The 144,179-nt window shown below is 44.7% G+C and overlaps 1 protein-coding gene across 1 annotated transcript; it reads right to left on the bottom strand.

Annotated features, from left to right (window-relative positions):
• Window positions 1-31,205: 31,205 nt before the first annotated feature.
• Window positions 31,206-137,423, bottom strand: LOC128712673 (myb-like protein P). Its single transcript, XM_053807561.1, has 2 exons — window positions 137,238-137,423; window positions 31,206-33,197 (listed from the first exon to the last, which is right to left on the bottom strand). The coding sequence occupies exons 1-2, from the start codon at window positions 137,421-137,423 to the stop codon at window positions 31,206-31,208; spliced, it is 2,178 nt and encodes a 725-aa protein (XP_053663536.1).
• Between the last annotated feature and the right edge of the window lie 6,756 nt (window positions 137,424-144,179).

Raw genomic sequence — 144,179 nt, 5'->3', positions numbered from 1 at the left:
TCTTTGAATTGACGAACGCTATTAACATAATTGACAAAGGTTTACCGGTCACTTAGCTTAGAGTACATTTAAATATTACCAAGTTTTTGGAAGCTATCAACTGAAACTGGTTTTTCAAAGAACAAATGAATCAAAGAACTTTATCAATGGGAGCGTTTTTCAAGTAGTATACTCTTTTATTATGTTGAAAGTTTATCCACATTGTTTACCAATTGCGGGGTCAAAAAGCAAGATTAAATTAAAAATAAATATTTGAAGTGATTTTTTTCATACTTTCATCGTACACAAATTTATCTTTAGGAATTGTATTTTAAAATTAAATATCACACAGTCCATTATGACACTTACGAAATGATACAAATTAAACTCACAAATGTTACAAATATAACTCGTAACTATTCAAGCGAACCAAAGCGGTGCATAGCTTGTTTAACAGATCAATCTGTAAAAATACTTGTACAATAACAATAATTCCCAATTTATCTCGAGGTCTAAGAATCCTGGAAGATGCAGTGCAGTTTATTTAGCTTGGCAAGCATGTTGCTTTGTTTATATTGCTGATTAAACCAGATGCTAATAGGTTATGAACAGTACGGTGCTAGATAACTAGTAAACGAATTTGGGTATTCTAATCAGGCCGTACGCTAGTGGGCCTGCATAGACAAGGAAATTTAGATGGCCTTATTTCTATACGCTGGAATTAGATTTAAATTGAAGGGAAAATTAGATTGAAATTAGATCAAACTGGCCAAATTGAATTGATTGTATAAAGGTGGTGACAGCTTTTAATTGCTCTTAAGATAATGCCCAACGTCTTGTAAAAACGATTGATAAGATTTATAATATTCAAACGAGTACGGATATTCATATAGAGGATGACAAGCTTTGAACGGTACAAGCGATGCAACGTAGTTTGATTGAAGCTGCAATAACAGTGAGTGCCCTATTCGTAGTGACTATTCGATGAAAACTTCGTTGTTTTTAGAAACATTGTATTCACTTTTCTCGGGGTAGTTACTCCAGAAGTTCTCAAGATATTACAAGATACATGTTGAATTTTTTGAGAGATCTAACCGGAAAACTACAATGCAACGATTACACTCACAAGGTGGCAGGAGGGCACAAAGGTGCAGGTCACAAAAAACATAAAACTAACATCAGTCATATTCCACACAAATTTGTTAGGAAAAATTAATTGTTCAACAGCCTGTTGATTTGTTAATTTAAACACAATCAACACTGTGAAACACCTATTATGAGCATTTGTTATCGTGTCTTCACACACTTACAAATAATGTATTACCAATAATTCCACGACATTTTGCCTTTTTGCCGACAATTTACTGCTCATTCCAAACAGAGAATAGCTCACAAAACTGAAATGTTATATTATCTAAAGCACAACAAAGGAAGTTGTACTTGCAACAATTTAACGAAACAATAATATGTATGAAAAAAATTTTATTCGAAATTGCGATATCATATTTTCCGCACTGTGCATCAATTTTTTCGACATAGAAATTTAACAATCAACCAAATTACAACCACAGTTTACATTCGTTGCATTTTTTTAAGCGTCTAAAATTACAACAACAAAAAAAGGAAAATTGCAACTAGGTTCAGTGATTCAATGGCTTGCTGTCTGTTCGCACTCCCCCAGTCCAAGTCCCCTGAGAGATCGTTTGTAGGGAAATCGATTTCCTCCCCATTCAGGCTGACCACTGCGGAAACATTTTTCACCCAAAGCATAATTGTAACGATCATGCAGCACACAATGTTGCGCACAATACTGGGCCGCCGGGACTGCTACCACGAAAATCAATAACTCAAAAGCATGAAATACGAAGAACTGCGGGGCACAGTGATCGGTACGCAATGAGTGATAAATTAGGGATGGAAACTTTTTACCCCATTCTTGCCATTTGGTAGGCTCATCGAGAATCATGTATTTTTCACTGTTTTTCCTTCTTTTGTTGGAATCTGGTTTTGAGCCAGCAGAAAGAAATGGTCCCACCAGTGGAACCGCAGAAGAAGAAACCGATCCCGGCCCGTTCACCGCCGCCGAGGCGGAGATTGGGCTCGTAAAATTTTATTACATTATTAATGGCACTTTATCGTCATTTTGCATTCGAGTGCGCTCGAGTGTAATGAAATTTCGATCCAATCACACAAAAACCACGAAATTGCTTCTGCAACTTATGAGAAAAAGAGACCCCGGTCCGAAATTGCATTGATTCAGCGTTGCAACCTGCAGACTGCAGGATAACCTCGGGGCTGCTCGAGTCACCCGTTGGAAGTGATAGTAAGGGGTGAAGGGAAGGCAGAAAGCGGCAAAAAAATCCACGTACAACTGTAACGAGCCCGTGTCGGTGGCCCGCACGTTCTTCATGCGTGCCGTGACCTACCGATCCGTACTGCATTACGGGTGTTGCTGGGCATTCGATGCAACTGCGGTATATGGCATCTGCAGCGGGCAGTGATCGTGCAAATGCGACGCGAACCGCGAGCCCGCGTGCAGTATGAATAATTTCGTAAGATTCAACGCGAAACATAATAATTTTCTCGCCACATTCGACCAAACCATGCCCTTTACAGTGGTGGCGGTTTTTTTTTTGCTTGTTGCCCACTAGCTAGATGCGCTGTCGGAAGTGAAGGGCCAAGACACTGGCAGGTTCATGTGTGTGTATGTGTGACCGAGGTCACCGTACCTACCTTTGGCACTTAGGCGTTCATTGGTGTTTGGCAAAAAGTTTTCCGTTTTCCAAACCAACCAGCACCGCCGAACGAGTGTCGGCGATCGCAAGACACGTAGCCTGCGAGTAGAAACGGGGATCGGTAACGCACCAAGGTACTGACGAATTTAAATTACAGTCTTAAGGTGCTGATTTATGCTACAATGTCAATGAATAATTATTGCACAGGGTATGCAAAATGTAACAGGGGCGGTTTCTATACGATGGTTGGTCGGCACGAATCGATACATCATACACACTCCATGAAGCCTTGGTTGTGTTGATATACCTAGGCAGTAGAACATAAAATATAATATGTGAGTTAAATAAAAGAAACAACCAGATATCAGGGGCAAAAGGCAAAATAACCTTGAGCGAGGGTTGCGTGAGTCAAAACAACCACTGCACAAATTGATACATAAATTGAAAATCTAACATACATGTAACGTTTCGTTCAATGAAAGAACGAAAGAAAGAAATTATAAAAGAGCAAGTTCAAGCGAACACTAGTGCAAAACTTAAAAAATTAGTTAACTTAAAAGAATATTATCTTAATTATCTATTATTAATATTATATTATCTGTTTTATTAATTATTAAATGTATCTATTAGTAGTAATATATTACTTTTTTGGTGTAGAACACATGTACCATTATCATAGATGACCCAAGCATTTACCGATGTTTTAATGCAAACGTGACTAATTTTACCTTCCAACACATATGCTACCAACTACATTCTTGACAGTTTTTGCTTTACCCTAACCCTTCCGCAAATGCGGCCGAGCCATGGCATTGGCAGTCCGAGTTGGGTTTGGGAGTAGTTTTTTCGCTTCTGCTATGGGCTTTAGCTGGCTACAATTAAATTATGAAATCCAATCACGCGAGTCGTATATAATTAAAGCGATTTCCCTGCAACAGTTTGTGAAAATCGTTATTATTGTTATTTCTCCTACTGCTGCGCTTTGCAAATGCACTTTGCATACCACCTGTAACGTGCAAATGCGATGCAAAATAAATGAACATAGGTGTGATAGTAAAAGAAAACCGGTACCAACTTTCATGGAGAATAGTATTAGTCGGTTGGGGTGTTGATGCATATAAATGCACTTGTTCTCTCAGCTATTTCAGTTGTATATTGTTCAAGGACCAGTAAATAACTTCTTACAGATAGAAATTTGCAAAAGGTTTCTATTTTGAGGTTTATTCATCATTGGCAACATTAGTATTAAATAAGTCGATCAGCAAAAAAGTTGACAAAACGAATCAGATACCATACCATACATACCTAAAATTTTCACAATTAATTACGCATTCCGTTGGTTCGAATATGAAAATCCAAAGAAATCACTGCGTTGATGAATTGTTTCACTTAAATGTTTTCATTGCATTGTGTTACGCAGGTTATCAAGATTTATAGCCCTTACTAATGAATAAAAACATTCGTTTACATTGTAACATCAATAACATATGACACATTTGTCTTCGACCTTACAAGAAATGCAATGTCTTTTTGACGAGATGTTCTTTGTGAGGAACTCCAAATTCCATTTCTGGAAGAGATCAATTTTATTTGACAAACGCGTTCGCAGCCGTGCCCATAATTCTTTCATCAGGAGAAAATCTCTAGCGAGTACAAGTATGATTCAATAATAGAGCACATAGTTACGACAACTCATCAAAACAAACTAATGTCTCCAGCCAACGTAAAAACCATCCCTTTACGCTCCTTTCCGGCTACCCTTGTTGGAAGCTGTGGTGATCAATTTTCATTTTACAAAATATGCAAATAATACATCCCACACGCAACGCGAATGGGTAAGAACTGGATAGAGGAAGCAACTAAAATCGCGCTATTACAAACAAACCATGGTATTGGCGTCATTATTGTTTTTGTTCAGCTTTTTTGTGGATTTTTCTTTTTTCTCTAGTCCCTGCAGTTAAAAAATAGTCCACCAATTGAAAACGAGTTCAGCAATTTAAAAAAAAAACCCTCAGTCCGGTTCTGATTCACCCAACCGGTTGGGTGGAGTTGTAATTACAGCTTTTGCTTACGCTGCCACCATTCTTTCCGCGTGATGCAAATTTTCCCAACTTCAATACATCCTGCACAGCGTTGCAGCGCGATTGAGCGATGCGCTCACTATATGCGTTAGCGTTTCATTTTTCACTACCAAAACAACAACCACACAAAAGCTTTACCGGCGGGACAATTTATGTTGCTCCGAGCTATCAGGGATGAAGGGAAGGTAACGAGAAAAAGGGGTTAGACGTGATGAAAGTAGTAGGAGGGAAAAAAGGAATAAAGGGAAAAACCACACCGGCTCACACAGTGGAAGGTGTAGTTGCCCAGCGGAAGCTTATTCGGATTTTTTACGTTTTTGCTTTTTTGCTCCACCAACCTATCAAACACTGGACCATCCCAGCGGGAACGTAAAAGTGAATGCATTTTAATGGCAATTTGTGTGGTTGCATTCTTTTTTGTTGTTTTAGCTGCGTTGCTTTACATTCGTGGAAAATCGTAGCCCGGAGATGGATCGCGAGGGGCAAGAGTGGGTCGGAAAATTGATGATATGCGTAATTGAACGACCCGCCTGCCGTCTGTCGATGATGGACTAGACTGCGCTCCGGGGTGACAGACTAACTGACTGAGTAAAAATGCAGATCCTACCGGTAAAAAATGCCGGTGGCTGCTGGCATGAACCGGGGGAACGGGTGTACAATTGGAGTAAAGTTTTGCAATGCAGGGGCCATAAATTTTCCCCTTTTGAATAATGCCCAAATGAAAACTGCATCCCGAACTCCACTGGGAACACCTGTGAGAGAAAAAGGGCATTAGGGGTATAATGTTCCACACAGTTCGGTCGAGTTTAAAAATGGTCTGCCAGTGTAAGTATATCTTTAAATTGTACTTTTTAAGTCCCCCACCCACCTTCCTTCCTTTTTATTTGCTTCTGATTGATACAGCGGTACATGGACTAACAAAATAGATCAATGAATTCTAATGGGGTTGTGGCCAATTTTGTGGAATAATGAGCATTAGAGTGACGGTATGAGCGGATCACATTTAGATAAACTACAATGTAGGATAGGAAATGGTGTATTGGCTGTGCACGAAAAACGAATTAGATCGATGTATTTTATCGCATCGCTTTTCTCCAAAATTATCTTTTGAGTATCGGGCTGCATTATTTATAAGGAACTGTTAAATCATCAAAATCAGTACAGCTCTTTATACAAGGAACGAACAGGAGTTTCAAATTTATCGGACACATTAAGTAGTTATGAGCATCAAAATCAAAATCAAACCGAAATGAAGAATATATCAAACATGCATTTGAGCGTCACAATCCGAACTTCTTTAATCACTTCTAGCCGTCGGTAGTTACATCTTCCCGAAGCAATACAATCTCCAAATCAAAACTGAATCAGAATAATCAATATAAGAGGGAAGAGTACTGGTGGCAATCAAAATAAGTACAAAAGTCGGATGTAAATATGTTTGATATGTAACATTATCTGGTTTTTATCACGATCTTATTATATTGCTAGCATCCCTTTTTGAATTACCTTAAAGAAACTCGTGACATTTCTTGTCGACATATTGCCGGTAACGAGGAATATTCAACCAGGGATAGTTGAGGGTGTGCCGAGTCCGTCTGTATCCATTCCTTACTATTCTTTCACAAAACCACCAAAAATCAATTTGTTACTTTTCACTCCTTCTAGGACTCCATTTTCTAAAACATAATGCCTTTCCGCCTTCAATAAGTAAGACACTGTCAACTTGTAATGTTCTACAAATGCTTGATTGTGATTTCATCAGAATTTGTCCTTTATCTCTTGTGTAGGTGTGTGTGTGTGTGTGTTGTCGAGACGGGACCGGAAAACTTTCAAAACCCCAACGATGACGACGACGCTGATGAAGCATAAGAAAGAAAAGCGATCATTTATCCTTTCCAGTGCACACAAGCGGGTTGCTGTCTTTATTCGCCCATCCCTAACCGCTGTCACTAAACGGCCGGTGTTTGCTCGTGAAGTGTTGAATGAATGAGCAGTGAATATTTTTGCTTGTGTGTTTGAGCGTGTGCGTCTGCTAAGTTGATGGATGCTGCCAAAGTTACGGGCGAAATTCAGTACCATCTTTGGGTACCGAAAAGTTTCTATGGTCAAAACACCTTCTCGACGGACGGAACCCGATGGAATCCAATCCCTTCACCAGAAAACCCATCCAAATCCGTACATTCCAGGTTAACACATACCAAAGATGTATGCAAACAGGTATGAGGGGCGAGGTCCGACGAAAGGGTGGGGTTCGAATGCAAATGAAATGGAAAAACGAAATATTTTAAAGCATTTTTTATGAATAACTTTTACCCGTTTGAGAAAAGTTTGCTTCCCGTGAAGGGCCACAGGGAAGGTGGGTATGTGAATGGAATGTGAGATGGAAGTGGTTTGAATACCGGAAGTCGGTAAGCGACCGGGACCGGACTCGAGAGCGGTTTTGTTCTTTGGCCATTCTATGTTTCCAACGCGCTGGAACGCTCGTGTCGCTTGGTAGGAAAGAAAATCTTAAGGGCTACCGTTTGGTTACCACTTTTTCACCGACTTTTGAAGCAAACTTCTTCATCACTCCTTTCGCTAGCCATCGATGACAAATCGTTCGAAAGGAAAGCTCGTCGGCGGTGGTGGGAAAAATGGATCTGCAAGAGTCTCTAGTGCATGCCAAGTACGGACCAAGGATGCAGTGAAACCAAAAACGCTTGGGTCAGGTGAAGACGGTCGGTACGGGAAAGTTTAGGTTTGCATTTTTATTATTCCGTTGAAAATTGCAAACCTCCGGCACCTTTCCGCCATACCGCAGGCTATTTGTTTGCACTTAGTTTCCTTCGTTCGGCATTCGAGTGTTGTGTTGGAATGGGTGCTACAAAACAACATGCTGCAAAAGCACTCTGTTCTGCTGTTTCGTGAAGTTTGTTGTTGCTATATTAACGAACTGTTTTTTTGTCTTCAACATTTTGCTTTCCTTAACTGTGTTTTATAGCATATTCATACTGGGTATTCAACTACACATCACTTTACAAAACTATGCGAAGAGAAAGTATTGAGTAGTGGATAGTGAATTGAATATTCAAGCTACAATTATTTTTGTTTAATTTAATATATTATTCATTTTATTGAGTGTTAAAAATAAATTCCTTAAAGCAACAAAAACATTAATTATATGCTACTTATGTAAATTTTACTTAAATCTTTCTTTTTTCATAATTCACAAAATAGATTCTTCGTTTTTAACAATAAAACTGGTTAGCATTATGAAGGAAAATTGTCTTTTCTCCTCATTTGATTGAAACATATTAACAGTTCAATAATTGTATTCTTGATTTTTGTTTAGCTTTTTTATTGTTGATGAATTATGTACAATTGTTTTACTAATTAACTGGTTGTAGAACTTCCATTATTCGTTTAGATTTTATGTCAGTTTGCTTTGAAGGTTCTTGTTCTAATATCAAAAGAAAGTATGTTTTAATGTTTGTAGCACATTTAACCAATTGTTCGCAATTGGTTCATACAGTGAAAGTACCAAAAAGACTGTGTTCATTTCACTTGCTTTATTGCCTTATGGAATTGAAGATCCAAATAACGAGAATGAAATTGAATCTTATCTTCCAATTTTCCGCGCTTGACCAGCTCGTCGTCTTTCGGAAATTGATTAACCTAAAAACTGGTCCGATCGATTCGATCATGTCGATGCCACTCGCCGACAGTGTGCGATTGCATCCGATCCGAGAATACACCACTCACTCGACACGCCGATATCCGAGCTAATCCGTCCAAACGTTCACTCACGGCATCAGTCACCTCGCTTTTAATAGTTATGCTAATTTAATTTATACCGTATAATTGCATTTCGTTGTCCAGCGCTCGCACTAACGCTCTCTTTCGGACCTTTGGCCGTTCCTGCTGTGCCGGGAAGCGGGAAACGTTTTGCGGGTGTGCTATAAAGCAAAAAATAAACACGGGAAAAACAGTGCGGCCCATATGCTAATTCAAATCAACACTGTACGGGTTTAATTTTCACGCACATCGGACAATCTCCAGTCGCCACTCACAATGCTGCTGATGTTGGTGCAGCATAGCATGGACAGGGTGGCGCAATAGGGAGTGTGTCCAATTGCGAGAGTGTTGAGCTACCGTGAGGCAAAGGTTTTTGGTTCGCCGTTTCTAACAATGGTCTGCACCGGCACACCAGCACACCAGCATGTCAATCTAATAAATTCTATTAAAACTGCACTTTCCATTCGCTGATCATTTTACGCTCACTCATTGCACAAATGCTACAGTCTGTGGGTGTGGATCAGCAGAGGGAAGCATTGGAATTGTACGAGGAAACTTCAACATTTGGTGCGCATCGAATGATTTCTATAGATCATCATCAGCAGCAAACACGATGATGAGTATTCTATTTCACCCCTTTATCGGGTAGAGTTTCGCTATGATTAAATTTGATTTTATTGACGGATTTTATGGACCAATCGATCCAGTTTGTACCTGAAGTTAAACGTGTGTGCTATGTAATTGAAGAGATTTCTGGGGAAAATAGGACAAAAATAATAACTAATTTTCGCGTTGCGTTTTGCATCAAACCGTCCACTCATTTATATTTTTCCCCTTTCATCCTTGACGAAATAGTACAAATGAAAATGCTAAATTAAAGTGATATGTAAATTTACACAGCAAGAAAAATACACCACACACGCATTCGCATCATTCGCCAAGCGCAACGGCAGTAAAAGAATTGTATTTTAGTACGATAGTGATCTGAAATCCAAGCTCATCGCCACCACTCCAACAAGGTGCCCAATGGTGCCGGATGGAGAGATTATGCGTTTCTCTAACCGAAACGTTTCACGTCCAAACACTAACACGCAGATTTTGAAGCCAAACAGCGGTAAGTTTAGCGTGTGCGATCGATGGATGATATGAGAGGGAAGCGAAGAGGACGGATCACAAGTGTACAAAAACAATAACAAACACAAGTAGGAGTAGAAGAAAAAATCAAGCTACCCTTTACACCGGTGGGTGTTTATGGCCGGTTCGGTAGAGGTGCAAAATAAAATATGTAAATTGTTTCATTTTACTCAGATTGAATGTTAGGCTCTTTTTATTAACCATTTCATTTTACATTTCTACTACTATCAGACTGTTCTGAAGTGGATGGAACAATAACCCACTGTTATTTTGTTCTCTTAATTTATTTGTTTTTCTTAAAGTTATCTTAAAGATTTCACTTGAAGTAAGCACAATAATACATTGCATTCCTTCGAATTCGTTACATTTACTTTAATTACAACTATGTTCTAATTCAAACTTATATAGTTATTTATGTGTATTCAATAGTATCATTCGTATCATTTTGTGGGATGGAGATAGATTTTCATGATAGAGATAGAATGATCATAGTTCATGGGCATATCAAGACACGTTTGTATTATATTTTTTCCTGTGATTACAGTTAGGGATCGAATAACGGACACTTAGTGCATGGTTTGCGCATATGAATATAATTATAATTGATCAGGTCTCAGCAAATCACAGTATAATATAGCAACACACTTTAAATTTGAGACACTAATGAGCGTTTTTTAGGGAAATATATCGAAATATTTTAAAAACATAATGATTTTTTTTATTCGAGCCTCGGACAATTTCGATGGCCTATTTCAAATTACGGACTTTTGATTCAAAATTGTAGACAGAACCGAAATTTTGTCAAAAAGGTTTACAAATCACACGCTTATGATGAAAAGAATCCAAGGGAATTTATGATAAATTTACACTGGACTCGGCTTGAAGATTCTGAGAAAGCCCCCGGTACCACTAGCAGTTGCGACTCATGGAAAATATTTATTTATTGTAAAATTAGGGCTTAATGGGCACCATCTACTTTATTAATCAATTTTACAACATAATGGCAATGTTATGTTCATTACATATTTTTTGCAATTTGATTGAAAAATCGGATGTCATTTATTTAACATGACAAACAATCATGATTGAATATGTTTTAAATAATTTATTTAACATGTATTATGAAAACAACTGTCTTCATTCGAATACCTAATTCTCAATTAAAGTTCTTTTTTTTTCTTAAGCACATAGGAAAAGGCTTCAAATACCACGTTGTAACTGATAAGATCCATGATATAAATGCTTAAAACTATAATCAGATTCTTCTATAATCAGTTTCTTTCGAATTTGTTTAACACACTGATCTAAATTTTAACTCACTCTTTGCACCCTATTAGATATTCTCCAACTAAAGTGCATTTTTAGTAATTTCGCTACTAAAACTAACTCCTTTACAGTTCAACTTATTTTGTAAACAGAACGTGTCTCTGGTTTTACTGCGAACGTGATGTGAGCTTTGCCGAAGGCATAATGTATAACCCAACAAATGCCTACACCGAAAGCGACCTAACTTTCGGGAATCTCACCGATTGCACGATAATAAAAGCAACAATTTAACACTAAATTATTGTACCGCTTTTCCTTTTTGTTTGGTAAACTTTTTGGCGACCAGTTTCATCCGCCCAATGTTGACCCCAAAAAAGTAGTTGAGGTGCCTGATCATCACTCTGCCGGTGGAATTCAGTGATAGTGAGTATTGTTTTAATTACTATTTTTGTTTCTCCGTTTATGTCACTCAGGGCTTGAAGTTTGTTGCAGGGTATTTTCCTACACTTGAGTACTTCCAGCGGAAAGGATGCGCTATGGAATGTTCTGGCTCATTTCCGTTGCTACAATGCCTTGTTGGGAGACAATGTTTTACTTCCAGTTGCGGATGTTGGCAATAGTTCAGTAAAGGAGTAGAGTGCAATTGAAATCGACCCACTCGGTAGAATTGCATCGTGTGGTTTGAGACTGGTGTTTCGGGTGTATGACTTTAATTAAACTCATCGCAAAATAGGCATTTGCTTCGTTTCGTTTCACCTTAAAGTTACTTTTTCTACCTTGTTGTAGTTTGTTTCAATGGATAAACGTCGAGGAAAAAGTTTGGACAAATTTTATCGACGACATCAACGATAGCTTGGTAAGTTACGGTAAATCCACTGAAAGCTATTGAGGGTAATTGTATGGATAGATACATCCATACATCCATGGCGTATTGGTTATCTCTTCACGCAACGGTTCGTAGGGGGTCAAGTTTACTGAAGTCCAAAAGTTCGTCACATTAGGACACTTTTCGCCCTATCGTTGTGAACGTGGGGCGTTGGGGTGTGTGTACGTAGAAAGACATCGCCCACACGTTCGAATGTTGGGCGAGAAGGTGATGTTTGTCGTAGATAATGATGATGATGATCGTGCGCTCCCTGGAGTAAACCCCCAGCTACTTTTTCTCATACATCAGCTAACAGCAACAAGAAACGTTGATTCGAAGAGGGAGTTTCGCAGCGAGTCGTCGATGAGTGAGTTGCTGGCGCCCGATAATTTCGATTGGAAAACTTTGCGGATAATTTTCCTCTAATTGTAATTATCCATGTTGTCACTTTCTCGGTACGATTGGCGAACCAGTATTTGCTAGGATGTTTCAATCTGTGCGAAGTTAAGTTTTCTGAATCTCTTAGCTCTCCAATAAAATTTGAGCAAAAAATAGTTACTGGTTCCATTGTAAGTACATTTGATTAAAGTTAATTCTTAAAACTAAATGCATACAAATGGCAGTACAGTTATTTAATTAACATTCAAACCAGCATTTTTAATATTGTATTGTTTATTCACGTAATGCATGGTTTTGTTGTATTTTTTTTATAATCTGACACGACTGCACTAAATTCTTTGACAAGATAGTTGTCAAAATATAACTTTTTTATCAAAGAAGGCTACAAATGGTAATTAAAAAACGATAAAACAAGAAACTAGTAACACCACATACCATCAATTGTGCATCGTTGTGGTTTTGGTCTTCCTTGACGAGGACAGCGACGACTTCAGATTCTTTATATTTCAAGCATTAATACAGCGTTCATAATTGGCCACAATATTAAATATTTTCTAGAAACTAAACCAAAATATATTACCTGAAAGGTTTTGGATTTGCTATCAACGAGAAACACTGTTTGCTGGCGAAACAATAGAAACAATAGTTGCGAATGTATTAATTAATTCGCCTGTTATAAATCACAGAATTATGTTACTTACTGCTATTATTGATTGTTAGTAATTAAAACAACCCTTTATACATACATCGACAAACAATCTTTACTTTTTTGCGAGCACTTCAATTTGAGACAACCTTTAATAAAAATACTAATCACTAGAATAGCGTGTTGATGGACAACAACTTTCATATGGCGATACATCTTCAAGATCCTCGTAATGATGATAACGCAAATGATACAATGAACCCGTTGGGTTCATAGCGTCATTTAAAATATTTTACAATCAAGTTTTCAAATGAAACTCGATACCATTACAAGCCAACTGCACGCGTCTTTCCTTTCCGAAGTTCATCTTCCATTCTACCCTTCCAAAGTACACCTACACAGCAAGACTACAAGGGGCCAAAATGGCAAAAAATTAAACGGAACAGGCTCCGATCATTACGCTTCATTACGCGACTCGTTCACGGGCTGTACTCCGTTTTGCTATGCCGGCTCGTTGTCACCGCTTTGCAGCCCTTTGGAAAACAGATTTCCAAACATTGCAAAGAAATCGGAAAGACCTGAAAATGGCTTCGGTTCGACGGCTGCTATCGCCAAAAACTCGACGAATCGAAAAACGAATCACAAGTGAACACTAATTAGACTTTTAGAGACATGTCGAAGACACTCTCTTTAATTTTCTCAGCCCAAATCAAGCTCCAACATTGTGGTCCTTGGTGCGGCTGTGCTGCTCGTTTCACTGGGTCTGTCTCCGCTTCGGTTGGTGACATAATTGGAGCATTCATTACGGTGGGTATAGGGACCGTGTGGCAAAAGGGGATAGAAAAGAGCAGCATGATTGAGGCAAATTAACCGGACTAATGACGCTGCATCATGAATGTTTATTGGTTGCTATTTGTTTGCCAAAGGATGAAGTAGAATTAGTTTTGTAAAGGCATTTGCTGAGTAGAGATTTTTCACGCTCCGTGAGTTGTGCTTGGTTTGCTGTTTAATTCTTCGTCTCAGGGTATTTCAGCAAACTTTTTGATATAATATCACACTCTATCGGGGGTTAGTTAATATATTAAGTTCTATACAACTATTTAATCATCAGTACTGAAGCAAATTGATTTCAGAAGCATCTCTAAACATAATAATTTAAAACAGCAATTTTTTAAGAAACCATCTCGTCTTCGTTGAATGAACTTAGAGCATCCAAAAATAAGTCATAAAAAACAAAAACAAAAAATAAACTACATTTTTTGCAGCGTTTAAAAGTGTTGAGTAAAATTTTATTATTTAAACCATCATTCAATTGGATGATAATAACATAAAGCTTTAAATAATGAAAATACAAAAACACATTTAGCTTCCTTACAATATGAAACCTTACTGTTAGCGTAATGCTATTGATTTTATATATTGACTAGTAACCACATACATACCGGTTCTTTCAACCGTGAAATTAAATTTTAAACTACAATAAAAAAAATGTAACTCGATAGTAAAATCTCGTTCCTGTTGAAATAAAACACGCTACAGATGTCAATTTTCCGCAATGCTTGCTAATCACAACCGGCAGTAAAGCATGATATATCCACATTAACTTATCTGGCATCTTAAATATATGTGTCAAAATAAAACGATCTTCAATAGATCGTTTTTAGTTTCGAGACGAAGTAGCTCCTCGCTTTTGGCGTGCCCTTGAACAATGTGCCTTTATCGCGAAGCTGCAAAGCGCGAATGTTTAATTATTCATCGACCCATTCATGAGCCACGTGCGATCATTTGTCATTTTCCCTATCGGTGTCCCAACCAGCTCACCCACCGAACCACCGAAGCGCTGGGGCCAAACCAAGTGGAACGTACAAACGACTCGTCATTCGGCAGCGACAATGGCACCCGTAACCCGATCACGCTCTAGAACGGCCGATCCCAATGGTCGACGAACTCGAGCGCCCTGCGTGAGTGATTGTGCGTATTTTCGACGAGTTCACGCCATGGTTGCGCACTTCATAAGCCAAATCCTAGCCCACCCGGGTGCGTCCGTGCGTGAGGTCGCAGAAAGGCCCCTGCCTCGAGCGTGGAAGAAGCGGTGGCGCACATTCCGCACATAGAGCAAACGGCAAAAGATGTGATGATTTAATTGTAGATAAATTCAACCGAACCTGTCATAGATTTATGATTGCCAACACCGTCGCCGTTTGGTCTGCGCCATTCGCACGTCCCATACCATCGAACCGAAACATTTCGACAAATGTTAATCAGCGGCTGTGTGACGATCGGGCTGCGCTTGGGAAGGAATGGGACTGGACGAGGTACCTTTTTGGCACGGTACTACACGCGTACACCACACACAAAGGCACACAAATCATCGGCCACGAGTGGAGCAGAACCCTTGTACATCGAGATCGCAGTGAAACAGGACAGGTGGCTGACGGTGGTTTGGCCTGGGTAATGTTATGCTATTCGGCAGATTGAACAAATACCGTGTACCTAATCCGTGGAAAAGCCGTGGTTTACGTTAGCGAAGATTTATTTGTTGAAATTTAAGAAATCAACGCCTTACTGCATATTAAAGCAGAAACCAGTTGGTGGCTCGATTAATATTCAATGGCTCTAGTTAATGAAAGTCCGTTTCCTTACCATTTGGAGTTTGATGCATGGTGGGAGCAAGTGGAGAGCAAGCATTCCGGGACACTTTATCGTATTTTGATTCTCAAAATTAGGGGAGTCTGAGGCTACCGATAGCCAATTGTTACAGCAGAAGAGTTTTCATTTGAATGAAGAGAACATATTGATTTAGGAAAAAATACAACAGATCAATCAAATTAGAAGCAAAACAATTTGAATTTCGATTTGAACAGTAGTCGATGAATGCAACCAATAGATTATATTCATCAGTATAATTGATCCCAAATGATCAGTTGTAATAACTGGAGATGGCCTCACGAGCAACATCCTAATAACACCCTAATCTTTTTTTTTTCAGGTCGTCCATATGGACAGGATACAAATCACAGGCTTTGGAATTGACATTCACTGATTGTGTTGATACGACGGTAAGGATTCGCAATAAGCATACAATGACGCTTGAACAAATATAAGAACGCTCTAAAAGTAGATAATTGATCTGTGAAGCTTTGTTTACAAAAGTTTACATGGAAAATCTTTGGAAGTATGTTAAATAGGAAATATGGAATAAAGTCTATTTATCATAACAAATGCAACTGAATAAAGGATTCCAATTTTTTCATCCACCCATGTCAACTTACAAAGAAACCACATTAATCCCACATTAATACCATTCCTTTCATGTCCATGTTTTTTGCCTGTTTTCAAAATTACAAACATGGTCAAAAAAGGTGCTTTATTAGACGATCCCGCTTTTTTGTAGGTTATAAGCAATGTTCAATCTGGTCTAAAAATTCCACCAGATATGTTATTTGAATAAAGTCACAAACTATATTTATGATTTCATAGCTTCTCTTATGCTTCATCCCGTGGGCAAGTTGAAGGAGACAGTTTTAGCACGTTGGCTGTTTAGAGTGGCCCCATGCCGGTCACAGCTCATCTGCAATCCATTAATTTTAATGAATGCAACACTTTGCGCAGATAATTGTCCCCGAAAACGAGTCTTCCTAATTGCATTGCTTTCACGTGTCTGCAATGTTTAGCCCGCATGTCGTACGGTAGGTAAGGGTCTATCAATAAAAAATACGCTTACACATAATCACACAGACACACACCACCAGCAACCTCGTACACTTGACACAACAGACCGCTAAACACGACCGTAACCTTGCCCAGTAGCGACCGCAGTGTGCCACCCACGTCGGAACAGCTCGTTTACTCATCGGTGCCGGTGCGTTGGCCCCGGAATCACCAGCTACCGCTACTGACCGTGCGACGCGATTTTTGCTTCTGAGGTCAACATTCGACGATAAATCTCACTCCCGCTCGTTTTGGGCACGCTTCGTAGAGCAATTCAAGGGCGCATCAATTAATTAAAATAAACAGTTGTGCGCAACATCGAAGGCACCGGCGGCCCTTACCGGGCCATCAACGCGTTGCACTGATCCAAACAACGTTCTCGGTCCCACTGGAGTGTGCCAGGTACGTACCAGGGCTGGTGATGATTAAGTAAAGTTAAGCTCATTATATTTAGGGGCAGATGAGCAGGTTTCACTAGTGGCCGGTGGCACGAAGGGAAGAGGATAGTGTTGTTGTAGAGATTTGCTAATGGTTAGGGAAAACACACATTTCTGGACGGGACCACTAGGGGTGAGGTCCATTGAGGACGAGCCGCACAACTGTTTGAGCGATTAATGTGTGTTGAAACATTTATGCCCTCTAAACGGGAATGGCAGACGAGCAGCACAACGAGGTTGACTAATGTGTACTCCATTCAATTAAATAATGAAGAAAAAGCCTTTGACAGTGAAAACCAAAAGACATTTTCTTTAAAAATGTCAACAAGTCTAAGTCAAGTATATGTCATATGTATAATTTTAAATAAAGCGAAATCCTAAAAATAGAGCAAAGAAACAATAGAAAATAAAACATAATTTCACGTTTGTTAAACACATAAGTGCTGTTATTACAAACCGAAGTCTGAAAAGTGTTGACCATAAGCAAGAGTGCTTCGAAAATCCATTAAGAAATGAATTTGTATAGTTCGTGAGAGTCATACCTTCCTATACAACTATTTAATTTCGTTTCCCCAAACCAATCATTTCTAGTCCGCTCTCCAATCGAACTACTCAGACAATGGTGTATAATCAAAATGGTTCTTCGTTTGTGATAACACGCTTACAAAAAGCGTTCAAACAAAAGGCACATCGGTTTTCCATCACACATCGATTTGGGGCTTTGTTGGAGTAGGAAAAACAAACATCTTTGCCCAATTTACTATCCAAATTCCATCAGCTTTTGTTTTCGCCCCCGTTCCAGCTGGTCAACGGACTATTATTCTCTTGCGTGCTCATACGCGTCCCTTTTTTGCCGCTTTGATTCTACAGCGGGCTCGATTCTCGATCGACACAATCAGTCAACTAATAATTAAAGTAACCCCCTCCCCACGCGCTTACCAATGAGATCACTCTTATCAGGGTTGCTTTCTGTTGGGAGCAAGTGTATTATAACGTGAAGACTTCACATGCTTTTATTCACAATCAATTAGCTCAATGATAAGGCGCATAAGCGACTAACACGATCCGTGTGAAGGACCTCCATCGAATACGAATGATGATAAATGACTCGCTGGTAAGGTTGTACGAACGCGTGCAGCATGAAAGCTCTTATTGCTCTCCGTAACGGACCTTTTCTTTTTTTCGGTTGAAGGGTGAAAGACAGTTAAATGTTTTTCTTTCATCGAGTTCATGCATTGGAAGAAAAAAAACAATTCGTTTCGCTCTTGTTATGCGCCCGAATTATGATAGGTCGACCGTATAAGCAGAAGCACAACATATATTTTCTCAATGGTTACAGCTGCATGGGAGCAAAATAGCGAATTGTTATGGATAATTTGTTTCGAAATGTCATGAATTATAGTTATTATTAAAAACCAACCTTTCTTGAAAATATACTCACTTGATAAGATGACTTAATTCGTTTCGGAATTCATTTTGAAATTCATTCGATCGCTGTACAAACGAAACAGACGCTGGAGAAATATTTTTTTGCAAATAAACTGCACTTTCCTTTTTGTTTTATTATCATCATTAGTCGCTTAACAGAAACAAACAAAACGTTTCAAACTGTACACAAATTCAAAAGTAAAAATTACGTGTTGACTTTCAAATGTACAAACTAATCAAACATTGCTGTTCAGTGGTTCACCTCCGATTACCACGTCGGAAGCAGACCAATAATGTTGTTATGCATTTGTGTTTCGTTTGCATTATTTCGTCCACCGTTTCACCATTCGATCCCTTCTCGATCGCTGTAACACTGTGATTTCTTGTTTTCTGTTCCATTTTGTTTTGTTTTTCTCATAGATTTTTAACTTATTTATGTTCCGTTTTTGGACAATTGCTTTTTAACAGCTTCTTAATACTATTTCCTACCGAATATCTTTCCAACCGTACGTCACTCTTCATCTTTCCTGCCGCCGGCATCTTGGTTAAATGATTTGTTTCTATATTTTGTTCGCCTGCCACTGCATGTGAATGTCTTCGTGTGATTTTCTCTGTATATACGGTTGGTAATCGTTTGTGTTTTTGTTTTTACATCCGTTTCTTGTATTCTCGCATCCTGCTGTTTTCAACTGTTTAAAACTGTTTTTATTGTTACTTTTATTTACACTTAAACATACACAATAAACTTAGTTACAAAACCCAAGCTTAGACGGTTCGGAAACTTATTACAATTCACATTTTGGTAAACTTCTCATTTGTTTATTCCGCTTTATTTTCTTTTTTTTTCATTTCGTTTCGCAGTAGGTTTATATCTGTTTTTGTTTATTCCTTCCGTTTTTTGCTAGAAGAAACCCCCAGAGGATAACCATTAAAACAGGTTGTGTTTATTTTTTGTTTGTTGGTTTTGTTTTCAGTATTCAATAATTGTCCATTTCCTCGTACACACGTAATTAACTTGAATTTGGTCTCCAACGACCGTTCACATCCACACGCAATCTCTAGCTCAGTTTATATTGTATGTTTGTTTTTTTTTTGTTTCTGCTACATGTAAGTTTGAGTTTTTTTATATTTTGTTTGTGTTTTATTTATCTGTTGTTATGTGTTGATTTATAACATTTTCTTTCTATCTTTCTCTTGCTTTTTTGTATTTTTACTTTACTTTCTTTTCTTTGCTTTACCAATAATACTACCGATGCTACTACTTCCCCCTTCCGATCACTTACACTTTATACACAATATTCACAATGCTTCACTGTAACTTCGCGTTAGTTGCGTCTTTTCATACTTTATTAGTTGTTACTTTGTTTTACTACTTTGTGTACTGTGGGCCCCCGGTTTCAGTTTGTGTAATGTTTTTTTTTCAATGCTCGTTTTAAATGATTTCTAAACATCATCCATTGGTTGTCATCATCTTTACCGCATCGAAATGATGACTCTGTCAAACTGTACTTTTGTTTATCTCTTTTTAGTTTCCACTCGCAACGACACAACATTGGCCTGATTGAAAGGCTCACAAATTTGTCCTCTGTTGCACTTTTCCCAACATTCCAAACGTTCCAAATTGAAGCAGTCATAACAAACTTTTTCGTGTGTGTGTGTGTGTGTGTGTGTGTGTGTTTGTTTCTAGTGGTAGTTGTAAAGTAGCACCTTCCGCTTAGTGCAGCGGCCATTTCTTAAGAGCATTTCGAGTGTGATGATTTTCCAATGCTTGTAACAATAGAACGCACTGCTTCGACTGACTATTTATTCACATTCGTTCAAAATGGTGGATGATTTGCAAGTATGATTCCGTTTGTAGTTGCGCTCTAGCCAAAAAGGGACATTCCTAGGCAAACTGCCGACTAGCTGTGTTTAAAACCTTTCCTTTCTTTATGAAACCATCGTCAACGATGCTGTTTTTTGTGTATGTTTACCTTTGTTTTTAAACATTTACTGTTCTTCAGCTTTTACTCTCGTTTTGACACGTTTGTCTTCTAAAGTTTCTCAAGTAAGCTAACTGGATGCCCTATGCTGTTCGTTTTAATGGGTATGCAAATATGTTTTGTGAGTGGTTTGGTTTTTTGGTATTTTTCATAAGTTTTGCTCATGCCAACTTCTCGGACCTCGTCGTCAAACGAACACGCCTGTCGCCTGTTTAGAAAATTCATTCAAACTAATTGTTCCCTGTCCGTCTGAGTTCCATACGACACATATGGTTGTGAATGGTAATTTTACTCTTTCTTTTTCGATTTGTTTGCTTTTTCCCGCATTTCTTAAAAGTTTTATGGATTTTTTTGTATGTGTGTTGTATGTTTTCCTTTCGCATCATTACTTTTTTTCTTCTTGGACCTAATTTATAGCACCCGGTTCAAACAATTCTCCATGTAAAATCGAACCCTACCAATATTGCGTCGCACAGGGAACAGCATTACCAACTGCCAATATTTCCTCCTTACTTCACATCTTCTAACTCAAAAAAAAAAACAAACAACATCCGAGCAAAAGGGGGTTAACAACAGTTCGGTTCTAATGCTCAGACTCTTTAGCTACAAAATGTACAAACATTCGCATCTTCATCTGCATCCACTTCGAAGCGAAATGTTCTCGGGTTCGTTACGAGGCATCTTTCCGTATGATCGATTTCCACGCTTTCATCCGTCTGAATAATTTTCCTTACTAAGACACACCGCTTTCCACCCGCCATGCCACATTTGGCAGGCTTGGCTTGACAAAATATTTGCAAGCTTTCGTTCCAGCACCACTACAGGCCACCAACAACCTGGCAGACACACGTGACATGCTCATTCACTTTGATTTTTTGTTTGTTTTCGTTTGTATCGGTTATTAGAAATACGTTGTGATTTGCTGTAAATATTCACTCTAAGATTTCGGCATTTGTTTTGCGCAACTCATCTCTTGCTGATAGCAGCAAGTGCAATGAGGACTCTTGAAACTTTTCCAATTCTAACCAAACGAGAGATATTTATTTGGTTTTCAATAGTGCTGCCAGTGGTTCTGTTGTAAATGCTCGATGTACTCGCATCCTACTAATGCGGTTTTATTGTAGACGAAGTCCTTCAGCATCTTTCCTTGATCCAATGACCGTATGGAAATTTGCATCATCCCATTTGAAACGACCACACATCACACTCTATGGTTGCGTGAAGACGAATACACATTATCGTAATAGTAATATAATAATATCAATACTTATTATTATATTCTAGTGTACTTGCTCCTGGTTGGTTTAGATTACTGCATTATTTTACCTCTTTTACAGATTCTTGCCATTTTTTCTACTGTTAATTGGTTTGTTTGTCTTGTTTCTTTTCTGATTTGTTTTGTTGTAAATATATAAATAGACATTTAATGATTTGTTTTGTTTCGTTTCGATTAATATAGTATGTGTTTTTTTATCTCCTTTTGTTGTTGTGTTTGTTTGTGATGGTATTTTAAAAACTTCCCCCTTAATATTCCCCACAAACGTACTCGCTCACTTGGCTCGATTCCACTGTTCCTCTATACCGCACGTGATGGATTTCCACACGCCATCGGCTACTATACGCACGGGTACTTCTTCTAATACTTCCACTGCTCCAAAACAGGATGTGAAGCAGCAGGACACGTTATGGGTGATCCTGGTACACTTCATCAGCACATCCACTAATTGAGTGTTTTCATAATAATATTCAATATCACTCAATTCAACATGTTTGTATAGTGTATAACTTACGGTATGCTAGATTATTTTCTTCTTAAGTCTTAATATGAAAGAAACGGTTCACTACACATTGAAAGCGATGTTTACGAATATGTTATGCGTTCCCAACCTTATTAGTTTTGTTTTGCTTCAATTGCATGACGCTGTGTCGGCTTCTTAACGGCGGCCATTGTTGCTTCTTGTTTCATAGGATATTTGTTCTGTTTGCAATATTAGCCCTGTTTAATAAAGCATAACTTCGATTTCCTGAGTACCGCACAGTGGCAGTACCTAGAATAAAGAAGATAGAAAACAATTCCTCAAACCAAACGCAGCTATAAAACATAAACGCTCACGAACACTACAGAGATTAAGTACTGTTTCTCTCTAATTGTTATTGCCACAGTTTGATTTGATTTAATTCAATGCTCGGATACATAGATAACTACTGTGACTGGTGTGTAAAAATAAACACCCGTTGAAAGGTGTGCCTGCAATGAAGTTTCGTCAGTAACATAAAACATCATCATCCATTTTTGATTGAGTCTTTGAAAAAGTTTCTTTAGCAAACCCTAAAACAACGACAAAGAAAAACGGTATACAACAAAAACCTCACCACAAACCATTCATGATGTTACACATGTAAAGCCAAACGTTTCCCTTTAAAATCGAACAAATGCATCGTTTTCCATCTTTTGTATGCTTGGCAGTTTAGTTGTTATGATCATGATTGGTTTTGTTGACGTTTTGATTCAGTGATTTGGGTAGTAGATTGTTTCGCCAAAAAGTATTTTTTGTTTTTGGTTTTGAGTTCTTGTTTCGTTCTTCTGTTTTTTTTTTTTTTACTAAAATCTTATTTTCGCTTTAAGTTTGTTTAGTGTTTGTATCTTGTTATCTGGTCTTATTTTTGATTTGGTTTTGCTCTGAAAATGATTCTTTTATTCACACTTAAAATTTGCTCAACCTCATCTATCATCATAAACGCAGGATAACAAACAGAGTATCAGCATCGGTAAAAAAATTACACAATAGTTTGCAAAAACAAAACAACTAAACACAGATCACCGGCCTAGTCTACCTTGTTAGAAAAGCAAGTGTTGAAAAGGAGGTGAACAAAAAGGTGTATACTAAACATAAAATACAAACACGTATACAAATACACACCTGCTTCAAACATGATCAATAAAAACTAGAATAAACAAATAGACTATTTCACAGCCTGTTTAGATACCTGAATATTTTATTCATTTGTTTCTCGTCACCACCTCGCCCACTCGCCCAAAAAACCCCCGTTGCGCGGTAAGGGACCAGGGGATGGTGGTTTGCGTCGATACTAATTCCCTATGCTACAATTGTATGCCCACTCGGCTATCGCTTACTTGATGTGCTTAAATAACGATTATTACCAGTGTTTTGCAGTTAAGCACTCGCTTTACATCCCACAAACAAACGGAACACCAACATGTGGCTCGGTTCCTGTGCAATATGTGTGGGTTTTTGTTTTGTTTCTTCTGCTTTGCGTTGGTTTCTCGCTCTAATTATTTAATTTTTGTCGCAAAAATTCAAACGTTTGTCATTGAAACTTTCTTCTAAAGAAATGTTGTCCGATGGGAAAAGAAAACGATCACGACAGTGCATACTAAGATTGAGATTGTCTGTGAAACATTGGCGTTTATACTTCCGTGCGCATAGTATTGCAATGAGATCATCGGATGAATAAAAAGCCTGCCAGAAAAGGGAAAACACATACGAGGATCAATGGAATAATAAAGGTGCCCGAACATGTAAAACAGCAATCAAACCATTGAACGTGATATGTCTGTAACATTCACTATCGTTACTTGATTTGGGTTTGCTGTTGGTTTTTTGCATAGAATGGATGCACCAAAAACCACGGCCGCATCGGTTTAAACAGAGCCACACAAACAAACGGAAGTCAGGTGTTTGCGATTTGCTGTTTTTTTTCTGGTGTGTATTTCAGTCTTGCATCATCGTTGCACACACAGCGCAGGATCTTTCCACCGGTCTGTGCGGGGTGATGTGCTAAAACGGTTGCCCAGCAGAGTTCCTTAATGCGTACTCGTAATGCTCGTAATGGTTTGACATCTGTAAACTTTAAGCCTTTTGTTTCAACCTGCCTCCAATTCGTACCAGTGCGTAGGTTCGTATCGGGATCCGAGCCGTTTATGTTATAGCCAATAAATTACTACTAACACCGACACTAACACACGATTAATTTCCCCTTTTCTTGCCACTACTTTGTTATTTTTGTTTTTAAATATTAATTTATAACCGCGTTTACTGGCTATGCGTACGTAAATAAAAGCGTTTACGTTAGTTGTGGTATGATTCCTGTCCATGATTAGCGTATAGCTTTCGCTTTAGTTTAACCGTATCTATGTGGTTTAGTTGTGATCCAATAGAAGCAAAACAAAAAGTTTGGTTCTATGCTATTGCATACAGCAAGTTTTTGAACAACTAAACAAGCAGTTCAAGCATTTCAACTAATATGCGATTGCTTTCCGCTGTCTTAACACTCTGAAGGGACTGTAAGCTCACAACCGATCGAAAAACATCGTTCGCATTCAAGAACTAGAACCCATTGCTACTAACAATTCGTTATACTACGGAAAAATCACACTCCATCCCGTTTATTGGGTGACGTTTACGAGCGTATGTGTGACTGATTTTGTGTTTAAATATGTTCTGTCCTTTGTTTATTAAACTTCCACCTTTAACCATCCGAGTACCCATTCCGATTGTTCGTAGTAATGATTGTTACGGGTGTTACAGCCTGTTTCAGTGGATTCGTGAATCTATGTGTCCTGTACAGCCACCTTCTATTGGTTCCACATAACAGCTTATTTAATGTTCAATTGTCTGCCACGGTTTTGGATGATACATCCTTCACCGGGTTGCCGGAAGCTGTGGAATAAGTCTATTAACACTCATGTATAACTGTCATTGCTGGTAGTCCAATATGGCCACCGTGGGGCGGCCACAAACGGGGTGGATGACAAAATGGTTTGGATCACGTCACGTTGCGTTTAGTTTAGTGTTTCTAGGTTTATCCTGCAAAAAAGGACCATTTCGTTTCGTTTTATCACTTGCACTGCTTTATCGTAGGCTTTCGTTAGTGAACTGTGGTTATGTTTTGTTGTTTTTGGTAGTTGAGCTTTCATTGCTATTTTGTCGTAGCAGCTATCCGCAAAAAGGGGCCGTGTAAAAATCTTTCACTCTCTCACTCCTTTCTCCCTCACCAAGCAAAACACAAACTTGATGTACTTTCTGGGTTACATCTTTAAAACACCGTCTGTTTCTTTAATGTCTCCCAATGCATCCTACACGGCCACATCATATGCTTCCTTTTTGTTTTTCTGTTGCGGCGTTTCGTTTTAAAAAACCGGGAACCTAAACTATTTGCTTTGTTTTCGTTTTGTTGTTTTGTTTCGTTACCACAAAGATTGCTATTTTTCGCAATAGTTATTTTCCTGAGTTTTGTAATTTGTTTCTTTCATTTTTGCTTTTTTTTAACGCATTTTTACTAATAGGTAAAACCGTTTTGTTTGTTTTTTTTTGCGTTTGATTTGAACCTTTCTGTAGATGCTCTTGGATTTTGAGTTTTTTTTGTTGTTGCTGTAATTAACTTAGTTGTTTCATACTTATGTATGGATGTTTTGTTGTTGTTGTTTATGTGTGTATGTTTTTGGGTCTGATGAAAAGAAGAGTTTGTTTCCAAACGGTGTTTTACTGCTGGCTACGTGTCACGTTTCGTTGTAATATTACTGATGATGCACGGGTGGTAATTGAAAGCGACGTTTAAAATGTGCGCACAGAGTTCGCTTTTGTTTTTATTTTTGTTCGTGTGAATCTTTCATACTGTGCGATATATTTCTGCTTTTCGGAACATATTGCTGTGACGTTTTGCGAGTTATGTTGTATAAATAAGTGTTGGGTAGTTTCGTCGTTTCGCTAATTTTTTTTGCGCTTTCGAAAGCTGTGCTTTGATTTACTATTCTATTTCTGGTCGTTTCTCGATGTATTCATGTATGACTTGTTTGATTTTTCCATTATGCTATTTCAAACACCGTTCTCGGAGGATTCTGCTTTCTTCCATAGGAAAATGGTACAAAAATTGTATTTAAAAGCTTCTACATGTTTTTGTTTGTCAGAGCTTTTGCCTCTGTACGGAACTCTGAGTGGTTTTATTATTTGCATCCGAAATGGGTTCCCTGATATTTAGTTCTGCCGGGGTAACATGAATGAAAAACAAAACGAAAGAGGTTGATTTTATTTGTAACCAAATTATGTAACCATTGTAACCATAACCATTAAGAACACATCAGATTTGCTTTCTCTGCTACATAGAAGCTGATTTTAAAAATTGAAGCCGAAAATTTAAAATAAACACCGATAATTAAGCATCCTCCAATTGCTTCCAACAATTGTGGAACTTTGTAAAAGAAATGTTCACCTACAAAGCCATAATTAGCGTGATCGATTTTCCTCAAAGCGATTTCAATTGAAACGACAATCGACATCAAAGCAAGCGGCACGGAATAGTAGCAATGCAAACCAAACTTTTAGACATGTTTTCCTCTTGCGAATAAAACACTAAATGAAGAATACCTGTAAAACGCATTAAAATAAGTAGAAACGAAAAAAACCCTTAGGCTTACCAACCAAAAATCATCAAATCAGAGAAACGCAGAAAATGAGCCCCATTATACAGTCATCGGTTGATGTAAGAAAGAAGTGATAGAGACAAGCGAAATAAACAGAAATATCAAAGGAGAACATTTGTAAAGCGATCTATTGATGTCTTGGTATTTCGTTGCAAACATGGCTGCGATTATCATAGAGTTATAATAGTGTGTGTACCGGTAGTAATAATAGTATCCGTAATTCGTAATAGTAATCTTATCTAACCAACTGAACGAAAAATTTCAGTTGTAACTTTTGTCTGGCTGTGTATGTTTCTGAATGTCGCCTTACCGTTTTTCGCTCTATTTTTTCGTTTCACTAGTTTCGTCTGTTCACCTCCACTACGTGTGGTCCACAAGGACGAGCTGAAAAGGGTAACATTTATAAAATAGTTGAAATTTTTGCAATTTTCCTGCCCGTTTCTTCATTGTTTTCTTCTGCACCATGGACTCACATACCACGGAGGGAAACTTTTACACGTGTGTATGTTTACCAGCGAGCATTTGAACTGTCTTACGTTAACGCTGACGAATTAACGCGATAGGACTTTGCAAGTGCTTTGGCACACTTGCTACACCAAATGTAGTTTCTGTTTCAATGTTTTGTTTTATTGGTTTCCTCTGTTCGGTGCGGTTTTGTTTGTTTGTTGCAGTTCCCTTACCCCATAACTTGCGTCACTTTCTGCCAAATTTTGGTTACTTTTGGGCGCCTACACACTAATCGCTTATCGCTTACGGTACGAAGCGGTACGCTTCACTAACTGTACACAAATATTATAGTTAAACCATTCCTTCCGCTGCAAATATTTTGCATTCCCTTTACTGCTTGGCGCACCGCGTACAGTATGCTTGCCTTGTTTTTCCTTAATCCATTACTTTTAATCACATATTCAGCTTATTTTCTTTATTTTCATATCTACAAGTTCACCCGTCCGTCACGGCTCGTCATCTTCTCTCCTTGGCGTTCGTGTTAATTTAAAGTACAGGAGTTGTTAGTGTTTCCTTCTGCTTCGGCCCTAACTTCCGGTCACTTATTCTGACCTGGGTTGGTGAGTATCAGCGGAAGAAGGAAGGGAGGAAGGGGTGGGTAGGAGGTCAGGGTGGAATTGCGTGCAAATAGATGCGCCGCTATAAAGTGTGCACGTCTTACAGAGTAATTGTAGCTCCTAAACATAGAAACAGTGTGTTTAAAGTATATGCATTAAGGGAGGTTAATGTTAAAATTTCCATTTGCTGTTTTTTTTTAATTTGCTCTCACTTATTCTAACGATCCGTGATCGGCAAGATGAGCCCATTTCACACGGGGAGGTATGAGAAAACACATGTCACATCGATAGAAACCGTGGGCCAGAATGAAAACAAAACACAAACAAAGGGAGAAAAGGACAGTTAACGCTAGCTAACATAATTCAATGTACAATGTATTAACATAATGCATAACATCAACAGTAAGGTGTTCTATACTTATAGGGGAGGAAAAAGAGTCCTTACATGCTACTACTCCTTTCTGTACACAAAACTAGCAGTTTGAGGTGGCGTTTTATGTTCGAACTTGATCGGAGGAAGTTTGCCCTTGGGAATTGCACGTTCATCACTAGCTAAAGATCGTTTCCACCGTAACCGAATTGGAATTCTCCCGTATACAAAATCACCTTACATCTTGGGTGGTATCAACGTTGTTGTTTTCTTTATTTCACCAAGCAAAAAAAAAATAAGTTCATAAATTGACCATTCAAAGGCCGGTAAACAAAATCCTGACTTCAAACGTTGAACCCAGCCGACAACATCGTGACCTTATTGCCGGTTAGCTGTTCAACTCATCATTCCAAACATCCGCTGAAGTGTGTTAAAAGTCCTTCCACCGGGTTTCTTCTTTCCCTCCCCTTGTGCAGGCAGGAAAATGGATTTCTTCCTTCACTGCTTATCGAGCACGGTGGTACACGGTGAAAAATCAAACCAATCCTTATCCCGGAGGCGAGAAAAACACACCAGCTGGCCGATCGTACGAAAGAAATTGCTCGTAATGCTCAATCATCCCCGTTTGCAGGTCGTTCCACGTTCTGGTGATTCGTGAAGTGTAAAGAAAGAAATCGAACTAACAAAAAAAAACGAACCATTTTGGTAACCATACCGAAACGGAGCTGCCAATGTTGGGAGAAAAAAAAGCACACGGACAGAAGGGTAAAAAAGTATCTCGATTTGAAAAGTGGAACGAAAAATCGTTCCAGGACATGTTGGCTAAGGAGGGATTCAAAAACCAGCAAAAGCTACGGCATAGGAAAACACATTGCTGATAAGATGAGCGATGGGAGGGAACACGGGTGGAACGCAATTTCCCCACCCCTACACGGGAAGGGATGGAGAGGCCATCTGGAGATTGGCTCTCGATTGAGGGCACACCAAACCGAATAAAAGCCAATGTAGAGTAACAAATTTTTTACCCTTGGCCACCTTCCGCCAACCCACCCATCCCCGAGAAAGGGAATCGATCCGAAACCGAGGGATAATAAACCGTACCCGAGTGAACCTTTGGGGCTATTTTTTTCAATATCTCTACGTTTCTTGAAAACCGAATCGTGCATATCCTGGCGTGGCGCGTTTTGGTGGCTGAATTTCGATTATTTCGTGAAAAAGGATACACACGCACACAGCCGTGCCTGCTAGGAAAATGTTTGCGCCAAGAGGTAGAACTGCAAACGAAGAAAAAGGAACAGAAGTATCGTAGAAAACGATTCAAACGATTCGATACTCGCAGCGGAATCTGGAATGTTTTTTTCCACATTTTTTTCTGGTCGGGAGTCCCGGTGTGAGCAGAAATTGGACGAAAATAGGATAATGTAGCTGCGATCGTGCACTACCGCCTGACCAGCGAGCGTGTATTTTCTATTAGCTTTCGGCCTGTGGTAGTGCTGCTTGTAGAAGCGTGAAAGAAATTTAATAAAACACCTCTTTACCGGCACCACCGTGTTGCCGTACCACCGGAAAGCAAACCGGGCTGATCCATGGTCCGGATGCTGGGCATTACATTAATCAAATTGTTTCACCTTTATTAAAGAACGTTTGCCTGGATGAGGTTCAGTTGTACTGTCCGGAAGGATGTTTTGTCCTGCGGGAGCTTGTATTACATCCACTTCCAGCTCCACCGAAAGACAACAATCCAGCGAAAAAGGAATATGAAACAAAGAAAAAACACCAGCATTCCGTCCTGCTCCATAGCGAGATGCATTTGTTCGCTAGAAAACTTTTTATTTCCCTCTTCCAATTTTCCAACAAATTTTTAGCAAAAGTTTGGCTGCGGAATTTGCCACAGCAAACCAATTAAATTAAGGATGAGCGATTTAATAATAAATCTTACTCAATTAAAACACTCACTTCTTTCAGTTTCCAATTTTTCAAATTCCACTAAATTGCTTCTTTTTAACGCTTTCTTTGACAGCGGCAAATACGTGAGCTATTTTTAATTACTGAACTGCACAGTTTGTCCAATTTGCTCACACAAACAAATTCAATCCTCACCCGAACGTAACCTTCGGATCGTATCCTTGATCTTCGAAGCATTGCAAATGAAACATGCAAAAACACCAACGACTACCTCCGACATGCTCGCTCACGTCCAATACACGTCCACACTCACCCGTCTGTATTAATTCCCGCGTCCTAAATTATCCTTCATTTTTCGATCACTTTCTTTCTGAGTGTTTTACCTAATTTCTCTTAAGCTCTGAATCGCTTCTTTGTGTATGAGTGTGTTTGTTTGATTTCTTTTGTTTTTACTGACAATTTGTTTTATTTCTCTTTGTAGTTTATTACGCTTAACTTGTGTTCGCTTACTTACTTTCTTTGCTTCATACTTATATATTGCAAAACTTTACTCATAATTTTCCTGCTATTTTTAAGTTTTTTTCCTTAGTTATTTCTAATGTATCGCACAAACATCCACTCCTTTACACGGTTCTCTTACATTCGCTACCCATGCACGCCTTCGTGCAATCTTGCACCTCATTTGATAAAGCACTTATTTTTTTTCTTAACCCAATTTTTTCTCTTTGTTTTCACTTGCTTTCTTCCACGCTTCCTCTATCTTATTCTCTTACATTTATTTCCCAGGTGATAAATGGTAGCAGCAAATGGTTGCTACCTATTTCTTTGTCTTCCTGTGGCAACTTATGCTGGAGAGTAGTTCGCTTACGCTTACGGGCGTTTAAATCGTCTCCTATGCCATGTGTATTTAATATGTAACTGTGTGTGTGTGTGGATGTATATGGTGAATTGGGGGATTTTGGGTTCGCTCACCGATTCCGTGTCGCCTTAAACGTTGTAGCCGATCAGGTTCGGCTCCGACAGGAAAATACTGTTGTCTTCGGTGATGAACTCAAGATGCGAACCGCTGGAGGACGATGCCGTTTCGAGCCCCTCGAAGGAGTAGTCCATGTTAGCGGTACCGAGCATATCGTCCAGAATGGGTAACACGTCAGTCTGGCTGTTGCTGTCGATGATGTTACCGTCAAGTGACAGAGATGCGGCACCGAACCCGTCCACCGATGGTGAAGGTTGACAGTTGGGCACGAGCGAAGCTTCCGCCAGCAGCGGCAATCCCATATTCTCCACGGCAACCTGCGAGTCCACCAGATGTTGCTGGCAACCGTACTGTCGCAGTTGCTGCTGGAACTGCTGCTGGCTCTGATGCTGCTGTTGCTGCTGGTGCTGGTTTTGTTGCTGGTGAAGGCTGTTGGCAACCAACGGTTGGTTTGCCAAAGAGAACTGGAAAGGTTGCAATAGCAACGGCTGGTGGCACTGTTGTCCATTGGTGATTTCGTTAAAGCTCGCTAGTGTGCCGCGGTGCTGCTGTTGCTGATTGAGGTGATGTGACTGCTGTGATTGATGCTGAGCTTGCTGTTGTTGTTGCTGCTGCTGCTGTTGCTGCTGCTGCTGAGTTGGGTCGGTCAGCGTGAAATGTCCATTGAAGGCCACAATCTCACCGAAACACGCGCCAGAACCGGGCGGGCCGGTTGAACCCACCGACCCAGGACCAAGGTCCAGCGAATCATCTATTCGGTTAATACCAGCAACACCGTCCAAACAGCTGTCGTCCAGCATGGCGCCAAAGCGATCACTCGGGCACTCATCGTCATCGTAGTACTTCTCCGTCTTTACGCAGTCTCCGTCGCTGTCGGTGTAGACGGACTTGACGGACGGCGTCGTTTGCTGCTGATGCTGGAGGTGATTGTTGTTGATCTGAAGACTGTTGTTGTTGTTGTGTTGTTGCTGATTGTGTTGATTGTGATGCTGCGGAAGTGGACTGTTGCAGGACGTCACGTGTGCACCGTGACTTAGCGCGCTCGGGCTACTGTTGCTGGTGGTTGTAGTTGCGGAGGTGACGGAGGTGATAATGGTGGCGTTATGGCCCAGCGGACTCCCCACGCTGTCACCAGTGAGATCTGGCGTAGTACCGTGCGCGTACAGGAAGCCTTTGGCTTCATGATCAAAGTGATTACTTTCGTCCACCACGAACACGTTGTGATCTGGCGTTCGTATAAAGATCGGGGTACTTTCGGAGAATGGACCGAACGAGGGCTCGGGCGAGATCAGCGACCGTTCGTCGTACAAGGTAGCACTCTCTGGTGAGTTTGGCAGCGGTTGGGTAGCCGCCAGCGAGTAACAGTCGGGTTGAGCCGCTAGCGTAGTCACAGTGGCGGCCGTCGCTACCGCAGCCATGGTAGGCTGGCCGAGTTCGTCAATGATTACTTGCTTTTTGGCCTTGAGCGAGCCACCGTTACCAGCGCCAGCCTTGGAGACCTTCCCGCTAGCGGTTCGGCTGCGCTTACCGGAAGACGCTGGTGACTTACCACCGGCAGACGAGGTTGACGACGAAGAGGAACTACTCGACGATCCACAGCTGTCCCGAGACGACACGGACTCGGGCGAGCCTGTCGAGGAGGAGGAGGACGACGATGTGGACAGGGCAGGTGAGCCGGCACCCGTGGAGGAGGACGAAGATGAACCGTTCTTGGATGAACCGCCAGTGCCTCCACCACTAACACCCTTAACCTGCTTCTTCTTTGGACGGTACTTGTAATTGGGGTACTCTTGCGTGTGCAGCTTGCGCAAACGTTCCGCTTCCTCGATGAATGGCTGGCGCTCTTCCTGGCTTAGCTGCTTCCAGCGCTGACCCAGGTTCTTTGAGATGACCGCATTATGCATATCGGGCGTCACCTCACAGATCTTGCGCCGCTCAATCTGGCTCCACACCATGAACGGATTCATCGGTCGCTTGATGTGGCCTGGACTGTGTTTTTTCGTCTGTAGAAGCGAAAATGGAGAAACAGAAAAGAACAAAAACATGCAGCGCTTAGTGAAATGAGACTTCAAAAAGATTGGTACATAAAACACGCACAACTGCACCAAACACGAGTACCTATCAAATGAAAGATGACATACCCAGGGGGGCGACTGAGGACTCTATTGCGAATTCGTTGATGGAAGCGCGATGAACAAAACGTTTCCGGCTGGGCCTTAGGGACTTTTTGACATTCTATAGGCGATCCCCTAGACATGGGTTCTTCAATGGATCATCAGCAAAAAAAGTACCACCACCATTACTCACTGGGCCCCAGGTTAAAAGCCTTCCATTACCAACTGAGTTTTGTGGAAAAACGAAAAGCGCTTTCAACTGTCAGCGGGCGCGTCGCACGAAAGTGTTTCAGCGAAATAAATTCGTTTGATGTTTGCAATGGGCAGGCGGCAGTTTTTTTGTTGCGGAACCGAGGATTAGAGTCCCTTGCCAGCACATATTGGCACCGGAAGGTACTTGCAGGGTAGGGATTTTACTATGACGATGAAAAATAAATCTCACCATACGATGCTCCACGTAGCCCGCCACGATACCACACCGATTCCACCTCATTTTAAATTCTACCGTAAGCTTGTTTCGTGTGGCACATAAATGTTTTGACATCCAGAAAGGACCACAAACACGGTCGCAAGTAACTCACTTCAGCAGGCCGACGTCGTAGGCTAATGAAATTACAATCCCATCCTTCCGTGCCGTACCATCTGATTGACATTTATCGCTGTAAAATCCTGTCCACAATATAAAAAAACACACATACAAACGGAAGCACACTGAGAGTAGAAGCATTTACTGCCCTTCACCCCGTACCTGGGATGGATATGGTGGGCAGGGCGAGGGCACTGGCAACAATAACCACCAACGACTTTCATCACTGAGTCGTGGTTTTTGTTTTTTGTTGTCTACTATGGTGAGTGGTCGGTGGGAAGCATATACTGAGGCTGAAGCCACCCCGTCATGCGTGTAAGTTTATTATGTTCAACATGGATGTTCTGCCCTTCGGCCATTTCCAACACCGGACCGGGCCGAAGTGTACTTGGCGCTGGGGACAATATTGGTCGAGAAGGCAACTAGAACAACACACGATAACCACAGCGAAACAAAAACCCATCGGCATACGGTGGCCAGTGCCAGCCAGTGACAAGCGTGGCAGTTATAAATTATACTTTATAATAGAGTTTTTTCACAGCATACGGTCCGCGTCATGATAACTAGATCTCAGCAAACAGAGGAAACCCCAAGCTGGTATTAATTTTTTTTCGGAAACCATTTTTCGGCAAAGCACCAATAGATGTATGCTTTAGAACACATCCAATCTTGCTAGAGGAGATTTTGTACATTTTTTTGAACCTTTTTTGAACGTTTGTTTCAGGGTTTTCTACACTCTTCCCTTTTCGTCCAGACAAGACGCGAAGAAAAAAACATATTTGTGCTGCTTAACCATGTTACGAGCGAAACGACCGAATGGCCAGCGGCTGACAACAACATATGGTTAAATTAATCTACGGTCGTTCTCCGTGTTAAGGGAAATAAAATCCACACCCATGCTCGTCACGGTTGGTCAAAGTTATGGCTTCGTGGTGAGCAAAAAATTGCAAAAATTAAACTGTCACCCGTTAAAAAAGTAAAACAAAACACCGTTCCCGTGTTGCTGAAAATTCTTCTGCTCCAGCACGAATGCAGAAAACGTGCTGGACCGGGTAGACAGCGTGCAGCGCTTAACGAAAGGTTATGTGCAGAAATTATTATCGCCTTCCATTTCCGCAATCAAAGCAAAATGTTCTACCGGGGCGAATCCATCCGTCCGACACATTAGTGTCACCATCAACATCATCATCATCATCGGCGTATCGCCTTCACAGCCGAGAGTTGGAAGACTGTGTGACGGTCTGTCCTATAACACCCTTCTCCCTATAACACACCAGCAGATCTCCACCAAACTCCGCACAGTTGCACTTATAAAAATGCATAAATCGTAAGCACCCGAGCGCGAGCTGCATGTGGTGGCCGCGAAATAGACGAATGCGTAAGCGGTCGCGGATGAGGAAGTGTTTTGCCGATGAACCGATCTGTATGCCCGCCTCGCAGGCCAGCGATGAGCGGACCCGGTCGGTCGGTACGTGTGTGTCCTTCGGATGCCCGTATAAGTCGCGACTTGTTTTCTATACCGCCACCTTCTAGCGCCCTGTCGAACGCCGAGACTGGTCAGTGGCTAGGGTTTGTATTTGTTGCTGTTTTCGTTCTCCGGTTCTCTTGCTCTCTCTACCTTACACACTCTACTTTATTAGCGTCGTTTCGTAGCGACGGATCTGGGGTCAGATTACCTTTTGTAGAAATATCTCCCAGCCAAACGGTTCTTAGACCTAGACCTTGGAAGGTTCCCAAACCCCCAAAAGAGAAGGAATATCGGAACGGCCTGCACCCGTAAACGAAAATAATACGCTTGAAACATGAAAAGCAACTACTTCCAAAAACAATATTATATTCATTTTCCACCCAAAAGCTTTCCTTCCGCGCTGGACGCTAATCTTCGCACCAAAGGCATTCTGTAAGCGCCGAAGACCGAAAATCCGAATGCAAAATGGATGGAAAGTAAACAACGTGCCCCCATCCGAGTGGCTGATGGTTTATTTAAAATTTTGCATATTTCCATCCCTTTTTTCAATCCCCTTGCCTAGCTTTTTACCCACTTCCTCAAACCAAACCGCCCGAACCGATGATGTTATTCCCTTTTTTCTTGCATCGGTTGTTGATTTCTGAAGGATTTTTTTTTGTCTCATTCCTTGGAACCAGCAAACTGCTTTTCGAATGCGCGCTATCTGCCATCACTAATCTTTTACGATGATGAATGAATAATGAGTGGATTTTTGTTCTTTGCTCGCTCTTTTATCTTGTGGCCGGGCCGAACTCCCCCAACACCGTAGGGTGGAGTTGCATTTGCATGAAATGTTCTTTCGTTCGTTCTTTTCTGTGTCTCAGTGTGCACATTTTTACCGCCGCTGCACTTTCCATTCTGTCACCGTTGGAAGAATGGTTGGCAGGATTAGAAAAAAAAGAAACAATGAAGAGACGCGCGTGTTCTAAATTAAAGAGAATCCAACGTGTTCAAGATTATGTGACAGCTTCTGTAAGATATCTTAAAAAAACACACACAAAAAACGCGCGTGGATAACTTAATTTCTTCTTTAATTAAAAAGCTTTTTTTGTGCGGAATGTATTTTAGAAAAATCAATAGTTACACACATAATTGGAGAAAGTTTTCTTTCCATAACTTCCAATGCAGAATAAATTCAATGTTTTCTTACTTTTTTTTGCCCGTTTTCTAATTCTATGCATTATTCAAAGTGCCTCAATAATTTGGAAACAATTTGGACCTTTTTTATTGGACAGAAAACCTCACTTCCTGTAAAGACGCGCTCCAGACCAGTAAATTCATTATCATCCCTTACATGTTTCGAGTTTCTCGCTCACCAAACCCGGCGAAGATACACATTTTATCTTAACTAAACACTGCACCAATCCCACCTTCTCCCGGGGGCAACAATTTATCCGTAAAGACTCATCCATCCATCCGTCCATCGAGTGCTTTATCGGAGAAAATTCTTCTCGCAGCATTTCAAACCCTTGCGAGGGTTTGGGATTCGGATGCCGTCGGAAAGCACGGTCTAAAGTGGGAAACAAACAAAAAGTAACGAAAGCAGCAAACTGACCACTAATCAATTAAAAATTTTGTTCAACTGTCCCACCGCTCCACCGACCGACCACCATATCGGTGGGAAGATGGGAAACCAATCGGGACGTTCTGACCTCCCGGAAACGGCGGCTGGACACACCGGAGGTACCGTATAAGTTAGGACGAAGTTTTCTGACACTTGTTTCAATTTTCTTTTCGCGTTCCCCTCGTCGGCCTCTCGTTGCTGTTATTGCCCCTTCGTACCCATCCGTACTAATGGTTTAATTTCTTTCGCTGCTTGGTCTTTTTTTTGGACTTTGTTCACCGTTGGTACTTTTTTTCGGCCTGGTAACTTCCTTCGTTTCCGGGAGACGGACAGCGAAACCCGGGACACAAACTGACAGCCGCGACAGTCCATCGAGTCCTGGCTGCTTCGAAGTAATTGAAAACTTTGTCCCCGACCTGTTTGCTTTGTTAATTGACTGGTCTCGGTGACGCGCGTTTCGCTACTTTTTATTTTGCACTTCCTTCTACCCCAGCGGTGGCCAGCGCTCGATTCCGCATATAAGTGTAATAAAATTATTTTGTTCGAGCCCGGTGACGAAGGGCATGATAAGGGTTTTGGGCCGACGTTCGAAAAATGTTCTTTTAATTGATTGCCATAGCCACAAACAGTCGCAAAGAGGTCGACAGTGACTGCCTACCGTGGGTCGTAAAACAGTTCGTCAACCACAGAATCACAACCGAGGCGAGAGTCAAACAGCAAGTGAAGCAAAAAATAAACCCTGCTAGCAACTTTTAGGGCCACATTACAAAGTAAAATTTCCGAAACAATTTTCCTCGTTATGGTTTTTTATTGCCGTCCGCCGACTCTAGGATTGATTTGACGGAAAGGCTTCGACTTCGTGGTACACACACGCCAACAGCCAAACGTCCCGGGCGCTAAACGTCATAAAATGCCCAACAAGTGCGTTAATATCGTTCGCCGGCCTGGTTATTCACATTCTTCTATATGAACATAAACAGACGGTATATCTATATATTCATGAACGTCGGCGAGTTCGGATAGACGCACCACGAACCATTTTGAATTGAAGCATCACTTTGCGTGTGTGTAAAGTCGCACCGCGCCAGACAGTTTTTGGTGCTTGCTGGGGTGTCAGTGGGTAATAAATAATACAGATTATGCACTGATTATGATTTCCACATGGCCAAATATTGACGCAACCGACATTCATCGGTTCATTTCGGCCGGAGAATCAAAGTATACTAAGGTTCGTAAAAAACCCGCAGCGAAACTGGACTGTAGCTCGTTTTCGTTCGCAGTTAAGCTTCAGGTTAAGCCCTCGTCCATGCCAAAATAGCGAATCGGTCTGTAAGGGCATAGAGACGCAACATGTCATGTTAACGTTGTGTAGCAATGGTAGCGCTCCAATAAAATGGAACTAAAACAAAACAATTTGTAACCATGGCTTACTATCGGCCGCCAGTAGCAGGGTGGAAAGAGCTATCATTGTATTCTTGTTAGTTTGCGTAATTTTATTTGTTCCTATCTTCTGGAAACTCCGATTGTGTCTGCCTGTGTGATTTAAGCGTTGAAACGCATCACCAACATACAAATAAAATTGAAACCATTTGCCACACTACAATGCTCCCACATAGTTTGCTTAACAAATGTGGAAATCCGATCAATATACCAGCACCACCATCAACGGATCGGAATAAACCAGATATTCCGCTCGCTCATTGGAGCTGAGGATCTATACGTTTATGAAACTTGTTATCTGCCAGCGCGCTCGGTCCACTTGTTCAACCACTCGGCAGCAATGCCGATGTGCAATCGGACACCACCGAGCCGGCCCCGAGTTGCCCGTGATTATTGTTATTAAATAGAAAATAATTGCAAATAATTACATAATGACGACAAGTTACTCTTTTCGCCACCCCGGCATCGGGGTGCTCCTGGTCCGTATGCTTCGACGCGGGTTGAAGAATCTTGATGCCCCATCGCGCAGCAAGGCTTCCTTTCGTACGGCGCTCAATCCACCATGGGTTTGCCATTCTTGTACGCTCAGCAAAACGCCATCGTCCAAGTTGTATTTCAGACACGCTTATTGCGTTTCACAATCTGTAGAAAGTTTTCCGCTCACATTGCCATACTGCCATACAAACGATAAAAGTGCCAGCTGAAAGTGTGTCCCTCAAGCAAGGGCTTGCATTATGGTCGCCGATCGCTCTGCTTTTCCATCTCGTTTGTTCTCGCTGATATTTATTTACTGGTCCGAAAAAGTTTGCCCAATTCGAGCCATCATCACCACACAGTGATGGAATGGGTCGAGAACATTTAGTTTCCTCTCGACGGATTAAAATCACGATCATGGGCTCTTCTCCAAAAAAAAACAACTATTTACCTTTCTCTTCTTCAGTCGACCCTGGGTTGGACGATAATCACAATCGATCATCGTTAGGCGCAATTAGGCGACCTGAAAAGTGAAGTGTGTCCGCTTGCTGTCCGCATCTCTTCTCTTTTCGCTAAGGTTTGTTCGCTGCGTGAGTGTGTTTCGCTTCGAGATGGGTCACCGTGACGTTGATTCGTGGTCCCTCTAGTATCATTTTGTTCCCTTTTTCTTTTCCACCGCTCGTACAGGTCACCACCCGCTCGTACCGTTTGAGGTCAACATAAATGGTCTCCGTATGGGAAAAACGCTTTATCGACAGTTGTGTGTCGTTTTTTATTTACAGGTGAGTTTTGTTTGGGCTTAATCCTCTGGGACGGTAAAATGTTCCAACAAAACTACCCTCGAAACACGTAAAACTCACTAGGCCCCGCGAACTACTCAAGGTACCTAAGTAAATATCGTAAGAAACGTTTCTTTCACATCTCCCTTATTTTTTGTTGTTACATTCAATGCGGTCGTTACCATTCACCATCTAAGGGAAAGCTAACTTTTCTGGACGTCTTCACAACTGATTGCTCCACCGTACTTTGTCATTATGCTATCGTAACTTCAACTACTTCGGGCGGGTGGATAGATCGCCCCGAATCAAATGGTTACTTTTCTTCGCTGCCAAATTAAATTAGAACGAATTAAACATCTTCAATTTCACGCTCCCGTGACGGTCTCTGACTCGATGGTGTGTCAGACCCTCAGTCCAGCCCCACCGAACAAAAGGCACAAATGGCATTGGAAGGGTGCGCCCTTTCTACATGGCGCAATTCCATCCATCCCGTTACCCGTTACCACCACCTCTCCTCAGAGGGTAGTGAATTTTGGGTGACAACGAAAGTCGAAATTAATTAATTTACGACGCAAGCTGTGAAATCAATCAAAAGTCTCAAAAGGAACTTCCATCTGCGGGACCCTCGCAACTCGGGCAAGATCGAATGGACGCCGCTATTTCCACCCGGAAGCGCACACCCCTTTCTCGGGGGGCAGGGAACCGTACGCACGCAAACAGGGACTGGGAGAAGGTTGATGAAGCTTACGGTGATTATGTCGTTTGGATGTACGGGCGGGATTTTTCACTCCGTTGACAGCCGTGTTGGGCCGAGTTGATCAAAGTAAGGAAATGAAAATTGCCAGCCAGTGCCACATTTACGCAGATGGACAACATTTTGTTCGGATTTTTTCGACCCTGCATTACACAGCGGCATCACAGAATGAGGCAATCGGAGAGAGGAAAAGAAAAAAACTGTACGCATCAACATAAGCTCCGACGCACATGATAACCATTACAAAATCATTAAAAAAAACCCAACATCTTGATGCCGGTGCCCAGAAGTAAACGGGAATGGGACCATCCTCTCCGAACGCAACAGTAGGATGAGAAATTTCGACAAAGGAAAGGAAAATCACATAATTTGACATTTATCATAATAAAAGATGGGCATGTTTCGATGATGTGTGCATACACACGGTGGAAGAAATAAAAAAAAAATGGAAAATTGTATGAGAAATCGGTGTTTTTTTTCGACTGGTTCACCCACTTTGAGAGTCGACTTTTTTCAGGAATGCGTTAGGACTTTGGAGGAAAAAGAGCAACCCACTCTTTCGGGTTTGTAGGAAAGGATTATGAGTTCGCACACGAGATGGTTAGTCGATCTTCTTTTCTTCAATTCGATGGCCTCGTTTCGCCCCAAAATGTTGATGTTGTCATCGTTTAAAATTTGGTTCCCTCTGCACTTATCCACACCCGAACAAACACGCGGTTTTCCTCCGTTTTCCAGTATATTGAACCATCCTTGAATGAAAATACAACCATATGTTTGAGCATCCCGAAGCTACTGCCATCACAACCCGTGCCGGCACCAAATCTGGCCACCCTTCTGCCATCTTGTCTACCCCAACCCGACACTTCCCACCCTTATCGGCGCGGTGTGGATTAGCGTCTTAATGATGTGATTATGGTCGTAAAAACATGTGGTAAAATTTACGACCATAGAACCGTTTGGAATTCGAACACACACCGCATGGTTTCGTCGGAAAAAATGGTGAAAAGTACGCCCTCCACAATTCTTTCAGTCGAATACTCCATGACGACCTCCGGCGTTTGATCGCGCGTAGATGAAAGGACACTCGGTAAGATATATTTCAAAACACACCACATCTTGCAGCACCGTGATCTCCAAACGCGGCTTAATTATATCGAAAATTATAAGGCACACCCTGGGAAGGAGGATGCATAGATGTGTTGTTGCCGGGAAGTTTTATGCAACGCGATGGGGAAAAGCAACCAGATTAAAAGCTAAATTTTATGGCAATTAAAGCAACATTCTACTGTCGGTTTTGGGTGACATGGAAACGATGGCAAAGGTAAACGGTTAGTCATAAAAATGCACCCAATTCAAACAAAACCAAGGCCAGGCGAGAGGTTCAAATGGTTTACAGGCAAACGGCCGTAAGCGGGTTCAAATTTACTGCCAAAAATACATGTGTCCACCGGGTTTCTAATTGAAATTTACGACCACTACAACATTTGAAACCAAACCACACTAGTGGTGCCACGTGGCTTATGATTGTTTGTTTGATTTATCGATCTGTATCGTGTGATGCTTTAACTCACCTTTAAACTAAACACCTTATCGAACCAGAATGTTTAAAGAATGAGAAAAATGTAAGAGTTCAAGGGTACCTTTGGGGTTGGGATCAGTTATCACAACAAAAGTCTTCCCCAACCATCAAAGATGAAGCAACTTGTCGTGTTGATGCTCATGCCCGAACCAGCAGCATACTCATAAATCGCTTCCCAGTTCCTCGTGACACTCTGCATTCGCGCGGCCTATTAATAATGCTCCTAATTGTCCATTAAGGACGCTTCCTTTAGTCACGTCCTAGCCCGTACGAACGACCTAGCGAGCATCACGTAGACAACCACATTCGGATGGGATTTCCTTTTGCATGTCTATTCCACAGAAAACCATCGGGTGTGTTTCGGGGCTGTCTCTGCTACTTTTCACCCGCGGAACACACTCTGATTGTCCATAATTAGTGTGAAACATGCGAGGTCATAAATTCACTGTTTACGATCTTCTGTACGTCAAAATGGGTGACTGTTTGATAAAAATAGAGCAGCACCACGCACCAACGAGCGAGTACCTCGAGGCCTATACAGCGTGCCCAAATGTGTTGGGGTACGGTGCAGTTGGAATAAAAATCTATATCGATGTCATAAAAGATGTCGCTCTACACCGTCCACAAAGGAAGAAACATTATTCATCGTTCGACACAGCAAATGGGAATGAGCGTATCGGTTCACTGTCAAACGAGTACAACCGGGTGGCACACCGGGCAAAACTGCGTGCAAGAATTTAAATAAATATTCAACCCAAAGCAACCGTACAAACAATCACTGCCGATGTATGGTGAAGAGGTTAAACTATTTAATTCTATCTTCCCGTTTCAAAAGTTGGGAACAACTCGTGGGTGCGTGTGCTTGTGTGTGCATCTTCTTTCCAAAAGTCTATTGTCCTGAGGATCTGAAGGGCAAAGAAATTATGGTGTTTTGTCTGTGGCTGAGGTCACGCAATTTCCACACCGAAACAGACGAAACGAAGAAAACATGAGCATCATGCAGCACATTTGTCTGAACGTTTTGGTGGTTTCGCTTTTCGGCAGCATGATGAACATTCTTGCAATTCGCCGTCCCACACACGAAGAACACACGCGATCTGGCGGCATGAAGCAATCCGGCAATCGGCCGTTCCTCCTACAACACTAAAAGACTCAGAAGAACACTTTTATTTTTCTAACGAACGAAATTATTTATTCGCTCTGGTAAATTAACGAACGCTCGGATTCGATCGTGAGCTCCAAAACAAGACCGGTCAGACAATGGGCGGATGAGGGAGACCCGCTGGTAGCTGAGCCGTTGTCTAATGCAGTTGATTGATGCCGCCTATCAAAATTGACGTTGCTTCTTGCATGCTTAGCGATGGTCTAAATTTTTATTTAGTTTTTGAGTTTTGAAGAGCCAAAGTTTTGGTCATAAGCATTCATGGGACTGCTGCGTGCAGAAAAATGAGGTGCATCACAATGTTAAGCTTGAAAGTGCACAGATTCTGACTTCTATTTGTTATTAAATAAGTGATTTTTTTCATTGAACTCTAATCAAACGGAACATTGTTGGCATTCATTTTACTTGTTTAAGCAAACTTAAGTTGCAATTTTAACCACACTCAATCGCCACGTAAGATCGCGCCAGATGCAGATACAGGTGCAAAAACTAAAGCCCATCACCAAACTGTCCTTCAAGGTGCATTAGCGAACAGTCGGTGCACCACTTCTCGTCCTTCAATCAGTGGCGTTGTAATGTTTTATGCTTTACTGTGTCATTTTTTCACACTTTTACATGGGCGCTTCACTCTGCCAAATGCATTCATACTCGTGTTCTTTTTTTTTCAACCATGCGCACGCAAACGGCTTTTATATTTTGTCACCATCGGAATGCACTGATCGTTATCGCGCGATGCATTAGCGCCGTGAGTTGACAATAACGCTCTCCGGTGGTTCTCCCTAAAATACCACCGACAATAAAGAGGAAGCGGGGTAAGGGGAGTGCAGGGTTTATCCTTGAATCTCTCACTCGTGCCACTACCAGCACACGGTGACACCGGCCGTGTATCTTAATTAGGAACCGCAACTGGCGCTAATGATCGAAGTGTGCCTTTGCTCGATCGATGATCGATGAACGGGAAATTAATTAAATGCAAGTGTGAATACGGTTGGCTAGCACGACCGCAGCACGATCTTTTGTACCGAAAAACCCATCCGAATGGAAGTAGCTGGTGCCGGGAACACACACACACATACACACTTGCCATCGATCAACCGTGGTCGGTGGTTATGATTGATGGTGTCTTGCCCGAACGGATGGTTGGTATGTCGTGATTTAGTGCACCGTTTGCCACCTGGCGCTTTGAAAGGAGTTCCCTTCCCTATTGTTATGTAAAATAATTAACCAACCCGATGCGGCCCCGTGTGACATTGCACCGAACATGTATCCGTGAACTGTGTTAACGCGCCCCTTAGAAAAATCGTTCACTCCGTACAAAAGTACGACAGTTCGGTTCGTGTAAGACTGAGACTAACCACAACCCGTGTCCACCCTGCCATTTATTTAAGGGTGAGAAATTCAGCGCTCCAGCATCAGACTTCAGGCCACTTCATCTGCCACAACGCAAGTGACCTCACCAACTGCAAGTCCCCCCCCCCGCACTTGATGCAGGGCCGGTTTGCAATCCGGTCTGGTCTCTCGGTCAAGTTTCGTCGATTGCCCGATTGGCACCCTCGAGTGGAGTAGAGTGGAACGGCTCAAGTGGGTGTATGTGCTATAAACACACGATTTCACATGAACGCACCAGCGGCAGCAGCGGATGGCTATACACACATCCTCAACGTCTAAAACTCCGCGGTTGGCGATGGGCAACTGCGAACCAGCACCCAACCAACCTCCTCAACGTCATGTTCGTAACCGAGCTTGACGCAAAGTTTGAAGTGTCTTTGGCGCGTTGGCGTACATCCCCAGCATCGCCACGGTTCGGAAACAACGAACCTGATTGATGGCAAAAGGAGGTTAGGACTTATGTAAGAAACTCTCGGCTCCCAACCGTCCACCAACACCGCGCCGGTGGACGTGATATTGCGAGGCGCTTTCGCTTATGCCGTTTCTTATTTCGACCGTCTTGATGGCGTCGCGAACAAGCAGGAAGATATGTTCCACTGTAATCCAACAACATTGCAGGATTATAATTGCAATCGTTGAACGTTGCATCGCCCCGTATCGCCGGCACAACGACTCCGTTTGATGATGCCCTCGGTGCTCGTACAGAAGCTAACAGGGCTCTTGTGTGTTGATTCATCCGATGCGTGTATTGCATCGGCGGAAAAAGTAAGGAAGCTAGAAGACAAGAAACAAGATCGACATCCCCACGTCCGAGGCGCCTTTTTTCCGCTTTCTCACAGCTCCACAACGTGAAGATTGAAGCGTGGAACAAGCAGGAAAGATAATAATTAGCTCAATGTCAATTGCAGTAGCAGCAAGCAGCTTCTTCATAGTGCTGCCACATGCCCACGAAGAGTTTGCATTGCGGTCGGAAACCATGGGAGGCAAGCGAAACGCCATCTCCATCCATCGATCCGATCGATCAACAGGGCTGGGCGGTGTTTAGTCAGGATTTTAATTATTGGTCCACCACCGACCGAAGGCACCATCCCCGACAGCTCGCTTCGGAGAGTCCCCGATGGGCTCCTTGATGTCCATCGTCGCGTAACGTCAAAGGAATCACAGCACCAGCCTCTATCGCTCGGTCTGCTTATCCCTGGCCAGAAGTGGCAGAAGAAGAATAAAAGAATGAGCACGAATCGAATGGATATAAATTACACTGGCGTCAATGATAAGTTCGTCCACCAGTAACATCCAGTCCGTCAACGTCATCAGTGTCAGCGGATCAGTAACGACCTGAAGAAGCTAGCCGGAGGATCCCCTTCGGGGACGTTTCACCGTTTGCACGCTGTCGATTCTGTCTTGTACTCTCCAGATGGGCAGCACAACGACAGCACCTTCGGAAATGACTTTTGTGTAATCCTTATAATTTCGATCGGCTTTTGATAACCACTGAAACAGGCGCAGTGTGTGCGCAAAAGAGGAACACCGAGCGATATCCATGCCCGATGGATCAATAATCTTCTGCCTTACTGCGTTACCCCGTCCCGGACTAGCCGCATCCCGCCTGAAAAGCTCCTGTTTCTAAGGTGCATATCCCTTTGGGTTCCCAAGTTCCCGAGTGCCCGTTCTGCCCGCGGATTCCCAAGAACTGAGAGCATCAGTGCGAAGCGGGTGATAAAACTCATTAAACCTCTTTCAACGGTCGATTAGTTTCCTGATGAGGTTGTTACACAGCAACAGAGCGGCACAGCACATCAAGGGAGGTCTCTTCCAATAGAATTGCACCGCTCCGAATGGACGGTTGTGTTAATTGTTTTTAACGGACGATTGGACCGACGACGATTGAAGATGGAGTGGCATGCGAAAAAGGGAACTCAGTTGACGTACGGTGGACGCAAGGACAAGTTTTTTGTTGCTTGCTTGCCCGCTGTTCCAGTGAGCGATAGAAAGATGATTCTCGAGAAACTATAGCTTGCGGCGATCAAGACCAGATGATACGGTTCAGTACCCCTACATCAAACGAGGCATGATGGTAATAACGAATGAACGAACTAAAAAAACAACCTGCCATTGATTGAGCACTGGATGGAATAGATACTAAAATAGGGGTAAAAAACACCTGTTCACACAATTTGTTATCAAACTAATTTTCGATAATATGATCCCATGTCTTCTTCAGTCGTTTTAGTGCTGCAATAAAACACAACTTCACGCTGCTATGCCCTTGTCATCGACATAAATTAACCTACCAGACGATAAAGCCACAGCCCGTCTACAAGTTAGGCTCGTCTAATCATAAGCTTCCCGTAAACGAAAGCGGAAGACGCATGCTCTGGCGGACATGCAGTTCTTACTGAAAATCGTTAAACAACATGGAGAATCAGGATACAAATCAAAGGTTGCTCCTTCCTGTAAAAAGGATTTCGACCACTCGTCTGAACAGGAAATTCTTACCTTGCTTAGAAACTGTGTTTGAGCTCTGTCGAGAATAAACAGACTTCTTTCATTTTTACTGGTTCTGTCCGAAAAGTTCTTACCAGGCATCTAATCGCTAACATCGTCAAGCAATCGAAAAACACCTTTGGAACCGCCCTAGTGTGATAAGCGGTTTGACAAGCCATGGTCTGGGTTCGGTGTTTACATATTCAAACTTCCCGGGTGTGTCAGTCTTTTATTGATGGCAAAAAACCCTAATTACAGCTAATTTGATAGGTATCTCTACTCGCTGCAAGATAAGGATGGCTTTGTGAGCATGAATTGTAATATTGTTTAAAGTAGTTTCTTATCATCTTCAGTAATAATAAAATAAAATACTGTATTTATGGACGATTCTGAGCCGTTTTACATTCAATTCATCCATTCTCGATTGCACGCAGTGCACAGAAGCACATGGAATACGTAACAATTTTTCCCTACCATTCGTACTGTGGAGGTTTTCCACTAGGATAGTAAAAAAACCCGTTCGTACAAAAACCGTTTGTTCTTTTTTTTTGTACCGGAACTTTTCTCTCCCACGATGAACCAAACGAGGAAGGAAAGCACAAAACCAACGGTACGGTCCCCCGCGGCCATATGGCTTATTTCTCACTGGTTTTTAATTTCCAATTAAAAACTCAAAGTTGAAAGTTTTTGACATTGGTCTGGATTCCTGCCCGGTTTACCTCCACCGCTTTGAGGAAAAACCCCGGGAAAATCGACGTCTGCCCAATTTTGTGCTCATATCAACCGGTGGCATTCGGCGGCATTCCGCTACCAAATGGCAAGTGGTAGCAGACGTCCAAAGTAGCAGTATCGTCATGGCTGGTATATCGGGAAGAGAGGCCCCAGGTTGGCCGAAGAATTTATCTGCGGCTTTTCTAAGCCGCCAAGTTGACGAGGGGCGGCCACACCCGACGTCCGACCAAGTGCAACCGCTAAATGGTGTCAAATTGTACGCGGTCTTACAACTGTCCGATGCGCCCGGGTGGCAATGAAAAGCAAAGGAAAGAAAAAAAGACCCACAAAAATGTTTTTAAGATCTGTCAGGCTAAAGGAAGATGTTTTTCTTGCTCTGCATTTCTTTTCTTCTGTTTTTGTTCTCCTCGATCTTAATTTTTGTTTGTCAGTTTTAGGTTCAGCAACGGTAAAGGCTAGTCGAATCTTAACGACGGACGTGAGATGAAGTGGTACCATCTCAAAACATTTGATGAAGATTTTAGCCTGTCAAACGCCATACCCGGTGCTGGTTCGTCAGGCCTGTAGAGTGGGCTAAGTGGTAGGTCAAGAGTGCGACTCGTTGAGTCGCACACCATGTAATGAAGCAAATGCTTACTTAAGACAATTCCCGGTAAGCAAGCTGCTCAATCAATCGGGCGCAGGATCTATTAGCGCTACAGAAATAAGCGGCACGAAAGGAAGGGGCGAATTTAAAAGAAAAATCGATACAATCACTATAGCACACACAGAGACACGCCATGAAAAGTGGCTTCTAATCGAGCGATACCTGAGAGTTAGTTCGTTTCAGCTCGCCTGCTAAAAGGGTGGCGACGCTGTTGGATGGAAAAATTGTCCAAGGTTAGAGGTGACTAATGGAAACGCAAAAAAAATGTGGTAGTCGGATAAGGTGGGGTGTTCGTTTTTTTTTGCGAACGAAAATTTAACCCACCGGCTGGGGCAGAAAGGCGCGAGTATCGCTCTGTCCGCCTCTAAGCGGCGCTACACTCAATCACGTGCATTGTGCAAGCGAACCAAGCACGGCGAGCAAGTGGTGTGTTGTCGTTGCGGTTGGTTTGGAGTTTGGTTAGAGAGATGTGTTTTTTTCTTCCTGCAGTCTGTTGCTATTCCATTTTTCAAACATTTGTTACCCGTTTCACCTCACCATATCTTTTCCAACGGCCAATCATGGGATGGTTTGAAAATTGTTGCCACGGTATGTTGCATAAAGCGCACAGAGATACCGTCCGATCCTCCGAAACCGACCTCCTCCCTTTTCCGGGTTTGCGTCTCTACTACGAGATTGACAGGGATTGAGAGAGCCTTGAGCGTCATCATTCAACATCGGTAGCAAAAGCACCAACACCAACCGGTAGAAGCCAGTCACTTGATGGGGTAAATTGTGATAGCAAGCGCCGGAAAATAATCCCCACCCGAAACAGCGGGAGCGGGTGGGGACCCGTTTCATCAGGAGCAACTGCAGCGTACTTGGCACCGCATGCACACAAACAAGGCGGCGGCAAGGCGGCGGAAATTTTCAATCAATTTTCAAATCAAATTCAATATTCAACAGTGACCGCTGCTGCAACCATCGCACAAACCAGCGAGTTGGAGAGAATGGCAGAAGGCAACGGTTTGCAACCGCAACTCGTTGGCCAGGCACCGAAATAATACGTTCAATAAATAGATTTTATAAGGAAAAGACCGCAAAGAATCGCAATATGGGGTTGAAAGAACATAGAGGAGAAGCATAAAAATGTTACACACAACAAACATTGGATGATAAACTGCAAACTGTCTGCTACTGAGAATTGAAATCTTTCAACTATCTCTTGTTTGTAGATCCCAAAATTCATTTTTAAAATATTACACTTGTACAACACCAAACGCTATCTTCATTCTGTTCAGGAAACATCGCCCCAACAAATCCCCTTCCGAGAGAAGATATTCGAATAAACTTTACCTGCAAGTAGAAGAAAAACACAGAAAAATACAAACATTAGTTATTGTGTCAACTCGTTAAGAGGCGGAAAGGTTGCTGCTTTAATAGTAAGCTGACAAAAACATGTTACTTTATGTTTTTAAACCACCGAAACCTTCCATTTGCCGTCTTCCGTTTCGATGAACCCGTCACACACCCGGAAACTAAATACTGCTGCATTTACCGAGCGCTGCTGACAGTTTTACTACTGAAATTTGACCAAACAAATTTCCCTCTTCCCGTCCCTCCCGATCCTCCCATTCACCGACCGATAAGGCAGAGATAAATTTCTTCATTTATCCAATTAATTCTTCAACCATAAACATCATCCACCTCGTGCTGCAACCGAAACGCAAACGGCCAAAGTGTCCCCGAAAGTGTGTTCCACCAGAACACCGAACTGATGTTGATGCTATTAGTTGGTTGGGGGCACTGGCGGATTCTTGCACCAGCAATGGTTTTTTTTTGCAAAATACGGGTAAAAAAACCAGTCCGTCAGCAAGTACAAAAAAGCCGAACCTAAACATAGGGCAAATGAAATTCGGGAGTCACTGGCGCTACCGGGTGTGCGGTACGGTGAGTGAGATCTAATTTCACAAAAGCGTATCTTCACACAGCCAGCATGGAGCGTATGCGGACCCGGGACGGCAAGAATGTGGTAAGGTGGGCATAGAAACATTAACACGGCTCCGAACAAGTCCAAAACAATGCAGTGCGCATCCGGAACCGTAGCATAAGTCTAATGGCGTAAAACCCATCAGCAGGGATGCGCCGGGGACGGGAACGCTAGACGCAAAGATAGTGACAGCAAACAAATAATGCGCTTCCTGTCCATGAAAGCGATGTCGGCACAAACTTTCTCGAGAATTGTTGTTTCTCCCGAAACCCAGCAAACGAGAGGCCAACTGCACAGCGCTAGAACTCGCCCATACCCTCCAAAAAAGCCATATGCTGCTATGGACTGGGGTGTAGAAAACAGGACAGCGAACAACCAGCGAGGTGGGTAATGTGGACAGGAGTTGGAAAGATAGCCCCCGGGGGTAAGTGACAGCAAACGGGACCAAATTTTTCGGACCGAAAATGCAACGTTCTCCGAACGATTGGAGCAAAACGACGAACGCCGCGAGAACCTCTCGTTTGAACCGACCCCTATATAGCGAAGTGCATTGAGATATATCCAGGCAACCGTTCTGCCGCAGAGCAAGAAGATATTGCTGGCGTCTAAAACGAAATTAAACCCACAGCCAAACAGTTCCAAAACAACATGGAAAAAAAGACAGCAACGACCCAACCTGCCCAAACCATACCATCACCGCCCATCACACGGGGAATTGTACTGGCTGCACATCTTGTTGCTTCCTTGCTGCTCTGTCTTACACACTGTTCACTTTTAATTACCGGAAGTCGACGGAAGACAAAAGAGCAAACTCATGTCCGACATGCAAAAGTGTACGAAAAACCGGAGTGCCAGGAACCAGGGTTCCCCGAAATTATCCACGGTGGGATCTGTGCTTTCTGAGGTCAACAGGGTTTTCGCTTCCCTTTTCTTTCGCACGCCCAGCTCGGTTGCAGTTTTTCGGTGCATGATTCTGGTCGGGAACGATCGAGGGTGCGCCGTTCCAGAGTGCTTGTTCGTTTTCTTGCTTTTTGGCCGAACTTTTGGTCGAAGCGAAAGGACGCTTCTTGGCGGAAGTTCGTCGGTGTGCAAAGGGGTTACTGATTGATAAGCAGACCGCTCTGTGGGTAGAGGATTTTTTGGTACGGCGAGGGTTGAAAGCAAAAGTTAACGAATCTTAAATGCATTCGGTCACGCGTTAAGCATTGCACTTTTGTGTAGGTGGGTTGGAATCAATTTAGCACACAATAACCTAAGTGACGTTTTGATAGATTGCTATTAAAATATTCACCAGCGAACGGAGATTAACTGAACGGATGTTTTGCCGAACGAGCTGTTGCAAAATAATCGACGGTTTTGGGGATTGAATGATTGAAATCATTGAACATTCTTGTTCAATTTTAGGCAAACACTTAAAGATTAAACTACAAACTGTCAACTATCAACTACATGTTATTTTTAAAACATCTTTCGACTAGCGTCTTTCAAAAAAAGAAAAGAAAGAATCGAGAATCGATTATTAAATTATGATTATGGAGAGATTCTTAAATCATTCCAAAGGATTCATGAATCATTCACAATTCATTAATCTTTGAAGATTCTTAAATATTATGTTTATTGTAAGAGATTCAGATTCATTCAATTCAAAGATTCATTCAGATTCATGATTCTGACTCAGATTCACCCAACACTAATGCAAATTGTAAGAGCAACGCCAATAATTGAATTTCTTCGTTGTGCTTCCTTGCTGCCCGTCAGAAGCGTATATTTTGTGCCAAAAAATTGTGATTCAATTCAAAAGCTCATTTTGTTTAAGCCAGAAGAGAAAACGGCATAATCGTTGGGCTAATCAAGCCACCGAAATCCAAATAGACCGCGCAGGCTCTTGAAGCGATCGATCAAGATGAATTATCAAACTAAAAGCATTGGAAAGAAGCAACGGGCTGTAGGTTTCGGTGCATGCGCTGACTCCACGCGTCCCGGAGGGCGTAAAAGTGCATTTTTCAATCATAATCCATCACCAGGGCCAAGGGTAAGGAAAGGTGGCAAGGACCAGATGGAGGTGCGCAATGGAAAACCTAACGATAAGAAGTGATTGCGCGAACGAGAGGCAGAGGCCAATCGTGCAATCCGCGTCTCGGTTTCGTATCTCGGTGGTTGGCAAAAGTGGATATTTTGTATATGTGTGTGTATGCTGGTTTCGGGCAAGATACAGCGCTTCGAAAGGGACGAAAATGGTCACCGTTACCTTCTTCCTTGCTCTCCAGTAATCATAATTTTATGTGTTCCTGGAGCTGGTTTCGTCCGCGATATCGCTGGCACGGACAGGAACGGCGTGCAGTCCATCATCATCGAGCTTCGTTTCATCTTCTTGACGGTTTGCTGATGCTGGGGCAGAACTGGGGCGCAGATAAATATATATATATAAAAGAAACCTCTCCTCGGCACACCCCAACAAAAAAGAGATACGGAACATGTGGCCACTCCGGTTCATTTTGGAGCGATGGGGTCCGTCGCCCGTCGTTAAAGGTTGAAAATCTATATTTCATTCGCTTTAATACGAAAACAAATTAAAGGTCGTGCCATAAATTTTAAATCATTTTTCCTTTAAATTGATTTTTTATGTTTCACTTCGGAGCGGACACCCGCGGTGCGATCTCGTACCATTTGGTACTCGGTCTTCGCTCAAACCCTGCCCGGGCGACCGACGACCGGCTGCGGGAGTATGCTAAACTTTGCCAAGGGTTCTATGCGATAGATTAACCCTTTCCAGTCAACATCGTTCCCGTTAAGAGGCCATGGCCTACGGTGTATGAGCGTTTCCATGTTTGAGTGTGAGTGTGCCTTCTAGCCCGTGGCGCATTAAAATCCGGACCAATCTAAATAAATAATCTCATAAAGTCTATTGCGAGCGAACACATCCACAACGGGTCGACGGGTAAATAGAGACATTTTCTCGATTGATGTGTTCCTTCTCACACACACGCTCGCTCCCGGAAGAAAAACAGTAATTTTATGGAAAAACAAGAAAATTTAACACGTGCGGCAAAAACAACCCCAAAAAAGGGGCGGCAGAATTGCTTCCTCTGTTCCGCTAGCACAATTCGGGACTGATTGCCTTATGTCACACCTAATTTCCTATCACCAAGGTGTGCCGCGTAGCATGCCGTCCAAAAATTAAAACTTAAAGCCTTACTCTACACCAAACGATTAATTACCCTGCGCGAAGAAAACCCCCGGTACGCGCGCCGGCATGTGGCACACGTGATCGCAGGTGGCTGCGTAGGGAAATTAGCTTAAGCACTCTTCTAATTACATGTGGCTGGATGGCCACTAATAGCAAAGCAGCAGGAACAGAAAAAATATGGTGCAAAACTTTTCCACTGCTCAGAATCTGGGATCGATGTAAAGATTAAGGTGAGCAGCAGCAGCAAGAGCAGCAGCTTTATGGTAATGTGAACGAAAAATTACGCATAAATTATCTCAACCATCAAGCGAGCAAACGGTACGTTTTTTTCGTGAGCCTTACTGTTTTACCGGATTTTTAAGGCAATTATTTATAACAAAATTATTAAAACTTCCTTCATGTTAAGCCAACCTAGATAAACCGGCCGGAGCGATACAGAAAATCATGTTTTACCCGTTTCGAAACGTTCATTCAATCATTACGGACACATTTCGGGATAAGCAAAACATCAAACAGATACATCACTTGACGAGTCGTTGACATTAAGTATCCACTTTTTCTCGACGAAAAACACCGAGACAAACAGTACGTTAGCACGGTTAAAACATTGCCAAACAATTGCCGCACCCATCGGTCGCCCATCGGTGGTACCCCAAGCAGGAAGGCTCGTGACCCTCCGTGAGTCCGCCAGAGTGCCCTCGTGCCACGCTAGACTGACATCGTACAAGAAGAAATTTAATTTCACGCACACTTCAGCGGTCGTAATGGTAATGATTATTATTATTTTAAATAACTTCTCCAGCCGTCGCGAGACGCGCGGTCAGTAACGGCCGCGGCAAGATGGTAGAGGGCAAGCAAATTTAGCGACGAGGGACGTACCGTGGCGAACGAAACGAACTCAAACGCACATACGTGGGACAGAAAAGCGATCATGTGCTGAAGCGAAACGCAACTGTCAAGATGAACGACGGAGGGAAAAACGCGAAACAAAAGCAGAACGGTAGTTTTTGAGGCGTGCGTGTGTATGTGTCAGAGTGTGTGTGTGTGTGTGTGTGGAGTAGACAAAATGAAAAATTTACATAATTTTCGTTTGTCCATGTTTCTTTCCTGCTGCTGTTTCGATTTCATTTGTCTTCTCCGCTTCGAGTTTCGGAGCAACTGGGGAGCAAGTGGCAACGAGATGGAAATGACTTTTCCAGTCGGCAGCCAGGTTTTTTTTCTTCATTTTCACAATGAAGCTTCCGATCTTCCGTAGCAACAGAAGACACGCACGGCCATGCGTTTCAGTACCGGCATGGAACGCATGAGTGCCCTTTTCAGCCACACACAAAAATGTATTCACATGCAAAAAGCCTGCTGACGCAAAAGCCGATCCAAATTCCGAAACTGTAGAAGAATCTCAATTCTCAAACTCGCGCTTACCCATATGGGGCGCTCGTCATAGGGCAAAAACCTGCACACACACACACACTCGCACACATGCGGAGACGAAACTGGCAACCTGTCGCGGGCAGGACACCGGCACAGTCAGTGTGTTTCCGACGCTATCTTTTATGACAGATTTTAATGGTAAAAGCTTGGTTCACACGCCGGTGCGCCACCGTCGGTTGCGTGGCGGACGTTGCAGGTTTTTGGGATGCGAGCGGGACAGTCTGTGGATCGATACATTACCGCACGAATTGACGGAGGGCGTTGTAGGCGGTATGTGGTACCAAAAGCATCAGCTCCATACCGTACGTAGGATATGAGGAAGTCTCGTGAATTATTGCCTTTCAGATGTCATTGGAAGTGAATGCAGAAGGTAGGAAACTTCCACCGAACAGAACCATGGACGACGCCAGTGCACAAGCTGTATCCACATTTGTGGAGCAGTCTAATAAGTTCATGAACAGGTTACTAAATAACTTGCGATATGTTGTGCTGGGTGGGTTTTGTGTCGTCTGGCTATGGATACGGCTTGGTATACCAGCAGCCACCAGTTCGGTAAGATCCTTACAGCTCCAGAAAGCATAATTAGAAAACTTCCATTAGACACGTTGGATGCTCCATTTTACGACCGCAGATCGTTGCTGGTACCGGCATTCGGGGCACAGCACAACGCAAGCCTCCAGGTTCTTGGGCTGAGACATAAAATTTTATTGCTGAGCATTTAAATCTATCCACCTTCCGCACTGTTCACACACACACACGCACTCATACTCAAGAAGGATGGAGGTCAATGTCTGAACGGTATAAAAGGAGAGTAGGAATGGTTTTCATTTGGATTTTTCCTCGCTCGAAACCAAACACCAGCCTTGGTATGAGACTTTGCTAACCGACCAAACCGAACGACCTCGAAGGTGACGATGGAGATGTGTTGTCCGTGTTGCGTGTGTTTAGCATTTCGCAGGAACTTTACCATTCACGTCAGGTTTGGTCCCGACCTGACGCTACGACCTTATTCCCCCGCCCATTCCATGCTCCAACCTTTTGCGTCTTGTTAGCAATGGAGGCTTCGATTTTATGGCAATTCACTTCGCTAGGAGGCTGGGATTTCCATTCGGACATTAAAAGGGCACCCACTGCACTACCGGGGGCTGCGGATTTGCCCAACATTCGTATCCCAAAGGTCTGTTCGGAAAGTTTTTTTTTGTTTTATGCTGATATGTGTCTTCTTGCCACCTTGCGCTTGGTGTGACTGCGCTTTAGCACAGTTCGCCACCGACGACATAAAACGTCCCTTTGCCCTTGTCGCCGATGAAGCCCATAAATCCTAAGTGGGACGAAATGGTTGTCGTTTTCGTCTTGTACTACTCCTCACCCGTCACCCACCCGTCGCCCGCTTGTGGTGCTGGTCAGTTAGTCAAACCCAGTCCCTCTGACGTTGTCTGAAGTCATGTTAACCGATATGGGTTGGAGGATGATGTTTTACTATCAGCGGTCTTAAGATAGCCCCAGCACAGCAAATGACAAAACCATCCACTGGGGCTGTGGCAGCAGCGAGGAGCAACACTAATTTGCTGAGGTCCGCTACCAAACGATCTGGCCGCTCGCCACCCTACGAAGGAGGAATTATCTTCCGGATTGAAAAATTAGCCACCTCAGCGGCCATCGCACACCGTGCAAGGCTTGGGAGTGATTTGAGCAAAACGATAATGGCGCGACAAGCCGCGGCACTTTACCAACACCCATCATCATCATCATCATCTTTGTGTGTTTGTGTGTGTATGTTTTTTTTCTCTCTTTTTCATCTTGCCCGTGTCAGATCATCGACATGAAGACCCAAGGAAGGTAAATGTGTCTAGAAAACGTTGTGATGGGATCAAATTTAATGTTCTCTCTTTTCCATTTTTTTTCTTTTAGTACTTTTATTTCGGACGGAAAGTCCGTGTTCGGTTACTTCTGACCCACTAGATTCGCGCGTGGTCAACAATTACGGTACCTGCCATTAGCAAGTGGGCCAGTAGTCTCTAACCCTCCGCCCCATCCGATTCGATTCCTTTGCATCAAATTTAATACAATCAACCAAATCGCACCCCCTAAACGGGGTGGCTAAACCAAGATTGGCACAACACGCTTCTACGTGCGCGCGCTCACACTTCCCGGGGTTTTGCAAAAGCTCCGGAAAACAATCTACAGGCGTTTTACTTCCTGCAATAAAAAGGCCCACCCCGGTGGTGTTTGGTTGCATGGAAACAGGAGCCGCAAAATAATGATTTCGCAACAGTTCAATTTGGGAACGGCGAAGGTGAACAGTATAAGCCGAGCCTTTCGGTGGTAGTAAATTAATTCAGTGACACACACGTAAAAACACTCCACCAACGTTCTCTAAGCAGGGCAAAAATTAAACTTGAAATAAAAACCTTTGTAGTGTGTTTGTCCCCGTTGCGAATGGTACTTTTGGCACAGCTTTTTTACAGAAAAATGTTGCTCCTCCTAACTTCCATTAGACTCAGGACGCTTCAGCACGGCGAGCTAACGTATAACCGGATCTATTGCACGAGCCTCAATGTTTTAGACGTGATTTTATCCTGCCGAATCACATGCTGAAACTTCATGCTTGTATTTCATCATAATTTTCACCTCACTCACCGCACAAAAGAGTCATGGAAAGCATCACAATGGCAACAAAGTGTTTGGAGCTTTCAGCACAATACGCCGTGCCAGTAAGTGGATGAGCGACTGTACCTGTGGATATTTCAAATGGAAGTCTAAAACACACCTTAACTGGTTGTGAAACGAGCGCGAACGAAGTGAATGGCCATCGGTAAGCAAAATGAGAGGAAAAGCAAAAAGAAAATCATTTCAATACCAGGGATTTTCCGGACATCTTTTCCACCACGGAAGAAACATTGACACTTTCCGCGCTGTCGTGCTGTCTTCATTAAGAGCCCGGCAAGACGTTTCCGTGGAAATCAGGCAATTGTTGGGCGGGAGGGGGGAGCGTGCCGTAAGTGAGGGAAAGAGAGATGGGGCTGAGAAGGAATGCTTCTAATGGAGATCGAGAACCGAGAAAAAAGTACACCCATACAAGAGGGCAAAAGGTGAACCCCACATGATGGGGTAAATGTCTCTATCAAACGGCTGTCATTGATGACAAGGGAAGGAAGCGTACGTACGACGGCATGAAAAGTGTTTTTCATGCCATACAAAATGGGCACACAATTTGTCTCAGCACACAAACATCTCCTTCCCCCTGTACATGGCCTAGTACTCCCCCTTTCGAACCCAAAAACACCGCTGCGAACGAAACTTAACATTTGCAGCAAATCTAGGAACCATTTGTTTAATTTCAACTGTTCCTGCATATTCACAGCCTTTACCGGAAGGCACATAAAACCGAGAGAATCATCAGCGGGCACCGGTAATGGTGATCACAAACGGGGTGGAAGACTTTTATGAATCCAAACACCTCTTCATCTTCTACCGTACGCGCGACAGTTTCGCAATTTTCCATTACACATTTCATCCCACCCTCCGGATCCCAACCGAATGCCCGTCCGCAGTTTTGCTCGTCAAGCATCATTACGCGTTGTTTTTACGTCGACAAATTCCACCCACACCGAGCAGCCGGAGGGAGCGCTTGAAGGAAAATGCGTGCATTGCGGACAGATTTTCCACGCGCGTAATACACTCGGTCGCCCTTTAAATCATTTTCTTGCTCAATACTTGCTAAATGGGTGCACTGTGAGGAAAAGAGGGCGAGTGCTAGGAAGGGGGAAATGCGTGGTAAAGAACGCGTCACAAAACCGCCCCGGTTGTGCCTGGGGTACACCAGGAGCGCACCAGTGACGTGGCTTTAATTGGAAAACCATAATCGCTGAACCGTGCCAGGTGCCAGGCAGCGTTTGCACGACCGAGGTTAGTGGTTTGATTTTCCGTTCGAAAGGAGCTGTGAAACTCGCCCGTGGAAAACCACACCGAAGGAGCCGACGGGGACGGGGTGGGTTACAAGGTGTTGGGTAGCAATGCGTTGTGTCGCTTTTCCCAATTATCTCACCTACGCTCGCAGGCGGGATCGGGGAGAGAGAAAAAATCTGTCCACATGTGCACTTTTGTCGCGTACCATTCAACTAACTTTAATTTCATTTCATCTCCATTCCGCGTTTCTCATGGCGGGCCCCAGGACCGGTTGCCGGGTTTTGATGAAAGTTACCCACCCATCCCACGTGTTCTATGCTTAGCACGTGTGATTGTAGACCGGTGTTTTGTTTCCTTTTTCGCGTCGCGCCATTGCTGTTTGCTCGCCTATTTTAATGTGCTCTACCTTTTAACAGTCCGGGTTTTCCTTTTATCAAACTTTTCAATTTAAATGCTAATCGGCTCGCGGAACCTAACACTGACAGTGTCAGAGCTCCATTTTGCGATGGGGCGGAAGTTATGCAAGGGGGGGGGTCTGTGGAAGTCTTGATTCGGTTGTTATACTTTTTTCATCTTTCATTCATTCGCTGTTTACCAATTTGTCCTACTGGATTCGGTTTTCCGAGATTATTTTTTCCTTCCTTCCTTCGATCCAACGGAAGCAAAATGATGTGGAAAATACAATTCAGTTACCGATTAAGCGCCTTCGTGGGAGCTTGAAGCGGGTGCCTGCTTGAAATGAGTTATTGGGAAAGCGCTTTTAAGGCTTTAATACGATTCGTACGGTGTCATCCTAATATGCGTGACGCGCAATTTTTACAAAGGCTTGCGTCCAAATATGGTTGGCACTCTTGTGCACTTAGAATATATTTTTTTGTTTGCATTTGTGATACAAAATCAATGGAACATGCTCCTTAGTGTAAATTAGAAAGGTACAACAAAACAATAATGTTATAATGATTTTCAATACGTATATCGCAATATAAAAATATTACACTTTTTATTTAATTTAACGCTTTGTTATAAGATATTTAAACAATCTGTCCAGATCTGTGATGGTTTAGAGCATTGTTTTTTTTTTATAGAATTAGTATTTTGTGCCATGAATTCAACAATTTTATGTGTTGTTTATTACATGCTTTTCGGCATTATTATAAGAATGTGAGTATGTAGTATGTTTGAAAGCCTTTGGTAGCAATTTCAGTTTAATATATTGATTATTAAAGTGTTTCAAACCATTTGCAATCATTGAGCTGAGAGATAAATGTAAAATTAACAAAATTTAAATCATTTAGTTTATTTCATGATTATTTCTATGCAATAAAAGATAGTGACATTTAGGACCTGCAGGAAACTTCACCGATTTACTCTAGGTACCAAATGTGTGAAGGGTGCTTGCAAGTGAGCAGGAATATATAGAATATTAGAATCAAATTAAGGTTAAAATGTTACAAGCCTCCCAATGTATCTTTCGCATTTTCATTCTTCAACAAGCCAACCTTTGCAACCATCAATAAACAAGAGCGTTTCCATTGCACGCACGTACAGGTGTTTAACCTCGCTGCAACGGCCGGTGTCAGGTGCCCGAGGCGCAACAAATTCCCGCCTCATGTTCCAAAACCCGCCGGAGTACCGCCGGGAAAAATCGATCGTTTTTCCACCACACTGTGACACGCAAACGCAAATGGACGTTGTTTTAATTTTCCTGCCCGCCAGTGATCCAGTGGAAAACGTGAAACATGCTTTCGTGCAAAAATATGACATCCGTGTGCTGATAGGAACGGAACGGAAGCGGTAAGCTGTTGTCGAAGGATGTGTTAAGGGAGTTTTCGTAGGTACCTTTATGCTGTATGCCCACTGTACTGCCTTTCCCACACCAAGTTGTGTCAATCCATCCATCCATTCGAGGACTGTTCATATATGTGCGTGTGACATAGCCGTCCATGCGGACGGTGCGGAAGTTTCATTAAAATTAATTATATTTTCCTATCGCTACCCATTTCTCTTAGCACAGTGACAAGAAGGTGAGAACGAAATAAGGCAAAAGAATTAATAAAACAGCTACCTATACACACAAATAGCATACGAGTAATGGAGAGCAACGACTTATGGTACGCAATCGGAAACTCGGAAAAATGCCACCCGGCCACCTAGAACGCATCGATTCGCATGTGGGGCTGTGTTTTTTTTTGCTTTTGGTAAAAGTAAATGAAACGAGAGAAAACAGGTAAACCTAGTGCGCAAAGCAAAGTGACATTGGTGGTGCAAAAGCAAACTGGCAAAAAAAGAACAGTACAACATCATCGAAGCAACCGCCCAAAGCCGGTATGTACGGCGAAACCTCATACATTGTCGGCGAGGGAGGCCGCTATAAACGCATGAATAATATAGAAGAGCGTGCGCGAACGGGCGCGTATCGCGCGGCGTACGTGTGTGCATTAAGTAGCATAAAGTATAAAATTTTATGCTCCAGAACGAAGTGTGTTCCCTGTGCCATTCTCGTTCATTCCCAACCCACCGGGATCACCCATCCGGGTGGTGGGGTTTTTGATCCCCAAGTTTAACCTCCTTTTTAACCGGTGCTGAAAGACCCCAACCACTTGTCCCCACGTGTTCTGAATCGCGTGGTGATGAACGATGGGATAGCCGGGTACCGTGGTGCACTGATGGTGGGCTTCAGATATTGAAAATCCGTACATTAATGCCTACCAATCCCGGGTACCGTCGTACGTCGTGCGGCGGACGATGTGGGGAATGTGGCGCAGTAGTGTGTCGTAAACAAAAATAATATTTTATTTAACATTATTAACAACAATGTATGCCCATGCGATGCTTACGCACTTACGAGCGTTACGTTAGCACCGAACCTGATGGTCGAGTTTGAGGCTCAAGGGTTGAAACACCGATACCAGATGGCAAACGATGGAAAGGGTAATGAAGGTGGGCTGATTAATATTTTATCAACGTAAAGTCCAATTTATTGTTTTTTTTTTTTCATTTAAATTTTTCAAAACATCCTCCAACTAATGTAACTTTTCCCCATTTATTACGTTACCATTACAAGTGCCAAACCAGGTACTTGTCGCTCAATTTATCCCAAATCGGACGTGCCCCTGTACGGAAAAGCAAATGGAAAAGTTCACCAATGGTGCCCTGTAAAAGTGATAAAACATTTCATTAGCTCACTCTCGCTCGGTATGCGGTCCGAGATTGCCATCATAATGCTATTCATGTTTTAATACACACACCCGGACACAATCTGCTTCCTTCGTTCGTCATGCAAACGCCGTTACGATGCATTGTGAGACATGGTTTGCCCAGCAGACGAATTGAAAAGGAAACCATCATTTCCGGCATTCATCTTGCCGTAGACAGGGTTTTTGGATGGGGTATGGGGATCCGTTCATTTTCAAATAACTACCGCGTCCGCGTTCTGTCAAAAACCTTCCCCCGTGCTCCAATTAACAAACGCGCCCTAGTGCGCAATTTCGGAACCGAAAATCTTCATCACGCCCTGCAGTTCCAACTGGGGCTGGCTGGGCTAAAAGCACCGGGAGTCACGGTAGCAACCATCCAAATCTTGCACAAGCATACCCACAACGGTCCGTATCTCGTTGCCCGTATCTTCGCATTCATCCACTTGCGTAGCATAATAATTTCCCCACGACGGAAGGTAACAGCAGCAGCAGTACAGCAGGTTACAACAGGAAAACAAAACAGCAAGAAAAGATGAAAAAAAACCCTTCGCACAAACCATCAGTAACGATGAAGGTAGTTACTATTATTCAAAACGCCGAAAATCGTTTTCCATAGTCTGCGGTCCCTCTTGCTCGCCGTGACGACCTTCGACCTCAGCTTTCCACCAGCCGCATGTGTCCCCAACGGACACACACACACACCGACACAATTCCGAAAGCCTTTTATGATCGTAGCAGTCGGCTGCGGTTCATCCCCACGGTACGGTGATCATTATTATCATTATAATAACTAATTAAATTTTATTTTCCCCCTCCACCCCCATTTGCTGCACCATGAGCTTGTCCTTTCTTGGTTTTCCACACTCGTCCCGTTTGCTATTCCAATCAAAATCATGGAACTCATTAACGTAAATCTCATTTCTTACAGACCGTTGAGCCGCACTTACTCCAACGCTCCAGCTCGTTTAGCTGTATGTGTGTATGGGTGTGGGTGTGTTTTTCTTTACTTTTCGTCGTTTGTGATGTAAACTCCATGCACAGTTCTACCACAATAAGCGGGACGAATTTTCCACCCCCTCAAATAAGTACGAATTCTGAAGAAATTTCTCTTTTATCCGTGTTCAAAACAAGAATTAAACAAATCCGTACCACCAGCTCGAATGACAATAAATGTAAAGATGTACCACTTTTAGTGCGGTTGATTAAACTTTTATTTGCACACTTTTTTTTTCTTACGACCGGAGAATTGTCACAACGTGGTGGACGGTCCACCGAGGACGTGTCATCGATCTTCTCTATTCATTACGCTATGCAAATTTGGACCCGATGGTGAAATTATACTGTCGTCCGTCTCGTGATAAATGGCGCGCTCATAAATCCATCCACCCTGCGAGTGAGGGAAAATAGGGTGGGAAAAATGGAATCCCACATTTTCGACAACGCATCGGTGCCGAAATCGCGAATCGGCTTTACCGATTATATTGACCCCGCTAGCTTGTTGGGCGTGTGATAATGCAGAATCTATCATTTGCATGCACCAAACCACAGCAGGGACAAAAGGTATTTCCGGATAAGCCGGTGTGCATCCGGTTGGAAGTGAATTCAGCGCTGGGTGGGGAAAGAACAAGAGATTTTGGTCAAACTTCCCCCAAATCATTGTTGTCCCGGTGCACGATAATTGAAATTTTCCACTAAATTATTCTGCTAGCGCAGAGTGCAGTGTGTGCAGTGATACGCACGTACATAATTATGATACGGATATCTGGCGCTGCAGCGCGCGGTGCGTAAATCAATAGGCTTCTGCTAAATTTCACCACAAAACGTTTGGCTCCGGGCAATCCCTCCAGGGGGAAGGGGGCGGTTGACGAGGTGCAAGACCACCACACGAAGCTTGCTTTGAAAATGCCATACATCAGGCAACGCTTATCCAACCTCTAACAATTCCGTCCCATTCTGGGAAACAACAGAGCATAGCAGAGCTTCGTCTACAAATTGCCGGAGATCCTCTGGAGCTCTGTTCCAGGAGAACCCACGAGGATGCGGGAGATCCGAGTAGGCAAATTTGAATTCGATGAAATATTTGCATAATACATAAAATAATTCCATGCCGCACATCAATTGGGATGTGTGCTCATCCTCCCCGAGCGAGATGATGCTATCGCTCCACTTCCACGTGCTGATGCGTTCAACAAAGCCTAACTCGATTCATGCACGACCAACTGAACAGAAGTCCCAGGTGTGTTTTAAAAGCATAATCACCATTGCAGGGACTGCTGCCCACTACTTCCTCCACGGTTCCGGTCCGAAAAACCGGACAGCTCTGGAAATTGATTTCATTGAGAGCATAATTTGTTGGCATTGGACATTGAACCGATGTGGCTTGCAGTAAAAATAAAAAAAAACTAACACCAGAGTGGTCGCCCGTTCCGATGGGTTCACAGATTCCTAGGGGGGGTAGCATATTGCAACTCGGTCTCGATATCCTCGGATAGTCCGCATTTTCACAGCCACTAGATGAATCGCTTTTTTCCGAGGGTTGGGGATCGATTCGTTTGGGAGGCAAGTGCAAGGAAATGAGTGCGAAGCTAAATTGAATGATTTATCTTTCCGGTCGCAAGTGAGAAAGACAGACCGTTGTACTCAGCGCGGATGAGCGAAACATTCCGACCGATCAACCATAAACCATCTCCGAAACGAAGTCGCCGTCCCACCACGGAGCGTATCATCAATGGTAAACCGGTGGTTCCTTTTGCGTCTGTCAATCAAAGAAGTGTGGGCATTTCGGGCAGAGAGGAAAATGGCCGCGAGGGAAAATCACTACCCGAAAGAGTGGCCGCATGTGGCAGATGAAGATTCTGCTCGATTTTTCTTTCGTTTTTTTTTTTCGTTGTACTCCGATCACAATGGAATGAAGTGTGAAAAAAACACATAATCTTTTCTTCAATCCTACCGTGCGCAAGGAACCACAGCAAACCTGCAAAGGTGGCTGGAAAAGCGAAGGAAAAATCTAGCAAAATGCTTAAAATAAGTAGGGAAGAAGGAAAACGTAGGCGCTTTCTTATATTCGAATGGCCGAAGAAAGGGAGAAAAACAACCACACGCTTATCTTCGAAGCAACATTCCACGATTACGGCTACAGGCCCCCTATGGCAATAGCAACAGGAGCTGGAACCCAAGCATGGAACGAAGCAAGGAGCAAAGGACCTAGGAGCAACAGACGAATCGTACAAGTGAAACCAACAGCAGAAGAAGTGGGAAAAAACACGTCAGAAAATAAGGGAAAAGCGGGCAGCTTCTGCCTTTCACAGGCCAGGCTTACATAATTTATGTTGCGTAGCTACCATTTCGAGTGATAAGACTGCGGATATTGCAAATGCTTCCTACCCTAGCCCGTGTGCTTGGTTCCATCGCCATTTTTTCTTCTTGTTTGCTCCTTACCGTCAGGAAGCCTACCAACAGCGCACAAACAAAAAACAAGCACCGATCCACTGTTCCGGCACAAAGGTTGGTGGGTCTATTGCGATCAAAGCCTTCCCTCCAGTGCCCGATCCCAGTGTTGGATGTTGGGGGCACGTTTACATATGTTTCTTTTCTAGAAAACTCCATCGTGTGGAGTGGTGCGCTCGTGAAGCAGGAACCGTGCGCGGGGGTATGATTTTGATGGCCGAGAACAAAAGTTCTCCAAATCCATACACACCTCTGCCGGCAATGTGGCAAGAAAAAACCCCAAAGAAAAACCATTCTTTCCGTGCCATTTCTTTTACGAAGGCAGGACGACCGGGCTTTTCTTCTTGTGTTGATGTCGTTGTTAGGCCTACCGCTTTCACAGCGAGTTTCGGTTATGGTCGGTCTCGGCCTGGAATTACCGGGTACCGGGTGGGTTTTGCAGATCGTTCGAACACAGATGCTTTCGTTCCGTATCATTGCCAGTTGCTATCGGATGCCGGTGCTGGAAGCAGCTGACCAACTGGGCACTACTCCCGTACGCACGGTTGCACAACGTACATCCGAAACAAAAAAATGACCATAAACTCAAGCACACGGGACAATACCATCACCCCGTACGTACTAAAAAGGACACGCGGGATGATATAGGGCGGTCTATAAGAAAGAGAAAAAAAACCACCACAGAAGAAAAAATCGAAACATTATTGGTACATAGTTGTTTGGCTTAGCTACCTCATCCCCATCACTCGGATCACTCGCCTTCCATCGTTGCAATCATCTCGTGTCGTCCCGATGACACTTTTCGGAGACTGTGGAAAACGGTTGAAGGCAAACGATGAGGCCAGCAAAATAAAAGCAAAAAGGACCACACGAGGCACGTAAGTTCAAAGGTAAGCTACAGCAACAAAAAAAAAACGAACCAAACACACATGTTTGAGATTGGAGCTCATCCATACGCAAGCATGAACAAAAAACTAAGTAAGGCACGTGGTTAGATGTGTCCCATTGATCCGGCAATCACGATTGAGATGAGGAAAAACACAAAACTAACAGAAGAAAAATGAAGAAAAAATACATTCAATTCCCAGCCGGTATGTTATTCTAATGGAGGAATGTGCCATTTCAAGGGAACCATCAAGCTAACAAGCACTAAGCAGACACACACACACACACACATGTACACACTCATCTGCCACCAATGGATGAAATGGCAAACATACCTAGCCTTCCTGACATCGGGATCGGGAAAACACTACTACTTAACGCCAACCCAGGATGACAGGATGGCGGACGCGTGTGTACATTTGCTAAATTATACGAAAAGTGCTGGCCACATCGGTGCGAACGGCCCCAAAACCCAAACTCCGAGCACGAGTGTCACATATGGTGCGTAGATTGCGGTGATTTATGGCCGGTCGCACATACGGAAAGATAGAAGCTCAGCTGCCACTTAGCGTTCGACAGCTCGGTAGCTCCACATAGTACAATCCCGAATGCGAAGATTTACTGTGGCCAAATCCGTTAGTGACCTTTACCCTGCCACTGGCTAGTGGCCCGGTTTTAACTTCCCAAAGGATGTTTCTCTACTGTAGCTGCTTTTCCTTCCGTTAAATGTAATGACAGGAAATGTGGTTGTGTTGTATAAAATTCATCGCTAAAGCATGTTTGGGCATGAACTCCCGTACCACCCTATCCCTATCTGCCAAGTGACGATTGAAATGACCTGTAAACGATGTTTGAAGCAGGTGCAATGTGCTTTACTTTAATTTTATTGCAACAATTAATTTATGTGCAACAAACCCGGTTCGGCCCGTTGGCGCATAGTGCCATTGGTCTCCAATCTTGATTCCAAGGCCAGATAATCGCTCGGTCGTAATGGCAAATGTTTCATAATTCATAACAGGCACCACCAAAACGGGGTTGGTTGTCAGCAGTCAAAAATCAGCACAAACCGTCCCGCTGTGTTTGAAGTGGTTTAAAGTTCAGGCTCCGTGTGTCCACAACCTGACACCGACCCAAAATCCCGGCAGGTGTACTATCTGGACGAAGGAAGGGTGGGCCTTTTGCACAAATGCTTAGGCTTTCCATGCTAGGTAGCAATTCAAATGGCTCAAATTTTGATAGCATTTCCATTTACCCCATTTCCCATGGTGACGGACACCGGGAAATGCAAGGGGCGCACTGACATAAAAGCCCAGGAAATACGACTCTAATCAACCATCGTGCTAGAAGCGGTAGGAAGGACTCCCAGGCACATGGTTCGGTTCGAGGTGTATCGTTTTCTCCTCTTCAAAACTACGTATTACATTTTACACATGGCTTACACACTCACAAGAACACGGACAGGACGTGGAAATGCTGACCATCCGTGCAGAAGCAGCAGGACGAAACGGTACGCAATAAAAAAGCATAAACGTAGTAAACAGCTTATAAACGCTGCCTACCAACGACGCTTGATGATAGGCCGTTGATGGCAAACCGTTTCACCAGAGTTACCCCCGGTGTTCCCACCGCCAGGACTATCTCGCCTGCGCAAAGGTGGCAGACTCGTTTCTAATAAACGGGTGCGACGTAGACATTCACTGGCTATCCCTATCCACGGTGCCCATGGAACCTTGCTCGGCCGTGTAAGCGAATGCGCGCTTTTACGACTCCGGAACACGTGATTCCGCAGCTCGTTTGTTTATGAAACATGGTGCTCTGGTGCTGACTTTCCGCCCTGGAACAACCCTATGCACAACTCCGCCTAAAGCGCGGACCAAGTGATCGGTGGTGACAACGGTGGGCAAACAATGTTCAAACATCAGCCCCACCAGCGTTGACCAGCGTGCGTCTAGCATCCGTGTGTATGTGGATGCGTCTTGTGGTGAGATTTCCTTGCCCTGCTGGTAGGACAAGTCCTTACCGTGGCTGTGTGGTACGGTAGCACCTGCATGAAACGACCCGTACGTACGTACGTACGTACATTTCCCCACCGACTCGAGGGAACGTTTGGCCCTGCAACGACACGACGTGTACGAATGGTGCACAGTTTTGTGATTGCCATCCTCATTGGGACGAACAAGGAGTCATTCTCGTTCCACTGCGACCATCACACACACTACATGGGGCCTGTTGACGCGACGCATCGTTCTTAGCGTCCAAAACACCGGAACAATCACGTCGCGTACTTACAAGAAGGTGCCCATGATTAAACACCTCACACAGTAACAGCGTAGCCATCCTGGCTCAGTAAAACGTATAAAGCGGAGGGTGCCATGTGCCACGGTATGCAAGACGTATGAGTAATTACTGCTCGCTTCGTAAAGGAAGCCTACAACGACACAATTTCCTACCGTGTTCTTGGCGACATCGAAGTTTCCGTGGTACATGTTCCGGTATCCCCAAAAGGTTTTCCTCACTAAACGAGCGACACAGTGGCACAACATGCCTTTGGGGTCGGGGTTGTTGTCGGAGTTTTTGTTTTTCCGCTCAGCTTATAAATTGCACGTTACATTACCTGGAAGCAAAGAAAGAAACACATATAAAACGTTAATACTCTTCGGAAATGGGTGATTATTTCAGTAGATCTAAATTTGTTGCCTTGACAGGACGACCGACTATTGCTCGTTTAGCTCGGCACTACTCCAACACCTCCGGAGAACTGTTCTAGGTCTGTCACACTTGTTTTGATCTCTTCTTCCATTAAAGTAAAGTCCTGCGTACGGAGCAATAATGGTTCTAACAGGATTGAGAAATGAGTTCTCTCGTCATCAAAACCTGTCCATTACACCGCTACTAGAATTACTGAAAACTCTTTAATTAGACTTAATAACACTCCCTTCAATGTTTTGTGGTTGAATTCCCCAATGCAATTATAAAGTCTATTGAGAATGTTTTCATTCCAAACACAAAAAAAAAAAACAGTAAGAATGTCAATGTCTGTCCCAGAACCGTTGGACTAGCTCATGAGTGATTATTAATTTTCTAACCGCTCAGCCAGCGTGCGTAAAAACTCGACTAGACGGATTTCCTTCCAGTTGACGGTAAGGTGAATGAAGACGAAAACGGCAAAACGCTGCAGTCCGATGCGTTTTCCAATGCTACACACCAAGCCTTAAGTCGGGCTGCCGCATTCGACGACGCATACTCGTCCGGGCGATGGACAACCTTTGCCACAATGCCATCGCACAATTCGCGCTCGATGCTGACCGTAACGAAAGTTTTCGGATTCGGTTTCGAGGCAATACCGATTAAAGTTCCACCAGCACGGGCGGTGTGGTTCTGAAACGGAGTCCTCACATCGGGGTTTTCGGTTTCACATCGCAAACCTACCTATACACCCCGTGGCATACATGTGCTCACCTACCGTATAGGCAAACCAATAAAACCAGCAAAACAGCGTACGAGCTGCAATACCAATAGTAAAGGAACATCGAAACAGACAAAAAAAACCGCTCACACATAATCGCGGCACATCGGAAAGGAGGGGCCGATGGAATGGGAAGGGAGAAGGTGGTGGGACCTGAGCATAGGAAACTGGCAATGCTAAAGCAATTAGCTCGCGAAGCGAAAACCGAGATTAGAAGGAGGTGATGGAAGGTCAGTTTCTAGTTTTCTACCACCGGCACCGGCACCGATACCGAAAGCGAAATTGCATCGGAAATCTAAACATACGAACCGGTCGCGCAAACACATGGAGGAGGGTTCTTGAAATCCGCGCAAAACCTGGCGGTGACATAACTCCGAACAACTCCACTACGCGGGAGAATGGAGTAGTCGCATATCAATTCCACGGATTCCGATTCGTAAACGGTTTTCGCTTCAAAAATGGCCAGTCGGGTTGGGTTAACATTCGCATACATGAGAAGCGCTCGATTGCGTACCGTGATACGTTGGCGAAGGTTGCGTTCATGCTGATCGTACGGCATGGGTACAACGATACAGTTGAATAAAATATCTCAAATGTGTACCATATTATTTCACTTATTAAAGAAACTCGTGTGTTTTAAACACGAAACGCTCACATAGACAGCCAGATTAATGAGAAGGATGGGAAAGCAACACTGAAAGACTTGTGTTTATGACTCGTTTTCAGAGGAATTTCATTTCTCGGTCATAAAATCAGGACAGGATTATGCGTTTCCTTCAACAAAATCCGCACATAAGCACACGATTTGAAAGTGTCAACGTTGTTTGCCTCTGGAAGGAGATGTGATAAATTCTAGCAACATTGTGATCTACGTGACTCACGGGAAAAGTGCGTTGGGAACTCTGGAATTCATGCAACCGTAACCGTCACCAAGGATTCGTTCTCCGATGGAGCTCTATGGGAGTGTAAAAATTATAGCAGAAGCGTTTGATTTCCCATTTGCAGCGCGTGCTTACCCCACACGGAACGTTCTCCAGTGTTTATCGTTTTGCCATATTTTATCCCCACATCGGATCCCTACTTTGCTGGAATGCAAATATACGTACGCAGTGTCCCTCCCCGACACATACACACACGGCGACACGTGTACCTTTAAAAAAACGCAAACTAAACAGAAAAGAAGCGGCAAGGAAAACGAACAACATCTTCTTGGCATTCGCGCCATGGCCTAGGCAGCACGCGTTCGACAGCTCGGTCACATTGCCACACGCATCGGTACCGTGTGTATCCCGTCTTCCATATCGGCAACTCGCCTCCATCTCAACGCTCTCCACCTCTCCTTCGCCACCATCTAAAATCCGCACCATGGACAATCCGGGGAGGGCGCACGGCTTATCGGCCACGGTCGCCTTATCTCGCGCACCGTACGTGACCGACTGCGACGGCTGCGTGGCGGCTACGTCACGAACGGCGAGGCAAATATGCACGCGTGCACACGCGAACATCAGGCGGGAGGAATGAAAAATAAGGCGAAGCAAACCGCGACACAGCTCCCCTTTATAGGCCGGCTCAAATATGACGTTTCTATTCATTTAACGCTGGCTTAGCCATTTAGTTGGCCATCCGAAATGAATTACCAATAAGTCCGGGTTTCACAAGGGAGTTTAAAACAGATTCGCCAAATGATAAACATTTGCATTGGGGAAAATAAATCGTGCAAACCTAAACAAGATAAAGCGAATGATTCCCTTATTCCACCCGAAAAAAATGGAGTACAGAACTCTCCCAGACCCATACGCAAGCTAATAAACGAGAACGAGCCCATTTCATCCACTGACACCTCTCAGTTCCGTCTTGGCGGTGTTTTACCACCTTTTTCTTGAGACTTTTACACCCCTTTCCGATTTTTTTCTCCATCGCATATTGCAAATCGCCGTAGTTTTATGTTGCCCACCTACCGGAACTTGCCCACCCATCCAAAAATAACCACCTATCCGCACGGTTTGGGTGGAAGGAAGGGTTGTAGGCGTAATCAATAATTCAGTTCATCGGTCTCGGTTCCGGGCCTGGCACCGGCGGGACGCTTATTTATCGGCTTAAAAGCAAGTGTTAAATCCATCCTACTTTTACCCCTTTCTCGTGCCAGATTTTCCAGTCCCAACTGTGTGTGTGGTTTGTTTTTTGTTAACAACCAAAACACACGCATGGTGGCATGTTTTGGCACTACCACTTCCGATTTCCAAACGCAACGGGAGCACCCGGATGATACTCCACCCCACCCAGGTGGGGAGCGATTTAAGAACATATAGATTTATTGTTTTATATAGTTTTATGGGAATTCTATAAATCAAACGCACCCCGCCGCGCACAGGTCAATGCGTGGGGTCATCCCCAAACGCACACAAACCGTGCCCTCCCCTTCCATAAAGGGTTTACATGGTTTCTTCCAATGTTTTCAGTCTCTCCTGCAATGCGTGACGTGTTTAGTGTACGGCACGTTTCCGTCTTGCTGCCGAACCAGTTCGGAAGGGAAATAAATTAAAGGTCAATAAAGTTCTTCCACCGTTAGTAAAACAGTTTGACCATCGCCCGAGGGAAAAGATCTCCTCCGTTCCATCTCCCATCCCGAAGTGGATTGAAATATTACGAATTGTTTACTGAAATTTACTGAAACACTTCACATCAAATTTGGAGAGTTTATTTCCTCCGACTTCACTGTACCCTTTTCTCTGGGTTGGAAATTCATTTTACCGGGATTAAGTTGTAGGAAAAATTGTATTCACATCAAAACCAGTTCTTCCATTATCCTTTCGAAAGGTTTTGGAAACGTGATCCCGGTGTGGCATGCAAGCCACAACATGCGCCGGAGAAGCTAATTAATTTAAACATCCTCTCGCATGCCATTCGCCATGTGCGGATGTGCGAGAATCAATTGAAAATTGATTAAAATCTTACGGAATTTACTACCCCAACCGAGTTCACGCACCTTACCACCCGAACGGAACCCACCTCCTCACCTACCTTCCGTGGTGCCAGTTTGATTGATTGACAATCGTAAAGCGAAGTTTTCACAGTGGCGCACTACACCAAAGTGCCAAAAGGTTGCACGCGGACGAGCCCCACGGGTACGACCCGTAATAGATAGAGGGAAAACCCGACGGAAAGGGTGGAAAATGGTAAAAGTTTATTGATTTATAGTACGAAAAATAATAGTCCACCGGGCAGGCTGGCACGACCACCCACACCACATTGAGTTATGTGCGTTTGGCACTCGTCGGCCCCAAAGCACATTCCCCTACCGTTTTCCACCCCTTCCCGTCAGCGTCAGCAGTTTTGATGATGTGATCGAATGGCGTCCCAAAAACAACGCATCCCCAACCCTTGAGGAAAACCTCAGCAAAAGGTGTACGAGTGGTTTCGGGTTTCAATTTGGCCACCAAACCCCCACCTTTCCGCTTCAGGCGCATTGCGCACACTTTACCGGTTATTAAATCGTCCCTGCCGACTTCCATGCCACCCGCTTCCCAACGCTTCCCTCACCTTCTCCAAGAAACCGCTAACCAATTGGCCGGAAAGGATACGATTCCTTACACCGTCTTTCTCGAGTGTGAGGCGAAATAATGTCAGCATACCCCGACCCGGGAGCCCACTTTTCGATGATAACAGACATTGCGGTGACTGAAAATTCGCTGCCGTGTCGACAAAATGGAAACTTGTTTGCCATTTACAAAACCTTTACAACCAAACGTCGCACGGGAGTTTGCCGCGTGCTTAGAGGCCCTGCTTTGTAGAACATCTCTCGCATAATCATGCCATTAAAATCCGGTGCTTCCGGTGCAGAAAGGGAATGCCGTTAACGTACACATGCACGAGGCGGAGTGGTGGACGCGGTGGGCTGATGATTTACGATGGCGGCCCGTTATCGATCGAACGATCATTCCGGAGCATGTTTTCGGTGCTGCTCGCAGCAGTATGTCACAACATGATTTTTAAAAATGATACATTGTTTCAAGACCACCGGTTTCCAGCTGGAAGAGTAGGGAAGGGACGGTTGGGAGGGGGGTTACTGCGGCCGGCGGAATGTTAATGCCCGCGCGACCAGTGGATTGTTGTTGCTTAAGCTGCTGTATGCCATTCCATTTGCAGCCGTAAAAGCGAAACGGGAGCGCTCGTTGACGTAGGTGCAAATGGAAAATAAAACACTTAAATGGTGTGTATGTTTTTTTTTCATTTTCCTACTCCCTGCTTTTTGTATTGTTTTCCATCGGGGTTTTTTTTTACGTTAGATTCTCTCTTTGCTCTCTTACAACAAAAACCAATTCGCGTCATACCGGTGCAACGCCAACGAAACGTGTCCTTCCGGCTGAATCTTCAACTCTCCACCCTAGGTCCCCCAATGAAGCCCTTTTCTTTTAAATAAAAACACACACACAATGTGATAGTCCAGTGGCAATGAATTCGAACGCTATCGGAACGCCTAGATCTTAACTTTCACATCTAATTGATAGTAAAGCAGATTTATAGCTTCCCTTTTCGCTTGTGCGGACACGCAAACCGTACCGACAACGGGGTCCACACGAAGATGCCCGGGCCCTTTTTTCTCATTCCCGCCACGCCAAAAGGGTCTTCTTTTCTTCCAAGCGAACAGGCTCTACCGCTCTATCGCACATAATGCGTACTTAAGGACGGAACCCGATGCTATCGAGCGGTGGTTGTTTTATTGCGAGAAATAAAAACACTACACACGGTCGTTAGCTACTTGCCCGGTGCACACGATGTGTACGTTCGTGTGTATCTGCTCGGATGGACAATGTTTCTGCCAAAAATTTGCTCCCAATTATCAGTCGCCCGGAGATGGTTCCATGATAACTGCAGCGCTACTGAAAAGTTGCTCTTACACCTAATGAACATTTTGCTCTACAAATCGACGACGACCCGTTTAAACGTTCACCACGCTCGTACAAGTCGAAAACGAGAGTTCCCAATGTTTCTTCCCACTTGTGATGTTCGCTTAATCGAATTACGAGCCAAACAACGGCACGCAATTATTAATCGGACGAGCCAACCGACTTGCCAGTGGGCATGCTGATCGTTTCATTACGAGCTGATGACCATAGGCACCCGATCCTGGGGGACCAAACACACCGTCATGCGTATCGTGTTCTCGATTCCATCTCGTGTTACGCACGTGGCGCTGCTTTTCGTGCTTCCGGCATTCCCAACATTTCGGGGTGGTCTTGCCAATTTCTTTTCCATCCCCAGAACGATCATAGCTAATTACTGATCGTTTTCCAGCCCGATGGCTATCGTGCGTCCGAGACCGAAAGTGAACTGATGTAGAGCGGATCAGTTTTTTTTTTTTATAAATTCTTCCGTGTATGTGTGTTGGGTCGGTTTTCGAAGTTCGCTTGCCGCTTCTATTACATTCTTCCAATTCAATGTTTTGCAACATAAATGAAATGGTTAATCGTGACCCCCCCCCCCCCCCCCCCTTAGGTGGAACTATGCCACTCTCCACCTACCCCCTACTTACCTTCGCCACCAGCAAGGAGGGTGCTCATCAATAAAGACACCTTCATCAAGATCGTGGCATGCTTTTCACCGGTCGTCCGGACGCGGGCGTGGTTGCGTGCGGAAAGTATATGGTTAAGTTGTAAATCGCTTTGGATTTATAATTAGTCACTCCGGTTGTAAAGGGCGTGTAGCGTGTTAATAAGTCGGCCGTAAAACGACCGACCGGAGCTACCGGAGGGAACGCTACGACGACCATCTTGCCGCATGAAAACCGCTTTGTTCGACCGGGAATGGGTTTGCCAACGTCAAAGATTCAACAATAACAAAACCACAGGAAAGGAAACATTTCAAATCAACAAAAAAATTGTTATTGTTTTTCCTTGTTTCTCTCCCTATAAATGGACGTAGCTTTTTCTGACAAGATTTCAAGATTTCTCGTACTACAAATGGTACGAAAAGAGATTTAAAACCTTCAAAAAGCGATTGTAAAACACACACGAAGCAGAAGCGCAAGTTTTATGATACTCTCATGCCTGATATGGTAAAGCTTGATGAGCTTTTATGCTATGCGATTAAAAAAAGCGGGGGAGCATTGATTGTTCCATAATCAGCAATAATTTGTATAACTTTGAGCAGAGGCAGGATAGTTGCATCTATAAGATTAATTAACATTTTTGCCCTTCAAGTACGGTTTGAAGAGCTTGAAATGTTCCCAATTAATATGAGCGACCATGAGTGCCAACGTTTGCTCCAATGCTTCCAATATTTCTCCCTTGATGTGCAATAAATTGTCTAAATTTTTTATCGAAATAGATTTCAAAACTTCAATGAATGAATTTGTTCAAACCGCATCCTCCTGTCAATCATGTTATTTGCGGTAATATCACACTACATTATTGTTTCTTGAACATAAATAATAAAATCTCTGCGACCCCATATCTGACATACCGTTTTTCACTAACTTCAATTGCTCCATTCAAACGTTCAAACGAATGGCCGCCCCCTAGAGAATACGTGTGTTCCATCATAATTACTGTGATGTTAACCTTTTTTCACAGACACACACACACGCACACATTCACCGGTTACTTCTTGTGCAATGTGAACAATTCTTACGTTCTGCCACGTGTTCACACCGGCCATCATCGGAGAAAGATGATCAAAGGGCAAAGAATCAGTACGTCACCAGGTCGAGAATTCGCTGCGAGCGTTTCCAGTTGATCAACGTATCGTGATTGACTCTACGCGTACAAAAGTCGTCCCGGTGGTTTGATGGAAAGAGTTAAAATCATGTTTGCTTCCTTCCTTCCTTTCACGTTCGTTCCCCGGTGCCGTAGCTTTCTCTCAGAGCTCCAGTCTCGCCTAAGCAAACCTTCACACGGGGACCATCCATCGATTGGAAGCCACCACTTCCTTTGAACTTCGTTTTCGGTACGGCACGAAAAAGGCGCCAATCCGGAGAACGCCCGCGGACTCCTAATGACAAAGTGCTGTTACGGCGTGTTAACACGGTGCAAGGTCCGGGCAAGGATACGGCACCAAAGGCCACTATCGAAATGTCCACCATTTGCTCGTGCAGCACACGGCAAAATGTCGTGATAGAAGCGAATTAGTGTAGCGCTCGCACAAAACTCGATACGCGAATGGCCGACGCGGCGGTGGAACGGCGCGGAATTGAGGCCAACTTCCCTTTTGCGAGCTAGCTCTGGCTACTAATTATATCACTGGAAAATTGTCTCTAATTACACTAGCCCTGCACGCCGGTGCTACGAAGAAGCGGTACGGTTCGCAAAGACACTTCGTGTAGAATTGTTGAATCCCGGCGACTCGACACGGCTCTGGGACTGCGCCCGTTTGTCCAGAAGTTTTGCTCCGTGGGAACTCTTTCTCTTCCTCACTGTATGTACTGACGGCTAGAACGATTTCACCATGACTTCCAGCAAAATCTCCTCGTTGTCCCCATGATGGTGTTGATAATTATTTCTTCCCCTCCCCCGATACCTCCGCCGAACGGTGAAGTTACCGGTCGCAAAATCTTCCACTCACATATTCCGGTTATTATCCGCCTCCCTACCCAAGGCGTGTGTCGGTCGGTGTGTACACGCGTATTCCGAAATCCTCAACTCGGCCCGAAGCTGGTAAGCTGAACGTTTTGCGTTAATGTACATGTTCAACACCCCGGGCATTGCGTCCAAGTCGCCCACCACATCGATCGCTGCGCCTCACTAGCTAATCCATATCCACACCGAATCCGAACACCCCGGGAGAAGGGAACCCAGGAAGGGCAATAAATTTACAGCCGGATTGCACATAATTTATCTTTAACAACTTATCGACAAACATTCGCAGCAGTGTAGTTTACACAGCGGAGGCCGACCGACGAGAGAAAACGTCTTAACAAAATGCCCCAACAAACTACCCCGAACCAACTGAAGCGCTAAATGTCCGGGTTTAATGTATGGATGGGAGTGTGTGCGTGTCTATATGTGTCCATGCCAAAGTGCAATTGCCGCAGTACAAGTGCATGATGGGGATGGGGTGGGATGGATGTGTATGTATGTATGTTGCTTCAATCATGTTAACGCGATCCGACGATTAAGCTTAAAACACACATTAAATATTCGCATGCAATACTTATGTCTTAATAGGTTCGGTTTATGTGCATGAAGAAGCAACACTAAATAGCCGCCCATTACGCTATCCCCAGCCTTCGCTTTCTGCTCCACCATTTCTGGTGGCCAGTTGCAGCTGCCCGCGTGGTGTAATGGATCGTGGGCCTTATTGCCAATGTATGTAATCGATGGATTGGTGGCGAAGAAAGGAAGTACGGAAGGCGATGGGGATGGGTGGTGGTTCGATCGGTGTTGCCATCGACTTTAAAGGGGCAACTTATCCGATTTGTCGACGAGAGCTCGCCGATAAACCGAACCCAGAATGCAGATCTTCTTGCTAGCAGAAATTAGTCCATTTCCTCACGAGGCCGTACAGGATGTGTTGCCGCACACCATCGGACAGTAGGTAGAAGTCACTTTAATTTTATTGCCACCCCACACAGCACCGGCACGGCAACACAGGAGGCCAACGACTTTCTTCTGGCCTCGAATAGCCAGTATGTGCCTGTTACCAATGATTGCTGCTCCATCGATCGTCCAGCATGGCATGCAAGACACGCCGACAACTCGCTTTCCATCTGGCTACCGAACCCCTTCCCGAAAAACACGACGAGCCGTGCATCATAAATAATGCACGGTGTGTGTTTCCGTGGGAAATATTAATTGATTATGCTGTCAGGCGAACGTAATGGGTCCGCTTAGATAAGACCAGCGTACTCGGGATTACAGCGTCGTTGTCGACGGTACCACCACCATTTGATTTCTTCCACAGTTTGACTGTACCATTGCGATGGATGGATACTTCCTTCTTGCTACAAAGCAGTTCAAACGAATCGATTGGCTATGGACGTTGGAGAAAATTTTATTCCTAGCGAAACGAACAATAGCTCACCATGCTCGCCGGTTGTGCCAAAGGACACACTGGACAGCCGGCAAATAGAAATGGCAGAAAAGCCGCAGCACTAAATCCAATTTAACTGCTATGTTCTACCGCAAAATTTGTGATGTTCGCTCCAATTACTTTCAAATTGGCGCATCTTTTCGATTCGCGGCGATTTCCCTACCCTGCGCGACCAGCGGTTCACTGTTGGAAAGAATGTAAGTCTTAATTGCAAAGCCCCAGCCTTTCGGCCCTTTTGATACACCGTACCATTAGTGCTCAGTTTGGTGGAAGGTTTTTCCTTTGCTACCCCATCACAAAATACGACCAATGTGCACTGCAGACGGTTTTTGTAAAATAAAGCAAAATAACGATTCGACGGAAAATCTAGCGCACGCCAGGACGAGTCACTCTCTCTCTCTCACGCTATCTTTCTCTTTGCGTTTTCCTTGCCATTTTGGGCTGGAACGTAGAATCGGTCGAAAAGGAAAGCGCAGTAATTTGCATGGGATATAAATCGGCTTTTAATTAAAATTTATTCAACCATCGACAGGAAAATTGTACGGTATCGACTTTGTGTTAAAGAATGAGCAAAACACCTTCAAAGAACCGGTGAAAAAGGAATCGTCTTACATTTGCGCTGGTTTTGTGCTGGGAAAAACACAGGCGCGTAAAAAACGCCGGATGGCCAATTTTCCACCTTAAAGCACAAACTCAAAGCCTGGCCCAGGAACGGCCCAAACGGGCACCGTCAGCGTAATATCGTTTCGTTTCCTTGCGAAAAGACAATAATTTCGTCAACTCGCGCGGAAGTCACATTTGCTGCGACTTCGAGCGTCCACCACCCAGGCACCCCTTCGGCATGTTGGCGCCATTTTGAGGCGCCTACTTTGGTGAGATTTATGGTTAAACGAGCTCATAATTGCTTTTCGCCAGGGTAACCCTCCACTGCCATACGTGCGGTATAGTAGGACCCCGGGACGCGGTTCCGCATGCGTGCCGAAACCCGCTCGAACCGCAACCGGAAGGGCGCAAGGACTTTCACGGCACTCGGTGTACTGGGTTGGGATGGGTGAGATGAGCGTGTGGTGGGCTGTAAGCGCCGGTGCGTGTGCTTAAGCGTCAAGATGGGTGTAAGGTATGTGTGTACTCCCATAGCAAAATGCCACCGGTGTGTGTGTGTGTGTGTGGTTTGTTTTATAAAAGCGATAAACTAATTCAGCGATACATGCTGAGTGTCGGTGGTAAGCATGTAAGATACCGGCAGTGCAGTGTGCGTGCTCCTATTAAGCAAAGATGCGGTGTTGCCTCGCAACTCTGCTCAACGGTGCCACTGAACACCGTTGGTGATGGTGATCGATTATCTACGCGGAAGCTTGCGGTAAAGCATTAGAAACTTAGTGCAAATGGAAGATAAAGCTCCTAATGTAAGGAAACAATCTAAATAGTTAGCTAGAATTGAACTTTTAGCAAACATTTCACATGTTATTTATCACGTCCAATTCGCTATACACTATGTAAAATGTGTCTTTTAAAGCATCGGCCTATGCGTAACCATTTTCAAAACTGTCGTCGATTACCCATTCAAACCGGTTCCAACACTGTCAATGACACTGAAATCCTTCAAACAAAATCATATGCTTGATCGTTCATTGGTGTTGATTTGAAAAACCTTCATTCGTAAGACACGCGATGAGCGTACTGACTTTAATCCTTTTACTCTTGAACTTGGGAGGGGGGAGGCGAAATAAAATAAAATAGCCACTTACGAAGCTTGTAAAATCCATGAGTGCACATACAACTAATGTGAAATATCACTACGATAACATGTCTAGATACTGATTCAAGAGAAAAAAGTTTCCCAGTTTTCAGTTTTAGTACCATGTCTTAGCAGGCCAAGTAGCAGTCCAAACACATTTATTTTTCAAAAACTTTCTTCTTCACAGATCGGACACTCATAAATCATGACCCGGCCCTTATTGTGACATTTGTGATAGAGGACATTTCCACACGGGTTTCACCCTGTTTTCACGCGTTACGGTGATTTCACAATCTTAAACACCCCGAACAAACCAACAAATATGTCCCATTGCAATGGCAATCCAAACGGTCAGTTGATCACTGTCCAAACACACTCGGTGCCCGACAATCCATGGACGGCTTAGGTTTGCTGCTGCTACCACCTACCGCTGGTGCTGATGATGATCATGATGATGGGTTACCAAACTGGTGGTCAACTGTGGTCAAACCACGCACTAGTGCGAGGAGTGTGCTAGTGTCAAAACTAGAAGCTTTGCTAACCGTATTGGGAGCATCACCGACGAGGGTAGGGAATGTGGGAGGTAAAAATAAATAAGCGAATCCCAAACGAATATACAACTGATTTGATTATTCCAGACACGTTCCGGTATCTCCACAAGACTGGCCGAAAATTAACTCGATACGCAACGAACCGAACCGAGACCCAGGCACCAACCCGGACACAATCGGAGGAGAGTTCGAAGTTCGGTACAATCGTGGCACCAGCTGTACGAAGGGGGATTGGGCTGCGAAGCGGGGAGCGCTATACGAATGCGGAACGGTCGTCCGGCGTACCCGCACCGTTGATGGTGTTCACACTGACCGCAAAAACAGCTGATTACTATTGCGGACATGTTTCTATTATCAAACTTCACATAAATATGCACCTCTGGTCGTATTGGAGCTCAGACCGTGCGGGTCTGATGCGGCGATGGAGGCCGAAACCGAAAAGCCTACACATCCCCGAGACCTATCCGAAAAACTCGAAACGCAACATCGTTGCCAGTTCCGCCAGGTGTACTACCGGGGTGCGTGCGCTCCACCTAACGCACTCCCTAACGAGCCGGACGAGACACGCTTATGATGATTGAGTTCGGAATGGTTTGGTTTGGTGCATGGTCCCTTCCCGAAGCGTTTTAGCCATGTCCTGCAGGATGTGAGTGCAATTTTTAAGCAACACACTCACCATCCACCGCACACAAAAATGGAAGCTGGGAGCGAGAAGCAAGGAACTCCCGGTCCTTAAAAGCCTTCCGACCTTTTCCGGTGGGTTAGCCCAAACGTCCCAATTGTCCCAACGAACAATGGCGGAACCGTTGCGGGAAAGGTTGTTTACGGTTCAGTGGCAAACCAATATGGATCCCACCGTTGGCGGGTGTGGGTAATGCCATGGACGGTCAAACATGTTCTAATGGTGGGAAACGGACATTGGTGCCGTTGGGTAAATGGGTAAGGTTAAACTGTAGCCACACATTAAAGCACATAATGAACCACCCCTCCAACAACCCATACCAAAGGCCGAAAATCTATCGGTTAGGGCAGATTGGCGAACGTGATGTGCGAGGCTAAATAGGTAGCAGCAGCCTTGGGTGTACAGGCGCAACAGTATTTCGACGAGGTGAGCCCATGTCCCAAAATTATCAGAAGATCTCGGGTGTGTGGATGTTGAGCGCACCGTTTGCTCACCACCCATAATGCAAAGCATCACGCGGGAAGGGTCAATGCAAACGCCCGGAACACTGGACGAATTATGAATTCCAATTGGATTACGGTGCAGGTGGTTGAGGTGAACTCCGGAGAGTTCTGCACACGATGGGTTGCCACTACTCGCGGACACCGATAGGACGAATGTGCAAGTGTGGTGGATTCGTTTTTTTCCTATATCACAAAACTCACCAGAGAAATAGGGCAATAAATGATTCGAGCTACTAATGAATGCAATTTTTGCGAAAGTAAATTAGTTTGCTTTCAATTCGAGTTCCGGGGTGATCCTGAATTTTGCACAAAAGTTTTGTGGTTTTTCCCCAGAAGACAGCACGAGCCGCGTTACTTGATGATATCATAAAACCACTCTTAGCTTAACACTACTCCCGTAAACGTGTCGATAACCTTGAACCGACTGTTCGACCTCATATGCAGGGATTCTCTGTGTGTATGCTTCAAAAAACCTTTCCCAACCCCCAGCAGTGCGTTTGCACTTAGAGGCGACAAAGTTTGAAGGGATTTCGGCCGATCCCGAAGAATGGGAATCGATTTTTGCGCTGACGAGCCTATCGAATTACAACGCACGCTCTACGAGATGATGGGAAGGTTCGTTCTGCCCGCTGTGCTTTTCGCCAGATGGGTCTCGAGTGGCAATCCACCCCTTTAGTCAAACCCTTTCGCGAGATGTCATTTTTTGGGGCCCGTCAGGACATATTAGTTGTGTGCGTCATAAGTGTGTGCATCGACTGTGGATACCGCGCACCTACTTACCCTTCTCCGATTGCACTCCTGCTTAATCCCTCAACCAGCAAAAACGCCACGATAAACCGGTTTGCTTCGTAACCTATGTTTCTAGCCTTCGCTGTGAAGCGCGGACGTACGGCAATAGAGATCGAAATCGGACACCTTCCAGCACGGTGGCCAGCCAGCGAACGGTTCGATCATCGATAGCGCCGTCAACGGTGTGACGCGCCCTCTTGGGGGCAGGCAAACGAAAATATATTTTTACAGCACACGAGCGTGTCAAACCTTCCTGTCCTGCCTGTCTGCGTCCATCACCCGATCGATGACGACGATGATGCTCTGCTTGGCTTCAACAGTGGTCGGCAGCGATGGAATGTGTTTCAAAATGTGACGTTTTTGCTCGGTTTTGTTTTTCGGGTCGACTGGGAAACGCTGGCCGTTTGTGCAGATCAATAATTTTCGAGTTCATGTTCTGTTCCGCTCCAAAGGCGCCATAAAGCGGTGCCCTGCTTCAACTAATGTTACCAGATAAAAACCAGACCACTTCGCATACTATCCAACCTCGCAGGTTTGGTTCGGCAGTAGGGGGTGTTTTGAAAAATTAAGCAGCACAGTTGATGTTTAAAAATAAATTTATCATTTTAATTTAGATAAATGGCCATTGCGAAGCGGGAGCCACACCAACGCCTCCAGCAGCCTCTAATCCTTCGCATGTATCATAGCGCCGAAGTGCGCTAACATTGGATTTAACGAACCTCGCACACAGAGCTGTTTTGTCTATCTAATAAATATCGGGAAGCGCCTGTTCTAATCCAATGCATATTACCTCCCATCATCCAGTACTCCAACCACTTCGGTGAGTCCTTTCGCTTTCACCGAACAAGCGGAAAATGTGACACAAAACCGTCCGACGACACGAATTTGCCCCGTGGCAGGGCCGTAAAAATTATGCCACCAGCTACAACCGGTCTGCGGTACAAGATGTTGTACCACAAATGGGAATCTGATTGAATTATAAAAGTCTTAAATTCGTTCACGTCAACTGCGATGGGGTGGGTGCGTACACTGTGGACGAGATTACCATATTCGCCAACTCTTCTCAGATCTCTTCTAAGCTTTATCGTACCATCTTCAACATTCGTCACTTTCTCTCGGCACCGCTCCAGTTCCCACTTTTTTGATCGCATGTGTGCGTGAGTGACTGTGTTTTTGAGTGCTAATGCAAAATTGAAGATTAATGTAACACGGCACCCGGAGCTATCGAGAACCTCAACTGTATGGTCGTATATATGTTTCAACCCGGGGAAATGTAGGCTTCCCGTGTACTTGCCCCAAACTGATAGGGATGCTTCTCCAGTATTTTTTTCAACCACAAATACTAAAACGATTCGTTAGTATTGGAGTTTCTTTTTTCGTCTATTTCATCCAGCAGCTTTGCAACGCGTGTGTGTTTTTGGACAGCGAAACAAGGGAAACAGCTTCCACATCCCGTACCAACACAAACCATCATCGATCGATGCCCCCATTGCGTGGAATAATGATGCGTATCATATTAAAAATTATGCGTTCCCTCTGTGTAAAGGGGACCGGAGACTAGCCCGAGCGAGATAGGACAATACAATTCCCCAACAAACAAGACGCGAAGGGTTCGCGATCCGTGATCGTGATCGTAAGCATAACTAAGCATTGCCGACTCAATGTGTGGGGAATTTGGATTGGCTTCTGCTAGTTTTTCTTTTGCTTCACCGTACCAGTACAGACCGCTTCATAAAATTGGTCCCGCGGAAAGAAAGGGGGACGATACTTAGCACACACACACCGCGTTTGAAGAAAATGGGCCGAAGAGAAGTTTAAAGACATTACCACACCGGTCCTCCCGGCGATGGGTGAACCCTATCCGCTTTCCCCCGTTTGTGTCTATTATCCGGGCTGTATAATGTTGCGCTACCCAACGGCAAGAGGATAAATAAACAGTGCTCTAATAAGTAAAACAAACATAAACAAAACACTACGGGCCTGGCGTGTACCAATAGCACGCGAGCATTTTACCACGTATTCGGCATTGCGCCCGCATAAGACACGGGTGAGAGTATGTTTGGCATATGCAATGCTGTGATGCCGGGTGCCGAATTTTTTGAGGCCACTTCTTAGAGCACAAACAAGCTGTGATGTTATGCTCTACAGGATACCTACGCTGTCAGGTCTTGGAAGTCATGGGACAACCGGTGTAGTCTTATTAAACCAATCTTATTTTATACACGCTGCAGTAGCTTAAAGGATTCAAAACCAACCAGAGAAAAAAAAGATGTGTCGTTTAAGAAAATAAATCATTTCACAAATGAATACGATGAACAGACCCAAAGAATAGATTAACGGTTTCAGCTTGTCTCCTGTTGTGCGAGTGATACAAAGTCTGCGAACATTAAATTATCTTAAAATGTTTGTCTTCCTTCATATGAAGTTGCTGCCTTTCCTTAAGACCTGCACCAGAACGTAAAAGAGTTGGCAATATTTTCGTACGAAAGGCTTTTTTTCTCAAAACCGACTTCAACCCTACCATCCCTACCGTGCCTGAAGCGGGTGATCAAAAATTATCCAAACTTCAAGCATCCAACGTGAAGTGCGGCTTTCAGTTCCAAGCCTCCATCATCACCACCATCACGCCCAATCGAAAGCGGGACAACTCGAGTGGAAGTGTTTGTCATCATCATGTCGCCACAGTAGTCGGGGGAAAAACCATCGTCAGTCAACGACTTCGTAGCGAAACCAGCGGGAAGTGGGCTCGATTTCGATGGCAAAAGCCATTTCGGCCCACGCAAACGCGACACATGGCTGTCATGTGGCTGGATGTACGTTTCCGTCACTAAAAACCCCACCTTTGTGTGTGTGGAAAACTGCCCCTAACCGACCACCAAGGAGCGTCATCGATACCGCCAAGTGGGCAGGTACGAGGAAGGACCGGATTGACGGTATAATGCTACTCATTATTTAATTGAGTGGATATTGAGAAACGCCACCCTCGTCGTCTTCGGTTTTCTGTCTCAGAGCGTCGTTAGCCTCACAGCAGCAGCAGCACTTAAACGGTACCATTTCGTCCTTGCGCAGCGTACGCTAAACCGCTAGTGTCCTCCTGGGTCTTTGCCATTGCCGAGCGTCGGATGCCAGCCAAGCTGACAGTGAACGAATAAGGATTCGAGAGTACGATAGGAATCGGAATGAAGCTACAGCAGCAGTCGAGAGAAAAAAATATGAAATAACAAAGCATAACACCGTTTCCACAAGCATTACCAAATATCTTCGCTCCAAAAGCCAGTCAAAGCCGTTGCCCGAGAAAGAAACGAACACGTATTATTTCCCGTTTGAGGAGTTTTTCGGAGTTCCGTCCTCTCTTGTCCACTGCTCCATCAGTTCCCGCTCGGGGTTTCCTGTTCGTCGCTTCGCTTTTTCACGGCGTTGTGTGTTGGATGCCTTCCAACAATGAGAAAATTTCATTATTATTACCACAGATAAGGATAATCTGGCGAAGGATTTCCCGGCGTTTCTTTTCGCCACCCAGTTTCGACATGAGCGAGGGACATGCCGAGTGCATTATACGCGGGGACGTTCACATCAGTGTACGGGGATGCCGGGATTTGTTAGTTTCGAACCAGAGCAAATGAAACAATTGCCAAAATGTATCCAACGAAAACAGAAATGCGCACGACACTAGCAAAAACAAAATAAAACACCGATACACAGAAAAAGAAACAACCACAGGAGCACACACTCTGAACTGTGTCGGATTGCGGAACGGACCCAGAAAAGGTTGACCCGGGTTTGGAGCCAATCCGGAGAGTTCAAATGGATTGTGTCAATGTTTGGCTGAATGTATGGCTGTGGCTGTGTGCACAATAGAAAAAAAGCGTACTAAATGGCACAAAACAACCGAAAAAGACCAAACATGGAAAGGAAATCTTCAAGGACTCCGAGTCGAGCAAATGTCGTCCCGGATCGTTTGGCGCGAGACGGTCCCGTCCGGCGGTCTCGGTGTTTTTCGGCCCATTCGGACATCGTACATCGTACCAACCGGAATACCGACCATTCTGCCCCACATCGACCGACCTGTCCCATAAAGCGCCCGGGCCCGACTCATCGACATTCTTTTGCCATGGCGCAAAACGCCCCATTCGCTCTGGTCGAAAGATGGAATCGTATCCTCCGTAGGATTACAGATAATTAGAGGAAAAGAAATCTTAATTATGTCGTATTTTAGTTGCCGCTCGGTAGGGCTCAATCTTCTGATTTCCCTTTCCCTCCCCTTCTGATTCTTCCACCTCACAGCAATTGTGAAAAGAAAAAAAACATAACACACACACACACCTCTATCTCACGTCTTTGATCGTCACTTTCCATCAGGATACGACTGTTAGTGTACCCCAAGAGAAAGACGTTCTTCTCCGGGAGGTTCGGAACAGTTTGTTATGTCGGTGTGTCTTCGCGAGGGGATGTACCGGGTTGGGAAATTGAAACAAGCAACGTGAATGGTTGGTCGAAGACGTTGGATTTCACGTCCCCACCAAACGGGAATGGTTCAATTTTAGAGTCGACCGACAAAAACACGAACACGCTCTTCGACGTGCAAGAGTCGGAAGCAATGGTAGGAAGTGAGTCTAGCACGATGATCAGATTTTACATTCCGGTTGCGTCCGGCGCCAGGACTAACCACCGGAAAGGATACAAGTCTAACAGTACTCGGTGGGGGATATAATTTCGACAAACACGCCAGCTCAGGAAACGTCCTTGGAGCGCGCGCACCCCAGTTGGAAAGAAGCATTCATTGGAGCATAAAAATGAACGCTGCTGATGGTATCCTGATCCTTCTGCCGTTCGGCTGGTTAGCTTTAAGGCAAGCAGCTCAGGACATCGCGGACTACCACGTTGGACCATGGAGGTACGAAATGGAGAACCTATTTTGAAAAGCTTCATTAATTTTTACGACAGCATGCACGGCGCCTGACCGCTTTCGCGGATCGGAAATTCGGCATCCTCTAACTGCTCGTCCCTGTCATTATCATCAACATCGACATGATCGTTGTCTTCGCTGACACTGGCGGGTGCAGGGAGCGCGAGCTTAAGGCTACCGAAAAACCGGACGGAGGTCATTAATGGACGCCTCCAGCAGTGTAGGAGGGTGTGCGATCGAAAACAAGGCGAAATCAAGCTAAGATGAGCTCCGTTCCGTGGCATAAATAAAGGCCCCGACACACACAGCGATCTGGCGCTCCTTGGAATGGGGATTTCGTTGCGTTGGGCAGCGCATGAATAGGTTCGGTAGGTAATTAAAATAAATTTCCAATCATAAATTTCCATAAGCCTAGGCCCTCTGGGCCTCTGTGCCACATTCGGAACGCAAGTTCAGCAGTGGTGCATCACATAAACAAAACACTGCAACGGCCGACGGAGACCCGTTTGTTTGCTTTGCCCGCCAAGCAAAACGGGCGTATCCGTAGCGATCAAAGTGATACATCTGGTTCGTTCTGCGGTGTCTACGATGACTAGCGCAGCACATAGCTCTCTACAGCTCACCGCGCACATCGCACACTATCATAACCCATTAATAGTCCATTTTTGGCAATTATTTTTGCTAGCTCGACAGCTGCAAGCCCCAGTGTCCAGTAGTGTAGTCCAGTGTTCGGGGTTTTGCCCCATCCGACACTATCATTAGTGGCGAAATGTTACAAGTTCATCAGACAAGCGCGTCCAGCTGGAAGAAGTCTTTGGCCGCACCATTAGCGGCTCCACGGCCTGTGTGTATCTGACGTGGAACCTAAGGTTCCGGGACGTCCCAGCCCCGAACTACACCCTCCGGATGGTGCGCACGATTCGGGCCCACATTTTCGATGATATAATTACCGGACCGGTGGAGCCTCTCAAGGTCGTGAAAGCGAACGGAACCTCACGAGCGTCAAAACAGCAGACTCATTAAACAACCATTGACGGATAGCTACTTCTACCCAACAGAGCTGGATAGAGGAACCCCACTAGGGACCCATTTTGGGGTCCAAAATTGCTGACTGAATCGGTTTTGTTGGTCCGTTCGCTATTCTGGCACTTCAACCATGCCGAAAACAAGTGAACGAAGAAGCAAAATGGACAGGCACTTTACAAATTGTTACCTTCGTTCTGTAGGAACGAACCTCTGACCAACGATACATTATTTTGCCCCTGTTAGAATTTCAGTTTCGTTTGGAGCAGGCTAAAAGTGTGAATAGTAAAAGGAAGTCTAAGAGAAATCATCATACCAGCAACAACAAGAAAAGTCTTGCACGGCATACACATTTGCTACAAAAATTCTCCTTAAAAGCCAAATCGAACATGAAAAGCCGCTCGAGAGTCTCACCTGGCAAGATGAAAGTAAAACTCGGAAGCTGCACCCTGTTGTGCCATCCGAATTATAGGCCCTGCCTTTAATGTTGCCTCATAATTTTGCCTTCTTTTGCAGCTGGGAACTGCTGCTGCTCTTCGGCGGGTCTGTTTTTCGTACGTCATTAATTATGTCATTCTGTTAGTGCCGCTCGAAGGAGAAAACACAAAATACCCGCTGAACTACAAAGAAGCTGGGCACTAGAAGATGAAACCTCGTTGCCCGACATATCGTCCCAGTTGGTGCAGAAATTTTAATATCCTTGCCATTTTTTGTCACTCTCTCCTTCGCTTTGTCGGCCATTTCTTGCCAACATATGAACAAGCCCGTGTCCACAACCCATCAGGCCCAGGACACTGTCTGTCTTTTCGGGGGTTTTCCATTCCCGTAACCGATGCTGATGGATATAAGGCCACTCTCAGCGGCCGGGGAACATCCCTCCGTTCCTGCCCGAGCATGTGGCGATGTGTCGACATAATTGAACGCGGCGATACACGCTGACGGCACATGTGCAAAGTGGCGAAAGAAAAAGTGCATCACGCTGGTCGCCAACCACCACGTAAGGGAAGCGTGTAATGCAATATTAATCAGCGTCTCACTCGTTTATCTTCCGTCCCGGGCGGGTGAGGGCTAGTTCTTTTTTGGTTTTTGTTTCTCGCCCTTCTTGCTGTATCTTGCTGCTCCAACTTTTAACATGGAAGAACAAGAAAGAATAAAGGAACACCAGCAGTGACAGAAGAGAAAAAATAAAATCACACAACATCGTTCCAGCTCTGGCAGACGGTGATGCTAAAGCCATGACATGAGCGCTTGTTCGCCCATCGACGGAAGGGCTGATGCTTTTCCACGGAAAAACGGTACGGTTTTCCTAGCCGTACGTTCGTGCTACACGTGCAACGGGGTACGGTCTTGCAGCGTCAGCTAGTGTCGGCTATCGTTTGCGTTTTCCGACAATTTATCTCGACCATATTAGCGCTGATAAATGTTTTGCTTGATTCCTCCATTTGCCCGATACCGATCCAGTGCCGGCGCCAGCAAACATTTCTTGCACCTCGCCTCCCGGTCTCCTTTGTTACTACCGGGCGCTCCACAGGGCTATCTGCTTGTGAACATCGAGCAACATACACACATGCGCTTGCAGCAGATGCTTGTCACTGCTTCAGTGCCGTCCACCGGCATTGCTCCCGGCTCCCAACTAATCACACCACAGAAAGGGAGAGCGCAACGAAGCAAAGGCGGCTAAAGACACACAAGACGAGGGCGCCGGGCCCCGGGGACGGTTACAATTAATGCTGCTTGTCATGTTTGCACCACCGTGGATGTGTGGCCAGTCACTGGAGTCGTTTAATTATCAATTTAGTTTTGTCGTCGGACGCGTCTACGCGTATGCGTTGGCTCGCAAGCATATGAATCATGGGAACCGGCACACAATGTTACTGGCTGTAGCACAAGAAAGTGTAGCGCGTCCAGTTTCGAGAATATTGGACAATTAAGATTCAACGTTCAGCACTCGTCAACACTGTCGTCGACTTTACTCACCTTGAATCTTTCAAGTTGATGTTGTCGTCACAAATGCATTAGCTATTGCAGTTGGTTTTGCATTTTCGCTACTGTCGGAGTTCACACTGTCGATTCTAATGGTACGAAGATGATTACGCTTGATCTGGAATTCCAAGGCGCCCGCGCCCTAGATTCCGTCCGGAGCGTACCTGCGTCACCGGCATCTCCAGGAGGTTTGCCATCGTGGTTTAAAAATAGGTCCCACGACCAAAGATGAGCGGGAGGACACCTTACCACCATTTTCTCCACCACTCCCCCCACCCCCCCTCGATGGTGTATAGGTGGTCAACCTGCACACATCACGCCACAGATTTCGGTACGGTACCCGCTATAATTAGACTGTTAATTTATTTATTCCGTAAACCGCCTGGTGCACCGATGCAGGTCAAATCGTTCACCATACCGGTACACGGCTGGAGGACGTTCAGTAACACACTCCGAGAGAATGTTATTTATTACCCGTGGAAATGTGAACCGCAACAAGCGTTCTTGCACCGCGCAGTTACCCTCGTCCGACCGTCGGGAGAAAAGGGAGAAAACAAAAATCTCCCGTGACCCCAAAAAGATGCTGACACCCTTCAAGTGGCGCAGGTTTGCACCCTACCAATCGGGTTGCCGTGTCGGTGGATAGTCAAATTTGTTACGTAATTTCATCGGCCCGGCCAAACCGATACCGAAAACGATTTGTGACGATCGACAAGAGCTGACAAGACGCGATGGAGCGTTTTCGTTTCGTGGGCAACAGCCGAAGTTTCCCAAAGCATTTCGGAATCTCACCGTACCAGAAGTTTTAAATTTAAATCCTACTCCGGACCCGGAGCGATCTCAAGCGTTTGATGGATGTTAGACGCGCTACTCAGCCCGCCTGGATGACGGGGAATGGCACGCGGTAGTTCCGGAGCGGTGTGATCGCCGAGCTGGATTGGAAACACGATTGCGGAAGATCATTTGTCATCTCACACATCGTAAAATACCCGAAAATGGCCCTCAACGAAATGAAGCTCGAATTTTTGATAGCTTCCAAACCAACGCCACTCGATCATCTTTCCCGAATGGCAAAGTATGACTGACGGCTGGAGTGTAAGGCAACACAGCAATACCCGTAGTAGTCGCCGTACTTCCGTACCAGCCACTTGTAAGTTGCTAGAGTTTGAGAACTCCCGAAAGGAACCTCTTTTTTCTTCGGTTGCTTTTCTCACCCACAATGTAAGATCGTGATCGATTGAATCGCGATCGCACCGCATCCGACACGGCATCTGAAGCGAATAGCCGGGAGGGCCCAAGAATTCTGTTCCAGCTCCGTAACGCCGGTATACCACTCGAGGCAATGGAACGGAACGCCAGTACGCACCGAAACATCAACAGCAACACGTAGCGGTTGTAACGTTTGTCAACAAGTCACCCATTCCACACCCTGCCCGGCGGACAGGGCGTTTGTCGAGTAGACCAAGGTGCCATCTGTTTTCTGTTGTCTTGAAGTGTTAATAAAAACTTTTTAGCAACGTTTACAAACTCAAACATCAGCTAGTGGAAATTGGGAGTAGTGTAAAGGGGGTTTCGGGTGTGCGTGAGTGTGAAAATGAAACAAAAACTACAGCGTGTGTGTGTTCGCAAGAGATTCCACTTTTTCCCAGGGTGTTGCTTTTCCACGGTGCGCATAGTTGGATAGATTGATCATTAAAACATCATCTCAAGGCAATGGGGGTCGCTCGCTTCCAGTTTGAGGAAGCGATGTCAACCGTTTGTTGCTGGGAGTGGGTATTTTTATCACAGGTCGTCACTTTTTGATTAAATATTAAACACATTACTAAGAAATACAATCTTGGTACATGGAACAAACATAGAACAGCGCGGCGTTTCTTTAAGCATTTGCGATGTTTGATTAACAATAACTTATTTCATCTCTAAATTCAAATCTCAAGTCAAATTTTCAAGTGATTAACGTAATTAAAACTAATAAAGATGGCAGTTTTTCCCCAAAAATATAATTGTGATAATCAGTTCAACAAAATTTTAGTTGATTTGTTCTCCATACTCAACATCTCTGCATGACACAAGTTGAACAAAATACCGGTCCGTCTTATTGACCCACGAGGTGCAATTGTCCTTCCTCCATCATAACGCACATAATTAGAACGGATTCCGTCGACCCCTTTCAGAGGGTCGAACAAAAACCACTTGTATCACACGTAACGGTACCTGTAACGAAAAAAAGGACAAATAAACATACTTGATTAACGGAATGATGGACTGAATTCTTCGTTCTATCAGCGAAACAGCAAAAAAAACGGAGCCAGAAACCGCTTGCTAATAGGTTCAAAAGTCAAACAAAAAGGGGTCTGCCAGAGTATTTTAGTTAATGGAGAATGGTTTAAAGTTAGGGATGTGTTCAGAACAAACACCCAGAACCGTAACGGAACGGTAAGGTAAGCACAATGGCAGGATTAGATTGTAACATTAAGGATAAAGATTAGGAAATATAATCACCTTGGTCGGTAGCAAAAAAAAAAACAACAAAAAGAAAACACACACTACCCCGTCCATCCGTGACTAGGGTACATGGTAAAGTTAACTTTAACGTCGTTCTTTTTCTTCACTTCTTCGGGACAGATTAAATCGATCGGTACCGGTGTCGGAAGCTGAAGGAAGGAAAGAAACCGAACGTAAGCAAATCCATTTCCCAGCCCCCAGCATGGTTTTGATTGACCAATTTCAGGCGCCGGTTACAAATGGAAGCAAATTTGCCGACTCGATTCACGCACTGTTTCTCGCGCGCCGAAACGACACGACTTCCTAATGCTCATTATTGGATTATTCCCATTCAACGGTGAAATAAATACCGTGCGTCGAGTTTCGAATCGGGCGGCATCCCGCAAAGACCGGGCAAAAAGTGGTACAAGCTCACCAGAAAGAGAAACAACCCCGAATCTCCCAAGGTGATTCTGGGCAGAAGACTCATCCAGCCGTTTTCATCGTCTACAAGTGATAAGACGGAAGCAAGAAGTAAACGATGCGATATATGCTGTTCAGAAAAGAAATACTCCCCCTCCCAATCTGGACGAGCGAAGATTGTTCTCGGTAAAGATGGGTGTGTATGTGAGGCGCGGTAGGTTGGAAGCCGGGAAGTGCGAGCATTAATGATAATAATCATACGCAAAAGGCCGGGCCTCACACACGGCGGCAATCCCTAGTTAGCGGGAGACTGCGGTAATGGGGAAGGAAGGGCAACACCGACGCCGAAAGGGCTCAACCAAATGTCTAACATGATTGTACCGTATCCGTATCGCCCTCGCTCTACACATGTGCAGCGGTTTCGAGCGGAACATATGTTTTTATTCTTCTCGGGGTAACTTTTTATGTTTCACTTTTTTACCACACCACCATCGCACCCTGCCGTTATTAGCGGCAGTCGCAGTTCCTTGTCAGCCGCCGGGCCGGCAGGCAATTGCCAGTGGATGTTTAAAAAGCGATACAACGCATCGCCAGAGCGAAAGGATGACAGCGGTACCAGCCGCAACGCAACACAATATGACAAACCTTAATGGAAAAAGATACAACCACTCCAGTGTTTGCATTTTTCTTTTGAAATGGGCTGGGGTTCGAGTTGGTTCTGTTGGGCAACAGAAGGCACCACGGCACCGCATCGCGCTGTGGGTGAAAAGCGGCCGCCCTTTTTATGGGAGTGGAGATAAATTTTGAATAAACAAAGCTACTGCCGCAACTAAACACCCGCCAGATGATAGGGATTAACGAACCGGGGCATTGCTTGGGTTGTTGGTGTTTTATCCCATGCCTCAAACAGTACAGCTAAGGTTCTAGTAGATCAGATGGTTTTGGAAGTTATCGAATGATATTTTAGAAAAAAAAGTAGAAAAAATCCCAAAACAGTTGGCATAATGTGAAACACGTTTTCCGGCATGAGATTCAATTACGTTACGGTAAAGGACTATAACTGTTCACAACACAGTGTGTACAATAATCAGGGTGTATTAGCCAAATTAATTAAAACAATATGTAACTCCATTCAATGAATTACTAAACATCGCAAACGTCATTGTATCGGTAGGCTTGTTTATAACACATGTAAAAACGTATCACTACACATCGAAATCGATCAACCATGTCTAGGGAACATAGCCACACAGCAGAGTACAACATATCAACACAACCACCAACTAGCTGCTGTAGAACTAACAAATAGGTGCATGTGAAACCTACATACTCGTTGCAATCAGAGCAAAACAAACGACCAGCGGAAAGAAGTCAACCGGGCACTGTTTATGTATTCATGTACGACCATGATTGCAGGTTGGTCTAATTAGTGTCACCGTTAACAAATTTATGGGATTTTATTTTTATTGCTCCAGCTCCAACTGCTCCATGTGAGGCGACTCCATTCGCACGGTCAGAGCGTTCCCGTGCTCTAAGGAGCGGTGGATTGGATACGGCTTATCTCTCAAGAAGTAATGCAACCGTTTGGCTGTGGTGCAGAGGAATCAGCACACAACACACACTGAGCTGCAGCATAATCGCTACGGCAAACCGTTATCGGGGCTAATCTGAAAGTGTTCTTTCGTACCGAAAAGTTTTCCCGACGTTCGTCCACCCGGGCCGGGGCTATTGATCCCTATCGTACGTTCCGGTGCAAGGAAAGATGCGTGAAATGCGTGCAGAGCGGCATCATAAACCAACAGCGCCCGATAGCACCCGGCGGTCTAGGGGGTGGTCCGGTGTAGAGGTTCTCGAGGTCACCCAAACCAAGCCTGACTCGTCTGGAAGAACTACTGCAGCCGACGTCTACGGATGCGGTCGGCTCAGCTCAAAGGCGCTCTAGGTGATGGCGCACTGAAAACGGATTTAGCGTGGCTTAGATTTATTACAACGACCGACAGGATCCTCGATCAATTGTTTTGATAAATAAGTGCACGGGATGCTGCAGCAGTTGCGTACCAACGCATGACGCAGTGAGTTTCGGACACCCAAGCCGGCTGACCCGGTGTGTATCGGGCAAAGCACCATATCCACAGCCATGTACGCACCGAGAAGCTACCAAACGACGGTACACATTTTTATGGGCATACGAGCGTCTCGCTTGCCTGCTGTGGCCCTGCTTTCCACCGGCCAGGATCGTTTACCTTTTACCTACCGCCAACCGCTACTTACCCGATGGCGAGCAATAAATATAAACGAGCGAAATAAGCTTACGGTGTATCGGTGAAGCATAATCAGCATAATATATCTTTCCTCGAGTTGTTTCGCCCAGGCTCGACTACGTCACCAGCTTTTCCTCCGTCCACGGGATTCACCCCGTACTACCAACCCACCCACCCCATATCCCCGGGGGCCCGATCGACACCGGATGGTATCATTTGGATGGCATGAATCAAAGCTTTTTGCCGAGCGCTCCTGCGGCCGACCGTTAATACCACTGCAGCTTTGGCATCCTTCTCGACGTCCTACCAAATAAGCTTCCTCCCAAGGTACACCCTCCAGAGCCCGCGAGCAAACCGGACGAATCTCGGTAGGTAAGATTTATGGTTTTCGGAAAACAAATCTCCGTCAATGATAGCTCCGTTTCTCCCGGCGTGCGACGGCTTCTGAAGGGCTCAAATCGAAGCTTCCTGTTCCACCCTGATCCGCGTGTGCTGAAAAGCGATTTTCTCTCCAGTCGGCCATGTAGGGCGGGAACCAGGTGGATTTCATATGTCCTGTGCTTGGTGCCAAGTGGAACAGGTCGCTGTAGCAGTAGTAACTCAGTGCATGGATGTGTGTTTACACCCTTTGCGAGTGGGAATTGCGAATTCGATACCGATTACGCTCGATCCTTCGCCGCAGCAATAAATGATTAATCACTCAATGTCGAACTGATGCCCGATCGATGCTAATGCTGACGGCGCCAAGCCAAGCGCCCACCGGGCAACCATTCAACCGGCACCGGGAAACAAAGGTATTAATAATTACTTGGCATCATCGGCATCATCATCATAATCATCGTCATCCCTTCCCTTTCGGGCGATGGCTCAACGCCCATCACCAAACATCCAACAAAATACTCAAACCTCCCCCCCAAAAACGAAAAAAAAAAATATTTGCTCGCACTCAGTGAAACAACGACTTAAAGTTCCCGATGTGCGCCCCAGCACCGGATGTCTGGTAGCGAATGCGGCAACAGGACATTTCTCGTCATCTTGAAAGTCATTACGATAAGCCTATTATCGGTTATGATTGCCTTGTCATTGTATCCGTACAGCAAGCCGGCCGGAGAAAGCATCGTAAATTACCCAAACGAAGAGGCCTGTCCATTTTAGGTGCCACCTTTTCTGCCAAGAAGCACAAGCTAAAGCAGACAAGGAAAGTAACACACAAAAAATTAAAAGAAAGATACTAGCCGGATAAGCACGAACACATACACACACACACCCATATTCAGGCGAAAATGATAAACGACAGGTCGCTCACCCTCGCAACGGTGGCATGGGGATGTCCTTTCCATCCACCGAAGAAACCACTCGACGAACGACTGAGAGCACCGAGGACTGATTTCTTAATTTTCACTTTTTGATAATCATTTGTGTCCACCCACCTCCGAAAACCAAATACCTTGGCCGGGCAAGTGAAAGCTACTGGTTATTTTGGTGGTTTGGTTTAGCGCAGAAGATACAGGGGGATGATTTATCACGGGGGACCACGGGTGAAGAAAAGCCCAATGATTTTAATGACCATTATTATCCGAAACTGTTTGACAGGTTCGTTGACACCGGGGCAAGCATAAATCTAATGTAATGCTTGCCATCGTTACGGATGGGTCCATTTGTTTAAAGAATTTATCCCGGATATATCGTGCTAAATCGTTATCCTGTAAGTAGCTGGCCTTGATTAAACAAAAGCGTCCCTTCCAAGTGATTTCCTCGCTCTTTTGAAGGAAGTTCAGTCTGCTTTAGTTTGCCAGAGAGTGTGAAAAAAAGCATCAATCAAAAAGGAATTGTTACTCACGGCTAGGCAAACACTCGGTAGCTGCGCCTGGCAGTGGGTCAAATTTTCATTTAAAGCAGTCTGAAGGCAACAATCAAAAGGAAACGTAAACGTGTACGTTATCGCTTGACAAAAGGGAAGTGCAAAGTGTAAACAAAACACATCAAACAAACGATGATAAGATCACAATCACTAGAATAGAAATGTGGCTAGTGAAAAGAAAATCATACAAAAAGAACACTTTCCCGACACTGAGGTCACCGATGAAAATGAGTAAAAAATCGTCTATCACTCATCTATCAATTTCCACCCGAAACACACCAAACACTCGAATCGACGTTACACGGCCAGCCTTTTATAAACGGAACAACTTATCGGAAGGAGTTCCGGGTGGAGGCTAAAAAAAAATCACTGCAAAAGAAAAATCAACCATCATTAATAACCGTCCGCTTGGAGACATTTTTCCTGCTCGTTCCGGCAGCAGACAACAAAAAAGGGAAGAAGAAAACATAAACCCTCGAGCACGAAAAAAAAACCATTTCCCAATCAAGGCTCGCAATAAGGTGAATTCTATAGTCGCCCTTTTGTATCGTTAGACACAACTTGGACAACAGTAAACAGTTCCTTAACTTCTGCTATCCCATCCGCTGATACGATACACACACAGCAGAACGGCAAACAAACGGAGAAACAAAATGGAAAACCGTACCATTCGAACCACTTTTCTTAATCGCTTCGTATCGTAAGGACGAAATGGGAAGCGAGATAGGTAAGAAAAGCGCCACGTCGAGTCGGGTGGGTCTCTGGTCAAAACTTACGCGCGTTACAAATGATCGCCTACGCACGCATATTGTTGAAATAGGAAGACAATGTGGGCACAAAGCGTAAGAAAGGAACAAGTCGGAGGGGGAAATAAAACCTTGCCAACATAAAATGGCCACTTATCAGCCACGGCAAAGGCCGGACGGAGGGCCACCCGAACGCAAAAAAAGGAGCCGGAGGGGTTTTGACGTCTATTTTCCGGCCTCGATGGAAATTCATTTCCACAGACCGATCTTACAAACGATTTTCCAGCCCTCCTTACTCTCCTCCTATCATACCTAAGAATCGGCCCTGTGAGTATTACAAGTATTTATCGTTATTGTTATTATTGCTATCATCATTATTTATTTAGCTCCTTTCCGCGGTCTACCAACAACCTCAACCATTCTCCTCTCTCCCCCCCCCCCCCCCCTACTGCCTTGTAGAGCAAGCGGGTCAAGTAGAAGATACATAGATTCATGTGCTGCTACTAGATAGCATTAGAAGGGAAACAAAACACACACACAAAAACTCCGAAGAATGGATCCGACTGGACTTCGGAGAAATGTCGTTCTCCCTTACTTTCTTGTGCGAGTGCGTGCGGTTTCCACTTGGGTATGGGAATGGGGAACTCATATTGATCCACTTAAGGTCAGGCTTCAAACATAACAACCTTCAAACCGATCACATCCTGCACTGCCACGCCGCATAGCACACATCGTCCAATGCAGTGCGAACGGTCGGTATGCGTCATGTCCCCGAAATCGTTCAACGACTTGGAACAACCGACCGAACTGAACGTGACGGTCATCTCCGCATATACACACGAACGCAACACCGCCTGGAAAGATATCGTTCGCGAGACCGGGCGCCCCAGGTCTCGCGCTCGGCGACGGGAAGCTTTCGCGTACGCTCGAGCCAATGAACCCGCCACCCGCCACACACACACGTGGCAGAGTTCAATGGAACCGTTCAATGCAATCCGGCTGCTACGCACGCTGCAATCGATGCGAAGTGAGGACATAGGGGATAGGACGTGCCGAAACCGGTAGGACCTGAACAAACTCACCCTCCCCAAATCGAACGTCTCCCATAAGATAAGCTTTGGGGCTGATATTTTCGGTACCCGGCGGGCATTAATTTTCGAACAAGGTAATTTAAAGCGTTCGGGACCGAAAACACCAACGAATAGTTTGTTTCCGTAACATCGCCACACCACCACCACAATTCGCTGCGATCTCGATCCGGCGGTCCGGTCGAAACGGTTTCAAGGCTAGCCGGCAGGACGGGTGATTGTGGTGGTGAGCGTTCGCAATATTAATGACACCGAACCAACCTCAAAACCCTGGCGCCAATGCATCAATTCGTTAGTGTTGGGTTCCCGCGTGTGCAATGAAACGTTTACAGCGAAGCGGTTAAAAACTGCATCCCGATTCCTGACCACCATGCAATATAGACATTGAAGCCATCCGCTCACGGTACACCCTCGAATGATCACGAAACGGTGGTCGCTGGGTAACTTTATTCCATTCTCGGGTCTCTGGGCAGCAAATAGAAAAAAGTTTGATGAAAATCAATGTCACATCCGAGTAGAGTCGGCCACCTCCGAATTTATTAAACGTAGCAGTACCACATTCAAGATGAGTAGATTTCCTCGACGGGTTTAGCTAAATTATAGCCACTGCATCATGAAGTTACCCACACCACACCGTGTAGACACCGAAACGGTGTTGAATGTGTTTCTTCGCTCCCTCCATATTAAACCACCGGATTTTACATTTTATGTTTCAGTTCGCGTCAAATCTTGCGCGCACCCGGCTTCGTCGGCCAAGCCTCGGTTCGCCTTCTCACAAGCCGTCCAATTTTACCCGAATTCGACCTTGACTTTTTCGAGCCTAATGTTGCCGTTGTTGAACGGCTGGCAGGAAACATTGAACCGCTATGCCACCACCGCTAGCCATTTAAGTTCCAAGCCCGAGACATCGGGGCAGGCAAAGTGAATAAAACAAACTCCAATAGCACACACACACACACACACACGAACATAACATCATCCACATGTGTGGCGCGTCTGGGGTCTGGCGGTGACTGCGAAGCGAGTCAAACCTTGGAAGCTGCCAGCGGTCGCAACTATTCAGCGACACTCATGCGTACCGAATCTAAAACTCAGTCAATGACCAGCGACCGATCGCTAGACGTCTGGTACGCACGTTGTCTAATTTTGGGACCAAATTTCTAAAAGTGGGGTTTTTTGGGCTTATGGAATTGCGAAGGCGCGTGGAATGCTACGGGCCGAAGCAAAAGCGAAGCGGAACTGCGGTACTTTGGATACGGCGGCTTAACCAACGCTGTGCTGCGCTGATCGATGGATGGCGATGTGCAACAAAAACACTGCTCAGGAATGTGCGTGAGGAATTAGGAATTCTTTACAGTAGGAGAGGTATGAATCGGTTTTGCTCTGGTGGGTATGCTTACACCGCTGTTGATTTAGTTTAATCGCAATCAATCACAGAGTAAGGGTAACTCATCCCTACCATCCCAAATCCATTACACACTTCGACTCGATTCAAATAACTCTACAAGAAACACTATTCAGTCAGAATTGAGATGCATTCCGCATGTGATTGGATCTCTTCTCTAGCGGTATCCATTTCGCTGAATTATGACACTTGTACTGTAAACTGTGCTCGTGAAAGAAGTTCAAGAGGTCAAAGCTGTTTACCGAAACTTTATGTCATTTTAACACGTGAAACTTTCACAATTACCCTTCGGCGAGTGCCATCATTCATCATTTCTCGTGCACCAAACAAACCAATCCCTCCCATTCGTGTTGCTGTGCTGGGTGACAAACCGTGGCACGGGCAATCTGACAGCAACCATTCAACCACCCTGGATGTGACCCCCGAAGCGGGGGGACAAATACGGCTCGCTATAATAATAAATAATGCTTTATGAGTTTGGCTTTCGGTGGCGCTCTTCAGCCGTGCGAACCGAACGAAAAACTGTCATCTTAACTTTTCCCCAAACATACATTCTATTCCTGTCGCCCTGTGCGTGCGTGTGTCTTCAATCATCGAAACGGATCTCGGCTTATCGAACCCTGCGTGCGTGCGTACGTGGATGTAGCCCGCGAACCGAAGATATTCGATACTTCACAACCCATCCGACGGGAAATCCCATCAGAGAAGAATTGCGACAAGCGAAATGGTTCAATGCGAAAAGGGGAAAAATGGGATAATAACCTGGGCATCATCGAACGAAAGGATCTTCTTCCTGTATTGGGACTCTTCCCTTTGCTTTGCCCGGAACCCCGCACCGCCATCTGAATGGTAACATTCTGCCGCTATTCAAGCGAAAAAGGGAAAAGCAGTAAGTGGCCTCATGCAAAGAAGGAAAGCAGCGAAAGGAAGCAGACACTCAATCGAAGATAACGACACCCAGTCAACTGATCCGCTACCGGGCTGTGGTTGTGGTGGAAGTGGAATTCGGAAAAAAGGAGTTTCCCATCGAGAAAAACCGGGGCAGTGAAACCCACCCCGTATCGAATGGGTAATGATGATTTAGAAAGAGGCCATAAAAAGTAATTTGATTGGCCCGGGAAGACTATTTTTCTTCTGCCGTACCATTGCATTCAGGCGAGTCCATTACAAAGTGGAACTTTTTGACAAACGACCGATGTGCCGTCTCTGCCCGGGAACATGGTCCTATTCGGGTTCTGCAACCGATGGAAAAAGGTTTGCAGGATGAAAAAACGAAGATGATTGAAATATGAAAAGCAGCCGTCATACATCAGAGATCCGTTCCGTTTACCCCGATTGAAAACGTACCAAGGTCATTGAGTAAATAACGCGCAGGTGCTCTCTGTTTTGGGAACCATGGAGAAATTGGTCGAAATTTCTACAAGAACCCTTTTGCTCGATGTTGCATATGTACCGTAACCGGAGCATACCGTACCGCAAAACACACAGTTGCCAACTCGCTATCGATTTAAAGGTGTTCGGTGCATGTAAAACATGAGGAAATACAAGACGGCTTTAAAATTAATCAGCTCACACACAGCGCTAGCAAACGGTTAGGAAATTAATACGCGTTCTTGTTGAAATGTGCCCACAGCAACACACCAAACTAGCAAATCAAATTCATACGCGTGTATTTCGTAACTACAGCGCGCTCCGTTCCGCCGGGGCATTGCAGACATCGGGTCGGTTGTTGCTTTGGCGGTCCGAAGTTCAGGGTAGCCTCAAGAAGGCCATTTGTATGCAACCGATGCCCGCTTACCGCAATAGCACCGTGCATGTACGTAACCTTCCATCAGCTGTAATCGGGGGCGTTCAGTCGACCGTGCACGACCAGGCCGTCTTCTTCTGGGCCTACCCATCACCAGCTCCAACCGAATGGTGGATCCGCGTCCATCACCATCAACCCACCCATGGAACGATCCCTTCAGTCATTCTTCGATATGATTGCAGCGCTTGCTAGCGTGTTCGCCCTCCACGTACGATAACGGCGTACACTACTCGACACGTGCTTGTTGGTGGAGGTTGGTGGAGGAGGTGGAGAATGAGAGAGAGCGACAGAGAGAGAGAAAGGGAGAGAGACAGAGGGAGGGGGAAGGGAACGAACCCGACCCAAACTCCCTTACAATCTTGTGACCAGCTGCCATCTGCCTTACTTACGGCGGCGACATACAGCTCCAGGCGCGTGTGATAGCGATGGCCGGGGACCCCGGATACTATCAGCTTGCACGTACCCATAGCTGGAATGGTGGCACCGGTCCCCATATTGTTGTACGAGCAACAATTCACATTTCGGTGCTAAGATAAACGCTGCTGTTGTAAGACTGATTCTGGTAATGCTGGCCACTACGCCACCCGGTTTTGGAATGCCGTCACAATCGTTCGCTCGATCGGATCTCGCCTAGCCGGGCATATGGTGGCAGTGCAGATGAAGATGCTGACGGAGATGTGCAGCACTGTCAAGGCCGTTGGTCGTTGACGTGTCGCAGCCTTGGACGGTGCATGGCCTTCCGCTTCCCACGGATTGCCTTCGACGTACGCCTGATCTCTCAGAATCGATGGCCTTCCTGGGCAACCGGCAAGGGTAGGATAGTTTTTGCGTGTAAATACCACCGATAGGAGTTCAATTCCAATGTGCATTCTTTAGCGCGATGCAACGTTACCACTCAACAACAACGAAAAGCACACACCAGCATACGGTGGAGGGAGTTAGCAAAACTTTACAGCTGCAATAGCAGACACATCCAGTGCTACATGCGCACCGGATTCCAGCGCGCAATTTTCAACCGAGCAAGATAGCAGCCCGCGCAGCGCTTGATATTGAAAACAAAATGCGGAAACGCTCGGATCTGCAATTTCCATCGCCAGTGCGAGGCCGAATAGGGGAACCGGCATGCGCGTTATGACATTGCGCCGTAACCGTACAGGGGACATGCAGGGTAAGGTTGCACAGTTTATCGCCACAAGGCACCAGGGCAGCGAATTCTATAACTTTGCACACTGTTTTTGCATGCTCTGCTCCATGCAGATTCACTCTGGCCGTGGAGGATTCTAGGTGGCCCGATCGTATCGGCCCAACTCCTTCGAGAGAGCCGACGAAGGTCAGGCTAACGAAGTGGAGCAGTAGTTTGCCGTAACGAGTGAACTCTAAAAACTCAACCCGTTACAAAACTTTCCCCACTGTGCCAATGCATATATTGCTTCGTCAAAAAAGTTCAGCTACTAAAACGTAGATACACACATACTCCACACCGAAAGAGCATAAATATCCGTCAGCTCGGGTGTTTTCACCCGGCCCCAAACAAACATATGGATACCGGCGACTTCGCACGAACCGTTGCAAGAATCGAAGTTGGTTGGGAGCGAACATCCGAGGATGAATTTATGATTCCTTGGAGGATCTTGGTGAGCTCCTAAATGTCCTATTCATAACCTGCCCGCTTTCATTCGCTGACACATTCGCCGTTGCGCGGAGCTTGGTGACAGTGAGAAAAAATGGGGAAAACATGGGGCAAGTAAACAAAAGAAGAATAAAAAAACAACCAAGAATCCTTTCCTATCGGGATCGCAACCAACGCCGCCTGTCCCGTTTGGAGTCGGATTCTTTTTGCCGCCTGCCGAAACGCAATATAAATAAATAACGAGTTTCGGTCAACTTACGCCGTATCGAATCCCTCGTCTCATCCGGCTACTGCAACGACGTCCACCCCCGTGTATGGTGTGCGTGTCTTTGCCTTCCTCTCTCCCTCAACGGAAAGCTATAAAACTTTTCGCTCGGGAAAATGCCCACAGCAGCAAAGATCGGATTAGGCAAACGTACACAAATACCTTACGTTGCCCCAACATCAGCTCGTTTTTTTGGGACGATAGAATGGATGGATGGGTGAAGGACATCGCGCAGAGTAGACCCAAAAACCCGATTGGGTACTGTCAAATACTGCCCATGGCCTGGAAGGAGAAGTGTCAGCCCGCTACTGCACAACCCGAATCGAACGAATCCCTCGGAATATTCGTACAGAGTGAAATACGATCGATCTGTTTGTAACACGGGTCACACTATGGCGGTTGGTTAGATAGATGGATAGTCCCGGCAAACATAGTCGATAGGGAGAAACAAACAAAACAACAGAGAGAATCAAACGAACTTTCCTATCAACCCTTCCATGGACGCATTTCCCATTCAAAGCAGACCCGTGTGCCTGCTGCTGATTAACACGGTGTGCAAATTGTGCAAAACTCTTTTCCACACATGACCATTGCTATGTCCACCACCACCACCCAAACGTGTGATTTTATTTTAATGTGTGTTTGTATGCGTTGTTTTCCCGGCGAAAAGCATAAAACACGGCTTATGTCCCACGGACCAAAACTTTACCACGCCACGCCACGGAAAAGGAGTTAAATTCATCGTGTTTTGCAAAGAAAACCAATCGAAACACGAATATTGTCACGCGTAATGATGACAAAACTTGTCAAACTTTCGCTCACTCAACCCCGGTGCGACCCTTTTTGGTGACAGCCTCCCCGCGTACTGGAGGTTGAACTTTCACCCTTATGGTTGTGTGTGTTCGGGGGGTGTCTTTTGCCTTATCGGATTTTACACTTTCCAATCTCGAATCCTGTCGTTGCCTCTACTCAGGCAAAAGGGCCCGAAAGATGGTTGAGACTTTTTCGGCGACCAGAACCAGAAGCTCGAATTTCTTAAGCTACCAGCGCATCACCAAACCTGCCAAACTGATGAAGAAGTTCCGCAGCACCGAAAGCCCTCGGCACCAAACGGCAAACGGGGGCAGACCAAACCAAAAAAAAAATAACGACAGGAAGGGTACAGCGAGCAGGCAACAAAACCTCCAAAGGGCCAGGGCTAAATCGAAAAACTTTTACGGCTTTAAAGCAGCACAAATCGTTAAATTAACTTTTTTTTTTCTACGCCATCTCTCGCTCTTGGGCCAGCTCTTGTCTTGATGGTTTTGCCGGTTTCGGGTGGTGGGTTTCACCCATAGCCTTAGCAGCCCATTCCACCGGTACACGGTTATCTTCGGATGGCAAGTTTTCTCTAGGTCCCTTTGCGTGGGGTTCCCTCGCCAGTTTTGTTCGGTATTTTTTTAAGGGGGAGAGGGAGGAGGAGGCCCGTACTATAGAGAAAAGGTGAATCTGCCAAGTGCACAACCGAAAGGCAATAATACCCAAAATACGACCAATCCAACCGGAGATCTCGGGAGCATGGAGAAGGCACCGACCTGGGGCAAAGACACGCCATGTCTCGAGCGTTTTTACGACTTTTCGGCAAGAGTGGGGAGTGAAACGACCCAAGTTGAGCAGTAAGGCTCGCCAGTAAGCTTTTTTCTGTTTGTTACTGTTTTGTTTTTACTGATTGTTTTTTTTTTCCTTCCGAACCACTCTGTTCGTCTGGTGCCGAGGAGCTCGACAGGAGGAGACGGCTTTTCGCCGGTCCAAATCTGTTTGTGTGACTTCACGAGGTCACGAAATCGCGAGACCTCGACCGACCCACGTCTCGGACAGTCGCGAACAATAAACCCGCTGACTTTGACCGGGCCGGTCGTGTGGTCCGTGGTAACGGGTGGATAATCTGTTCGTCCGAACGGAAGCCTACGATGGATGAGATCATGCTTCTTTGCGTTCTCCAACTGGAAGAGAACCTCAACAAAAATACTGGTGCTGCATCATGCTCGCTTCATTCCTCGCCTACAAAACCATCTTCCTCTTCCGGGCCGAGGCCGTCTTGATGGAGTACCGCTTCTACGCGGCGACCACACAGGTCAAAATGCCCCTACACTAGACTGCGCGCAGTACAAGTTCTTGTATTGTACTTGTTTTTTTGGCTCCCTGTTTCGGTGGCTTTCGTTAATTCTGCTCGGTTATTAGCATAATTACTCATCATCAAATTTAAGAACAATTTTTCTTCACGTACACATTTCCGCCAAGTTTTCCATTCGTCACAACCGTTCCGGCTGCCCTGGTCCGGTCACAGAGATTTCGGGCCCCGCGGTCGCCGACTCTACCAACTATACGGGTAATCTCGACTCGACCCACAACGAGGGAACGGCTACACCCGTTCTGTTCCCATGCTATTCCTTCGCCGCTCGCCAGAAACTCATTCACTTCCCCATTGTTTGTGCACGGTAATTGCGCGACCTATCGAGAATTTGGTCCGATCTTCCGAGCGAAACCGCGTACCGCGATTGCCAGCGCACGATAGTGGGCAAAAGGCAAACCGATAGATAGTAATCACTTCATTTGCATACAGCCCTTTCCATCCCGTGCTCGAATTGGTTGCGCTACCGAATGTTCCACTGTGCGTGACTTCTTTGGGTGTTCTAGTGTTAGCTCAGGGTTTAGGGTACGCGCCACCGGAAAACACCTTAAACGCGCTGATCCGCTTGAACTCTCCATCCCCGAGCGGGTGAGTGAGCTCGTTTGCTCAGGATTGATGTAGTTTTAATGTAAAATTTGCGTACGCCAATCAATACGGCTTATACACCATTAATTTTAACACATCTCTCCCCTGTGCACGTACTGGCGGGATGTCGATTTACATAGCCGGGTAACACCGCGCACGGTCAGTTCCGCTAGTACATTTGTTTTGGACGGCACACTCGACCCGCCTCCGACGTATAAATATAAACCACTTTAACGGACTGTTTTGATTTGCGCGGAAAGGAAAATCATACAAACAATCGCTTAATTCCGTTTTCATAACTCATTTCCCTTCGCTTTGGGTGTTTCGATCAGTTCACAGTGTTTTTTTGGCGACGGCCAGATGTGGGACAGCATCATCATCATCACCACCACCATAGAGCACAGTCCGCGCGTACCAACACTCTATCGTCGAATGGTCGTTGACATTGGACGGCCGTTGGCAGCAGCTTCTCGCGCTTGTTTCATCATAATTTACTTCGTGAAAATATTGTTGTTTTCGACTCTGGTTGCCATTCGCGTGTCCCCCGTCTCGTTCATCAAGACGGACGGTATCGTGTCTATCGGTCGTATGCCCCTGTGTAACATTCGCACCCAAAACCGGAGCCGATTTTTGATCGCATTAGCCCGTTTCGTGTACGACGGTGCAATGTCACCGATGATGCACACGCTACCGAATAGGCTGCAGCCCGCCGGTGTGACATTAGAGTGGACGCGTCAGGGACCAAACACGTTCCACATGCGGTTAGACTTGCTCTTCCTTCTGCGCTGCTGCCCCTGTTCCCCACTGGTAAGCAGATACATCCATCCACCCAGTGGTAGCTCGTGGCAATAACCTTCAGTGCCGGAGCATTTCGGGTGTGTTTGAACTTTGAGCTAAAACCAACGCCCCGGAGGTACGATAAAATTATGAAACTTTCCTAATACCAACGATTTGATGGACAGAAGCCATCACCTTCATCCTGATAACGGCTTTTAGAAGAGTGTTTGATCTTTCCACGAGAACCATTCGACGACAGCCGGACTGGACCGTTGTGGGGATGTAAGTGAAACGCACTGTCAATGTTCAACCGTGACCAAACAGTGTCCACCAGTATATAATCACCATCGGCTACCCTATTCCGCCCAATCGCAACGAGTGGCTTATCTGTCACGAAACCACAAAGTAAAACAAAAACTCTACATCGACGTATCCGGAACCGAAACGGCGATAAGAAGTCGATCAGCTGTGGTCGCTAACGTGGGCAAACAGTGACGGTGTCCCATCGGGGCCTCTCTCTGCCGAACTGGCAAACTGTCACCGTTGCGGAACGATGACCTCACCGTCTGGAGACGACGTGTCGTCCAAAGGCACAGGGCAAGAGGACACCGGATTAAACCGGACAAGATTCTACCATTCACCGGCAGAAGGTAAAGAATCGCCCAAGAATCGCTCATCGATCTTCGTTAGCTCATCGTTGACGGAGATTCTGCAATGTTCCCGGGGTGGCGAGTGGACGTCCCATCCGACGCGCGTGTCTACCGATGCGGGCGATACCGTCCGCAACGACATGCCGCTCCAGCCAACCGTGAGGAGATTAATCGTGAATCTAACAGATTGGTAAGACGTTTTGCTAAAATGAAACGCTCGTTTGGAGGGGGCATCATTTTTCGTTGTGCACACTCATTCCTAATAAACGCACGCACGTAAAGGATTATCAGCGAAACTCTGTCCGGCTGCCAGACGTGTCCGAAATGTCTGGTAGCCAGCAGTTCTGTACGAGGGTTCTGCTTAGTTTACAACAACGAAAATAATCATGTCACAAAAAATAGCCAATGTTTCGGTCAAGGGATATGTTGCAATACGTCCGATAACGCAACACTAACTCCCACACGGATGCGCAGACGAAAGTTTCGTGCGCTAATCGCACTAGCTTCAGCCTGCACGGTGCGTATCTTTCTGGGTCACATGTAATCGGCCTCGACTTAAACAACAAACCCCACCAAACCATGCGAGGAGCTTTGCCAACGGCACGCAACCGCCCAAATCGAAACCGCGCACATTGCGTTCAAGGGCAGATGCAAATATTCCAACGTTCCGAGAATGGGACACTGCCATAGCATTAATGTTTTAATTCTAATGCTAAAAAGGAAGGTATCCAGAATACTGTGTAAATAATGCGAAAAAACAAACATGATAATTCGCCAAAATTCAAGCACATTGATGGCTGCAACACCAACTATTGCGAGCACCGCGAACCGTCGCCGAACGTTCGAAGGGTATTGAAGGTAAACGAGACAAGATGGGTCGGTGCGGGATGGGAAACTGGCACTGGCATCGTGCGGCCACTAATGCACCCTAGCAGAAGGCGAAGAGACGCAACTGAGATCGACCGCTGCAGATAGGCAAAAGAAAACGAATCCGAAGGCCAGCCGGTCTGTGGCGATCGTACCAGAAACCAATGCAATGCACCGTACGTACCCAGCGAGCGTACCCCGAGTGGGTGGGTGAACCAGCTGGACCCGGGGCAGCACCATGGGTAAACGACCGGTTGCCAGATTCGATTCACTGCCGTCGGTCAGAAATTCAATGTCAAAAGTTGCGCATCGGACGGGCTCGTTCACCAGTTTCTTTCACCACCTTTTTTTTCGCTTCTGTCTGCAAGTGCAATGTGGCGGGCACAGATGCACCTATCTGTTGCATGTAGTGTCGTTACTGTGTGTGTGTGTGTTATAGATTTCCTTGAGCAGTGCACGATTTGTTTTCTTTTCTCTTCGTAGGCATGGTAACTCTCTTTCTCCGTGAAGTTTTGCTCAACTTGTATAATGTGCAGTGGCTCCATTAAAGTTCCGCTTCTAGTGCACCTTACGTTAGTTTAGCTGCATACTCCCACCCACTCGGATCCCTAGAACCCATCACCATAACACTGTTTGTTCCAGCTGCTGTCGAAACGGACGATCGTAAGGGTTGCTTGACTTAACTAGCGCTTCCGCGCCGCACCTAGTGGTGACTTCCTGCCACCATTCCACGTTTCCCTGGATGTTGGTGCAGAGGTTGCCGCAGCGAGAATGGTAAAACGTGCAAGCGAAACGATGGGTAACTCCAACTACCATCGGACGTCGAAGCGTAACCAGCGGTCGCCTTTTTTTGTTGAGCGAACGTCCATCACGTCCAACGTCGTACGTTGGCTTCTTAACGATTCCGGAAGGTGGATGTTTGATGGGGTGGATGGTTTGCACGATTCTTTACTAGCATTTTCGTTAGTTAGCCTGCACGATGCACAGTGCCGAACGTGCTGCCGATGTAATTTAGACTCCTAGCATTTTTCCACCCAGTCAATGTTTATGCCTGCGTAAGCTTAATCTCAATTTTGTACTTCGTTCTTATACATTGAAAAAGAAGCACTATCAAACAAGCGATTTTCCTCGTGTCTTAATAAAAGCTTTATTCGCTGCTTCCTTAACGCACCAAAAGGATCGCAAGGCATTAAATCATTCGTTTCTACAGTGAGCTTTTACATCCTTTTTTCTTCCCCAAAATGTAGCACTATTCAATTTACCTTCGCTTCGGCATAACTTTTTTTTCAATTGTTGCATTTAAGCAGCAGAATAAAATTATAATATAAATCCAATATCAAGTTTACACTGCAATTTGGTTATCGCTTTCTTAGGCAAACAACTTCCACCCGACCGGCGTGCAATCTACCGGAAAACATTTTATCAACAAATAGGCAACAACGAGAAGTAAAAGCAAAATTCCGGTGTCACCACAAAACGAAGCCTAGCGGAAGATTTCGGTACGGTACCTAGCCAATTGGATTGTTATCCCGGTAAGGCCATGTCCCTCCGCATTCGGGCCAGGTTTACGTGGGCTCCGGACCCCGATAAGCGCATCTTAATTTCCATAATCGCCGACCGGGGGAAAGCAGAAATAACAACAAAAAAAGGCAACCAGAATTGTAACAACGACAAAACGTCCCGCAAGGAAAGAAAGGTTGCGCCGAAAGGAAAGTACGAAACGAAACTCAAACACGGGAAAAAACAACATTGTCGTAAGAACAACCCAACGTCCAGTGGAAAGATGTGGTGGAAAACGGTGACCAAATTTTACTGCTCGTTATGCGAACTGTCCACAAAGTTCGAACGGTGTGTGGGTGTGTGCGTTTTTTTTTCTTAACACACTTTATGTACCATTTCCCTTTTCGTCGGTTGCTTGTGTATACCATTTTCCTGAGCACTGTTTATTCAATTTCCTTTCCGCAATGCTTTATAAGACGCCCGGACACGCGAAAGAAGCAGAAATCTTATTTGCATTCGGTTAATTTTAAGTCGCATCGTTTTGCCAGTTGCCCCATGGGGGTTGAAAGTGTACTTTTTAGTCGCCCATTTCATCGGTGACTACTCTAATAACGTTCTCACTACGGGAAAAGGGAAACATAAAATCTCACAATAAAACCCGAACCAGACGAGCAAGAGAGAGAGAGCAAGAGATAGAGAGAGAAAAGAGGGAAATGAATCTAAAGTGACCTTAAAGTAAAGAAAAAGCCAAAAAACACCGAATCCACATCAGAACAGACGTTGACTTGCGTCTCCAATGCCTATCCCAAATGGTGTGGTGCCTTTCTTGCGAAACGTTTCACGTTAGCCTAAAATGTAAGCCTTCCTCCCAGAGGTCTTAACCGTTAAGCCTGTAGCGACCGTTTAGCGTTTAACCCCCTACGGATGACCCAATTATTTGTAGAATTTTCTTTCCTGGAACTATTCTGCGTTTGGTGGTTCTTACTGCTTTTTGGGATCCCTTTCGGTAACAAAACTGTTTGGGATGGTGGGGCGACGTGGACGAGAACTTTATATTTCACATTGAGTGTTGAAGTTTGTGTGTGTGTGTATGTTTTATTTTTATTTTTTGCTGCTGCAAGAGCAAAAAAGTATGCTAAGAGAAAAAGAAGCAAGGGTAATTTAATTTGTGATGACATTAGTAAGATCTTTATCAGGTTGTGCTGTTGCCCTTCACTTGGCAACGGGAATCGTTTCTTCTGTGATATCCAAAGTTGCAAACATAATGACCGCGAGAGAAAATACAAACACACACACACACACGATCGTGTTGACAAAGCACACAGACAAGATTCGACGACCTTTGGGCGATGTTAACATGCGATACTAAGCAAGCGCATACGGCACATCGCGAGGGATGCGAGAACGGCAACGATGATGATGATGAAATCATACACCACGATTTTTGATGAATGATAGGAGCGGTTTTTTGTTGTTGTGTGCACCACCAGTGGCCCACCAGTGCAAATGGATCAGGTTTCCACGGGAAACTCCTGCGGGGGACTTGCATCGAAATCCATCATCCGTCCATGGTAAGGAACCGCTCATCTGGCACGATCGTCAGACACACCCAACCAACATCCGGGCGAAACCCCAATGCAATAACACCAGAAAAACTTGAAAGAAAACAACCAACCTGACAGGCCTCATATCTTGTGTGAGAATATGTTTAAGAATATGAAAAAAAACACATACACATAGGAACCGAGCGGGTGTTGTTGCACTGAGTGCAGCAATGTCGAAGAAATATGGTGACCGACAGGCATTTTGCAACGTGGGGCATGGAGTTTGGGAAGAAGTTTATAATTTATAAAATTACCTTCATCCATATTCATCCCATCCGACCGAAACAACATCGTAACAACCACATCAACGACAAAGGCAGTGCCTCCTCATCCTAGTCCTACGGATCCATCGGTGTTATTTGATGATGGCCACCGGCGAGCGGCGGTTCCATATGGGATACGGGAAATACGGGACATCGTAATTGGTTGTAACATTCGCTAAATATTTCATCGGGCAAAAGCGAACCACGAAACACTTTTGTGTCGTTTGGGAGTCGGTGGGAGCTGGCGGTTTCTTGAACTGGTTTTCAACCATTGCGCCATCGCATCATCGTATCGCGCGTTTTGGCCGCGCACTGTATTTGTTTGTTGACTTTTATCCTTGCGTGTTCACAAATTGTGTTTGCGGAGCTTTTTATTTTCCAGCACCCCACCTGGTCGGTCTTCACCTAATAGGTAGGGGGAGGGAGGGGAATGAGAATGGCAGGTTCCTTTTTTGCTTTGTTCTTCCTTTCGGCAACTTCCTAGAACCCACTGGCTCTGCACTATCCCGGTGCCCGGGGAAATGTGCTCGGCTTTCGGGCAGATTTCGGCAGCAAATATGAAATTTAATTAAATGTTTACATATCATACTTGCACACAGGTCGGTCCGTTGTGCATGGAAACCTCATCGTTCATAAAGGTCCACCGCCTATCGTCCGCGTTCCTCATTCCTTCTCGTTTGCTCTGGGGGAAGTAATGAAACACACACACACACACACACACACAAACAAAAAAGGTGTGTCTCGAGAAAAGTCCAGGGTAATCGAGGAGGTCAAAAGCCAACATCGTTATCCTCATGCTCCTTCCATCATGGCCGCCATGACATTTGGCCAGACCTGCGAGACCCGAGAAACAAGGATTCAACAGTTTCAACGGTGGAAATGGTTTGAACTGCATCGGGTGCAGTGAGGTGCACTTTTGCACCTGCCTCATCAATAAACTATGCATAATCCCAACCATCGTTCCTCGTCCTATTTTACCAGTAAATAACTTACAGGAGCTGAGCCAGAGAGGAACAGAAGCGTAGGTAACAGAGAAATCCACTACCGTACTTGAAAGCTCATCCCTCTGAATCTGCATGCGGAATGCAACAGAAAAGTTTGATGAACCATTTTTGGCGCTTGCTTACACCCACAGCACACGGTGGGCCAATGTTTGCCTACGCTAAGTAATTAATTTTCACAGCGACATATTTCAATTTTCATTTTAATGGAAGGGAAAAACGGAAATAATGAACATAGTTGAGGAAAAAAACAGGACAACCAATTTAAAGTTATTGACATAAATGGAAACAGCTTACCGTGATTACTATGATATACAAAAGAAGACTAAGTAATTACCTGAAACGAAACAATAAACAAACAAAAACCAAAATTGAATTAATAAAAAATAGATCAACTAATGACTTTTGTATGTATAGTTAGGTAATTGATCATTGTTTATCAATTACCTAACTATACATACAAAAGTGCAAAATAAATAAATACGAAATACAGAAAAGCGAGATTATTCTGAAACAACACACGAAAACCTGAACAATGCAACAAAACTAAAGAGGATACATTAAAACAATCAAGTTCTCGGAACGATTCTAAAACGACACTTTACACAAACCGTATAAATAATCTAGTAAACATTACGCTCCCCGGAAAAAAGTCAGCACAATACAATGAAATTACCATTTCTCTACTCACAATCACCCCCACAAATCGCCATTACATTCGTTCCGTACTTTGAATGACTCAAACAAAACGAAAACATAAAATAAACTATGTTCCAAACCCCTTCGACGACGTCTCCGGGTGGTTTATTTCACAAAGTTTAGTGCTGTGCTGCTGCTCGCACCAATTTTGGAGCATCAAAAGTTTGTATGTGTGTGCTGTCTCCTTCTGCTACGGTTTATTTATGTTATATGCTTCGTGAGGAGCCGTACACCGAAAAACTCCGGGCCGTTCGATTAGCTCACACTCCCACACGGAAGGATGTGAGGAGAGATACAAACAACAGCAACAGCAACGAACAACAGAAAAAATGATACTCCGGCCAGTTGATGGTGATGGCTTATGTTGATGATAATGTTTGGCCTCCTCCAGGCCCTTGTGTCTTCTACCGGCTTTTGATTGCATCAAACGTTCGCCTTTCGCCGCCCGCATACATGCCTCCCGAGGCTTGGTTTTGCTTCTCCGACTTTCTTCCGAATCAAATTGATTCAACTTTAGCAAAAGCCCCGTATACACCTTCTGCCCCGTCAACCCCAATTCTCCGATTCTTCCGACCACCATTGGCTGGGATAATTCCGTTGAGTGTGTTTATTTTTATTTATAATTCATTTAAGCTCCCTTTTCGCCTCGTTCGCGCTTCATCGATAATGCAATAATGATAAAAGCTTGAAGCTCCGCCGAAGCGTTGGTGCGTTTCTTTCCAACCGGCCTGCCGGCAAACGCTTCCCGAGGGACCGAAGCGAGACCTGCTCCCCGGTACGAGGCGGGCACGAAAATTGTGGCATTTAACCGCCAACAGAAGCGATTAGATCGAGAACGTTAGAAGTCAGTTAACGCGCGCGGAAACGGCGAAAAACCGCGACCTCACCGCGGTCCACATGTACGCGACTACGGCAGCGGGCACGCGAATGCTCACGCTTGGTACGCCACCGAAAGGAATCAAATGAAATTGAATGATTTTTATTTTATTAGATATGGAGTTGAGGGAAATCAAATTATTCACCACTCCGCGAACGGCTTTCGCGCGGGCTTATTCGCGTTGGCGATTGGCGTTCTACACAGTACCGGAAGATGTTTCGTTCGAGCATTGAAGCAACACATTTACAACAGTAACAAAAAACCACCCCGTACACCATTCAGTACTACACAATCGTCTTAAATCACAAGTATACCGTAAACGAAGAAGTAAGAACTCATGCTCATTTTATAGGTGGTTGTAGTATGTATGCTCTGGAGCTCGCTTCTCTAAATCTGCTAGATATTCTACTCCACGCCCAACCGCCACCATTATCCTTTCCGAAGCGAATGCAGCATAAAAGTGTTGCAGTGAAGCAACGAACAGACGTAGTAGAGCAACAGCAAAAAAACGCGCAACGATCCAGCAATTGTTTGCGAAAACTTTTGCCTATCGCCATATCAAAACCAGGACCAACCAACAGGCCAAACAACCACGGTGCGCAACACGGCGCACAGTCAATTTTGTATTCATGAGATTCACGAAGAAGATAATAAATGATCCGGAGGGAGTGTGCTACCCGCACACAGGGCGCTGAATGGTCGTTGCGTCTGAAGAGTGACACCACACTTCCGGTTCCACGCCCCCGTCCCGGCCTTGAAGGAGCGCGCTTTTCCGAGTGGGCTGATCGCCGGAAAGCTTGGAACGCACTTGAACCGGAAGCGATTGGCGAGGCCATTTCCTTGGCTTCCGCTTTCGAAGCCAACCGGTTGAACTGCGCTATGGCATAGATCACAGCAGGACGATGTGGCGAGAGTTTCGCAACACACAAAAAAGGGAATCGTTTAAATCACCGTATTATGAATCAATAAAGCAAATCGAAATTTAAATTTATTACACCAATTGTGCTATATTTATTTACGCTCGGGCTCTTATGGTTTACCCCCATTTTTTTACATACTCCAAAATTGATTAATTTTCCTTCATACTTAATAGTTAATTTAATGTTTCCTACATGAATTTCCATCGCGAAACACTCACAAAACAAATTCTAACATCATATTTACTTACAAACCACAAAACAGTTTCTCTCGCCGTGTCGCATCCTCTGCACTAAACCCCGGCAAGTAGCATTCAATTTCTCTGACTGAAACAGTTTCCCATTCGGCAAAACATAAAATGCGAGCGCCGAGTGAATGTAACGCCACCGCCAGAAGCTTTTTCCCCGGCCAAACGAAGGGATTCATTCAATAAGCGCAATCCAATCGAAAAGTTTTGATTTTCCCTCGCACTTTAGGACGGGTAGCTCAAGTACAACTGCAGCTCGGTATGATACCGCTAAACAAAAGCACTACTTAATATCAATGTTGATAAACACCCACCCGGAAAACTTTGTCGTCCGCATACAGACGAGTGAAATCTGTTTTTTGGTTCTACTTTTTGCATGTTTTTCCTCCCTGTCTTTTCTGCAACATTCCCCCCATTAGGGGTTGGGTCACAGAATGACACTGTCTGGGTGCTATAGTTTTCTCAAGCCTTTCCATCCTTAACGAAAACCCAAAATCCTGCCCTTCCATCAAAGGACATCCCTTTTTCCAGAACCTACCAACTCCCCCACAACAACAACAACAACAAAAGCAAACAAGAACAAAAAATACACGCACACCAGCACTGTTTGTTCTAGCTAGAAATATATTCCCTATTTCTCTTTCAATCTCGTCCGTGCGTGCAATTTTCGGAGATCCCTTGCCTGACCCGCTCCTCTCAGTGAACAGCACGGAAGCATAACACTCCGATTTTCATATATTCACCCCAAACGATGACTTGCCCCTTTAACTCTGCACTCCTTTTTTTGCCATTTCCACACACCGGGTCATAGTACGAAAATGGGGTCGCACATTGGGGCTTGGGATTTTTTGGTATGAGGCCGGGAGGGCGCAGAAAAGACAATGTTGCTGCTCTTCTTCTGCAACGCAAGCATGCGGTGTCATACCGGAAGCAGAAGGATTGAATGTTTTTCCTAAGCCCTACTTACTCAAACCACGTTGTCTCCTATTCCCTGCCGTTGTTGACTCCTGCCTCTCCACCCCACCCATCAAGTTATACTGCAGCCCCACGAGTGAAAGGAAGTTGGATTTCATGACTTTAGCCGTACGCTAAATCGTGCAGTCGAGGCTTCATGAATGCATGTGAGCGTGTATGTGTATTGGATAAGGATATGCTCACACAAGTTCGGATATGCTTCAAACAATAATGAAAGCTAGCGAAAAAGTTCCACGCTTTCCCGGGTGCTGTGAACCCCGCAGTAGAACAGACAACGAGTACTTCCAGGGAAGATAAACACAGAGGTAAGAGATAAAGGGAAACGAGAGAGCGCGCTAGAACTGAACTGCTAGAATAAATATTTGCCCTTCCATGCGATTGGAATATCACTCCCGAATGCAAGTGTGGCCGGCGGTGGTGACTCGTTGAACGCCAGCAAAGGAAACACCCCAACAGAGTGAGCCAGTGTTTGTTGAGATACGAACGAACTGTGTTCCCGGTTCTGGTTCTGGTTCTGGTTCTGGTTCATATTCGTTCCAGTTATTTTGTGCCCCTTTTCTACAATGGCCCACCCTACCACACTGGGGTTTACTGGAAAGGTCACCGTGGTAGACTTGTAAGGACCATCCATACCTTACAACGATGCCTTTCGGGCGCATCGAAATCATACCGAACGAACATGAAAATGTGCTAAAAATTAAACATAAAGGTACATGTCCCCTGTTTTCTGCCATTGGACAACATTTCAATCGTCTTCGTTCAGCAATTACTTTTCGGTTGACCCGTTCTATTCTATCCCCAACCTCCAACGCGCACCATTTCGCTCCAAAGTAATGCGGTGGTTGTAACAACAAAAATATACATATTTTCCCATTTTATTTTCTTTTGCCACTTTTCACCTGCACCGGGCGCATGTCTCGAATCGGAAAAAGGGTTTTTGGTTGGAAGCGACAAAATAAAACCAAAACAAAGATACGAGATATTGGCGCTCTCCTTTTCGCATATTTTAGCTTTCATACCAATTTTTCCCCGCTTCCCTGGAGGAAAGACAAGTGAAAAATTATATTCGTCCCAGTGGTAGACAAGGTTTTGCAAAACTAAACATATCATCGTATAAGGCCGGCCAAAATTCAACCACTCACAGAGAATTTCCACGGGAAAAATAGAAATCGAATGGATAGCCCCGAATGGTGATTCTACTTTACACCGACATACAGGACCGATTCTCTAGCCTGCAGCTGTTTTCCGAGTCTGGATGGCACCGAACTGTGTGCGGTGGTTCGATATTGATTTTGTGTCCTTTTTATGCTTTCCGTTCTCTACCGGGCCTTGTATATGTAGGTTTGATGTTTTGGTTTTTCTTTACCCAATCTATCTCACACACTCGCTCCCTTTTTTTCCTCTCGTTTCATCAATTTCCCAAGCCCGTTTCAAAAATCGACGTCAACCCGCCTGTGTTGAGATGTGTGCGGAATATGTGCCGTGCTGTGCCTAAAACCCAACCCATCCCCACTGAACGCGTACATATGCTAGGAGAAAGCGAAATCCTTTCGCTTTCTTCGCATGCAAAGAAAATGGCAAAAGGAACATAGAAAAAATAAAACTTCAACATGAGGGAAAACCCATCAGCGTACCTCCCGATTTTTCCTTGAGACGACGCTGCTGCGGCAGCAAAATATCATGTCAATGATGTCAACAATCGTGGCCAAAGTCATCATCCCACCCGGCTCCTCTCAATCACCCCATGTTTTCCTCGTATCATTTTCCGAACGAAAAGAAAGAGAAAAAAACTCTTCGCAATTCAATGCCTTTGCCTACCCAAAACCTAATTTCGTCCCCACATTCTTCGTTATCTCACTGATATCGAAAAAAGGGGTCGTTTCCGGTTTGTACGGTTTCGGGTGGGATTTTTGCGTTTTGTCAGCTCCGGAAACCGGTGTTCCTGTTCGGGAGTTGAAGCAACGCAGTCAGCATTCGAGCAAGACTTAACGCGCAAATAGGCAAAACTTTCACTCCACATTGCCAACGGGACGCCAACGACCAGGCCAACGATTGATGCCAAAGTTCGGTACGGAAAAGTCCATCCGTTTTTGCCTTGCACGCCTACCAACAAAACCACGGGAACAACATTCCAAGTGCTCTTCCCTCCTCCCGGGAGGTTGCAGGGGCCACTGGAATTTTACGTCAATTTTTTATTTCCTTTCTTTTCAACAACTATCAATGCCGTCGGTGTTTCTGTGTTCCATGGTTATCGATGTTACGATGGTCTCGCTTCGCACTCGGCACGACCAGTACTGTTCTCCGTTACCGTCACAGCAACACGCATCGTCTCGTTAATCGATGGGAAAATCGGAAAATATGAAAAACTTTTTCGCCTGCCACCCACACTGCGCTCTGTCACACCTGCCTTCAGTTGACTATTTTATTTTTCTTCATTATCTTTTATGGTACCCCGTTACGTGTTAGTATGTCCTTAGGATGGTGCGTCCGCTTCAAGCCCATACCTCGTGTTCTACCTCGCCGTATTGTGGCTGTTTGTTTCTACTTTATGTTTTCAATTTTATTTTCCTCTCCTCCACACAGTCCACCGATACGCTGTCCGCCCTTTTTACCGTTTCATTCCCGAATAGCTGACTCACGGGGAAAATCGGTTCCGGGAAACCGTTCCTGGTTGGGAGTTTGCCGATGTGGAAAACCCCGGGACGGTAGAAAGTTTGAGAACGGGTTTCTGAACCAACCGGAGCACCTAACGCCGTGGGGCATGATTGAATGATCCATGGCATGCAAACGATGTGATCCGGGATGTTCGTGTGCCTTGACGCAATTCGTTCGACTCCTTCACCCAAACCGACGCCATTTGACATGCCGTTCAATGATCGTACATGTGTTTGGGTTTTTAAGAGAGAGGGAAAGATACAGAATGAGAGAGAAAAAGAGAGACCAACGGATTAAGCGAAATATTGTGCAGAAGCAAAAGTTTTCGTTGTAATTTGCAAACTTTGCACACAGCTCGACACCACTGCTTCCGTGCTTGCATTATTTGGGCTTCTTGTTTACTCCCTCTAAATAGTTGGGAATTGTTGAAGTTATGCATTTTTTGTAGCATCCATGTGAATGCTCCGAGATGGAGATTCACTTTCCAGAAGTGCAAGGATCACGCCTCTCCCTTACTCTATTCACTCACGTAGTTCACACTGTGCTCAAAAGCTAGCAAATGAAAATAAAACAATCGAGAGCAACAACAACCCCAAGCGTACCTCCGGCCGGCCGGAAAAAGGAAGAGCGGTAAAACAAATTATGAAAGTGTTTCGATTTTATTTCCCCGACCGTGATGGAAAATTCCTTCCGGATGGCACTCCTTCGGAATTCTTCCTACAATTCGGTGGAGAAGGTGGTATGAACAAAAGTTGTACCGTCCGTATCTTGATCATCAGCATCGAGTGAAATCGTCACGTTGTATGTCACCGTAGTGGCATGGTGGAGGAGTCCGGGGTTTCGAGATAGTGAGAGTGCGGAAAATACACGAGAACAAAACTGCACGACATACCGGGCTTAAGTTTTTCCTACACCGAAAGTTTTTTTTCCCGAAGCGTCCGGGAGTTCGTGCATGAACCAAGGCACAATAACACTGAGGTGTGTTTGTGTGCATCGCCTTTCGTTATGTGTATTGGAGCCTTAAGTTCACTGTCTGTCTTTGCCCCGTTTGTTTGGACCACAAGGGGGGAGAGCGGGGCTTTTCTACCGCGTGGGACGCAAAAAATTATTACTATTTACTCAGGCATGCACGATGCCTTCATGTCTGGGTGCTATCAGCCGGCATCGGTTTCAGCCACTCTTCGCAGTCACCTTGTGAAAATAAGAAGTCATTTCGCTTCTTTACTGCCCGCCACCCATGGCATCCCACCCGTGCAACCAACTGCCAGCCTCACTATTGATCCAATAAATGGAACAAATCGTCACAAGCAGATAGGTCCCGAACGGTCGGAAAATGACAAATTTTCCGAGTGTGATAAACCAAGAAGAAGCGGGTGCCTTGGTGGTGCTGTTGCAATGGCAGGAATATGTTTATTTCGGCCTTCCCGTGTCGGTGGAAACAAAATTGCTAACAGAGCAATTTTTTATACTTTTCCCCACTCTATCTCTCGTGCACCCTATCTTTCGTCCCCGTTTCACAATTGATCACGACTGTAGGGTAAGCGGCTTTTCCGGACCACTAGCTGAAGCGTTCTCACTTCTGAAAGTCCGGAATGTCCACGTCACGTCAGATGTTGTCAGTTATTTTGTTTCATATTTTTGTGTTTTGATTATGGCACACATCATCGAAAGCGAAAGTTGGCAGTACGTCGGCCTACCGAGGGATCCGTTGAATGGGAAGAGCGAATACCCCTCCCATTCATCCCTGCATCAACTCCGTGCCGATGGCTCTGACGAAGGGCGGACAGCTGCTATTCCGATTATTTCTACCGGCAAAGATGGGTTCCGGGAGTGGGCACGCATCCTTTCCAACCTAGCTTCTAAATAAAACAGAAATGATGGAGTGTTTATTGTTCGGCAAATACGACACAAAGACAGGGAGAGAAAAAAAGAAAAAGAAACTCAAGCTAACGCCGTACCTGGTAGCGTAACTTAAAACATACCTTGTGTGCCTCTGTATTTTCCATTGCCGACGCAAGCAGAAGAAGATTTCAATCATTTTTAGTATCTGTTTCTTTCTTTTTTTCCTTCGCATAGGGAAACACCTTTTGCAATACCCCGGGAAAACATCAAGCAACAAACACACGTTTCTAAACGAATGGATATGATGTGAAAAGTGTTTCACCTTCGCTCCGAATCCACAAAACGTACGAACAAATATCGTTTTTTTTCCTAATAAAAATAAATCGTTCAGCTTTTCTACACAGGCACCGGTGGCGCAGCAAATGAAATGTCTTTTTATGCATCCGGTATGATTTAAATAAAATACTTCTTCCTATTTTTTATCGTAGTCCGTTTACACCAAACCAGGAAGCAGCAGCACCAGCAGAATTGGTGTTTACGATCGTTGAAATTAAACTTCGCTATCGGGAATATAATTCGAAATTGCATTTTTAATACCTTTCACGCTTCCCGTTTTTCGCTTTCGGGATTTCGTTTCGGCTTTAGCAGGACGGGCAAGGGTACGCTTCCTTAAAATTCCTGCAAACCGTAGAAGCATACTACCGGAAAAGGCCAATCCGCAAGCATTAAGCACTGAATGGCTTGTGGATCACATGGCAAATCGGGGATGAGGATGGGAACCGATTCGACACGCTCATTCAATGGTGCAGTAGAAAAAGGCGAAAACTCTCCCCACACCCCCATCAGCCTAGTTCCAAAATCCCTGACAGTTTCTTTGCGCCAGGATACAAATCCCAAGGTCCATCGCGTACGAATGCGAGCGAGAGAAAAATCAAACGAAATTAAATTAACCATACATTTTCCTATCCTGCCACCCATCGCAGGCCACCATTTGCTGGACGGATATTTCTGTGTTGTGTCCCCCTGCTCCAGCCGACTTATTGTCCTTCGTTTGCCTAAACCGTTTGCTTTTGTTTTGTTGCAACGCGAAGAACGAGAAATAAAATGAATAACGAAAAAACCCTCCGATGCGAACGAAACGCTTCGGCGAAAAAAAGGGGCAAAGCATTCGTGTAGCTCAAAAACTACAGCCCACCCGCCAAGTTCGGGAAAGGTCCTGAAAGCGATAAACTCAAATAGGATTTTCCATTTTCCAGAGTCGACCGCACCGGGCCAGGAAACCGACAGCCCGCCCGATTTCATGATCTAATCCTTGGGATGTGAGTCCTGGCTCGCGATTCAAATTTTCTTTCCTGTTTTTGTTGGCTCTTTTTCGTGCTTCTTTTCACATTTTTTTTTCTAGATTTTGCAACGCCACGACACGGGCACATTTTTATTTCATTTTTATGGCCAATTTTATTTTACTTTCAAATGAAAATTCGAATTTCTACACCTCCGCACGACCAGCCCGCACGGATCACATCAGACTTCGGAGGTTCCTCCAGGGTTATTATGTGAACATGCTTAACCAAGTACTCGAAGCGTTGTTGGCAAAAAAAACCCTCAACACCGGAGACAAGCAAATGCTTCACAGTTTCTTCCGCCGTCGATTTCCATCGTCGTATATTACGACGTTGAATTTTCCCCCCACCGATCGGAACGCAGGGTTAACTGCACAGGTTAAATCGATGAACCAACCGTGCTAACGGGGCCGAATTTTGGGGTAAGTTTCGTTCACGACACGACCACGGAAAGTCGCAGAAACAGCTTGTTTTGGAAGCATTGCGAAAAAAACACTCTTTCTTTCTATCGCACACACATAGTAAAATCTGAGAGTCTTTTTCGTCTCCAGTATCCTCCCCGCGGACCAGTTCATCGTTAAAAAATAAAAACGGATGAAAATGTTTTATTGCGATGGGTTTCCGAGTATATTTTCGTCTATTTCTTCAGATTTGAGGCCAGTAAACGAGAAAGCTCCATATCATTTTAGCCTGTTTCGGTTGTTGTTATTGTTACACCACTTTTCACGACCGAATGTGAAGGATCGCAATCAATCCTGCTCCGGCGTACGTGCAATGGAACGTCAAAATGTTCTCGGGAAGATTTTCGCTTCTTTCGTCCATCTGTTCCATTAATGGCAGCGAGTTGCCGCTCTTATCGCAGAATGACAATACCAATTCGCTGACCAGAAAAAAAACTACCCTTCCCTCGCTATGTGTCGATTGATATGAAAACCGAAATGCGTGCCTGTAGCATTTTGCGAATCTTGGGTAGAAAAATTAACAAACCATAAACCGTGCAGCACGGGACATCTCTATCGTCGCCTTGGCGTCGTCTTTATGGGTGGGATTTTATTGCTTTTTCTTTCATTCACTGCCAAACCGGAAGTCGTTGCGTGTATGTGTGTGTATGATCCTTTTCTCCATTCAGATCCCTTTTCTTCAGCCACATGGAGCCACACGAAACGTAAGCGGCAGGAATTTCTTGATGAAACGAAGAATTTCATAGCAAGCACCAAAAGAAACCAAAAGAACTTTAACTTCGCAACACAGAAAACGAATTACAAAACACAAATAAAAAAAAGTATAGCATAGGAACAGCAAAAAGTCCGGGAGCAAACAATAAATGTATTATATTGTGTGCAGTCAATTCTACCGCCGAACGAACGCAAGTACCGGAAGTACGGAAAATCGGCACAATCACGATCAGTAACAGTGTTCGCCAGACTGGATGAGACCCTTTAGACGCGTTGCTCCCGTGGCCATGGGCTACGCTTGAAGGATGTCGATGAGGAAGATTAATGATGATTATTCAGATTTCGTGAGGCCACTCTGGTTTGGGTTTAGCCCCGGTCCAGTCGGCATTAATGCGATAAATTGCGTATGCCAATTTTTCATCCCGCCATCCCAGGTTTCATCGCCCCGGGAAATTGCTTACAAGAGAGGGAGAGAGAGAGAAGAAGGAGGGAAAACCGCTTCAAATTCTCAACCGGACGATTTGAATTCGCTGCAACAACTAAACTGGACCAAATTTTAATACCTACCAGGCGTCTCCATTACGAGGGGAGGTTTTTCCTCATCGACAATTTCAATGTTTCAATCATTTGTAACACAACGAGTCTACTTTGCTGTCAGATTTCATTTTTAAAACTCTTTTAAAAATAATAGAATAGAATAATAGAATATAGATAGAAATAGATAAATTTTAATAATTTTGTTATTTGCATTTCTTATTTCCGAATACCGACGACACAATTTGTACTAACCACCGAAAAAAGTACGATAAAAGTAAGCTACCGGAACCGAAACAACTGATCGATTTTTCTTCATTCAATTTCATCAACAAAAAATATGTATAAATCTGAAGCTTTTTCTATCAACCAAACCATCACTGTCCAGTCAACCCATCCGTCCAATTTTGATCGTTTGCTTCCGTACCTTATCGTGTGAGATTTAACTACATTTTATCCTTTTCGCTTGTCCATCGTTTATCCTTCGCCCGTTCGTGCGAGTTTGCCTGGTTGCTGCGATGTGCCAAAATATTTTCTCCAGTCACGCCGTTTCTTCTGGCTGGGCAAGGACGCCACCGTTATTAATACGGCGCGTTTTCTCCCTTTGCCGCTTGATTTGTTTTGCTTCGCCCTTTGGTTGGGGCGCCGTTCAGCTGCACACCTTGCGCACTTTTTCTTCCGGTTGCCCATAGTCGGCCCGGCAGGGATGCTCCGCCAGCGTCACGCACACGCCCGATGATAAATTATCCGCCGGTCAATCATCGTCAGGCATGGGTGATGTGGTGCGACAGCGGTGTGGCGGTGTGAACGAGGTTGGAGGTCAGGAAGCAAAGTAGAAGCAACGGGTACAGAAGGAAAGGATGGGATAGGTTGCATGATGTTAAATTATTATTATTCCGCAGCATTGGCATCCACCGGGCGCACGGGTGCTTTCGCACACACTCGGTCGGCCATCTTAATCGAATCACGCACCGGTTTTCCTTAGCATGGTCCGACGCCGACGGAACGCCAAGTGTGTTAGGAGGCGGCACAACTGAAGTCAACCTCAGAAGGGGCGGACCGGGCCATGTATGTGTGGTGGCACCCGCATTTCAGGAGTTTTGATGATTTCGACGCTCTCGACGGGCGCAGGATAAACGATAAAGCTGAGGAATTATTCAATTAATTACAACCAAATTACGACCGCAGAGTGGTCAAGCTGAGATGCCTGTACGAGGTTGTATTGGGTTGCTGACGCTGCTAGGATCACCTTCCAAACGGGCCAAAACCGTTTTTATCGCTGTGCGGGAAAACATCCAACAACCTAATGGCGAAACAAAAACTCTAAAGCTCCTTCATTTCCTTTCTTGCTCTTAGCTATTACTAGCTACCCCAAACGGGCGCCTTCCCTACCCCAAAAGCTTGCCCTCCCCGTCTTTGCAATCACAAGGAAACCAAAACCCAGCGTCTTGCCGACTTGAAGTTTATTATCATTCGCAGCACGCAGCGCCCGTCATCTTCATCAGACGGATTTCAATTTGGAAAAGTGTAATCTAATACGAATGAGGAAAAATCCAACTGACAGGCCTGGCACATCCAGACGCAGCTTCCAGAGGATTCGGGAATGAACAACAACGGTAGCCGAAAATGGTATGTGTTTGTGTGTGATAATGCGAACAAGATGGCAAACGAAGCGCGCCAAATAGAGCCCAGCGTGAAACAGCGACTCCATTTGCCGACAAAGTTCCGGATGGCCATAATTTTCACTACCGATATCGTTATGTAAATTTTTGCCAATTTACTTAATATTTCATTCTTGTTTGAATTATTGATTTAAAAATCCGGTCAATGGCATCATTGAGACAGGGATCTACTTTCGTCCTACGGAGAAGAATTAAGGGCACTTAGTGATACTTTATTGATAATGCTGTAACATTAAAAAAAAATCATACTCAAATTTCTCCTGCCAAAACAAAAGACCCGCTTATAACAAGCGTAAGAAAGTTTTTCCTTCATTCATCATTCACCAGGTGGTGTGATTGTGCTGACATTTTTCTTCCGAACTTCAGCAACAGCGCTTAATGCATAATCCCGGAAGTCGATTTGTTTGAAAAGGAAAAGCAACAAAAAAACACCGGGGAAGAAATCAGAATGAAATCCACCACCACCAAAAACAGGGACAAAGGTATGAAAATAAATAACCGAAATGGAGGACACGCGCTCCTTCCACGAATCGTGAAGCGCAAAAGAGATACGCCACTGATCCTCTTTGCGAGGATTAATTCAAGTTTTCCGATTTCATCCCATTTTGGGACGATTATCCACCAAGGCATTCCCCCATCGCCACTATCTGCCACTGGTTACACTTCTGGTATTCTAATTTCGTTACGCAGAAAGTCTCATTTCGATGTTGCTTCGAGTACTCGAAGCAAACATTCACTACAACCGATGCGGTCGGTGCGATAAAGGAAAAGGGTTTACATCGGTGTCGGTACCGTTTCCAAAAATCCAGCGCTAATCCAATATTGCCGAAGCCACAAGAAGTGTAATCAGAAGAGTGGAGGGCGGCGAAAGGCAGGGGTGTTGTTGCGTAAATAAACTCGACGGAAGTGAGTGCGCTCGGTAATGGAAATGGCCAAGTCGCTCACATTCAAACGGCTCGCAAAAGCTAAAATTCGTAACCCCTTTTCTCTACCGGACGGTTCCACGGCTTTTAACAAGAAGCCGTTTTTGAATCTGTTGCAAAGCTTTAATTTCTCAATAACGCTTCCGGGCATTGATTAAACGAACCTAGAGAACGGAGTTCTCGACACTCGCCGCGACTTTATCAACAAATGCGGCTGAACCGGTGCTATGTGCCAACGCCTACAGCTCCTAATCGGTAGCACCGGTACCGGCCTAAAACACGATGATGGCGATGATGACCGAAGCGAAGGAAAGTTTTCAAATTTCATCATTTAATTAAATTCCATCATCGAACGATTTCTCTCTCTCTCTCTCTCTCTCTCTCTCTCTCTCTCTCGCTCCTGGTTTCAAGAGGCTTCAAATTTCGGTATCCCAGTGGATGAGAGGTTTGGCTATTTCCCAGTATGCCGAAATCTCTACCGGTCGATTTAATAAGCGGCATCCGTCCAGCGATCGTGCAAAATATGGCTTTAATCTGCCTTTTCCCACCATCGCAACTAGGGAAGTTTCGCTGTTGAAAAAGGCTTCAGTCAGGCCAAAAGAACCTGTTATGATTTAATCCACACTTATTCAATTAAAAGGTGAGGTAAAACGTCCGAAGCACTGTTGCCTTCCAGGAATCATGAATGGTTAAATGGTATGGTTATAGAACTGTACGACAGACCAAATTAAGGAATATCACTTCTTAATATTTTATATGGAATTATTAGCTCATCAGCATACCACAAGCTGTTTTATTAGTTTTCATTGTATTAATAAAAACACGTAGAAACTTGCCCTAATTACCTCATTGACAAGACAAACCCACCTTTCAAAAATTACCTCCCTCCCTGATGGGTCAGTTGAGGATCAATTGCACTTAGATGATGGATTCAGCGTGTAACCTAGTGCGCAGTTGGGTTGATGACGGACCAATTCGAAGTGATTTTATTTTATTTCCCTCCTTGGGTTTCCGCGCTACCAACCGACGCTAGCGAACCAACCGACAAACTACTTAAGCACGGCATCGTGAGAATCTAGAACACATAAACACATCCATCCCGCCGCAGAATAAGTGTGCACCCTCCTATTTTTTTTTGCGCGTCTACAGAGGAAACCGCGGTAATGGTGGCCCTGATGACATTAACGTGTAACTAAATTATCGTTGATTTGTTTTGTGTAAACAATCCCTCAATCGTGCTCCCGTGCAAATTGCAATTGAAAAAGAAACAGTGCACTAGTTGGTCGCCAAACCACCCCCGACTCGCAACTATCAGTGTCACCAACTGTTGTCTTTTTTCCCCTCCCTGTTCTTTTCTTTCTGTCGTCAACTGGCGTAAGCTTCTAAGTATCGCGTCTTTACGCGCGGGACACAACGATGGGCCCGACCAGCGCTCGGTGTACTGCTGTGTATCGTCGACGGTTGTCTTTTGCGTTAGTCACGCGCGTTCAGGCGGAAATCAACTCGTTGGATGATTTGTTTGTCTAGGCTTGGGAAGGGTCACCCCTTCGGTGATGTACATCCAGCGAGGCAGGACAAAGAACACCCGAGCGTATGGGAATGAGGTGAAGGATGACGTTTAGCCTGCTGTTGGCCATCGGCAGCCAAGGATGAGGATGAGTGCAGATGAGCAAAACACCATCATTTTACCATTCAAGGTACGGTAGGATGGATATGGCATCTTCCTAGATGCAATAATATTAAACGCAAGGACTAGCCTCAAATAATGACATGTGTTTGCTAACGCTTTGGTCTAATAAACCAAATTGTTGCTTGTGATTGCCTTGATGGGCACCAAATTATTTCCACATTTTTTCCTGATCGTTTATACTTCTTTTCAACTGAGAAGGAGAAATTTCCTTACCGATTCTAATAGTAACTTAAAATAGCCAAAATACCTATTAGCAAAACGCTGATAACGAGCTTACCATAAGCGGTAGTTGTGAGAACATCGTCTAAATGTGTCGAAATGTTACTCCCGTACACAGGGGAAAACACACAATGTACCCTAAGCCTATTAACGTTCCACCTTGCAAACCACTGACCACCTAAAATAGAATGTCATAAAATACTCACCCCGTGTTATTACAACCCTTAATGATGGAAAACGCTAAATTCACCGAAGCCGGTATACAATCAGCAACGTGGCAACTCTTTTTCGCGTTTGTTTTGTTGTATTTTATTTCATTGCTTTCCCTATAAACTCACACCCGTGGACAAACATGTACCGCCATGTAAAAACATGCCCAACAAGCTTTCCTTTAAAGTGACGCATGAATCGATGTCAGTAGAAATGAATGTTGTATGAAATGATTTTTCAAGCACGAATGAGTGTGTGTGTGTTTTTTTTTTCTCGTTGTCTTTCGCTATTTGCGTTACTCAATATAATTTCACAGCCGCGCCCCCTTCAACTAGGTGCATTTTTAATTAACAAGTGCTAAGTTTAGCTTGCACCTACCGAATGGTGGCATAAATGCGCACGAATGCGAACAGGGGGCATCGTTAGAACGTAGAAAAATGTAGCGAAAGTGTAGCCGCAAATCGTGCGTCAAGCCTTAGAACGAATGGTGCGCACAGCACGTTGCTCCAAAAACAAACAAAAAAAGAACACTTGCATGTGGCCCTGTCTAATGCATCATATTTTACCATTTACGCAATGCCCGATTGATCCGGCGACCCGATCCCTTTTCTCACTGCCCTAGAATAGGCGTTCCGAATTTCACCCATCCAAACACATACACGCAAATACGCATTAGCCAGATGATGCAAAACTCAACTGCAAAATAAAAAAACTGAAATGCCCCTCTAGCAACATCCAGTTACTAGGCCACACCTAGGTCCTGAAGAAATTAACCTTTCCTACCACCAGACGCAAAACGCTACGAGACTTGTTGGCGCATTTTGCCTATCGCCTTACATCACCGATGCATTCCAGTGCCTTCCAGGCGGCGTAAAACATTCTAACTAATTCTAATCGAATTCGTTTCCCGCTGCCCGGCAGAGGAACGCTGAGTCACACAGTCAAAAGCACACCACGTTGCAGTCTGGACGGTGGAAAAATCGAACAAAAGCACAAACATACTCCACCCAGGGCTTGAAGCTGGGTCGAAAACGTTCCCCATCGAAACACCCGAAGAAACGCTGCACTTCGATGCGCGCGTGTCGGCTAAACTTGAAAACCTCGTACGTACGTACGTACGAGACGTACACTCAGACAACCGGTAAACAGTAAAAGTCAACCGACCATCCGGCAATCACGCCGACCCGTGTGTGTATCCAGGTTACATCACACTTCTGACCCGCCTCCACCGGTGCAAGTTGTGCGGCACGTGGAATATCCGCCCGGTAAAAGGTGAAGAAAGTAGCGAAGCAAACGTATGCGAAAGAGGCAGTAGAATAAAAATATCCTCTTCCGACTGAGAGTAAAAAAAAGCAACAAACCTTCTTTTACTGCCCTGCGGAAAACGAATGGGTGTGAGAAACAAGTGCAGACCGTCAAGAAGTCGTCTAAATGTCTGCTGCGATGCTCTGGAAAGCACTGCGCCTGTATCATGAAGCAACGTGTAAAGTGTACTTAGGCTCTCCAATCCAAGTACCATCAAAACAACAACTACTCTGATAACGACAAGATCTTCCCTTTTTTCCCCCTTTTTTGTTAGGTTCTGCGGCATTCTCTCGCCCCTGCCTTGGCTTTCATCTGAACGGCGACGAGCTCGTAAACAACTGCACCTAGCCGAGCTTTTCCGGGTTGTGTACCTTCAGAATGTCCAGAATCCAGTGACTTATTGAAGGTGCACAAACAAATGGCCTGCCCTACATCGGTTGTCTTGTTACTTTCCTGTTTGGACAACGACTTAACGCCTAAACTGTCGCCTGTCATCCTCTCAAACTGGACTAGCTTATCGAGGCTCAAGCACCTTGGACTTGCACTTGAGACTTGAAGGCCCATTTGCAGGTCCCGGGGTTGGAGAGTTCGATGAACGTTTAGAGCATCCCTTCTCTCTCGGTGTCACGTGTGAGCATATAGGTGCAACCAATGTGCTATCAGTCAGCTGTATAGGGATGCTCAACAGCACATTATATCATACCATAAGTACGGACAACTTAAGAGATAGTGCTATGGCAACAATATGAGCCGTTGAGTGTCACCGTCGCCGAGACACCGTCCAGGCGTAATATTTTTAGAGTAAATTTGTTTACACCGCTGGGCGTTTAAGCGAACGCCGTACGCTTTTTCGGTTTCCACTGTGGAGTGGAGTTTCATTTTCTTCAACTAAAAACCACACACAATCTTATTCAAAAGCGTCCAAAGCTGCGGCTTCTTGGAGCGGTGTCCGCCTCCAGCTTAATCGGCTTTAGACCAAACCAGGGCAGTGTATGCCCATAGGTACGGCGCGATTTCCATACCGTGGTACTGGTACTGGTCGTGTCAGCAAATCATACAGTCACGTACGGTCGAGCTGATCACGTTTTCAGTCCGTCCCAACCACGCATCCAATTGCAGCAGCAGCAACACCAGTGTTGCATCGCTGTTTGCGACAAGTGACTCGCCCAAACCATGCCTAGTTGCTAGCTGTTGGAATAAAAAAGACGCAACTCCCGGTGCCGTTGGATATGGCGCGAGGTTTGTCTCGCATATGCTTGCTTTGGTACCATTGTTTTCGATCAGTCATTACTACACCAACACACACAAACACACGCCCTACACTGTTGCCTTTTATTCACTCATTTACCAAAAGGTTTGTTTGCTAACATTAGTGACAGAAAAAAGGCGTCAATCTAGAAAACTGACCCTCGGTCCCGTGTTTGCCACCGATGAAACTACTTCACATCATGACTCATGCGTGAGGAATATAACGGCAGTTACGTCAAAAACTGCTTTTAAAACTGAAAATACCTAATTCAAGTAATTTAAGCTGTCTTGAATATTATTAATGTGTGTGTGTGTGTGTGTTTTTTTTTCACCTCCGAAAATAAGGTGCCATTCCACGGAAATATGCTTGCTCTGTAGAACAATTTTAAAGCCACTATATAAATGCGAATGAATGATATTTTATTCTCGCCTATAAACAGATAAATCATTCTAAAAGAGCAATAAGCTCATTTTTCTTTGAGCAGGAGAGACTGTTTCATCACCTCCAAGTAAACCTTTCGCACCTACTTAGAACGGACAACCATCGTCGGGTTGCGGAACTCAGCTGAAAACACCGAAAAAATGCTTCGCAACATTCCACTAAGCACATGGCACCCGACCAGGAAACACACAAACAGTAATCCAGTACGGGCGGACCAAAGTCAAGCAAAGCGGAAAACTCCCGCTTGGCACAAGATATTGAACCGAGCCAGCCGAAACGATCTGAAAAATTTGCCAACACTCTTCTATTTTGGAAGATTTTTTTGTTTTTTCAACCATCTCAACCCCCTTTTTCCACGTTCTCCTCTGTCTTTCCCTAGCCTTGTGTAGTTCGCTGGTGGCGGAAATATTTCATGGAAGAATAATATTTAAACGGAATTCTTCACTTGCTTGTTCTTTTTTTTCGTATGATTTTAGTTTGTTATTTTGCTTGCTGTTATGCTTTCGCCCTGGTTGGAAGCCTTGCAGGGTATTTCGACAGTTCGTCACCCCGGGAGCAAGAAAAGCTAGAAAAAGGTATCCACCACCTTGGGGCTCTACGAAGGCGACATAAAAACAAACCCAAGCTGAAGTTGGACGGGTGGCAGCAAACAAAAAAAAATCACCACCCCAAACAAGCAAAAAAAAATCTACCAAAAATGCGTCAAAAAACAAACGCTCTTTAGAGCGCGCATAATTTTGGCACAATCTGGCACACTCCGCGCACTCACGGACCCGGTAAACGATCGTATTTATCAAGCAATTAACACTTCTTCACAGCGCCCCGAAGAAAATCGCACCGCATGGTATCGGTAGAAGTGATGGAAGGGGTTGTTGGACAAGGGTGGGAGGGCGCTTTGAGACGAGAGGGAAAAATTTTGCACTTTCCGGAAAAATCCTCCAGACAGTGGCTTCCTTTGCCTTCACACCCTTCGTCACATGCCGCCCCGGACGGTAAGAAACAAGAAATAACTAACGACATCGGGGAAGGCCACTGGGCCAAGCCATCGACCGACCAAAAATCCAACCTGCTCGGTCCGCTGCTAAACGATAATGATAAAATAGCGAGCGAAAAACAGAAATGGAAAGCAAAATAACGTCAACCAGCATGGCCACCGTAAAAAAAAACACCCTCCCAACTATCTACACGCCCATAACAAGAAGGCTGAATCTAGCGCGCTCTGTAGGAAAAACTCTGGAAGAAAAGCTGTGTCCCCGTATGGCCTCGGGGCGCTTTAAGTATTCGATTGCGGAACGAACCTAGCCGTGGCAAAATACATCATCCTTAATTCGGTTTTAATAATTCATTCTATCTTCTTGCCATTTAGCGACCGAAACACATACAAACAGAGAAGAAAATAGAAGACACTCCGAGTCGTGATTTCGTTTCTGCCTGGTTAAGATAGCCAAAAGTTGAGAAAAACAACACTTCAATGCCGTCCACGAGGAAGACGGTGTTGGTTTACGCACATCCCGCACATTATATTTCTCCAATCGGAATCCGTTGGTTTGGGCGGTAATGAAAAGCACACCAAAAAAACTTCCACCTACCCTGTGATAGGATGCCACACGGCAGGAGAAACCCGTGAAAATACGGACAAGATAATGCTCTAAAGACAAGCTAAATCTTCCCGAAGACTATTAAGTAGCAACGATCTTAAAAGCAAAGCATCACCATGCCGGCATATGGCGCTGCATGCTAATTTTTGCCCATTTCGGTAACGGCCAGAGAACCAGAGCTAGGCAGGGAACCGTGGAAGTCAGTTTCTCTGATTGTTCTAATTTTTTGTTTGAGTGCAGCACGTGGTGAAAGATTAAAAATTAAATTGGATTTCAACACGGTACACTGGAATGGGGGTCCGAGCATTATCTTCGTATTGTTGCATCATCCTTTATTCACTGTCAATCTCCCTGACCCGACGCAAGGTTCACGATTGCTTAAAGTGTTGAAACTGAATAAATTGTTCTTTTTTGCTTATTGAACATTTTCACTATAAAAACAGTGTCTCTCTGGCTATTTGTCAAATGCTCACTAATTTTACTATATGAATTCCTTCGTTAGTTCTCTTTGTAAAAATGCGATAAAAATCACATAGAAAAACGAAGGAAAAGTAAAACAAAACCACAAAACAGAAGATGTGGAAAACTCAAAAACAACAAAAAAACACGAAGAAGAAAAGGTAAAGTGACCATTTCGTAGAATGGTAAAACTTTTCATGGTAGCAAGACGTCGGAAAGGCGACGAATTCCGCTACAACAGTCCGAATCATGTCCGTTCCCATGGTTCGAAGGGAAAAACTTTAACCAAACACAAAATCTCCAAGCGCGCGCGTGGTTTCGTTGGAAAATGTCACCGTGGAAAGTCGACCCGTCGCGTATGGCGAACCAGAAGGGGAACGGATTGGTGGCGTGTCTTCAAATGGGGTATGGGACGGAACCAAAAGACAACCACTTCGTTTCGTCCTTTTCCTCGAGCGAAGGAGGAAACTGGAAACGAACCACAGGGCGTATGGGCAAAGAAAAAGGCACACACAGCACAGCGCAAAAGGCCAACTGGCGAACCTTTCGCCCAGGCACAGCGTCCCGGACCGCAGATAATATGGAAATTTATGTTTTAATCTAGACGATATAAATTATGGCCATCGATTCGCCGGCATCCGGAGGACGCCAGAACGGATGGCAAAGAGAAAATGGCGAAAAATGAGCAATGGCGAAGTGGCAACACACACACACCACAGGCACAGGTATGGGAGGGCCCGAATAGGAAAATCTGTGTGACAAAACGATCAACCAAGAATGGCCGAAGCTTTTCTCGCTGGCAACACGGAATTTATGTGCCAGTCAGTGTTTCGGGCATCTTTGATTTATTTGCGGCCGTTGCGCAAGGGTTTTTCTTGTTTTCTCTCTTTCTCCAGAGCGTGTTGTATGTTTTTTTACAGTTTTGTGTGTGTGTGGGCACTGCATTTTGGTTTGTGCCGTGTGGTTCGACCCCGGTATTAGTGGGCAAAGGATTATCCTTTAGCTTTTCTTCTGCGTTGTTGCCTGTGTACTAAACAAGGATCAATTTCCAAGCTGGCTTAGTTTGCTATTAATTAAATTGGACATCGTTTCACGGAGGCTTAGTCTTATTTCTCAAACATCTCAAAGAAATCGAAGAATTATGCAAACAAAACAATTATGTTGTAAATAAAATTGCTTCTTCTGTACAAACAATCCAATTTTTGGGCTTACTTCGCGAGATCTTCAAGAAATCATAGCAATAAGCTAAAACCCATGTTTGGAAATGTTTACTGGAAATGTTTACTTCGTCTGTATTTAATTGCAAAGTTGTCTTACTTTCTCACACACTCAATAAAACACAATCAATACACGATGCAAATTGATGCACTTTAAAAAAACATCCATCACACAGCACCAAACAGTCTACGACTACGCCACTGATAAGCACCCCCCTCCAACATCCCCCAAAAATCTAACCGACACCGATCGTAAAAATAAAATTGGTTTGCGTTCGCGTTGCCTTATCACATCAACACCCTCCCGGGTCACCAGCCTACCCAGCCTCACCAGACTCCCATCACCAATCTCCGGAGGACCCCCGAGATGGAGAGAGCGAGTGTGTATTTTTCCCTACTGCACACATTGGCACACCAAAAACCAGCTGCATCAACAGTGCAGCGAAGATTCGGCACAGTTTCGCTTAGTATGTAGGGGGTGGGTACGAGTTCACTCACCTGTGTTGCATCGGTGTAGGGTGTGCTAGAGTTCTTATCCACCATCTGGGAGCCGAAGACGGGCGGTGAGCCGTTGCCGTTGTACTGCTGCTGCTGCAGCTGCTGCTGTTGCTGCACCATCACCGTATCCATCTCGCTGTCGTGCTGTGACAACGCGTTGATAACCTGATTGTGTTGGGGAATCATCACTGCGCCCCGAACCACGCGGCGGCCGTTGCACCGACGACGATCGCACGGGTCGCCGTCCGTATTCTTATTGATCTCGCGCAACCCGGCCAAATTGCACACTAACGCACACGCTTTACGGCTTTTGCACCACAGGGCACAGGAACAAAATTTCTTTTTAACTTATTCTTTCTAGCCTGCAAGCTAGAACGCAAACTACGCAACTAACAATCGATCATCAAACCAAACAAAACAACAAACAAACAAATCAGAAAAACAAAACTCCAAACAACGCGCAACTGGGTAATTCGGTACAGCGGGTGTGAAACGAATCGATCGCGTTACCATGGGTGGTAACACACCTGCGCTACAAGGGTTGTGGTTGCACTAAGAACAGCGGATGCACCCGGATGTACTTTTACGCTATTGTAAAACATAAAGCAAAACGCATCTTTTCTCGCGTTTCCTTCAAGCACTTGAACCACCACGAACACCACCAACACTGGCACCACCGCCTGGACATACAGGGGGCTCGCCTACTCGCTCGTTATAACACTGGCACTTGTAATTTTGCGTTTCTTTGATGAACTTCTCCAAAAACTCGGAAGAAGCAATGCACTCTAATCTTTCGCTCTCGCTGCGTTGGATACACTTGCGCACCTCAAAGGGGATACTGGCATCGTTACCCGCACACACACACGGTGCTAATCTTTTCTGTCAATTTCGTGCCCGACAGTTGGGTATGTTTGTTTTATTTTGTTTTCCCCCTTTGGCTCGGCGGTTTTCTTTTACCATTTGCCTAATAACACAACAACAAATTGCTGAAACTCGCTTTTGCAGTAATCACTTTGTATGCACCACACGTTCACAACTCGATAAAAACTGCATTACTTTTTTTTATAAAAGTTAAGTAAAAAAAAGAAAATATTATGAACGACACTTATTAGTAGGACTTTTCCCAAACTTGCATGTCTTTTGCACAACAGAAACACAGTCACATCCGCATGAGTTTTTTCGTTTCAGTTCGTTTCGCTGCCGTTCAGATTGCACTTGATCGATGGAACCGGAGCGAATAATGATCCACCCGAAACAGTCAACCGTCTTATAAATCACTTCAGAACGTCTTATTGATGCAGTTGTTGTGCCACAAAAAAAATGTGCCACACGCACCGTGATAACGAACGCTAACAACAATTGCACACGTATTGCACCCCCGCGTGCATGTAAGCACTGCAGGCCCTGTGAGAAGTTTTGGGATGGGATCTCTGGGGAATTCCTCGGATGGGGTGCATTCGTTTGCAAAAAAACCGCACTAAAGTCTTGTGATAAATCGAATTCACGTTTCTGTTTTAGCGCTCGACTCACGTTCGTATCGTTCTGACAAGGTAAAATACCACTCGACAGTATGTTGTATCAATCGGGTGTATGTCGCACGACTGGTTGATCACCGGTGTCGTTAGAAAGATTTTTCCACGCAACACCTGCATCAAACTGTGCATCGGTCGAATATTGCTTTCACTGTTACGTCTCGACTACCCACCAATCGATAAACACACATGTCTCGAAAACCAACACCGTCACACCGTCAGCCGTTAAACGCGTCCGCTACCGTTTCGAGAACATCAAAGCATGCGGCTTAAGAGCGGTACCGGGTGAGTGGAAGATTGCAATCTAATAACACCCGTTCTATGTAATTTATTTCCAGAAATTATTTCCACTTCCCGAAGCACACCACGCAACCGGTGACAAGACACAGGGCTGGTAGACAGACTTCCAGGCTGTGCCACACCGTGCCGTACTCAATCTCACTTCCGGTTTTTCCCGAAACAGTACGAACATCTGAACGTGATGCGTACGTTGCGAAACCAACTTGCCAAAGGGAGATGAGATGTGTTTCTGTCGATTGCACTTCAGCCACAGTCTGCGATAAGAAGCGTCTAGCGTTATATCGTATCGAAAGATTGACTTCCGCAGTACAGTGTCTTAACATGAGGCACGCTGTTTAGCAACGGTTGCGTTCACGAACGGCATCTCGCGAAATCTGTTTGATGGGTTATTGGGTAGTTTGGATTGAAGTGGTGCGTGCATAATTTTACGAGGACAAAAATAAATTTTATTGCTACAAAAATCACAACTTAATAGCGAATTTCATGGAAAAATTTTACAAAAAAAAAATTTGTTCAGAAGAGTTTCTAAGCGAAATGTTGTAAAAATCACTTCAACAACTAATATGCCATCTTTTCAATCAGCACTAGCAAAAGTCTGTACATTTCTAATCACTACGACCAGAAAAAAGTCACTACACAAAACGGGCCTTGTCTGTTGCTTCACAAGGCGATACTGCTGACAGCACTTTGCTAAACTGTTGCACTCCACTCAAACACACAAAAAGGGGCCCAGCAATGAATCCACCCCGGGGCGGTTCTGCATCACCGCGAACACACAGTGTAGTTTGATGGTGACAAACAGTCTCCAAATGGCTGTGACTATTTGAAATGAAGGAAAACTTGCCGAAAAATAAAAATACAAACAAATTCACAAACTGTTACACGATATGATAACATGTGTTTGAAAATTGTTTGAAACGTATCCCATGATACAGATTCGTGTTTTGGAAGTTTTTTCGATAAAGTTTCAAATTGCTATCTGTTCCTTATCACATTTGTGAAATGCAATTTTTTTCCGGCAACAGTTCACACACTTTCCACAACAAACACACATTTCCGTTCCGGCGTTTTTGATAGTTTGACCGAAAACTGTATTTTCCTCTCACGAATGCATTAAATTAATCGGATGGAAAAATTCATCTCCGCACAATTGCACTGCTCTGGTGCAGACACTGCAACAGCAGCTTCACAACGCCACTTTGCTCACGATCGCATTGGATGGACCGACGTATCACAACCAAAGCGCATCCACACACATATTCTACACAGCATTGCACAATATTCACCTATATTTTACGTTTCACCTATATCGCACAATTTTGTTTCTTTTTGCAGCAAGGACATGTACACGGATGTTGTGTTTATTTGCCGTTCGGTGTAAATGTTTTGCAATGTTTCGTTCCGATGCCGGGTTTTCTCACTAGGCTCCACTCACGGCTCACTGCGATCTACTACTTGTTCGATTTGCAGGCAGAGTGTTTCGATGCCTTTCGCTGTTTTGCTGCTACTGCTGCTGCTACTACTAAGATGCGAATCGACTTCTCGCTGACGGCTCCGCAGCTTTTGCGTCCGCCTCGGGTAGTGTTGTTTAGAGACTGAATATTCGTTCGCTGTTTTCGCCACGGCAGACTCTCGGCTGTCGGGTTTCGGTCCGCACGGACGCTGTAACTCACGCACACCGTTGCACAACGACCGTGCTCGGGTGGTACACGGTGGGGGTGATTCTCGCACGCTCTACCATTCTCGCTGACGCTACCTCTCTCTGTCTGGCCTGCACGAGATGCTGAAAACACGGCGTCGCGTCCACCCACCAGCGCACGCACTCGCGGTACCGCCTGTACGCAATTTTATTCCACATCCGAACCGAACTCGTTCGTGAGCACTCGGTGAGTGTGAGTAATGGCGTGAGTGCCGCCAGGAAAAAAACTAGATGCTATCAATTTTGCAGGTTTTCCCCACCAGATGGAACGATAATTTACCTATCATGTTAAATCGTTTGTTTAAAAAAAAAAAACAAAAAAATATTTTTAAAAAACATACTCATCTAGCTTTGTGCATTAAAATATTCGTTTATTCAGCGATGTGCAGCACATCGGTACTCAGTAAACTCACGACGAGAAGCATCACGCACACTAGAGCACGAACGCATTTCCCTATTGTGCTGTTGCATCGAAGTTCGTCAGCTGATCGTTGCGTGTGTGTGCGTTTGTGTAAATATGCAATGTACGAATACGCAGCCGGGTTGGTGTGCGAGCGTATCGTAGTGTGAATGAGGGTGTAAGGGAGTTTACTACTATTGGATGCAAAATTGACAACTTTTCATTTGATTTGATATATTTCACATTACAAATTTTGTTGTATTTATTGACATACTATATATTATTAAACCAAATTATAGAACGACTAAATATAATTTTAAAGTCCATTTGAAAAACAAATTGCAATAAAACAAATTATTTGACAAAAAGACGTTTACAATTTTAGGTTGGAAAAAATCACTCATCTTATTTAAACGATTTTCATGAGATAAAAGCACATTTTTAACAATTGACATATGACGGCATGTTACATCCAACACGTTCTATCTCACTTTCTCTCACGCATCAGCCGGGTAGCAACACATGCGCAGCTGACCGGTGCTGTTGCTTTTACATGACTTTCGCACATGCAACCGTGCATTGAATCATAGCCCGCTGTTGTGGGTGGTATGATAAGAATAAAATCACTCCCCAAAAATTGAAAACTGATTACACCTCTCTGTGATTAGACGTTATCGGTCAAAGCTGGAGGGTGGAAATAAAAACATCAACAATTAGGGTCGTTGTTCGAATAGATTAGATGTGTTTGAGGAGTATTTTTTATTCTCCGTAATAACGTCACAATGATGAAGCATTTTGCTAAAAAAAGTTTTTAAAATATTGCTCTCTCTTAACTGACAATAACATTATTATTTTGAAAAATTTCTGCAATTTTCTCGAATCAAAAGGTAACATCAAGTTCGATTACAATACTACATCATCCGTATGTGTGCGAAATAAACATAACACACACCACTGATCACCTTATTATGCATCCCACGGTTAGCATAAACATGTTGCCTACCCTTCCGCACCCTAACTCATGCCTTTGTGCATCTTTCCACTTTCACTGTGGTAGTAAACGATCTATTTAAGTGTGTTAGTTTCGATCGCAGCTCAAATCGGGGTGGAAGAATGTTATGTTCGCCTCCGTACGAAGCATAATTCCGCACACTAACCTGTACCACAGTGCAGAACGGTTCCGATTTCCTCTTTCGCTGTCATCTCGAGAGCAGATCACGTTCGATGGTAGCATAATTTCACATGCTCGCAACCGTTTCTGTCTCTCGGCCTCTGCTCTTCTGTCACAGCTGTGTGTGAGAGTCGCGATGAAGGTACAAATAAAAACACAAAAACATATGATTTACGTCTTGGTATTGGTAGACTATTGGTTCTTCTTTTATGTTTCAACCGTTTATGCATCATTCGCTTCCAGTTTGAATAGGTTCGTGTGGCTCTGCGGGGGCTCAAGTTTCCGCTATTTTGCTTTGCTGCCTTCGGGTAAACGTATACGCAGGCTTTCTTCGTTTTTTCTGTTCATCTTTCCACGTTACGTTAAGTCTGTGCCCATGCCAAACATGTTGCAGGGCAAACCATGTGCTCCAACACCGATGAACGACGAAATGCGCATTATTTCGTCCGCAAAATCTTCGATTTAGAACATTGTAGCAAAATAATCAAAGTTTAGATACTAAAGCATGTATTTAAAATGGCTAAAAGTGAAAAAGGGAAGAGAGACAATTAAAGTGAAAAAGGAGGTTCAAAAAAATTAAGTTACTTCATTTTTATGAATGATCGTTTGAAACATGTACATAAAAATTTGAATAAAATTTCTAAAAACTAAAAAAGTAAAATATTAAAAAAAAATCATATAAAAAATAAACATATTCACTAATAATTGATTCGGTTAAAATGCTACAAATCAATTAACATACATTTAAATCTTCTCCACTTCCTAAAATAGCATATATTAACATTGGAATGGTTAAACAGCAATCATCCATCAAATTCAATTTCATAACAAAATTCCTGACCGTTCCTCTGGTATTTTGCTCTTTCTTTTCTTGTCTGCAAGGGTAAGTATCATAATGAAGCAACAATCAATCTCAACTCGACACAACACCCAGACATGGTGCTTGGTTCTGCACCCTCCAAACCTTCCCTCTCCCAGTGTCACGACAACCAGCACACCAACACTTTCAACTACCTTCACCTGTGTGGTGGTCGATTCCAGCATCCTTTTGCTGTGTTTCGCAGCCATCAACGCGAAAGCACCACTACGACGACAAACAGCACTTGTGCAACAGACGATACAGACAGCACCTGGCTTCCTGCATCTTGCCTGCACGTCACAATTCCTTATTCAACTACGCAAAAAGCGCAAAAGAGCTGTGGCAGGTGGTAAAGGATAGGCAAACCCCCGTTCCACGCAAAGGTCCGGACGAAGATGGTAGTGAGATCTGGTGCGCGTTGGAAACAAGGCAAACCAGACTGCGGGGTATCCTTGCGCATTAATCCCTTTCGCATCCCCTTTGCTGGCGTATCAGCGTAAACAGCGACACCGAGCCATCCCATCCACCAGCGGAGCCTGTTAGCATAAAGCGATGTTATTATGTACACAGGTATTTACATAAACACACAGAAGATTGCTCGCTTCGAGGTGATCCCCATCCTTACCGGGTTTCCTCCGTGTGTTGAATTGAATCCATTTCCCTACCTTCTGGATCATGATGCGCATAAAAGGGCGCTAGCATAAGCAAACCATCCCCCACAAACACTAGCGCGCCGGTGTACGAAACGGGGCTGTTTAATACCCGTCTCAGGCCACGACGCGATGTACACAGTGCACACTGTAAGCGCTCAGGGACGGTTTCTGTGTGCGTTCGGTTGCATGGGATGCTGTTGCTGCGGCTGGATGTTTCCTTTTGCGTCTTGGAAGAAGGTGCTGGATACCGATTCGTGCGATGAAGAACAGGAATACGACAACGAAAGCGACGATGATGATGATGACGATATTGATGATGTGGCAAAGT

Source organism: Anopheles marshallii, chromosome 3 (genome assembly GCF_943734725.1).
Source record: "Anopheles marshallii chromosome 3, idAnoMarsDA_429_01, whole genome shotgun sequence".
Lineage (NCBI taxonomy): Eukaryota > Metazoa > Arthropoda > Insecta > Diptera > Culicidae > Anopheles > Anopheles marshallii.
This window is presented reverse-complemented; position numbering and strand designations above follow the sequence as displayed.

Bases quoted from the DNA above. Each gene is read 5' to 3' on its own strand.
- LOC128712673 (XM_053807561.1), bottom strand. From the start codon at position 137,423: ATGATTCCCCAACACAATCAGGTTATCAACGCGTTGTCACAGCACGAC. The intron at 33,198-137,237 runs GTGAGTGAACTC...TCGCTTCTACAG, and splicing joins CCTACACCGATGCAACACAG to ACGAAAAAACACAGTCCAGG.